Below are 144,179 nucleotides of genomic sequence, written 5' to 3' on the forward strand. Positions count from 1 at the left end.
CAGGTTAGCTGTGACTGAGCCCAGCTTCCAGCGTGCCCCTTGCTGCGCCAGAGGAGAGAGTGGCCGCCTCCCCGTGAACCCCGTGGCTCTCCATCACAGCGCTCATCTCTTGCCTACGGAGTTCCTCGCTCTTCTTGGAAGCTCCGCGAGGGTAGAGCTTGTGTTTACCATATCTAGTATACATGAGGTGCTCAATAATTAGTTATTGACCGACCAATGAAAATCCCTGTTGGCTGCCTCTAAGGCATGCTGGTAGGGTACAGACGACAAGTTCTTTTATGTTTTAGAGTAAGTACCTGCAGCAGTGGGTCATGATGTTACAATGTCTGTTTCCGGTATGTTTAGTATCACAGCCCGAGGGATCTGAGGGCACCGAAAATGTGAAGTGATCTCAGCTTCCAGTGTTAAGCCTGCCCTTTCCTTAAAGGCGCGACCGCCTGAGTAGTAAACATGAACTCGATTGTGCGTTATCTGCACAAAATGTGTGCTTTGCTTTACCGGGGTTTGATATGGGGTCTGGCACTTACTGGCTGTGAGGATTTGGGCAAGTTATTTACATTGTAGGTTTCTGTTTTTGCCTCTGTGCAGTGGCGATATCAATAGTAACTATTTCAGGGGTTCCCCTCCCCCCCCAAAACAAGAAATAAGTCATGGATTTCACTTACCTGGTACCAGGGCTGGTACATGGTAGATGCTTAGTAAATATGAGTAGATATTATGTTGCCAGAGGAAGAAAGAAGAGGAGGAGAAGGAGAAAGAACTGGTTATGGCTGTTTCTTCAGGTATAAGCGATGCTGTTAACGTTGGGTATTACATTTCCTTCCTTAATTAATTAATAACTACATTTTAGGTTTTAACTTCTCTCGTTATCTCATTGGAAAAAATCACATTATTATTATTATTAAAAAATATTTTATTTATTTGTTTTTTTTTATTTTTTTATTTTTTATTATTTAAAAAAAAATTTTTTTTTCAACATTTATTTTTGAGACAGAGAGAGACAGAGCATGAACGGGGGAGGGGCAGAGAGAGAGGGAGACACAGAATCGGAAACAGGCTCCAGACTCTGAGCCATCAGCCCAGAGCCCGACGCGAGGCTCGAACTCACGGGCCGCGAGATCATGACCTGGCTGAAGTCGGACGCTTAACCGACTGCGCCACCCAGGCGCCCCTATTTATTTGTTTTTGAGAGACAGAGGCAGAGTATGAGCAGGGGAGGGGCAGAGAGAGAGGGAGACACAGAACCCAAAGCAGGCTCCAGGCTCTGAGCTGTTAGCACAGAGCCTGACGTGGGGCTTGAACTCACAGACCGTCAGATCATGACCTGAGCGAAGTCAGACACTCAACCAACTGAGCCACCCAGGTGCCCAAAAATCACTAAAAAAAAAACCAAAAAACACTTCTTGGGTTGCCTGGCTGGCTCAGTCAATAGAGCATGTGACTCTTGACCTCAAGGTCGTGAGTTCGAGCCCCATGTTGGGGGTAGAGTTTACTTCATAATAATAATTAAAAAAAGGATTTCTTTTTTTTTCTTATTTCAAGAAATACCTTCTCATTACAGAGAAATCAGAAAATATACAAAAGCACCAAAAGAAAAAAAGTTACCATCAACCCCACCAGAATTAATTCCTCTATAACCTTTGAGGCATTTACATGTTATAGAGCTTCGATCATTAAAATCACTCTGCTTTGTGACATGTTCTTCTTACTTTTTATCCTGACTCTTGTCTCATAACAGCAGAAATTAAGTTTTTAGGGGACCGTTTAAAGCTGCAGTTTCTATTTATATGGGCTCACCATAACAGAGTTAGAGAGTTCCTGTTGAGGGACATTGTGCCGTTCGAAAACATACTGTCTGACCATACACGTTGTGTCTGTGTCCGTCCTCGCGGTGACTAAACCTTTGCACACGTTCTGAGGTTGCTAGATTGACACGTACAGTATCTGTGAGGATAATTTGCTCCAGTACCATACGTGGATTAATTCTTAGAACCAAGTCACAAGCCTCCGCTAAATGTCCAAAGTGGTGAACGATGGAGAAAGGGCTTGCATCCAAACTCCCAATGCTGGACTTCCTTCACTGTCCTGAATCTTTCTCTTGGTCCTTGCATCTGCCCGCTGCTGTCCATGCTCCACCCTCCTTCCAGATTTGTAAAAGGCGGTTTCAGCTGCTTCCCGCTCCTCTCGGTGGACCACTGGGCCGCGGACCCAGCGGTGTGCCGGTAAATCTTGAACAACTGGCTCTCCTGAGGGTGAGGGAAACCCTGCTTTATAGCGATTGCCGATTTCTGTGGTGCAAACAATCCCACCAAGGCCATTATCAAGCGGCCAGTGCTCCGTATCGCTGAACCCGAACTGGGAGTTGCCTGGAGGGCACAGTCAGCTCTCAAGAGTTGGAATGAGCCAGCTTGGCTCTGGGTGTCAATGGATCCTCAATACAGCCGCCTATCCCCCTTCCTTCCCCGAGGGAGTCTCGAAGTTCAAGTTCTCTTCATTCCTTTGTTTTCAGTCTGCCTTAATGTCCTTGAGAAGAACCAGGTGCAAAAGAAAGCACCTCACAGTCTGTTCCCGCCACGTACCACCCCCCTCCAGAATATTTTCCATCTTGTTGTAGAGAGTTTATGCTTCCTGGAGATATACGTGTTTTCTTTGTGTGATTACTGGTAAATAGCTTCACACCTAATTATGGTAATGATGACTGGAATCTGCTTATACTAAAATGAGAAGGACTACCACAAGGTTCTTCCCTGTTGAGAACGTGGTTAACAGAAAGTAGATGGTGTCAGATGTCAGAAACATGCTTTTGCATCAGTGCTTCCATCTGACAAATCAAAAAGTTGCAGACAGGTGCCCAGGCATGCAAATTGCATCTCAGTATTTTCAGCAATTCCTGCACATCCCTGTGTGTGTCCGGGCTCCTACTGGGTGCAGCTGGCCAGTAAGACGGGCCATAAGCTGAGCTCTTTGCAGGGCCTCACAACTGGGCTGGACAAGTTGCATACCTTATGCAGCTTCGCCCTCAGAATAAACGTGTGTGGAAGGCTATTTTCTTCCCCATCCCACAGAAAAAAGGAAACAGGTGTTTAGGACCAAACCCCTCTCGCTGATGATCAAGTCCAGGTTTGTCTTCTGAGTCGCTCTGTAGCAGCCAGTCCGGGCTGCCGCAGCCTTGGGAGGCTTCAACAACAGAAACGTGTTGTCGCACAGCTCTGGAGGCCGCAAGTCCCAGATCAAGGTCTGGCAGGGTTGGTTTCTGGTGATGGCTTTCTTCTGGCTTGCGGATGGCCGCTTTCTCACTGTGGCCTCAAATGGCAGAGAGACAGAGAGATTGAGACAGGTAGAGAGAGAGAGAGCTATTTAGTCATCTTGGGTCTCTCTTCCTATGAGGATCTTACGGGTTAGGACTCCAGCCTTGTGAACTCATTTAGTTTTAATCACCTCCTAAAGACTTTATCTCCATAGACGGGCACTTGGGGTTACGGCTTGCATATGTGAACTTGTGGGGGACGGTGGGGGGCACCATTTGGTCCATAGCACACTCTAACATGCTTCTTTACCTTCAACAGTTCCAAATAAATATATAAAACGGTGGGGGGGGGGCGGGACATGAAAAATGATCACTGGAAACAAGGTCTGTGCCCAAAGGTCGTCGTCCTCTGTGGTGGAGAAGTTGAGCTTTAATCAAATGATCGGGGAGCAGTAAAAACAAAGGACCTAGTTACACCCAGACACGGAAGAATTGCAAATGCACTCTACCAAGTCAGACTCAAAGACTCATTATGCGTGACTCCTTTCATGACATTCTGGAAAAGGTGGCACTGTAGGGACAGAGAACAGATCACTGGTGTGTTGATCTTCGGGGAGTGAGAGTTGGGGATGGAGGGAGGAGTGGGTTTCAAAGGAGCAGGAGGAAATTGGGGGGATGATGGGGCCACTCCACTCATACCTGGCGTGTGATGTGGGTTACACAACTGTATGCATTTGTCCAAAGTGACAGAACCATGCAACAATCCTGAGACAACATTATAGTTATCTCCGATTTCCCGATTAAGATGCGGAGTCTCCTATTTTCTTCAAATGACCCGAATGCGCTCACAGATATGGCCAAATGGCACAGCACCATTTCTACCCTGGTCTGATTGATACGACAGATGTTCAGTTATGGCTTCCTGATTAATTTGCCCCATTAAATATTTCCTGGTTTTCATTTAATGACTCCTTGTCAACTGAATACTAAGCAGAAACATTGACTCAAGAGGCTTAAACTGTAGGAGAATTGACTGGCTTGTGAATTTCAAAGTCCATGGGCTCTTGGTAAGGTTCCTTCCATCTCCTGACTGAACAATGTCATTACGGACCAATTTCTCTTCATCTTGCCACTCTAGTTTCTATGCTTTATAGGCTGTTTATCCGCCATCTTAATTCTCAGACCGGATATTCTTTATGATCCCCAAAGAATGGCCAACAAGTTTCCTTTACATTGTATTCCATCACGTGTCCAACTCTGAAATAATTACTGTGGACACAGGGTTGCATTCTTCGATTGACTCAAGCCCATCCCAAATTGTGCCGCAAGGCTGGGAAATACAGTTGTGTTCAAAAGGGGAGAATAGGGTAGGTTAGTGGGGAAGCTTCCAAAATATCTGTTACAGTCTTCAAGCCTGACCAAAAAGCTAACTCACTGGCCAAAAATAGGTTTCCTATTATCCACGTATGTGTTGTCAACATCTTTTATTTGTAATGGCTCAGACAGGCTGGGAAAGTGTCTTGTCTCACACAAGTTTCTGGAAGAACACCCTGAGTTTGCATGCATGCCATCACTTTTTCAGTTAATGATGGACGGGAAAGTGACTATCCTCGGGTGTCTGAGGAGCCTTCCTTTTTAATTGAAGCGATGTTCAGAGTCCCCACATTCTCCTTTTCTTTCTAAATCCACAATCATCTGAAGCCTTCCATGGGTACAATTCTGGGGAGACTGGAGAAAAGAGATTTGCGGTCACTGTTGTACAATAACTAGAATAAACATTTATTTAGTGTCTTATTCAGCATGTATTTATGGGATTTGTAAGCAAACAGAATGTGGAGACGGCTGAGGACAGACTTAAACATGTAGTCTTCTCAAACCGCATTCCATTATCCGAAGATCTCCATTTGGTATGCACCCTAGATGCAGATGGTGGTGTTTTTGTTTTTGTTTTTGTTTTTTTTTAACGGGAGAAAAACGAACAGAGGTTTAATAACATGTATATCTCCTGTATACATGGAAGACATCTGGGAAAACTGAATAACTCCTTAAAATGGCCCAAGCACCCCCCTCCCGGCCCCCAGATGGTATTTTTGATCTTCTGCTCTGAATCTGTGGCAGAGATAGCCAACTATCTCTCAATATTTGCCCTTCCTTCTTTGCCCTATAATAGTAATAATAGACTGATAACAGAATAAAGGGCTACTTTTCTGGGTCACCTTTAAGACTACACGTGACCACGAGACAAAGTTCTGTTCAATGGGACGTAAGCAGAAGTGGTCTGCAAGACTTCTAGAAGTGCTCTTAGAGAGACTGTGTGTAATTTTTCTCCTCTGTGCTCCTGACTTCTGGCTGGACTATGCACAAGTTGGCTGGCATGGGGGTCGCCATCTTGGATCAGAAAGTGAGAATTACGGGTGGGGCTGGTGGAGCATCGGGTTCTCGGTGGGGTGAGGTCATCACCCCAGCCCCAGACTGCTTGTGTTTATGTGAGAGAGAAATACGTCATCACGTACAAGCCATTCCAATGTCATTTTTCTGTTATTTGCAGCTTCAATATAGTAATAATAATAATAGCCAGCGGTTGATACAGTGCCTGGCACTTCACATGGACTTGGCTAACCTTTCTTTGTTGAAAAATTTTTAAATGCTTATTTATTTTTGAGGGAGAGAGAGAGAGTGAGAGGGAGGCAGAGGGAGAGGGAGACACAGAATCTGACGCAGGGTCCAGGCTCTGAGCTGTCAGCACAGAGGCTGGTGCGGGACTTGAACTCAGGAACCGTGAGATCATGACATGAGCCGAAGTCGGATGCTCAACTGACTGAGCCACCCAGGCGCCCCTAATCTTTTTTTTTAAAATGTTTATTTATTTTTGAGAGAGAGCGCACGCACGCGTGCACACATAAGCCGTGTAGGGGCAGAGAGAGGGAGACAGAAGGTGCAAAGTGGGCTCTGTGCTGACAGCAGAGAGCCCGATGCGGGGCTCGAACTCCCAAACTTGAGATCCTGACCTGAGCGAAGTCAGACGCCACCCAGGTGCCCCTTGGCTAATCATTAATGACCAGGGGTGTTACTATTATTTTACCCATTTTCAGAGAAGGAGAGCAAATCCGAAGTCACACGCATCGTAAGAAGTGAGATGGGGATTTGTACCCAGGCGGTCTGGCTCTGGGGTCCCAGCTCTTAATCTCCGTGTTGCCTTTATTACTGCAAATTCCACCCAGCAGACTCTGCCGGAGGAACCCACGGAGAAGGAGTGTAAGTCTATCACAACACACTGAGGAAGCTATTAGAGTGTAGCTTCTTTCAAAATGAATGCAAATAATCTGAACCATCTGGATTAGACTGCCATTAAAATATACACAGGGGTTTAAAAGTTGAGCGCCAAGCGTGTGGCCCAATTCACAGGGTGTCTTCTTGAACCTGGAAGGTTGGGTATTTGGCCTGAGATGTTGCATGGCCCAAGAACGTAGAGGTTCATCTATTTCAAATTAATCGGGTCTTGTGGTGCTTTTGGAGGATCTTTGGCCGAATTACAGACGAGCAGGGAGCATGACCCGGACCTCCTCTCAAACTCCTGAAGGCAGGTGCGTCCTCAGTGTTTCTGCATCTACCTTAGTCACCGGAGCAACTTACCCTCTTGTCAGGAGAGTGTTTATCGTGTTTCTATTCTAGGATTTCCTATTTAAAGATCTCTCATGAGCCTTTCTAAGCTGGGGCAAACAACATTGAATCATAAAACTGAAGAATTTGTATTCATGTTCAAGGCAACAGAGGCCTAGAGAGATTTCATTCTGACTCTTCCGGGGCTTTGTAACTTTGTGTCTTCATCCATTCGATTATTCACGATTATTCCCGAGCACGCGTTTAGCAAATGCTGCCTGTTGATCACGCGACCTCACATACCTTCCCTCTAATTTTTACAACGAATGTCAAGTAGATTAAAGGTGCTTTGCACGTAGCAAATGACTGAAAAAGATAGTTGTAATTATCACTGTTTTCAAGGCTGCGGGACAGATGCGGATAGTCATTCATTTATTCAGACGTCAAACAAATATTTATTCAACGTCTATTATTTGCTAGATGTTCTGTTAGGTACTGAGCATAAAATAGTTGATAACTAAATAAATAATGGTTCCAGTTTCAAGGACTGTCCTTACTTAGAGTGGGGTCACGTTTTTTGTGGTAGTTGGGTGCTTTCGGCCGTGAGACCTTTGGCAAATTGCTGAGCTGCGTAGTGACTCTGTTTCTCTATCAGGTGAAGGAGGAAAATAATTCTCATCTGGTGACCTTGGCGTGAGAAGTAAACGAGATCACAAATAGCGCGCGGTACCTGGTGGATGCTAAAAAAATGTGGCTCACTAGTTTGTCTTACCCTCCTGGAGAGGAGCTGCTGTGCTCACTTCTGTTAACGTGTTCGACCTAACAGGGGAGCTAGACAAAACTGCCATTTCCAGTTAACTTTTCTGCCTGCTTTTTTATTTTTTATTGATTAAAAAAATTTTTTTTCAGCCTGCTTTTTAAAAAAAAATGTGTTTTTATTTATTTATTTATTTTTAATTATTTTTGGGACAGAGAGAGACAGAGCATGAACGGGGAGGGGCAGAGAGAGAGGGAGACACAGAATCGGAAAGAGGCTCCAGGCTCCGAGCCATCCGCCCAGAGCCCGACGCGGGGCTCGAACTCACGGACCGCGAGATCATGACCTGGCCGAAGTCGGGCGCTTAGCCGACTGCGCCACCCAGGCGCCCCGTGTTTTTATTTTTGAGAGAGCGAGAGAGCGTGAGCAGGGGAGGGGCAGAGAGAAGGGGGAGGGAGGCTCTGAGGCAGGCTCTGCACAGACAACAGAGAGCTCGAGGAGGGGCTCGAACCCCAAAACCGTGAGATCAGGACCCGAGCCCAAGTCAGATGCTCAACCGGCTGAGTCAGCCAGGTGCCCCTAGCTTTTCTGTATGCTTTTTAAGAAAAGGGGCTATGCCCGGGCGCCTGGGTGGCTCAGTCAGTTAAGCATCTGACTTCGGCTCAGGTCATGATCTCACAGCTCGTGGGTTCGAGTCCCCCATCAGGCTCTGTGCTGACAGCTCAGAGCCTGGAGGCCGCTTTGGATTCTGCGTCTCCCTCTCTCTGTCTGCACCCCTGCCCCCCGCTCACGCTCCATCTCTCTCCCTCTCTCAAAAATAAACATTAAAAAAAAAAAAGGAAGAAAGAAAAGGGACTAAGCCTCGTGTCCCTCACTGTGCCTGGCACATGGTAAGTTCCCAGGGGTTCTTACTGCAAAATACTCAGCAAGAACTGTACAAACGGTGACGCGGTAATGACATCTTAGGTGGGAAAACCTTGTGGATAAAGGAACAAAGAAGTGACATAAGAAGTGTGAAGTTCATTACCATTAGCCGCCTTACTCTTCCTTCCATCCGAAACTATACCAAAGATATTTTCCCCCCATGTGTTTTAACAGGGCTGAAAACACCTCAAAGGCAGAGACCATGCCTTTTACATTTTAATATAGATCACTTAAAGATCTGGTTAAAATGCACCTTCTGATTCAGTAGTTCCGGATGGGACCTGAGACACTGAATTTCTAACAAGCTCCCAGGTGCTGCTGAGGCTGGGGTCGCAGACCACACTTGGAGGAGGAAGGGTTTTACATCTTTCTAATTAGTTGATCAATATGTCCAAAACAGGATTCGCCCTGTATTTATTTATTCATTTATGTATGTATATTTTATTTTATTTTATTTTATTTTATTTTATTTTTTAAAGTTTATTTATTTATTTTAGAGAGACACAGAGAGAGTGAGCAGAGGAGGGGCAGAAAGAGACAGAAAGAGAGAATCCCAAGCAGGCCTCGCACTGTTAGCACGGAGCCTGATGCGGGGCTCCAACTCACAAACTGTGAGATCATGACCTGAGCTGAAACCAAGAGTTGGACACTTAACCAACTGAGCCCACCCAGGCGCCCCTGTTTTTTTTTTTTTAATTAAAAAAAATAGATTTTATTTTTAGGAGACATTTTAGGTTCAGAGCAAAATTGAGCAGGAGGTAGAGAAATGTCCCCCACACCCCTTGACCCCTAGTGGCATAGTCTCCCCCATATCAACATCGTCTGCCAGAATGATACATTCATTACAGTCCACGAAACTGCACTGCCACAGTGTCACCCGAAGTCCGTAATTTACCTCAGGGGTCACTCTTGGTGCTATGCATTCTAAGGGCCTGGACAAACGGATAATGACATGTAGCTAGCCACCATTATAGCATCATACAGAACTGTTTTGTTGCCGTAAAAATCCTCTGCGTTCTGCCTATTCTCCCCTCCCTCCTACTAGCCCTTGGCAACTCCTGATCTTTTTACTGTCCGCATAGTCGGGCCTTTTCTAGAACGCCGTGTAATTGGAATCACTTTTCAGACCGACTCCTTTCACTTAGTAGTAAGCATTTAAGTTCCCACCATGTCTTTTCATGGCTTGATGGCTCATTTCTTTCATTTCCTTTTAGTGCTGAATATATTTCATCGTCGGCATGGACCACCGTTCCTTTATCCATCCACCTCCTGAAGGACATCTTCGTTGCTTTCAGGAGTTTCGAGGGATGCCAAATGATACTTACTTTCTAATGCTCTTAGTTGGCAAAATAAAGGAACATGTGAGGCAGGGACTGCACACGGTTGGCAGGTTACTGTTTTATTGTTGCTTTTGTAGTGCCCTTTTTGACAGTGAACTTCCAAAGCTGCAGGCCTGGACGGTCTTGGTACTTCCGGCTCTGATTTACGCGGCGCCGCGAAGGGCCACTAGGGGGAGCCGTTTGGTAGCGCTGGACCGCTCCAGGTCCGCCAGAAGCGGTTTTTTCCCCCCTCGAAAAGTAGAGCCGGTAAACAAAAGATGGCTTGCGAAATAAAACTCCCCACGCCAGATGGGGTGCCGTGCGAGAGGCGGAGATTTTCTTGCGGCCCGCGTGGTTGAGTGTGCCGCAGGAGCGTGGCAGGGCGGCAGGGAGGGCTGAGGCAGCGCTAGGATTCGCAGCCGAGCAGAGCGCGTCTGGGAACAGGAGCCCAAGCGTTTCCAAGCGTCGGCGCTGAGCGTGTTTATTCATAACAAGAGAACCGAACTCCTGAATTGTTTAAAGTAAGGAGTTGAGTTGTTTAGGAGATTGCGCTGGACTCCCAGGGGTTTCCAGAATGCTGCATGCGTGCGCGCGCACACACACACACACACACACACACACACAGGTTAAGTGAGAGCACTGGTTTCTGCAGGCACTGAGAAATTCTTCCCGGACAGGACAGGTGTGCCCTCAGCTTCTGGCCTGGTACCAGCCCAAAGAGCAGGCATATTTACTCACTGTAAGCTTTTAGCTGCCTGGTATGCTTTTAAGGATGCTCTGAGCGCTATACCCCCTAAGCAGACGTTTGCCACAGGGCCAGAAACTCCACCGCTGGGGATGTGTTAGAACCCCTGGTTCTAACAGCCACCTTTGTAGACCCTTTTCCCAATTCCTGTCATGGCCCCGTGTCACATCTCCTTGGTTAGTTACATCTCCTTGGTTAGTTACCTTTAAATACTTTTTTAAAAAGTTTATTTCTTTAGAGAGAGAGAGAGAGAGAAAGTGAGCACATGTCCAGGGTAGGGGCAGAGAGAGAGAGGGAGAGAGAGAATCCCAAGCAGGCTCCACACTATCCGTGTGAAGCCTGATGTGTGGCTTGAACCCACTGATGGTAAGACCATGGCTTGAACCCACTGATGGTGAGAGCACGGCGAGAACCGAAGTCGAGTCCAAGGCTTAACCGACTGAGCCATCCGGGTGCCTCATAGTCTTTTTTTTTTTTAAGTAAGGTTATCTTAAAAAGAGATATATAGATATGAATTATAAGCGGAAAATAAGTTCCACTTGCCATTAAGAGAAAGCACGTGTAAAAATAAATTCAACAAAGACACAACAGTGTTAGTTAACTCGTGCTAGATCCTGTGGCCTCTTGAAGGTTTTAAGCCCTGAGATATGCTCCCCTTTAAATAAGGCAATTAGCAAGTGATAGAAAGAGGTGCTAAAGACGTTTTAGGCCCCATATGGGATCTTTTTTTCTTTGACAAAATAATCAAGAGGCCTGAAGGGGAACAGCTTTCCCCCAGTGTGATTCAGAGTTATTTAACGTGTTGTCTGTGCACAGCTAGTAATCCACCTGAAACCACCTAATATAACACTAGTTAGACTCATTTAACACTCTGGGAACGCAGGTTTAAAGCAAAGTGATGAAAGCTTCGCTACTGGAAAGATCTCCCTCTGTTGCCCAAAAGTGAGAAGGTGGTCAATTTTTTCAAGAGAGAGGAAGCTACAGGTCTACCCTCAAAGCTGTCCGTGTCGTTAAAAATAACTCCATGGATAAACTCGAATTTAAGAGTATCTCCATCGGCTAGCACTGCATTTCTGTTTCAGGGTTTCAATGTAAAAATAATTGAGCTGGTTTCCAGGAACTTTGACTCTTCCCTTTTCTCCTACAGCCTACATTTGACTTGCTACTAAATCTTACTGCAAGTTTTGCAATCTGTCCTTTGTTCTGTATCCCAAGTGATGCTGCCTGAGTTGACAACGTTATCCACTGTTGTCTGATCTTGATATTGCTTTCCTGCTGATGTCTCTCCGCCTTTCAGTCCATCATCACAAAATAAATGATCTTCCAGGGGTGTCTGGGTGGCTCAGTCGATTAACACATCCGACCTCTCAGGTCATGATCTCACGGTTCATGGGCTCGAGCCCTGAGCCTGGAGTCTGCTTCAGCTTCTGTGTCTCCTTCTCTCTCTGCCCCTCCCCAGCTTATGCTCTCTCTCTTTCCCTCTCAAAAATAAACAAACATTTAAAAAATGATCTTCCAATAACAATGAATATTTTTCTTTTTTACTGTGATGGTCTCCCGTTTAGTGATTGCTAAGTAGTTTGCCCAAGGTCAACCCAATTTGTAAGTAGCAGAGCTGGGATCCAAATTCAATGGTCGGGTTCCAAAGGCCATAATTTTTGGACCATATCAGTCTTCTTTGCTAAAGATAGAATTTAAGCAACTGACCTTGTTTGGGGGGTGGGGGAAGGAGAAGAAAGATACTTTGTAGACTTGAAGAATCCAATATAGCCAACATTTCCCAAGTCTAAAAATGGGTATTAACTCAACCAATCAATGTCTCTGAAGCATGAAATAAATGTGCATCTTTTTGGTTGAGCTGATAGAAACACACTCAAATTGGTTCACATCATAGGTAATATTATTAACTATACACTGGGGAGAACTGACAGGTTTAGGAGGGAGGGCTAGCTTCTGGCTGGAATGAATCCGGGAGCCGGGTCTCTAGGACTTCATCCCTGGCTCTGCCCCCCTCCACCCTGCCTCCATCTGTGGTGCTCCATTGAGCAGCTCGTCCCCTGGTGGAGACAAGGGGCCAGCCAGGTCCCCAAAGCACCATCAACCCCAAAGAAGGAGACCATTCGCTTCTTTGTTATACTTGCAAAAGTTCCAGGACTGAATCTCCTTGGCCCAGCGTGGGTCATGTGACAATTACGAACCAATGGTTGTTCCAGGGGAAGGGGCTCTGCTGATTAGCCCAACCTGGATCACTTCGGGATGCTGGGAATGGAGTCAGCTTCTCTGAAACAAGCGGACATAGGCTGGAGGAAGGTAGTTCTTGAAAGAGAAGTTGAGGGGCGGCTACCAGAAAAGAATGGGGAGCAGGGCGCAGGGAATAGATGCCTGGAGGGCAAAAGTGAGAGGTGCTGCGGGGCTTACTCTGTGCTTAACGATTGGCTGTGTGTCGTGTTTGATGCAGAGGCAAAGTATGTGCTCCCTCTCGAATAACTAATGATGGGGGGGGAGGGTTAAGACACCAAAGTGGGAGCATGATTGCTACTTCGTGGTTCGCACAGAACAGTTCAACTAAGTGTAATCGCAATTCACAAGGGGAGGATCTTTGTTGGGGGGACAGGGGGGAAAATCCTTCTCGGGACTCCCTAGAGAGGGTGGGCGGGAAAGGTGAGCCACTGTCGTGGGAAAGGTACTGCCACCCTCCCTTATCCCCTGAGGACACACCCTTGAGTATGTTTCATTAAATGGCGAAGGGAACGTGGCAGAGGAAATAAAGGTTTCTGGAAGCCTCCAGAAAACTCTCCCTCCATCTCTTTTCTGAATTTCGCCCCATCGAGGAAGGATGTGGGTGGGTATGAAATGGCAGCATCTGGAGCCCGTGATGGGGAGAGGTGTTCGCACCATCTCCAGAGATCAGGGCAAGGGATATGTAGTTTGGATCCTGAAATACTGAGATTTCGCGGACATGGAGAAAAACACTGGAAATAAAAATTGTGGGCTTTTTTTTAATACTTTTATATCATTTTTTATTTACTTTTTTTTTTTTTATTTACGTCCCAATTAGCATATAGTGCAACAATGATTTCAGGAGTAGATTCCTTAGTGCCCCTTCCCCATTTAGCCCATCCCCCCCTCCCACAACCCAATTGTGGGTTTGAAAAAAAATTTTTTAAATGTTTATTTTTGAGAGAGAGAGAGAGTGAGAGATACAGAACATGAGCCGGGGATGGGCAAAGAGAGGGAGACACGGCATCCGAAGCAGGCTCCAGGCTCTGAGCTGTCAGCACAGAGCTTGACGTGGGGTTTGAACTCACAAACTGCAAGATCATGACCTGAGCCGAAGTCAGAGGCTCAACTGACCGGAGCCATCCAGGCGCCTCCAAAATTGTGTTTTAAGTGATCACCAGCTTAAGAATCACCCAGAGTGTTTAATAAAACTCACAGAATCCCTTTGAAGCAGGAGCTGGTAAAACTCGGAAGTCTGCATTTGGAGGTAACTTGTTGGGTTGGCTTTTAGGCGCACTTACCTATGATAAAGACTGGCTCCTGAGGTCAATGGAACAGAATCTTAGGAATATAGTACTGGATAGAGTATTAGGAATTTAGGAATTTGAGCTCCTGTAACAGCCCCTTCGCTCTCTTTCCTTCAGACTTTCCCTTCTGTTTAACTCCTGGCTTTGACGTTGATTGTATGTCTCAAAGTCTGCCCACGGGCCAGTGGAAGGGTCAGAGGTGACACCGGTGTGGGGCTTGGTAAACAACAACAATCCTTTGAATTCTTGCCTTCCCCCATCTGGAGCCTTGCTTCTGCATTTTAGAATAAGAGTTCTGAGTTTGTGGTCCATGGGATGTTTGCAGAGCTCCTGGAGGCTAGGCTTCAAACTTGGTGTTAACACGTAGCTGTGAATTTCCGTGCAGAACGCTATGGCTTGGTCATTATCTCAAGGTGGCTTCGGATCCTAAGAAATATAATCAAAACCCACCACCCTGGAGACTCCTTTTCCCAGGGACCACGCTCAGTTCAGAAAGTTTCCTTGGGAAGAATTTGGACCAACACTCTTTTTGTTTCATCTGTTAGCGAATTGGAACTCAAAAAGTCCCCGCTGCCAGCCCAGCACCTTTCCTGTGTCTTGGGAGTATAGAAATATGAAAGGAATTTGTTTTGCTGAGTAATTTTGAGTAACTTGAGCTGTGTATGTGAGGGAAGGAGAAAAATCTATCCAGCAGTTCTATGCCCTATGGCACAGACAGCATTTCTCCAACCCAGATGCCCCCCAAATTGGAATCGTGGTTACCCTAAGAACAATGGGTGGTCCAGGAAGTGGTATGCCTGATTTTAGAAAGCCCGACTCATCACTGGGGTGCTCTTTAATAGAACTCTTTGTCGAACAATGGTTTTTGCCCCAGAATGTGATCACAGCTGTTTTATTTTAGCTAATGCAGCAATTCAAACAATTAAATCCATATTCCTCTGTGGCTATTTATTTTCACCAAGCAGTTCTCAGCGTATTGTCATGAAAGAATCCTTTGAGACATGAAAAGTTAAAACAGAATGTGGACTTTTTCTTTCTTTTAAATAGCCACATCTGCTTCTTCAGATTGTCTGTTCTTTGTTGATGTCTCATAAGGATGTCCATTTTTAGTCTGTAGGAGCTGAGTTCCTTTGGGAGAAGTAAGATTTTTTTTTATTCAGAGCCTGTAGAGTAAGGAGTGTGGTAAATCATGATCCAGGATAAGGAGGACCTATTTCTTTTAGCAGCAAAATAATAACTTAAATCGTAGAGCTGATGTTGAAATCTTACATTGCTGCAAAACTAAACCATAAGAGATTATTTCCCGGCTGTAACCTTGTATACGAGCAAAAGATTTGATGTAATTGATTGTATGACTTTCTTCTCTTTTCTTGTAATTATGTATTGCATAATTACTTTATCCAATCATTCAACAAATATTTATTGAGCTGCTACTATGCGTCAAGAGGGACACAGGTCTTGACCTTGTTCACTTTATATATTTCGGGAAAGAGAGGTGATGAGCAAGCATGAGAGATGAATAGAAGACGGGCTTCTGGGTGGCTCATTGTGTTAAGTGTTCGACTTCGGCTCAGGTCATGATCTTGAGGTTCGTGGGTTCGAGCCCCACGTTGGCTCTGTGCTGACAGCTCAGAGCCTGGATCCTGCTTCGGATTCTGTGTCTCCCTCTCTTTCTGCCTGTCCCCTGCTCGTGCTCTGTCTCTCAACCATAAATAAATGTTAAAAACAAAATTGAGAAATGAATTGAACAGATTGTGGTACATGCTAGGAAGAAAATAATTGAGGGGCTAAAATGGAAAGTAATTACTTTGATTAAAAAACATAGTCATAGAAGCCCATGGAGGGGAGGGGCAGAGAGAGAGTTGGAGAGAGAAGCTCAGTACTGATGGTGCGGAGCCCAATGCGGAGCCCAAGGCGCAGCCCATTGTGGGGCTTGAGATCACGAGCTGTGAGATGGTGATCTGAGCTGAAATCAACAGTCAGATGCTTAACCCGCTGAGCCCCCCAGGCGCCCCCAAGGCAAGATGATTCTTAAAGCAAGTTGTACTTTCACATGAAAAGGACAACAGCATAGCAGGCAGAGGGAGTTGTCCTCTGTGATGGAGATTGGTGTGTTTCCAGAACTATGGGGTGAGTGACAAGGCTGGAAATTGGTGAGTGGGGTGAGTGTGGTTGGAAACGGTTACTGTTGCTCTCGCCTTCCTGAAACGCGTGTCCATTGTTTATTCTGAAATTACATTGGCAAAGTCACTGCCATCTTGCTTGCCTGGGGGTAAGGTGTGCCCCTTTCAACAAAAGCTAGGACGGGCTGTGCGGAGATCCTGGGTGGGTGTGGTGTTGTGGACTTAATGTTTATGTCTTCCCCAAATTCATGGGTTGAAGCCCAAATGTGCAATATGATAGTATTTGCAGGGGGAGGGGTTTGGGAGGTAATTAGGTCATGGGGATAGAGCCCCCATGAATGGGATTCATACCCTTGTAGGAAGAGCCAGGAGAGAGATGATCTCTCTGTCTCTCTCTCCCTCTCCCTCTCTCATGCGAGGGTAGTGCGAGGTGCTGGGCACTGTATAAACCAGGAAAAGCGCCTTCCCCCAGAACCTGACCGCTCTGGCACCCCGATCTCAGACTTCAGCCTTCAGAAGTGTGTGAAAGAAATGCCTGTTGTTTTAACCCCCCGTCCGTGCAGTTCTGCGGTAGCAGCCCGAGCTAAGGCATAGGAGAAAAAAGCACTGGGGCTCTTTAAGAAGGGAAAAGATTGAATGCACCTGTTAGTTTCTGCTTCGCAGTAATGAGAACAGCCACCGAGGGACCGGGACCGAGGGACCATATGGAGCCAGAAGCTGGCCGAGACGCTGGAGGAACGAATCCAGGCCTTTGGGCTACACAGGAACCTGTATCAGGGAAACCCGACAGTTTTACACAGTTTATTATTCTTCTATCGATTGCCTTTTTTTGCTGACTTTTAAACAGAAAGAGAAATTACCCAACTCTGTCAGCCAGCCCCCACTGAACTAAAGGGCCGTTTAAATAAATCAAAATACAGGCTCCCGCTTAGTTCCCTCGCAAGGTGCGGGCTCAGGAATAAAGGTGTGATCCTGACGGCAGTGCGGCAGGGATCCGAGAGAAGAGGAGGGCAGAGGGGGAGAATGCAGTCTACTTGGTCAAATTTTCTCCTCCTCTTCTTCACATGAGTTGGTTATTAATACCTGTGGTTTATGAAGATGATCTAAAAATACTGGGATCAGGCTTCATGCTACCCGTTAGATTGATTTTCACCGAGCCCCTATTCTGTGCGAAGGCCTGTGGTAGCGGTCTTTGAGGTGATGGGTATGAACATGAACTATGTATTGAGTCTCTTGAAATGTCAGGGATGCTCACCAGTGTATAAATAACTGCCATGATCACTCAAAGCAGGGACAGATTATTTCTGGGGGGAGGAATTTGGAATGGTTTTACGAAGGAGGAGACGTTTAAGTCAGGCTCGGGATTCCCGGTGGGGTTTGGTAGACGGGTACGCGGCAGAGAGGAGACTCGGAGGGAGGGCATGTTGTCATGGACAGGACAGTGGGACCCACTGCTGGGGTTCTCAGGTGTTGCCTGGCGAGCCTGTTACAAATGAAACTGGTCAAGATCCATCCTGAGAGATTCTGATTAACAAGGCCAAAGGTGGGGCCCGGGAATCTGAATTCTAAGGGCACATCAGTTAAACCTGATGCAGAGGGTCCAGGACCGCCCTTGGAGGGATGCTGGTCTCGAGGAGAGAAGGCAGTCTCGGAGGCAGGAATATTTGTTGAAGCGCATCAGTGTGGGGTAAACTGGGAATTGTTGTGGGGGCCACGCATGGACACAGTCTTACATGCCAGGTGCTTTGCTTTTCCGCATCGTTACCATGTTTTGATCAGTCCCCGTGACCTAGATCATCAAAAGAATGTGAAGGGAAAGTTATGTTAGCCCCATCTCAGATGAAAGCCCTCAACCTAAAATGAGTGTAAGTGAGGTGTTCAAGTTTCCCCACAGGGTGAATGGCCACGCCGGGCTTCAAACCCGGTAGGTACTGGGGAGAGGGGTCAATGTGATCTGGAGCGATGACTGACTGCATGATGAATGAGAAGAAACCAGTGGTGGGGAGCCTACTGAGGCAGTGTAGACAAGGGTCAGGTGCCGAAGATCTGCCTAGAGCAAGAGAGGGGAGACGCGGCAGGAAGCCTTAGAACGTTTGTGAGATCGTCAGGGGTCAGTGGACCAACCACCCTTCTCAGCCTCTTAGGATTTCCACAAGGTGGCTGAGGCCTTGAACAGCCACTTTGGCAAACCTTTCCCTTTGGGACTCCGAGTACTTGGATGTTGTGACCACGGTTTGCGAGGTACTGACTCCCAAGTCTCTCTGATCCACAGCGGGGCGGTAATGCTGAAATCAGACTTCCTGGGTTCAAATCCTGACACCCCACTGCCTGCCTGAATGACCTTGGGCTGGTGTATTTAATCTCTCAGGGCCCCAGTTTTCTCACCTGTAAAATGGACAGATAACATCAGCATCTTGAAACAACTGATATGGGGTTTCAATGGAATAATGCATGTAATAGGCTTTGAACCACTCTGGCACAAAGGAAAACCCCCTCAATATTAGGATGTGCTAATATTGCTACTATTTTTGTTATTCTTCTTTTTTTCAGTTCCTAAGCCCTATGACACTCGGACATGCCTCTTGTTAACTTTACAAGCCACAGGCTTATTCGGTCACCTCTGAGAAGAGTTCCTGTATCAAGGGTCTGTCTTTTGAGGGAAACGACAATGGACAGCGATCGAGGAGAAATTCATTTTCTGATTAATTTTGTTACTTTGCAGCGTCTGAGGAGTATAAAGGACGCTGGCAGTTCAATCCTAGAAGAACACTGGGTATGTTGCAATCACATCAACCTTGGCTGTTTGAATGACAACGAGAAGCTCCATCACGGCTCACGGGTAGGATTTCCTTGTTATAATGTGAGCAAAACGTTGCTAAAGAGAAGGGAGTACTTCCTGTCCTTAATGCTTCTTCCTGGAGATGGTTCCGTGGCTGTTACGGAGGTAATTATATGTATAATTCATATTAGTTCGATGACTAGGATTGATATACCTACCCCCTGCCACATACTGGGCCATGCTGCAAATCTATATCATAGACTCTCTTCTCCTTAGCCTTGTCATTCATTCATTCATTCATTCATTCATTCATTCATTTTATTTTTTAAGTAGGCTCCATGCCCAGTGTGGAGTCCAATGCAGGGCTTGAACTCATGATCCTGAGGTCAAGACCTGAGCTGAGCTCAAAAGTCGGATGCTTAATTGACTGAGCCACCCAGGCGCCCCAGCCTTTACATTTATTTAGAATGGAGGCCGTCGACTATATACATCATGGCAATCCTAGGAAGGCTGACCCAAAGAAAATGAGCTGAATTCTTTAATTTTTTTTTAACATGTATTTATTTTTGAGACAGAGAGAGACAGAGCCTGAATGGGGGGAGGGCCAGAGAGAGAGGGAGACACAGAATCTGAAGCAGGCTCCAGGCTCTGAGCTGTCGGCACAGAGCCTGATGCGGGGCTCGAACTCACGGACCATGAGATCGTGACCTGAGTGAAGTCGGATGCTCAACTGACTGAGCCACCCAGGCGCCCCCTGAATTCTTTAAAGAGTGGATTTGCAGGGTGAGGCAGGTGGTTCTGCGTTAGGATTCTCAAAGAAAGCTGAATGTAAGGTGGGAGCGAAATATGAGACTGAGCCAGTTATTTAGAACTTGGGGAAGAATAGTCCAGGTGGAAAAAAAAATGGGTACAAAAACCCTGAGCCCAAAGCCAGGACAGACTCAACACATTTGAGGAACTGGAAGGGGTCCTGCTTGCTTGTGTGTGGGAAGGAAAGAACACGAAGGTGGGAGGGAGTTGAGAAATATCAGAAGCCAGAGTATATAGGGCTTTGAAGGCCATGGTTCCATTTTGAGTACAATGGAAGCTATGGAACATTTTCAAGCAGGGTTGTGAGATATTCTGACTTACATTAAAAATATCTCTGGAATCAGGTAGAGAAGAGATTATATACAGAAGTAGAGGCGTGGAATCAGCTATTGCTGCCACATAGTGGGATAGAGTAGATCTTCAACGAATTTTGAAAAAATTGTACATAATTTGTTTCCCCTTGGGTGCTTGAGTTGAAGAAAATTGTGGAGTGTTCTGAATTTAGTAGTTGAAAATAAGTCATTGCAACTACTGGAGAGTTAAAGACTCTTGGCATTTCTGGACATGGTTGCCGAATTCTTTTTTTTTTTTTTTTTCTTAATGTTTATGTTGAGACGGGGGGAGGGGAGAGGCAGAGAGAGAGGGAGAGAGAGAGTCTCAAGCAAGCTGTGCTCTGTCCGTGAAGAGCCCAATGCAGGGCTTGGACGCACGAACCGTGAGATCATGACCTGAGCCCAAATCAAGAGTCAGACGCTTAACCGACTGAGCCACCCGGGCACTCTGGTTACAGACTTCTAAAGATAAGCTTAGTGTCATCAGCCCTGATACCTACCTGTGGCAGGGGAAGCCTCTCCACAGCTCGGTCTTTGCAATCCTCGAGTGCCATGGGACAGTTCCAGAGCACGTCGAAGAAAATGAGAGTCTGGCCTCTTAAAGAAAGGAGCCTTCTGTCGGTGGAAGCCATTTTTTAAAAAATAATTAACCCAGAGGTAGAAGAGTGAAGAGTATAGTCGAAGTGGGTGTGGGAACCTGGAGAAAAAGGTCTTTAGTGCCATGGTTCCCAGAAGGCACTGGACCAGGTGCCGGGGGAGGTGAGGACAGCAGGGCACACGCTTCTTCAGGACAGTTGGATCCGTCTTGTGCTAGACTGGAGTGATGGACATGACCCACCCCAAGGAGCCTACTCAGCATCAGGCAGGGCCTATGCTAATTTGGAAACTTCTGACGCTCCTAGAGTAAATTGCAAGTCAATTTGGCCAAGGGCAAATTACTGCCAGTGGTGAAATCATTTTGCAGAATGTTCCTTGCTGACCCAAATCCTACAACTAAAGGAAATAAGTGAAATTTAAGCAGAATATTGGACTCCCAGAGAGAAAGTCCTAAGGTAGAAAATGAACACCAACTTACAAAACCTTAGCCCTTTTCAGAAACCCATGGAATTAATGAAATCCAGCTCTCTCTCCCCAGTTGACCCCAGTTTTCCTTTTTTTTTTTTTTTTTTTTTTTTTTTTTTTTTTTTAATTCCAGACCTGGGGCTGAGAACTAGGTTTTTAAAAGTGTATCTGAGCCTGCTTCAGAGTCATTTCACTCCCGTTGCCCACAGGCAAAGAAACTATGGTCAGTGGTAGGAGTTAGAAGATTATCGTTGAACTCAGAACTGGGAAGAATGTGTTAGTAATCATACCTGGCCCACAATGGAAGAGTGAGACAATAGTACTAATCACATGATGTTACCGTTTACTGAGCATATACTATGTGCCACACGAAGTGCTTTATATGCATTATCTTCTTTGGGTCACAGCATAGCTTTTTTTTAGAGATGAAGAAACAAAATCAAGGAAGGGTTAAAGTCTCCCGCCAGAAGTCACCCAATTATTCTGCTTCGTTATCCTTGGAGTGGGGCAGGGGTTGGGAAACAGAGACAGCACATTTGAAAGAATGAATGAAGGAATGAATTTGATTAAGTTCAAGAAATGTTTTCAAAAAGTCACTATGTGCTAGGCATAGCGTGTGGCATTTTTGGGTAAACAAGGACCAATATGATCTAGATTATGTCTGGGAGATCCTTCCAGACTAATAGGAACACTTTAAGCAGATGCTTTGTAATTTATAAAGTGGGACATTTAGAAAGCTCCCCCCAAATGTGGTGGAAACATTTGGTTGCATTTTCTAGGTGGAAATAGATTTACGAAAGGCTTCCCGCGTCGAGTGGCGGTTCAACCAAGCATTGAAGGAGCATGTGGGAAGAGATCGGGGATCAAGGAGGATTCTAAGCTGGGACATGGATTGATGGTTTACCCCAGGATACGAGGAATTCACTAGAGCTCTCTCTAGAAAGAGGTGATCTGGAAAGTATCAAGAATTGTCTGCTAACTAGAAACCAAGGGACTTGGTGTTAAGAGAAAGAATGAAGGTCAGAGGCCAGAGAAACACCCGGGAGAATAGTAGCAAGAGCCCGGATTGGGGGGCCGGGAGGGGAAGGAGAGGGGCAGGCAGCTGGGAGAACGTCTTCAGAGGTAGAATCCATTAGTCAGGAGTAGGTGAGCTGACAGCGAGGACAGCTCCAGTGATGTTGTTTGGACTTTGAAACTGATGAACCTGGAAGATGGTGGTGCCATGAATGATGGTCAGGAGACAGTTTGGGGCCCTGGAATCTGGTGCCCGGAAAGAGAAAGGAATGAAAATTTGATCATGGATTCACCCTCTATATGGACTCACGAAAAATACTTTTCTTTTTTTCCCATTGTGCGAAAGAAATCTGGGTGCTTGCCATTGTGGGTTCTAGCAATCTGTGTGGTCAACTAGCCAGTGTTAACTACGACAGGTGTTTTTCGAGCGCTGCCCACTCAGTCTGTGATGCTGGGGCACAGCGATGAAAGAGACCCGTTCAGTCCTTGCCCTCATGGGACCGATGTTTCCGTGGAGAGACGGACATCCTATGTATGATCGCACATGTAATTAGCAAATCGACAACGGTGGCGAGCACCTTGAAGGAAGACCGTTAACCTGAACTGACCCTAGGCCAGGCTCCTGTGAGAAACGAAATTCAAGTGGATACCTGAATGATAAGTAGGTCGGTCCTGGCCCACAGATTGTAATCTGAATGCTCTGTTTCCTCGTAACTGTAATAAAAGTGGGAAGGGATGTGGACACTTTAGGCTGCTTGGACCTGTAAACTCTGATTTTTGATGGACTTCTTGATGCAGGTATGAAAAATATCTCACCGGTGGGCGGTGTTGACCACCTGCAACTTGCCAATATCGACTCTTCCTTCTGCTGACTTCACCAACTAACTGCTTTGTTGGCCTTAGGTTGTCTGGGTTATTCTTAAATTAAATTCTGAAAATGTGCTTCATTTTCTCCAAAGCGATGGCTTGGGGGAGGCCAGAAATGATGCTGTGGTAACAGAATGACACTGGAATGTAGAGTTGAGGGCTCAGACTCTGGCTGGAGATCACTCAGCCTGCCCACAAACCTAAAAATGCACAGTTTGACTGTAATGCTGGAAAATATCTCCTAATGTTTTGGCTTCTGCCAACAGAAAAGAGAAAGTTAAAATCATGGATGGCAGCAATATTATTAATTCAGGAATCTTAGCACTCCACACTACTCATTTTGCACTAATGATTTTTTTTTTAAATCATTTCACTGTGAATTTGTCCCGGCCAACATGCAGGTTGTTGAGAACAGGGAAGGAAGAGGGAAGGGAGGAGGCAGAACTGTAGATGCAGGACACAGTGGGGACGATTCTGAAATGCCATTGTTCTGGGAGTCAAGGCTGAAACGGAGTTGAAGGCGTATCTGTTGGTGCCACTTGTGTCATTTTTCATTGCATGTCGCCATGTTGATTTGCTTGTTGGATCCTTTTCCTGGTATGTAGGAGCTGATGCCAAGGTTGATCCGAGAGACTTGGAATTAGGCTGAGCTTTTCATCACCATGATCCAAGCATCTCAGCTGCCTTCAGTTTTTTTTTTAATTGTAAAACTCACATTTTTGCCTGTGTAGATAAATTGGGCCCCCAAGGGGATTTTCAGCCTAGTGTAAACCCATCAAAATACCAGCCACTGGGGAGGAAGGATGATATTTTCTGTCATAGAGGTGTGAGACAGAACTGCTGACATCTTCGAGGTTGCCCTGTCACTGTGAGTTCTTTTTATAGATGACTTTTGTCTTCATTTGAAAATATTACCTGAGCAGCCGCTGTTATGGGTTGGGCATAGCGGGCAATGCCAGGATGAGTAAACATGGCTTTCTCCCAAGACTCTGAGCTTCTTGAGGGCAGGAAGTAAGACAGACATAAAGCACTGCATTATGAGGTTGAAATGTGGGCGTTACTACACCGCCAGAAAACCTTTATTGATGACCTATCACTGGCAAGTACTATGCTGTGATCAGTTCTCAGAACCTCAGAGTTGTGAGCAGAGAAATGGTATTAAGTTCCTCTGGGGCTGGAGTGAGTGAGAATTCACTTCTGGCCAGAGAAGTGGAGAAGGTTCCTTGGAGGTGGTGCTATTGAGCTGGCTCTCGAGGAATGGAAAAGGTTTTTATAGATATGGATGGGGTGGGTGATTTGAAGTTGGGCAGCTGGCCTGAGTAAGAATGAGGAGGCATAAGCATTCTTATTGGGCAAAGCATACACATCTGCTGTGGCTAGGATGAACCTTTACATAGAGCAGTGGGTCATATGTGTTCTAGGCATTATGTTTTATTAAAACATAATATAAATCTAAAAACACATACAAATCCTATGTCCAGTTCACGGGATTCTCATAAACTAGATGCACCCATGTAATCAACATCCAGATTGAGAAACCAAACATTCTAAGCCTCTCCAGAAGCCTTCCTCGCTCGGCTTCCACTCACTGCCCTCAAGATAACCTCTCTCTTGACCTCTAATGGCGTAGGTTAGTTCTGCTCGTTTTTGGATATTATCGAAGTGGGATTACTTTCCACAGTTACAAGGAAGTTTCGCGCTTCCTTGCTCTGTTTCACATTCGTGAGATGCATCCTGTTGTCGTGTGCAGCTGCCTGTTCACGCTTATGGCTCTGCGGTATTCTACTGTGACTACACCACAACGTGTTTATGCATTGCGCTCTTGTTGGGATTTAGGTGGGTTTCCACTTTGGGGGAAATTATGACCCTGCTTCTGTGACCATCCGTGTATAATGTCTGCTGATGAACGCATTGCGGCATTTCTGTAGAGTATGTATCTAGGAACAGGACTTCTGGATTGCAGGACCGAAAATCCCCTTTTAATGAACAAAAATATTCATCTCATATGATTCTAATTATGCTTTTAATATTCCTAGGTTGGGAAATACATAATGATAAATATCTACCGTGATTTCTGTAACACTTTGTGAATCCATGGGTATATCATCAATCACAGAAATATCTTGGTACGTGCGTGATGTATTTTGTCTGCAGACAAGGTTTGATGGGCGTATATGGATACACAGATGCCTCGCAATACCTCTGAGTCCGCAATCAGGAGCCACCAATTTAGGTGAATGGTGGCGTGTGAGGCCAAGGAACAATCATCGATTTAGTTCACAGACATTTCTGAAGTCTCAGGCCAAGGCTCTGACCGGGGAAATCCAGTGGGTTTTTTTTTCCCCCCTCTCTTTTCCTTTTGCCTCCATATTTCCCGAGCTGTAATACAACTAGTGCCTTATGAGGAAGAGAGTATGGCCAAGGGGAATGATGATGACTTTTGAAGGGGAATCTGGGCTTGCAGCTGCTATCTGCCCCTTGGGAGTTATGTGAGTCAGGTAAGGGAACAGCCTCAATATCCTTATCTGTAAAGGGGAAATGGGAATACCTATCTAGGCTAGGGACCATGAAAATCAAGTAAGATCATGTATGCCAAACATCCAACACTGTGTCCTCTTACTGAATGGTAACTGCCGCCATTTTCATCGTCTTTTCTTACCCGCATCTTCTCCTGGGGGTTATGTTCTTTTTTGGGGCGTGTGGTACATTGGTCTTGACTCGTAATGTCTCTCCCACTTGCAATTAGTCCCGTAACTAAGGTAAAATAGTTTGCTTGCTCAACTCCTTGGACCCCAGGCATCTTTCTCTGTGAGATCTTTAAACAAAGATCTTGTGTCTGTGATCCCTTGCATCAGCCCTGTTGGTGGACAGAACAAATTTGATAAGTTCCCTTTAGCCAGCATGGTCTGTCATGTGTTCCCCATCTCTTTAAACAATTTTCCTTCATGTTTTAATCCAGAAAAAAGAGCTGAAGGATTTTTTTTTTTTTTAGTCTTGTGGCAGGCTTTTGATGGAGTCATTGTTGGTCAAAGGGGATCTTTCCATCAGCCTCTTAAAGCATGTAGGAGACCTCCTTCGTAATTTCCAGACGGTGCTTTGAAGGGATAGGAGCATGTGTGGAGTAGTCAGGATGTTTATGGGGAAAGAGCTTGGCCAAAGGCCTCAGAGATGGAAACGTCCAGAAGAGTTAATAACTTCCATTAGTAGGAGCTCTCACAGCTCCGTGAGAGGTCAAGGAAAATGGAGAACAACATCTTCAGACAGACTCTCCCCCCGCTTCAGAGCTAGATCTGGTTTCGGATCTTAAGCAAGGAGAGAGTCACATGGTCTGGTCATTTGTCTAGGATTGAGGTCAGGCCACAGGACAGTGGGAAGTTTTCTGGCAACGGGCGTGACAAGGGCTGAGGATCAAGAAGGCAATTAAGGAGGCGTGACAGGTCACACCCTCCTAGGGCACAAGAGTAATACTTCTGGGAATGGATTTTTAGGCAAACGTGACTTCTGATGAGGAGCAGTGAGATGCACTTGTGTTTCAAAGCACACGATCCCTGGTCCAGCCAGTTCTTAAAATACTCAGAGCCGAGCAGATGGACTCGAACAACTTATTAATCTATTTGTGATGCCTTCCCGGACTATCGTCCAACTGGCCTTCGACATCCTCGGTCTCCTTTAAGGTGAAAGGGAAGAGTGTTTTCTCTCCCTTCGTTGGTTATTCCCCCTCCTCGCTCTGTAAGGCCAGGTTTCCCGAAATCCCCACGGACACCCTTCTTTGGTGAAAGTATAAGCTTCTCCTGTGCGATTTCAAGCTTCGGTGTCCCCCCAACCCCCGCCCGTCCCAGCATGCAGGGGGATGCCTTTCTTTAAAAGAATGATCAGAAAATGCATTTCTGCCTGCTTTGTGCCAACTAGTATTTTTCAAGAGACACATATTCACATGTCGTTATAATTTCACCATTTGGAAATTAAAGAGGAAAAGAAGTTGCCGAAGAAAATGTGTTAGATTTTACTGAGCCCCAAATATCTGGAAAACAGTTTGAGGTCCTTGGCCAAAGTCAGAGCTCTGGCTCACTTTTCATACCCCGGCTATCGACAGCTAATTTCTTGAGCAAATTTATTCACTGTTTTTGAAAAAAAAAATTGGCTGCCTGGAGCCACCTCAGATGTGCAGCCTGTTCAGAAATTCCTGAGTTCAACTTTCTTAGGCATTTCTGTTTCCTTCTTAGCTCTCAAAGAACATTCTAGCAACGTGACATATTATTTGTCTGTGACCTTTCACCAGAGGGCACAAAGATGGAGAAGCCTGCTTACTTTCTGGAGATAAGGAAAAATATTTTATCTCTAACAGCCTTCTTCGTCCAAAAAAAAAATTTTTTTTTAAGGTCAGAAGGAAGAAAAGTCTTAAACTTTTTTGATTTTGACAGTAGAATTTAGCTGCTTGTCTCAGGAGGAAATGTTTATGTCTGCTTCAAACTTGGCATCTGGAGCTTGAATCTGATTTCATTTATCAAAACCAAATCATTAGCACAGAGGATTTTTAAGGCAGTTGAAAAATACCCTGTGTGCTATTATGACGATGGATACATGTCATTATACATTTGTCTAAACACAATAGAAGGTGAACCAACACCAAGAGTGAACCCTAACGTAAACTATGGACTTTCGGTGATAATGACATGTCAGTATAGGTTTGCTGATTTTAACAAATGAACCCTTGTTGGGGGGGTGGATATTCATTAAAGGGGAGGCCATGCATGTACTGGGGCAGGAGATGTGTGGAAACCTTTGTACCTTCCCCTCAATTTTTCTGTGAACCTGAAACTGCTCTAAGAAATTAAGTCTTAAAAAATGATCTATTTAGTTTGAACTAGACCTTAAATCTAGATCATTATTCCTAACTTGCTTCATGAGCAACTCTTTGCTTGCATTTCCCAAAAGCAGGCCTTGAGATAGGAACCACTGGGAAGGTGATCCCGGGAAGCAGAGGTGAGTAGGTAGGGTTAGGTGCGGGGAAGGGAGATAGCCAGTAAGGGGGAGTTGCCCATAAGCAGGTCTTCAAGGTGGGCCACAGGGTGCGCTCCCACTGGAGACCCTCTGAGAATCCTTCTGGAGTCCACTCATGTTGGGGGCTGGGAGACTGGAGCATTTATGTACCAAGTCTTACTGTTCCCCTGAACCTGGGCTGCACCCAGAACAAGCATCCATGGGGCCAGAGGAAGTTCCTAGATGTTTCGGGAGCGTAGACACCCTGGGGGTGAGAAGCATGCTGGAGATAGCCCAGGTCAAGGGAGCCCAGGTGTGTCAAAGGGAGTCAGGGAGGCACTGGCAGACCATGCTTCATGACCTTCGGCAAAATACATCATGTCCCGAGGCCCTATTTTCTCCTCCTTCGCAGGAAGGAATAGGAATTTCCAAACTGGGTCCCCTGGCTGACAGATGTGCCTTCCAAAAACAGCTCCTTGGCCAAATAAATCCAAGTATGAGGTTAAACAATATGTATTTTTTTTAACTGCAGGGCATCCTCGAGCCTTTAATAATCAAAGAGTGGGTGAGCACGGGGGGCGTTTCTAAGGTAGTTGATCATGGACATCCCCCCCCCATTATTATTTTTTCAGGTGACATCTGTTAATGTCTTGAAGACAAAATGGTCTGTGGTGTGGGCGTTGGGATATGCTACTCCAGATGGTTGCTCTAGTACAGCTCAGCTCTGTGGCTGAGTAAACAGTAATCCCAGGAGCTTCCCAGGAGGTGTGGAGGGCTGGAAGCCAAAGGGTTCTAGGCTCCACATTCCTGTTTTCACCACTTTTATCTGTTGGAGCTCCGAGTCCGTTTTCTTTTGGTGAGAGCTTTCTGGAACTAAGAACATCAGTGTATTTAGGAGAAGGTGCTGGGAAGTCATATTGTGGACATGGCAGAGGCACGTGTAGGGGCAGAGGGACAAGGGGCTGTGCCGGGCTCCTCCGTGGCTTTGGCACAGGTGTTCTCAACTCTTGTCACATCTGAGAATCACCTGAAGAGTTTGTAACATATGGCCTGTGCTCAAGGCTCCCTCCCCGAGAGACCCATCCAGAAGGTCTAAGATCCAGCCCAGACATGGGCATTTTTGAAAAGCTCCCCAGATTTTCTCATGGGTAGTGAGAGTAGAGACCTATTTTCTCTGAAAAGGGGTTTGTTTTTTTTCTTTAGTGTCTCTGAAGGTTGTCAGAGAATATTCTAGGCCAGAAATTATTTAAATTTTGATAAAAAAGACTCCCAAGATGTGGTCAGAGGGAGAAGGGAATTAACGTTCACGCAGAGGCCTTGTGTGTCTACACTCTTACTCAACACACACGGGCACACACATGCACATGCGCACACACACACACACATTCTCACAGTCCTATAAAGTAGGATGTTTTGAAACTGATTTACTCACAAGGACTCCGTGTAGATTCCTATTGCTGCTGTAACGAATTATCACAAACTTGATGGCTTAAAATAACACATCTTTACCATTTTGCAGTTCTGAGGGTCACAAGTCCCAAATCGGTCCAGGTAACGCAAGGTATTGGCAGGGCTGTTCCTTCTGGGTGCTCTAGGAGAACCTGTCTCCTTGCCTCTCCCAGCCCCTACAGGAGCTGTGTGCATTCCTTGGCTGTGGCCACATCCTGTGTCTTCAAAGCCAGTCATGTCCGGCTGAATCTTCTCATGCTATCATCTGTTCTCTTCTGTCCCTTGTCCCCACTTAAGGACTCTTGGGATTATTTCAGGGTGACCTGGAAAATCCAAGACAATCTCCCTATTTTAAGGTCAGCTGATTGGCTATCTTAATTCCCTTTTGCCAGGAAGCCTTGCATATATCTCAGGTTCCAGGCACTGGCGTGTGAACATCATAGTGGGGGCCATTCTCCGGCCAACTGCAGATGCTGAGGCTCATGCTCCGTGTTTGAAGCTGGGATGATTGTCAGAGATCAAGTCCCAGCACTACGGAAGAGGGTTTCCCCATTTGCTTCGTGGTTACTTCCACAAACGTTTCTCGGTGTATTTGTCAGAACACATTATGTTGACACGGTGGGCAAGTCTTTTAGTCTTTCTGATGTGACATCCGCTCACTGTTCTGCCCATCTCACTGGGATGATGCCAGAGCACAATACGTATGGAAACCTACTTCATAAGTCATGAAACACCAAACCCCTCTAAGAGATGATTGTCGGCACAGATCGCTCCAGTAGGGGAACCAGAATACAATTTCTGCCTCGTTCATTCAGTGCGCCACCAGCCCATGAGCCTATCGAAGGTACGGACTGGGTCTTATTTATGTTTCTGTCCCAGATCCTAACCAGTTTCAACATTTCAGTACTTGTTGCTGAATCGAGGAATGTGTGTGAGGATGAATAGATCACTGGGATCTGAGGGGAATACACTAATAAATGAAACGAAATTTCATGACTTGGGGCATTAAAGATTTGGTAGGGGAAACAAACATGTAAGTAACAGAGTAGAATGTAGTAGGCATTACAGAAAAGCAGAAGCAGACAGTGTTGGAGTTTCCAAAGGTGGAGAAGTCAACACTGGGTTGAGGAAATCGGGCAACACTTAATGGACACTGTGACATTAAATGACAGAATTTTATTTATTTATTTATTTATTTATTTATTTATTTATTAAAAAAAATTTTTTTTAACGTTTATTTATTTTTGAGACAGAGAGAGACAGAGCATGAATGGGGGAGGGCCAGAAAGAGAGGGAGACACAGAGTCTGAAACAGGCTCCAGGCTCTGAGTTGTCAGCACAGAGCCCAACGCGGGGCTCGAACTCACGGACCGCGAGATCATGACCTGAGCCGAAGTCGGACGCTTAACCGACTGAACCATCCAGGCACCCCTAAATGACAGAATTTTAAATTCGTGGAACTCATGCTGCTACTCCCCAAGGCTGATCCCGAGGCAGACATAACTAATCAATCTTGTACTCTTTTCCCTAAGCCAGTGATTAGGACCCAGTAACCCATTGTTTAAAATTGACAAGCAGCTGGAATCCAATTTATTCTATTGGGTTACAGGTAGGATTTCTTTACTGGTAATTCAGCAAATAAACTTTGCCCGAAACTCACTTATAGGAAAGTGTTATCCTAAGGTCCCATTGGGCACCCACAGCAAAGCAGCTCACTATTTTTAGATTTCCCTGGATGAACATTCCCAGCAGCACAGAGCTTTCTTTATGTCTAAGCACAAATTGTGTTCTGATTGAGAGCCAAGGTTGGGAAGGCTCTGTCTACACCCGCGACTATGTAATTTAAGGGTCTGTTGTTGACCCTGCTGGTAAGAAGCATGCACTTGAAAGCACACTGACATCTGAGTAACCACAGCCTGAAACAATAGCCCGCTTGTGAATCTGTTTGCACATCATTGCTCACTGCTATGTCCTAAAATCTTGGTGACAATATGATGAGGTGTGTTCCCAAGTTTGCCCAGGGACACCTCGTGTGTTCTCACCCACAGCATGCTGAGGAAAGGGTTCCTCAGACAGAAGCTCTGCAGTCCAGAATAAAGGGTGTGATGGGAGAGTCACCCTGGAGGGTGACAGGGTCTTATCCCCTGTTCAGGAAAGGTCTTAATCCTCAGCCCCTGGGCAAGGACTTCTGCCATTAAACATGACTCACTTGGTCACGAGTGCATGGCAAAACAAAGGATCGGATTATGCAGATTTCTTTGGAAGTGCCTTCTTTCTGCTCTGAAAAATGTCATTTACTTTAAAAAGCTTTCGATAAAGGGGCCTCTGGGTGGTTCAGTTGGTTAAGTGTCCAACTCTTGATTTCGGCTCAGGTCATGATCTCATGGTTCATGAGCTCGAGCCCCGCCCTGGGCTCTGTCCTGATAGTGTGGAGCCTGCTTGGGATTCTTTCTCTCCCTCTCTCTCTCTGTCCCTTCCATGCTCTCTCTCTCTCTCTCTCAAAAAAATAAATAAGTCAACTTTAAAACAAACGTTCGGTAGAAGTGTGCAGAAACCCGTGGTCCAAAATATTAAAAAAAAAAACCCCAAATTGTGAATATTTACAACTTTGCAAAGTGGAAAGTATTAAAGAAATGCATTTCACCTTCATCATCCTTGATAATAATTTTTTGTGTGTCACTGCACATCTACAGTATTGTTTATTGGATTGATGGGCCCTTATTGGGAAGATAATCTTCACTTCCAAAGAAAGGAGAAGAGTATTCTGAACTGTATCCATGGGCTCCAAAATAGGAGAATGGTCTGTATTTTTTTTAAAAAATCAATTTTTCTGTTTCTCTGCAGGAATTAGATCAACAATGGCCAAGTGATCGCCTCATATTTTCACTCGACAGCCAGTTGGTGGGAACTTTGAGCTGGTTCTCCATGTAGGGAAAGTGTAGTGAGAAATCCTAGCTGGAAGTTTCGTGTACGGATTCCAGCTGATTTAAACAGAAGAGGAGTTTTAGTAAAAAGGGTATTATTGGGGGCTGACAACCAGGCAGGCTCAGATTTACAAAGCCAGAGGTGAAGATCAAAATCATACCCTAGGTCTAGTCTGGTAGAAATTCTCAAAAAAAGGCCCTGAATGTTTTTGGGTGTAGAGCCCTGTAGTTGTGCCCTGGGAGCTCTGGTCCCACTTTTGGGCACCACGAGGTCCTCTTTCAAAGTCCATCGTGGGCGCCACTGATTGACGGAGCCTGGGTTGTGTGCTTCCTCCTGCTCTAGCTGCAAAGGAGTCTGGGAAAACAAGTATCCGAGCTATTCCGCATTTGTAGTGGAACCCAATGGAGCTCTCCAAACAGAGAAGAACATTTCAATGTTGGAAGCCATCGAAGTCGGCAAGTGTCTCCCACAAAGACTTCAAGGCCGAGTAAGCAGCATGTGCAAGATCACGGCTGCACAAGAGATGATTCAGACACAGGCTGGTGGTCTCAGAGCGTGTGGTCCATGAGAGGAGATGTGTCACAGCACGCTCTGCCTTGCCTTGTACAATTCAGTAACCACAGATATTTGGAGGCTGGGATCGAGAGAGAGAGAGAGCGAGAGAGCGAGAGAGAGAGCGGTAGCAGCTTCACAGTTATTACAAAATTACGAAAGGCACTGTAGGTATAATTGTATGGAAATAACACCCGTATTTAAAAAAAATTGTAACCCAAGAACCTGGCTCGTAGATATTAGACTTATAAATGTCATCTTCTGTGGCACGAACTTTGTTCAGGTTTTGAGAAAGCTGGAGTCTGGAGAATGAGATATCGGTGAGGAGAGGACCCTTTGCTGTTTATGTGTGGATCTTGCATTTCTTGATGTATTTTGAGCCACAGTGGATGGTCGGGGCCCTCAAAGCACAGCCTTGGCTTCTGGAGGAATGGGAGGTGAGGATTTGTGTGACTTTTATTCCCACTGGTAGTCAACCAAGGAAGAGCTGAGTCTAGGTGAGCCACAAAGGGGGTATGGATCTCTCTCTGCTGGATCTGAGTCTTAGCTACGGCGTGGGAGATCTGAGATCAGATGTTGAGAGATAAAGGCAGATGAAAAATTTGGAATTGCCTTCAGCTGTATGGAGTGCAGGCTGACGGTAGGTGATCCCTTGTAAACCAGATTCCATTCACAGCACTCTTTCCCCTGGTGTTCGTTTCCCCTTTAAAAGAGCCGGGTGTGGCCATTCTAACATCGTCTGAGTTAAGTCATGGGGTCCGAAGAGAAGGATCTTTCGTCCACCCTCAGGCTAACGTGTGAGTAACGTCTCCCACCCCGACACACACAAGGCCAGCGGGGCGATCGCGGCAGTAATCCTAGAAGAGGTGGAAGTCACAGAGGCGGTCAGAGCCACACATCCCAGCTCGCCTTGTCAACCAGGACGTCTCCTGGCAGCAGTGAACTTGGTGGTTCTAAATTGTACACTTGGCCAGGAAGAGAAAGAGGGAGTATCTTACACGATGTGTGAGAAAAGTCAGAATCCACAGGCCTTAAAGAAGATCACAAAGCCATACAACGTAGCGCTTTGTGGCCATGTCGGTACTCAGCGCTTGGTTGCAGCAAGTGTCAGGAAAGAATAACGGGGAGCCCTGTCACCCTGCGCTCTGTCTGTGAGAGGGGGTTGTTCGTGGTACCCTTGGGAAGAAAGACTGCTTATTCCTTCTGAAAGATGCTGTCCTCAATCGCCACAGCTTCTAATTGGTGGTGGTGGCTTTTGGCAAAGCCTCTGGTTTCGCCACTCCTGCTGGTTTACTTGATTTCACGATCGTGGTTTCTCTGCAGGACAACGTTACTTGATCTGGTAATTTTCATGCAAATTAGAGGTTGAAGGGGTGTATCGCGTAGTGAGACACTGAGGTCCTACATTTTATGTGGAAATCGATTTGAAGGAGGACTAAAACCCCAGTGGATAAGACTGTTGACTAGACATTCCTTGAAATAAATACAGTGGAGAAAACCCGAAGGAAGGACTGATGGCTGAGTGCTGATCATGACCCAGACACTTCTCATAGTTTTGTTTTATTTTCATAAGATCCTCACTACAGCCTTACAAGGAAGGAATTATGATTGACGGCTTATGGACGGGTTACACCTGGCAATGCCCTTTGATAGAAATCCTTAGGGAGATTTGCATTTTCTCTCTCTCTCTCTCTCTCTCTCTCTCTCCCTGCCAGCCTCCAGCATCATCTGGTACCAACCTTTACCTCTCGCTCTGTGTCTCTAGCCACACAGATATTCTCCCAGTTCCATGACTTCGCCCTGCCCCCTTCCTCCACCGCACTTTGGGCCCCATTGTGTTTTCTTTCCTTTTTATTTATTTTACAGAGAGAGAGCGAGAGAGCGCGCGTGCAGGGGAGGGGCCGAGGGGGAGAAAGAGAGAAAAAATCTCAAGCAGGCTCCATACTCAGTGCAGAGCCCGATGCGGGGCTCAATCCCATGACCCTGGGATCGTGACCTGAGCCGAAATCAAGAGTCGGATGCTCAACCACCTGAGCCACCTGGGTGCCCTCCCTTTTTTTGGGAGGATCCACTGTGTTTCTAAGCACACATGGAACATCTGCAAAACTTGAGCCTATACTAGGCTACATAGTCTTTCTCAACACAAACCAAAGAGTCAATATAATACATACCCCATTCTTTGTACCCAGTGCAATAAACTTAGAAGCCCATACTAAAAGCCCTGAAAGACCATATGTTTGATAATTTTAACAACTTACTTCAAAACACGGAGTTGCTCAACTAAAAAAATCACAATGGTATTTAGGACCAAATAACAATATTAACACTACATATCAAAATGTTCAGGGATGGGCTGATGTAGCATTTAGAGTGAAATTTTGAGCTTTCTATTAAGAGATGAGAAAGATTCAAAATGGATGCAAAAATGTTGAACCCAAGGATAGGGGACCATCCACATAAATGAGCCATCCAGTGCTTTGACTTCTCTGTCCTTATCTCCAGTGACGTCTGTTATCTTTTCTCATTGTTCCACCTCACATCTTGCCATTTTCAAAATCTCTTTCTTAAATCTTGCAAGTTTGTTCCTACCACAGGGCCTTTTCACTTACTCTCCCTTGGAGAGTTCTTGTGTACTTCATCCAGGATTCTTCCCAAACGTATCTTCCTTGACTCTCCTCTTGAAATGGTACCTCTGACCATCATTCCCTAGCCCCTGACTATAGAATTTATACATAGTATAGTAATCAATCATTAGTTTTATCTCTCTACTTATCTATCTATCCTTTGTTTATTATCACCATTGGAGCGTTACTCTTTGAGTCTGTGGTTGTTGTCTGTCTTATTCACAGTGGTACCTTCAGCATCTAGAACTGAGCCTGGTGAGGAATAGGTGCTTATAATATTTTTTTGATGAAATAAACAGATGAATTCATCTACACAATTTGTAGAAATACTAAGTGAGTTTAAGGGGAAAAAAACCTGTTCATAATCTCTGTCCAATAATTGAATTTCTCCTTTGGAATGTTCTATAAAAGTACATCTTTAAGTGGCACATAGTTATGAAATATATTCCAAGGACCTTATAATTTTATAAAACCAGAACCAAATATGTACTTTTGATGGAATTTTACTGTGAAAGGACAATATTTTTATGTGAGTTGACATTATCACTTTTAAATCTTCTAAAACCAACCCTTGAAAAGAAAACAGTAGTTAGAGGCCATTAAGAATGCACCCTCAGTGTATTTGATTGGGAATTAATCATCTATAGCATTATTTAAAATAGCAGGGGCACCTGGGCAGCTGAGTCGTTTAAGCATCCGCCTTCAGCTCAGGTCATGATCTCACGGTCCATGAGTTCAAGCCCCACCTTGGGCCCTGTGCTGACAGCTCAGAGCCTGGAGCCTGCTGTGGATTCTGTGTCTCCCTCTCTCTCTGCCCCCACGTCCACTCACACTCTGTCTCCCTCTCTCTCAAAAATAAATAAACATAAAAAAAACCTTAAAACAGCAGCAGCCTTCTTTACGGAAGAAAACATGTTTTTATTACGTAAAAAATTTTATTATTTGACGTTGTGTGAACTTTTAGAAGTTGGATTTGCAGTTTATAGTTTTTGGATGGCACCTCTCAAGATTTCTAACTGTATTGTTGAAAAATATTTTATAGCCTAAAAGTACCATATATTGCAAAAGTGAGAAGAAAATGCTGCCTTTTCTAGCACGAAGTCCTCTTTAAATTAGTTATTTAAAACATTTTTCCTATTGTGGATGAGTCATATAAGCAGCAAAAAAAAAAAAAAAAAAAAAAAAATTAAATGTTTGCCTGGAAAATGATGGTGGGTAACATTTAACCATTCCTGTTCGCGTCTTGCCTTCAGTGGTAGTCCTGGGCCCAATACACGCCCTGTGGTTCAGTGTTCCTTATTCCAACACAGATTGGCTTGGGCCCCTGCCCAGTTGTTCTGGAGAAATCAAAAGTCAGGGATCAGCACAAGTTTGCACAAGGCCTGAAGAACTGTTCCCACGTGTAGTTCTCCCTTGTTTTCTTCCCCCCTTCCCTTTTCTATTAGGTTCAGACATGTTCTTTGGTCCTTTTTAGCGATCTCATCTAAAAAAGATCCCACAGTATTAAGAGAGCTTATTTTTATCTTCTTATAAGTTTAACGTTTGCCAAAATTGAAGGGACCTTGATGAGACCAACATTTTCTTACTGAGAGTTCCCCAAAAGATTTTGCAAACATTGCAAAAAAGTTTCCTTGGATGACCTATCAGTTAGAACAGGCTGGGTTAGGAACAGACAACTCCTATATCTTGACGACTGGAAGAACAAAGATTTATTTCTTGCTCAATTTTCATGCCTGTACTAGTGAGGTTCTCCAGAGAGATACAACCACTAATGTATTATGGTTATATTATGGAGAATGGGATGTCTCATGACCTACCATCTGCAAGCTAGAGACCCAGCAGATCTGGGGATGTAATTCAGCCTGAATCTGAAGGCCGGAGAATCAGGGGAGCCTACAGTGTAAATCCTAGTCCCCAAAGGCAGGAGAAGTTGAGAGGAAATGTCCCAGCTTACACAGTGAGGCAGGAAAAAAAAAAAAAAAAAGAAAGAAAAGGCAGGAAAAATATCTCCTTCCTCCATCTTTCGTTCTGTTCAGGCACTTTCCTGTGCTTCATCCACCAACTCAAATGCTAGTCTCATCCAGTAACACCCTTACAAACACACCCAGAAATAATGTTGAATCTGGGAATCTTGTGGCCCATCAAACTGACATGTCAGCTTAACCATCACAAAGCCAATCCTGGTGGGTTGGGGGATCTGTCCCCCATCACTGTAAGCCCAAAGTTGATTCTGCACCTGCCACGTACAGTGTTGCAGGCCACTTGACAGAGGGAAGGAGAATGTGGGTCATGAAATGTCTCTTAGAACTTTGTGAGTATATTCAGCTCTAATAGCATTGGCCAATCCAGTCACCCGGCCATATTTACCTGAAGAGGAATGAGCAAATGTCAGTTCAGTGTCTTTCTACCATGCTCAGAAGAAGGGAGAGTTGAATAACTCTAATGATTGCTCAACATACACATCTAAGGAGGTCTTAAGTATCTGCCCTCACTTATCAAGCAAGACTGTGATCGGTGTTAACATAGTGTGTCAACTTATACTTCATTAAAAAAAAAAGACTGATTGGTCAGTGCTATCTGTACTTCTAGGGACCAGAAAGTTGGGTCTTACGAGTTGGGTAGTTTCTTCACCTGGATGGCTAGAAGTATGCAGCCTTAGTGCTTTTAAGAAGCACCCAATGTCCATGGAGGTTTCCACAAACAGGATGCTCGGGACCCACCTCTAGAGTCTTTTTCCTAAAGTTCAACATGATTCTCTGTCTTTTTTCTAATTTTATCTGTCAGAAATGGTCCACCAAAACAAAAGGAAAATTTGGCAATGGTTTTCTAGTCCTGGCAGTGAGAGAAAGGTAGTAAACCTGCTATAAATGTAAATTCTGATAACTGGTGAAGAGTTCTCTGTTTTATGGCAGAAAAGGGAGATCCGTGGCTCGGCCTAATCGTCCCTCCAGGCCAGGTATGACATGTAAGATTTCATCTCATATAATAACGCTAACCGATTGGAAGGAGCAGCCTAGGGTACCATATGGGATGGGTATGGAGGCTGCGTCAGAACTCATCATCAAACTGTGCAATGATTGATTAACAATGTCTGCCATTTGTGCAGGAAGGGTAATAGTGGAACACATGCCAACTACTTGTCTTTGCTAATCCAGATCATCACTCCCCATCCATCTCCCCGTTTTGGGGAGATTACATTCCGATCTATCAATCTGATTACTACTTTGTTTCCACGTGTTCCTTGATATTTGTGTGGGTGTGATTTGAATGACAGACATCCATTTCTCATTCACTAGATAGGTGTCTTCTTCAGAGTAAATTAAAAACAAAACAAAACCAAATCCAAAAGACTAAAACCAGAAGCTTGACATTATGATTTATACCAACTATTTAGGATTTTGATTACATTGACTCAGTCCCAGCGATCACGATCAACTGGTAATGTAAATTCCTTAATGTGGACATCTGAACTTGAGTGTGATCTTCCCAGAAGACCCTCTCTGTTTGGGAAATTGGACCACTTTCTTCTCTGACATCACTGTATTCCTTCTTTTTGACTTCAATAATTGTCAACCGGCTGGCACCATGGAAGGCACCAATGTGAAACAACTCATTATGAACAGAGTGGCAGAAGAAAACAGATGAGAAGTTCAAGGGGGAAAAGATATGCTTTATATTTTGATGTGAAGGATGATTAGTCAAGGTTGGGCTAAGTATCTGTAAGGTGAGTGAAGAATGGAAGGCTGGATCATTCCAAAGAGCTGCCTGGGTCTTACTTTACCCTCAGTGTGTGATTTAGGGGCTGAGAAAATACATGCCTTCTTGGCTCCAAAATAGACATTTAGTTTTAGGCTTCTTTCTCTACTTTTAAAGACAAGATGAGGTTGGGCTGTCTTTTTAATGTGATCGTTGATCATTGGGATTAAGTATTTGACAGGTACTGCAGTTACAGACACCCTTATAAGCTAATGAGAGATGGGCTGCTTGTCAAGAGAAATTAGGGGAACATTTCAATCTTCCTAGTTACGTGACTAGAAGAAAAATATTTCATTTTTTCATATTCTTCATGACTAAAAAAATTTTTTTATAGTCTCATAAATCTTGAGCCTTAGAGTGTATATCAGTAACTTGCACATAAATATATTTCTAGGATGTAATGATATTTATGTAATGGGACGGAGTCTCTGGCCAGCTGCCCACCTGTGCTAGTTAGAGAGTCTTTCCCCAAACCTTAGCTTTAACCTGTTATGCTCCCAAATGTTACATCACGTAATTTAATAATAAAGACACAATTCCACTGGCAACTTTAGTTCATATTTTATGTCACATAAGTAGGCAATTTTAAAAAGTCTTATGATCTGTACAGATTTCGAATTATAGAATGTCAGAGACTGATTTATCATGTGCATTTTCAACAGGGGTAATATTTCTCCCCAGAGGGTGAAAATTTGTTCTTAAGTACTACAGTAGTTTGTGGCTGTCCAAGGGCCCACCACACATTCAAGACATACAGATGTACAATATATCTGTGGTATTAAAATTTCAGGGAGCAGGGGGAGTGATCAGGAAAAAGATGTCAGAAAGAAGCTTCTTAAGGAGGCGGTAGTAAAAATGGTCGAGAAACACTGCTCTGCCTCAATAATTTTAGAAATAGTAATCGTTTCAATGATGACTAACATTGGTAGTAGGTTGGCCATGTGTCCAGGATTTTGTCTAATGCAATTTCTCTGCCACTGGGGTTCTTTTGATATAGTAGGTTTCCCATCTTGGTAATGGGACCATTGACAGAAGTCAATGAAATCGAGGTGGTTGATGGTGTGCATTTCTTCTACATCCTTGCTGACACTTGGTCTACTCAGTCTGTTACCGAAAGAAAACGTTGACATCTTCAACTATCATTGCGGATTTCCCTACTTCCCCGTTTCATTCTGTTAGTTTTTGCTTCATGTATTTGGAAGCTCTGTTTTTTAGGTCAGGACGCATTTCACATTGTTACACCTCTCGGTCAACTGACCTTCCTATCGTGACATGGTGTCCCTCTTTATTTCAGGTGACTGTCTTGGCTCTGAAGCCCTACTCTGTCTGATAGTCTTAGGGTCACTCCAGCCTGCACCCCAGGAAGGGTTTCGTGTGCCTCTTTTCCCATTCTTTACTATAACCTGTCCACATCCTATTTAAAATGGATGTCTTTGGAGAATATTTATTTTCAAAATCTATTCTGACAATATCCGTCTCTTAAATAGTGTACTCAGATACCAATTTCATGTGTATGTGATGATATGTTTGGACTGAGGTATACCATTGCATTCTTTGTTCTTTCTGTTTTCATTTCTCGGCTTCCTCTTTTCCGCTTTCTTCTGGATTATTGGATGTTTGAGTATTTCCTTTTAGTTTTTCTGTTGATTTTTACTACATCATTTTACATAGTTTTTAAAATTTTAGGGGCGCCTGAGTGGCTCAGTCACTTAAGTGGCTGACTCTTGGTTTCAGCTCAGGTCATGATGATCTCACGGTTCATGAGTTCGAGCCCCACATCGGGCTCTGCAGTGACAGCTGCGGAGCCTGCTTGGGATTCTCTCTCTTCCCTTCTCTCTGTCCCTCCCCCATCTTCTCTTTCTCTCTCTCTAAGTACATAAATAAATAAATAAACATTTAAAATTTTAGTTGTTGCTTTAGGGATTTTAGCATACATACTCAGCTTTTCACTTGCCACTCAAAATTCATATTGTCTCCTTCAAGTGCAGTGTAGAAGTCTAACTACAATACAGGTATTTTTTTACCTTTCCCTCATTTATATGGTAATTATTATATGTATAATTATACCGTATGTGTAACTATGTCACTGCACTTGGAAAACTGCAACAGTTTTTAATTTTTACGTTCACCACAATACATATCTTATTTAGCCAACTGGAGAAGAATGCAATAGCTTATTACTCTTACCCAGATAGCTCCCATTTCTTGTGCTTTTCCTTCATTCTTGATGCCCTAAGCTCCCTCCCCATATCATTCACTTCTGTCTAAAGAACTTCCTTTAGCATTTCTTTCAGAAAAAGTCTGGTGGCAAGGACTCTTCTTAGAATGTCTTTATTCCTCCTCCATTTGTGAAGGACATTTTTACTGGGTATAGAATTCTGGTCGACAGTTCTGTACTTGCAGAAATTTACGAATGCTCTCCCTTCTCTGGTGTCCATGGTTTCTGATGAGAAATCTGTAGCGATTTAGTTTTCAAGTCCTGTTAGGATGACGTGTCTGGGCATGATTTTCAAAAATTTATTATGTTTAGTTTGCTGAGGACAGAGAGGGGGAAAACGTAATGGCTATTTGCCTTCTGCTGTTGGAACCAAGCTCTCTGGTGAGAGAGAGTCTCCCTCTCCTCAGTTTTAGATTTCTGCCCAGTCTCTACCACTGAGGCAATGAAGCAGGATTGCCTGGTGGCTGGGAAAGAAACTTAAAAAAAATAGGGACTTCATCTTACTCTCTCTGGTCCTTCCAGCCCCCTTTCCGAGGCCCTGGGCCAGAAAGCCAGGTCTTCTCTTGAAGCTCTCGCTGTCCACGCCAGTGTAGACTTCTGGGTTTGGGGTTGCATGTGTGTCTAGACTGGCTAATACCGGAGGGGAAAAAGTGGGAATCTTTCCACTCCACTCCTTTCATTATACTTCCCATTCTGCTTTGCTTTATCTGCTGGCTACCATTTACTGCTGAGATAATTGTCCCCTGTGTTCTGCCCAGGGCTTATATTTGCAGTTAGTGGAGAGAGAGCGTGGCTTGTGCTAACCCCATCGTGCCCAGAATTGATCCCAATCAGTTTTAAACGTTCTTTGTTGGCTTCTGACCACTTGACGAGCATACAGAGCTTTGCACCCTTACTCACTTAGATTTCCTAAATTTTGATGAGTTTCAAAATTTGATATGTCTCAAGTTGCAGAATTTTCTGTCTTCTTGCTGCTCTGGACACCTCCAAGTTCTGGAAAGAATCCTAAGGCAATGAGAGCTAAGATTTATTGAGTTAGTCCTTGGTGCTACACTGTCATATTCCATCGTCATCATTGTCCTTTTTCACGGGCGTTACTTCCTCATTTAAAAGAAGTGGACAATTTGGCTAAGGCAAGCCACAAAGTTAAGTGGCACATCCAAACTCAGGTTTATTTGTCTAATTCCGAACCTGAGTTCTTTTCATCATACTGTCCTACCATGCTGAGGATAGACTAAATTTGTGTTTTTCTTTTTTCTTTCTTCTTTTCTTTTCTTTTTTTAATTTATGTTTTTATTTTGTTTTTATTTTTTTTAATATAATTTATTGTCAAATTGGTTTCCATATAACACCCAGTGCTCATCCCAACAAGTGCCTTCCTCAGTGCCCATCACCCACTTTCCCCTCTTCCCCACCCTCCATCTACCCTTAGTTTATTCTCAGTCCTTAAGAGTCTCTTAGGGTTTGCCTCCCTCCCTCTCAGTAAACTTTTTCCCCCCCTTCCCCTTTGCCATGGTCTTCTGTTAAGTTTCTCAAGATCCACATATGAGTGAAAACATATGGTATCTGTCTCTCTGCCTCACTTATTTCACTTAGCATGATACCCTCCAGTTCCATCCACATTGCTGCAAATGGCCAGATTTCATTCTTTCTCACTGCCAAGTAGTATTCCATTGTGTATATAAACCACATCTTCTTTATCCATTCGTCACTTGATGGACATTTAGTCTTTTATTTTTTTAATATTTGTTTCTTTTTGAGAGAGAGAGAGAGAGAGAGCAAGATAGGGAGGGACAGAGGGAAAGGGGGACAGAGGATCCTCTGAAGCAGGCCCCATACTGACAGCAGAGAGCCCGATGCAGGGCTCAAACTCACAAACTGTGAGATCATGAACTGAGCCAAAGTCGGGTGCTTAACCGACTGAGCCATCCAGATGTCCCAGAGTTGTGTTTTTAAAATGTGGGTATTATTGGAAAAAAAAACCTGTTATTTTTTTTAACCCATTAATATTTGAAAATGAAGTCAACATGTTATCTGAGGCAGGCTCAGTCCCTTGCTCCAAGTAACTCAAGGACCAGCTGTCCCCCGATTCTCTTTTAAGACCTTTCCTAGGTGTTCCGATTTCATTAATAACCGCATTTCATTAATAATGAAATAACGATTTCATTAATAGTCCTCTGGTAGACTCTTGGCCTGAAAAATCTCAGACTTTCATTTTGTCAAGGAAAAAAAAAGCCAGTTACATTTAACTTAGAGTGTTTGGCTTGGACAGAATATTAGACTCATAAATACTAATTTTTGAGAAGTCGCTGGGGTCGGCATGGGTAAGTGGATTGACCTTCAGCAAGCGTGTAGCTGAGGAGACGCCTAGGCTGTGCTCGAGTCAGGAAATCCCTGAAGTCATGGATTTGATGCAGTGGGAGAAGTGGATTCGCTGTCCTCACTGCCTGACGAGACTGTCCTGGTGGCCGTTACATGTATTCTTTGGCAAGCCGCCACGTCCACAGCCCCAAACCAACAACGGCTCAGCGGTGTGAAAGCCCTGTCTTCGGAGGAGTGGTTCCACAAGTCTTTGGCAGCCTCCCCAGGGTGAGTGATGTGGAGAAGCTCTATGGAGATTGAGGAAAAGATAGTTGAGCGGGTTAGCAGGTCAGACTGCGGTTGCTAGCTTTCAAAAAATTAAACAGATCAGAATGACCTCAAAGAGAGCTACCCTGCATCTGCAAACTACCTGGAAGATAGGGGATTGTCTGTCTCTGCGTTTCCTAGGGAGAGGGGCGATTCTTTAAATGAATCAAAGACCCCACCAAGTTCAGAATCCTTGATCGTTTGTTGTGTAAACCTGTGCGCTCTGTGGGGTTGGTGCCTGTGCTATGCGCAGAGGAAATCATTAATAATAACAGGTAAAGTGCGAGATGGTCCTCTGGGAGCCTCCACCAAGGGGAACGTCATGTTGTTCATGTGAGGCAGTATTAAATTATTAGATGGCTTTTGTGGCCGTGTCCGTATCGTGGACCTATCCGAACCCATCCGAACCTATCTGAACCCATCAACTGTGGTTCAGTTGATGAGAGTTTGACCGTGATGACCTAAAGACTGAAGACAGTGTGAAAAAAAAAAAAGCATGGCTTGAGGGAAGCTGGATAAAGAATGTTTGGAAACTGTCTCGTGCTATTTTTGCAACTTGTCTCATATCGTATATATAATATGATATATATCAAAGAGTGTATGTGTATCCTTTGGAATGAGATGAACCCTAGAAGTTTTATGGATTGAATGGTCTAGGTTGACCTTGGGAATTTTGCTAGCAAGGAGGCAAGTGTACTTTAATGTTAAAGAGCATGGACCCTGGCGTTAAGAATTCCTGGGTGTGATTCCCAGACCTAGTATTTACCCACTGTATGATCATCATGTTGCTTGCCCCCAATTTACAGATGAGAACACTGAGGCTCAGGGAGTTTAATAACAGATACCTACCTCATACCGTGGTCACAGGAGTAAAAAGAGATAATTCAAGCACAAATTCTTGGCATGTGGAGAGCATTCGGTGAGTGATAGCCATTAATATGATTATGGTAATAATTATTATTAGGGCGGAGACAGAAGATTTTAAAAGACATGAGCAGGCGGGTGAGATCAGTCAAGTTCTAGTCCGGACAGCTAATGATCTTCCCATATGTCAGAGCGTTTTGGGGGGCTGAAACTACAGAAGGAAATAGTAGTCAGTAGGGTAAGATGGAGGGAGAGAGCCAAGCATGTAGAGTGCAAAGCTGACTGATGGGGGGCCGTCCTGGGGAGCATCTGAATCTTGGTGGAGAAGGGCAGGCCAATTGATTGTGGGACTCCTTGAGCCCTATATTATTAACAATCAATATTAAACCTTGACCATTTGGGTAGCAGGTAAGGCTTGAATTCCTTCTCTCTGATAGGCTTTTAAATTCAGAGTCCCTTTTGAGGAAGGCTGTTTCTTACTGTCTACATTTGTATTTGGGGGCTTTGGGATCCTTTTGTAATGGGGATCTGATTGCCATCTAACTGTTAAAGTCTTGGCTCTCAGAAAATGTGCCCCCCCACCCCAAACCGGGTGCACAGTGACCTCTGAATGCCTTAGACAAACTTTCGATTGTGACTCCATTAACCTAAATGTGACAGGAAGAACCAAGTCCAAAATATTATGAAAACGATGCTGTCATGATCTGTAATCACTTTCCCTCCCTCTAACTGCAGACGGAGCGAGTTATTTCCCCCCTTGAACTTGCCCATGACTTTAACGTGGTATGTTATCATTTTAATGTCTGTGGTCTTACTCAAGAATTGAGTGACGAAAAACCAAGACACGTGAAAAATGGTCCATGGTAAAAGCCTATATTAAGAACATGTTCAGAAAAGAGATTAAACTAATTGCATCCCAGGGAACGTGGGTTATGAGAGGCCAGACTTGTGTTCCTACTTAGAGTTATAGTCTCTGAACACATTTCTTTATTTGATATGAAATTATAGTAGAAAGGAGTTGGCCCGAATAATAAATGTAGTGATAACTGAGAGGGAAAACATCATGAAGCCAGAGAACTTTGGTTAAGTCAGGCTGAGGATCTTGTGTTTGGGATGCATGCATGGCCACATGTTTTGGCTTCTTCTTTTTGCTGATGGGGACGTTTCAGTTTTATATGGTCCATAGTCTTGCTTACTGAGGTACAGTCAGCAGTAAAGCTGTTCTATTTGTATTTTGTAGCAATGTGGGATAAAGCAGAGATCCCTTACCAATGAAGAAAAGAATAGCTAGGAGAAATATCTCTGAGAATACAAAGGAAACGTTTGTTCTGAATATCCAGTTTCTTAGGGCGTCTGGTGGCTCAGTCGGCTGGGCGTCTGACTTCAGCGCAGGTCATGATCTCACAGTTTGTGAGTTCGAGCCCCACGTCAGGCTCTGTGCCGACAGCTTGGAGCCTGGAGCCCGCTTCGGATTCTGGGTCTCCCCCTCTCTCTGCTCCTCCCATGCTCATGCTCTGTCTCTCTCTGTCTCTGAATAATAAACAAACGTTAAAAAATTTTTTTAAATACCCAGTTTCTCGAAAATACGGGATCACAAGGGAACAAAACCAATGACCAAAAACGTAATATTTCTCATTATTGTATTTTTTTTTTAAAACAAGTACCACTTCTTTCCATTATCATGAAAATCAAGCTGACTCAGAATATCTGGAAAACATAGAAAAGATAAAAGAATGAAAAGCACATTTGCCACATCGACGTGAACATTAATACTTTTCTTGCAATCATTTCAAGTCAGATGAAAGGGTTTATCTCTACATAATGGCTGCTAAAGTGAATGTACAGTTAGGTGTTCTGCTTTGTACGTGTGGTGAAAAGTTTCCCCATGGTATTGGAGCTTGGCTGAAATAATCATTTTATTTTATTTTTTAATGTCTTTATTTTGAGAGACAGAGAGAGAGCATGAGCAGGGGAGGGGCAGAGAGCGAGGGAGAGAGAGAATGCCACGCAGGCCCTGTGCTGCCAGCGCTGAGCCCAATGTGTGGCCGGAACTCACGCACCCGTGAGATCACGACCTGAGCCTAAGTCAAGAGTCAGGCGCTTAATCGACTGAGCCGCCAGGCGCCTCTCAAATAATGATTTTAAAGACACAGTTGGAAGTCAGTGTAAGGAGAGCGGCTCCCACACATCAGAAGGGCCAGATGCCCCACCCGGTCGGAGCTCGAAGGAAAGGTCCTCAGTGGGTTGGGCATAACAGCCATCGTCTGTTAGATGCGCAACGTCCTAGCGTGGCATGACAGTCCTAATAAATGTTTGAGTGGTACTGAGGAGAGAGCCTCATGACTTCCAACCCTGGGCTGATTTCTAATCTTACCTCTTCCATAAATTAAATGACCGTTTCCCTCCTCTGAACCTCAGCTCTTTATCTCCCAATTGACGATTGCCAAGATACTCTACGATCTAGGATGTTACATCTCTAGACTTAGTCCCTTGGTACCATGGAGCATATATTTTATTATTACTATTATCATTTTAGGTTTATGTATTATTTATTTTGAGAGAGAGAGAGAGAGAGAGAGAGAGAGAGAGAGAGAGAGAGAGAGAATATGAGGAGGGGAGGAGCGGAGGGAGAGGGAGGGAGAGAGAATTCCAAGCAGGCTCCATGCTTAGTGCAGAGCCCGATGCGGGGCTTAATCTCATGACCAAGAGGTCGTGATCTGAGCTGAAATCAGGAGTAGGTGGCCCAGGGGCGCCTGGGTGGCTCAGTCACTTGAGTGTCTGACTCTTGATTTTCGCTCAGGTCACCAAGTCCCGATTTGTAGGCTGGAGCCCCATCTTGGTCAGGCCACCAGCCTCGTCTGTTGGTCACCCGGTTCCTCACATGTTGGCTCACGGGTCATGGTAGACAGAATAATGTTACCTCCCCACCAAAGACGTCCATGTCTTAATCCTCAGAAATCCGTACATTTGTTACCAGGCAAAGGGAAGTCAAGGTTGCGAGTGAAATAAGGTGGGCTAATGAGCAACGGTTAACGTAGGTGACGGCCGGGATTACCCAGGTGGGCCAAATATAATCACAATAGTCTTTAAAAGTGGAAGCAGGAGGGGAGGCTCGGGTGGCCCAGTTGGTTGAGCGTCCGACTTCGGCTCGGGTTGTAGGTTTGTGAGTTCAAGCTCCTCATTGAGCTCTCTGCTGTCCACACGGAGTCTGCTTCGGATCCTCTGTCCCCCTCTCTCTCTGCCCCTCCTCTGCTTGTGTGCTCTCTCTGTCTCTCTCTCTCTCAAAAATAAATAAACATAAAAAAAAAAGGGAGGAGAAGAAAAATGTGATGCAGGGACTCAGCCAGGTATTGTGAGCCTGGCAGTTATAAGGAGCCATAAGCCAAGGGGTGCGGTGGGCCTCTAGAAGCTGGACAAAGTAAGGAAGCAGATTTTCCCCTAGAACCTCCAGGAAGAAATACAGCTCCGCTGACGTCTTGCTTTTAGCTCCGTGGGTCTGTCATCAGACTTCTGACCTCCAGAACGGTAAGATAATAAATTGGTGTTCTTTTTATGCCGCTAAGTTTATTGTGACTTCTGCAGCAGCTGTAGGAATCTAATACAGAGGGTGTTCTCTGAGACTTGTTCGAAGTCTGGAATGTTCCCGTGTTGATGCCCAGGGGGCTCTGTGTTGTTGGGGGATGGAGTAGCAGGGTTGTCTAGCAGGTGCTGGTGTTGGGAGCGAGCGGGCTGCAGCTTCAAGGTGCCGTTTAATTGAACAGGACCCAGCCTGTTGTCGGCGGCCCGGTTGGGACCAGCCCCTCGAAAATGATTAGGTGCATCTTCAAGAATGAGTCTGGTAGATTTGAAGGGACATGGAACCATGGGGTCTAGGACACGGGGGGCTAGAGTGCTGTCCAGGGGAAACATAATTGATCTATGCAAGTGATCTATTTTCAGTCGTCAGAAAATATGTTTTTGATTTTTTCTCTATCCTCCAAAGTTTAGACTTTAAAGGAACAACTTAAGTGTTGCTCAAGAAACACTGACTGTTGTGGTGGTTCATCTTATTTTTAAGGGAGCATTTATTTAACCATACCTTTTCTTTTTTTTTAATGTTTATTTTTGAGAGAGAGAGAGAGACAGAGAGTCAGCGGGGGGGGGAAGGGTAGAGAGAGAGGGAGCCACAGGATCCGAAGCAGGCTCCAGGCTCTGAGCTGTCAGGACAGAACCCGACGCAGGCTCGAACCCATGAACAGTGAGGTCATGACCTGAGCCAGAAGTTGGACGCTTAACCGACTGAGCCACCCAGGCGCCTCTTAACCATGCCTTTTTCAATGGCATGTTCAAATGTGTTGCAGATAAAACCCAAACTCTAACATCTTTCTGGGAGTTGTTAAACTTCTCAGTAGTCCTGGTGTTTTGTTAGTTACATAGAAAATTTTAGAACTCTTTCGGATGGGAATTGTACTGGTCTGTTGGCTCAGGGTAAATAAAAAGACAATTGAAATGCACATTGTTTGTTTCAAGATGATGGAAACAGAAAATAATTCTTACCAAGAAAACATCACCCAAGGGCAAGCAGCCAAAAGAACAATAGTGGTTAATCTACTAATATAATAAATCTAAGGCTAGATCCTTTCTCCTATGTTTAAACAAAAGGGCAATAATAATTCTGTTTCATAAGAACATGCCTGGGAGTTACATATGAAAAAACTTTTTTTTCTAGGCAGTATTTGAATTTTCCTGTTCTGTCATCTATTTGTGAAATAATGTAATATCTGGTAACATCTGCTCAGTCTGCGCGATCTGTATTTCATTCTCGGAATAGAACATGTGGCAGCCTATAAGAGCACATTACCACTGTTGTTAAGGGGTCTTTTATTTATTGACTGTATTTATAACTTTTGTCTCCAAAGGAACAAAATCCAATAAAATAAAAGCAGGAAACCGGGCAGGGAAAGGAAGGGATATGGAGGAAGGAATCCATATGATAACTCTGTGGTTTAGTATATTTACTGTGGCTGACCTTCCAATTTGGCTCTGAGTTTCCTAGCAGCAAGAGCAAAAGGGGAAAAAAAAAAAAAGGAATTTAAAACATACAGGGTTCCCAGTAGCAGAAATTTAGGGTAAAAACAATTTTATAAGGAATTTCCCCCACTTACTTTTTTTTAAGTTTTAAATCCAAAAAATGCAACCACTTTCTCTCTTGGAATAGTAGAGAACTCATCACTGTGTTCCAAGGGGATAGCTCTCAAGCTCTAGCAGATGTCAGAAGCCCCTGGGAGTGCCTTTTAAAACAGATATCTGGGTCCTACTCCCAGAGCTGCGTCCTTGTGGCCTGGGAATTTGCATTTCTAACAAGTTTCCAGGTGACACGGATCCTGCTGGACTGGGGAACACACTTTGAGAAGCACTTTTTTCTTCACATTTTTTTAATGTTTTTTATTTTTGAGAGAGGGAGAACACGCGTGCGAGTGAGTGGAGGAGGGGCAGAGAGAGAGAGGGAGAGACAGAATCCGAAGCAGGCTCCAGGCTCTGAGCTGTCAGCGCAGAGCCCTATGCAGGGCTCGAACCCATGAACCGTGAGATCATGACGGAAGCTTAGGCTGGACGCTTAACCGACTGAACCACCCAGGCGCCCCATCCAGTGGTAACATCTTGCCGAGAAATTGACATTGGTACGATCCAGAATTGATTCAGATGTCACCAGTTTTACGGGCACTCTGAGTACGTGTGTGGACGTGTATAGTTTTACTGCACGTGTTTATTCATATGGCCACCACTGCAGTCAAAATAAAGAAGTTTTCCACCGTCTCAAAGATCATCCATTTGCTCCCCGTTAAAATCACACCCATGCTGTGCCACCACCTGTGCCCCTAGCTGCTGGCAACTGCTAATCTCCCTACCTCTATAATTTTGTCAGAAAGCATGCAGTATATAACCTTCGGAGACTGGCTTTTTCACTCTCTGTGATTGCTCTGCAGTCTACCCACCTCGTCGTGGGCATCAGTCGTTTATTTTTTGTTGCTGTGTAAGTATTCCGTGGTGTGGATGTGGGACTTTGTTTACTCATTTACCCGTGGAAGGACTTTGTTAGGAAGGGGCCCAGAATACACCTACACCCAGGGCAAGGCAACACTAGTTGAGTTAAATTGGGCAATTCTTTCCTGGAGCATCAGAGACCTTCCTGGCTTGGGTTCAGCGGGAGGCGGATGACAGTTCGAGGAGAGGCAGGCATCCGGGTGAGTGTTGAAAGTCTTTCTTGAGCTTTGGTGGGGGGAGTTAGTGCCTCCAGAGTTAAGCACACTCTGGTTTGACATTTTGGTGAGGGGGTTCGTTGATCTGCCTGCCTGGTTTGACTGGTTCATCCTGCGGGGAAGTTGGCTGATTCAGAGACTCCACCCTGAGTTCCTGATCTGTCCCCTTATTCAGGGAAGAGGTCTGTTGGGGGGAAAAACCTCTCAAAACATTGGAGACTCATTTGAGCCACTTACATCAACAGATGAAGCAGTGCTCTGATGAGACAGTCAAGACCACCAGACATTGGAGGGAAATCTCAGGAGAGGCCAAGATGGACAAATAGATCACTTGACTCTGGAACACGGAAATAATTCCAGGGACAGAAGAGAAACTGAACTGAATTGTGTCAGTGATCATGGCTTCTGAAAGAGCAGGCTGCCACAAAAGAAGAAATAGAGAAAGCAGGGTTCTTTGATTCATTCTCTTCCAAATTTTTATTTAAATTCTAAGTAACTAACATACGGTGTCAGGGTTTCGGGAGTGGAATTTACTGATTCATCACTTACCTACAACACCCAGTGCTCATTACCAGTGTCCTCATTAATCCTTATCACTCATCTAGCCCATCCCCTCACCCGCTTCCCCCCATCAACCCTCAGTTTGTTCTTTAAGAGTCTCTTATGGTTTGCTTCCCTCTCTCTCTTTTTTTTCCCCTTTCCCATATGTTCATCTGTTTTGTTTCCTAAATTCTACATATGGTATTTGTCTTTCTCTGACTGACTTATTTTGCTTAGCATAATACACTCTAGCTGATGAGTGGATAAAGAAGATGGGGTAATGGGGCGCCTGGGTGGCTCAGTCAGTGAGGCACCCGATTCAGCTCAGGTCATGATCTCGCGGTTTGTGGGTTTGAGCCCCACATGGGGCTCTATGCTGACAGCTCAGAGCCTGGAGCCTGCTTCGGATTCTGTGTCTCCTTCTCTTCTGCCTCCGCCCCTGCCTGCATTCTGTCGCTCTGTCTCTCTCTCTGTCTCAAAAATAAATAAACATTAAAAAAAAAAAAAAACATGTGCTACATGCATAGAATGGAATAGTGCTCAGCTATCAAAAAGAACAAAATTTTGCCATTTGTAACAGCATGAATGGAGCTAGAATGTATTATTAGTGTTCTTTTAAATCTGTGGTCTCAACCTGGGTGATTGGCAGTGTCTGGAGACCTTTCTGGTTTTGATGGCTGGAGGTTCTGGGCTGTTGGCATCGAGTAGGGAGACTCCAGGATGCCACTGAAATACTTCGGTGCGGACGCTGGTTCCCCACAACAACGAATTATCCACCGTTGCTCTAAAACTTTTTATTTATTTATTTATTTTGAGAGCGAGGGAGAGCGAGAGACCACATGAATGGTGGAGAGGCAGAGAGAGAGGGAGAGAGACAATCCCAAGCAGGCTCTGCACCATCGGCACGGAGCCCGATGTGGGGCTGGAACTCACGAACCGCGAGATCGTGACCCGAGCCGAAGTCCAACGCTCAACCGACGGAGCCACCCAGGCGCCCCTCTAAAACTATTATTGCCATTGTAGTCTTAATTCAGAAAGAAATGTTCTTGAACACCCGAAAGAAACATCTGGAAGAACGTCTCGGAATGTAAAGCAAAAGATACAGAGAAAACATAGGAGAATAGTTGACCTAGATGGTCAGTATATGAAGCCCCAATTCCCAATGACTAGAACTTCCCCAGGAAGTGAATAGAGACCATGTCAATGAGAAAACAAAGAAATAGAAGACCACTTTCCAGTGTTGAGCAAAGACACCGGACCAAAAAAGCAGGATGATAGAAGTAAGAAGGCATTTTTAGGACACTGAGGAGAAAGGGGCTCTGAAAATCTGAGAATCTGGGTGAGGTCTGTGGAAACTGGGCAATGTTCGCAATTTTGCTTGAAGGCCAAAACGCGTTCAAAATAAATAATTCTGAAAAGTTTCCAGTCTGGCTTGCGCTTTTCTCTTGATTATAATTAACTCCGTGAGAACATCCTTGTAGACAGTTTTTGACAGCTGACAGTTAGCTTAGGGGTCTTTCTTTCTTTATCAGTTTAATATCAGTTCCCTATTCACACCTACGGAGGAGTTGGTACCCAAACCCTGCCCCTTCTTGCATTGCTCCCACCTGTGCTGTCATGGAAGGGGGACCTTACCAATGATCCAGGCAAAAATGTTGATTTTTCTAGGGGAAGGAGCCAAGTGCAGGTTTTAATGATCCGAGGTCATGGCGTCAGAAGGTCTGATTGTCAGACGATGGGCATTCCGGACAGAACCCCAAGTAGCAGCAAGCCCCCTGTGTGCTAGAGTTCTCTCTGACTCCCATCTTTTAATCTGAATGCAGAGTGTTCAATTTTTGATGACTTTTCCCCCCCTGTTGTTAATTGTCCTTTGTCGATACCTCCAAATGCCCTTGTAGTTTCCTTGAGCATCGTTAGTTATTAGCGTACGTTGCGATTTTGTTGAGGATAACCGCTCAACTCGCGTAGCACACAGCCTCACAAAGCAAATACCACAGAGTCTTATACTTAATTGGAATTCAGTGAATGTTAATTCATTCAGCAGATGGCGAATGTCTAATGTGCACGGGTGCAAATTAAGGGGGTGTACAGTGAACGAGATAGGTAAAGTCTTTGCCTTCAGAGAGCTTGTATTTTATAGGGAGGCAGACCACAAGCTAATATAATATCAGGCAGTTAGAAACGCACAGAGAAAATTAACGTGAGTGAAGGGTGATGAGCTTGCTCGTTTGGATGAGGCAGGCAGGGAAAGCATTGCATCTAGAAACGCCATTTTCAGAAAGAAAATCTATGGTCCTCTTATCACCTTTGTGCCTCCTTAGCAATGAAGATTCAAAAACATACAATCGTTTTTCATTACTTTATCCCTTTTAGTACTCCCTCTGGGAAAGGTAATTGGACTTTGAGAATTCCAAGACCCTTTGCAGGGCTGAAAACCTCTGACAGGAGACATAGTGCAGAGCAGCAGAGATTTTTATCAGAAATGTTATAAACCTCAGAGAGCTCAGGTTTTCAGATGGAAAATTACGATTCTCACGTAAGTGTCTCTGTGCACCGTTCCTTCAGCCCCCGTTGTGGTATGGTGTGGGCACGTGTACGTGTGTGCTTGTAGATGTTAAGTGCCTGTTGAAGGTTGTGCCTGGATGTTGACTCCCTGGTTCCCATCATCTCTGGCTCCTTTTCACCCTACGACCTTGACTTATGAGGTCACGGAACGTGAAGTCTTGGAAAAGAAGGAAGCAAAAGGTAGTCACGCAGGTACCAGATGCTCTCCTGGGATTTTGTTGTTCTGCTTTGGGATTAAAAAAAAAATGAGATGCAGGGGTGCCTGGGTGGCTCAGTCGGTTAAGCACTGGACTTCGGCTCAGGTCGTGGTCTCACGTTCTGTGAGTTCGAGCCCCGCGTCGGGCTCTGTGCCGACAGCTCAGAGCCTGGAGCCTGCTTCGGATTCTGTGTCTCCCTCTCTCTGTCTCTGCCCCTCCCCACTCACACTCTGGCTCTCTCTCAAAAATAAACAAACATTAAAAAAATAAAATGAGATGCAGGTATTCATGTCCTGCTTTTTCCTCTTCTCTCCTTCTCCTGGAATGTCTTCCTCCCTATGAGCACATTATTACCCAGGCGATGTCCTAAGACTTAAGCCAGCATCCTAGTTGAGCTTCTAGATGACACCGGCCCCAAATGTTATCTGCGATGGCCTGAAAGACCCCAAGGAAGAGCAGCAGAACTCTCCAGCTAGCCAAGCCAACCCGCAGAACCACAAGAAAGAGTTTGATGGCTGTGTTAAGCCACCAAGTTTTGGACTGACTTGTCATACATGTGGCAGTAGGTAACCAGAAGAGGCCATAAAGTCCATTTTTCCACTGCGTGAGCTGCTAAGACAGAATTGTGTTTTTACAGTGCTGTTTGGAAAACAACAACAAAAATGGTGCCAGCGCTTTGTGGTGGATGACAGCTGGCCCCAGAAGGCCGTGGAGCAGTCTGCTGACAGGAGGATCCGAGGACTGCCCTTTGCTCTGCAAGCAAAATGCTTTGATGGATGTTGAAATTAAAGCCAGTTCCAGGATGGCATCTCTAGAAGGTTGAGAGTCCCTGTCTGGTTGGAGGAGCCCCTGGAAAGAGTTGCCGGGCAGTGCCACATTACTGCGTCTGGTGGGGTAAGGGTGGGGGGGGCAGGATGCAATCCTAGACACCGTAATTAGAGGATATTGTTCCGGAAATCAGTATACCCAAATAGAGGCTAAAAATAGTTGTGCATTCTTTGCTGAGCCCAGCTGCTACCAGGGCATTTGGCTCCTAGCCTTGGACTCCCCCCATCTCCCCCCCCCCAACACCGCCTTTATTTTCATGCCTTTCCTCTCTTCAACATTCTATTCCTTCAGTGCAAGAACTATGCGTTCTTTTTGCTTCTTTGAAATCCATGTAGAATCATTCCTTTCTGGAAGGACTCATGAGGCTTCAAGGGTGTTGCGGCATCTGTTTAACTGGGAGATGCTAAAAACGTGCTCCTTCGTGCAGAGGCAGTAACCCTCAAATAACACATGGCCATAGCTTGGATGATGAACATTTTGAGGTTGGTGGAATCCCTCACCTTCACAGAAGAGGCGTAGAGTGGTTTTGACTTTGCCAAAGGCCACATCATTAGTATTGAATGGGGAGTTGGGCCTTGAGCCCAGTAATGACGGGTTCCTGAGAAGGGTACTTCCCCCAGGGTTTTGTTCTTGGGTCCTTATTAATGGTGTCTGACATTATGACTGAGTGCAGGAGTGGAGTGGTCAGACGAGGAGGTAGATGCAGGAACCTTCCAGAGGAGGCATCAAAGAGTCACTTTGAAGTCACGGATAAGCTTGGTTGTAGGGGAGAGCAGTCAAAGGCGGAGGGAAGAGGAAAATGGAGTCCGGGAAGCCTGCGATGGCTTTGACAATGCATGAGAGCATTCGAGTATTTCCTCAAGTATTATCTTACCATGTTCTCCTATTAACCTCGCAAGCCAGCAGAGGAGATACAAGCTAATCTCCTTCTTTCTCTGTCCTCTCCCAATGCCCCCCCTCCATTGCGTGTGTGCATGTGCCTTCGTCACCCTTATTTGCATATATGCAAAATCTGCTCTCCTTAACATATGCAACATATATATGCCCTGTCCGGCTCTCATTATGGGACCACTTTATATATCGCTCACCTGCTGAAAATGTTGGCCACCGAGTGTTCGTGGCTCACCTTCTTCCCAGAAAATTATCCTCACCAGACAGTAGCCTCTTTACCTAGGGGAAATCATTCCCTCCACCCGGGAGACATCCCAGTGCCCAAAGCTGGGCTGAGGGAGGGTTTTCCAGGGGCTCGGGGAGAGACCGATGCTCTTATCTCAAGGTAGAGACTGCTCTGAGATAAAAAATTTTTATGCTCCTGGTCTGTTTATCCTTCTCTCAGGAGTCAGGCTAAAGTTAGACGTTATCCGAGATCATATCCTTGTTCACCACTCGTCCCCTTTCCGTGTTGCTTCGTTTGCCCTACAGGTTTGTTTCAGAAAGCACTTTGTCAATCACGTGCCTCTGAATCCCTGTCTCAGGCTCTGCTCCCAGAACACATGACCTTTACATACACACATACGTCCACACCTGCATATATCCACATGTGTGTATATATATATATGTATATATATATATACATATGTGCATACAACGATTCTTGATTTTGTAGATAATAAAATAGAGGCTGCTGCAGGTATAAGAAAAAAGGCGTGGCCAAGTTCACATGATGCATTCATGTCAACACGGCCACTGAAGACCATTTATTTCAAATGCACATCTTGCCTTTGTTCCAAACTAGATTGGCTGCAGCATTTAATAGTCCTTTATTAATTCATGGGTTTTTGGGAGTTGATGATACACGGAGGAACCTGTAATTTATGTTTTTTCAATCCTGCAAGGTCTGTTGTAAGTAATCTCCTCCTGATTGACTTCAGCGAGGAAGGTGAATATAGGTAACTTAACTAGAGGGTGGGCCCTCCTAGTTTTAAATAGACTTTGCTCTGCGGAGTGAATGAAAAATGTGTGGCACGGAGATGCTATCTCTCCCCGGGGTCAAACCTCTCTCAGCCCGCAACGCATGGAAATTGTGGAATGGGGCTGTCGGAAATTTTACACATTCATAAATATTGATAGGCTGACAAAGAATTTTAATTTTGAGATGTCTGACTCTGATTATTTCTGAAACATAAACACCTTTTAATTCTCCCCTCAGGCCAAAGATCAAGCTTTGGCTGTCGTCTCTTAGATAAGGCATCTGACTGTTCGATGTAATCCAGATTTGTACACATTTCTGCCCAGGGAGGCTAACCATTCAGCTGTCAAAGGAAGGAGAAAGCTGACTCTTGCCTGGGACCTCCTTGTTTATTTTGCTGTGTTAGCCTCAGTAGGTTCTGCCCAGGAATCTCCCACCTTGGGTGGGGCTAGGTAGGGGTCTCCTGAGTAACCCTTTCCTTTCCTCTCTCCTCTCCTCTCCTCTCCTCTCCTCTCCTCTCCTCTCCTCTCCTCTCCTCTCCTCTCCTCTCCTCGATGAATTCTGATCCTCATTTTAATTGTTTTAAGGAAAACAAATTATGTTGTGATAAGAAAATTGCACACATGAGATCCGGACAGATTAAAAAAAATTTTTTTTTAATGTTTATTTATTTATTTACTTTTTTTGAGAGCAAGAGAGACAGAGCATAATTGGGGGAGGGGCAGAGAGAGAGGGAGAGACAGAATCCAAAGAAAGTTCCAGGCTCTGAGCTGTCAGCACAGAGCCCGACCTGGGGCGCGAACTTGTGAACTGTGAGATCATGACCTGAGCCGAAGTTGGCCGCTTAACCAGCTGAGCCCCCCAGGTGCCCCGTGGACAGATTTTTAAGCTTGCCATACAATATTACTGACTACACAATCGGTATTACTCACTGTAGACGCAGCCTGGTGGGGCCCGTCCCTAGAACTGCTTCATCTTGCCTTACCGATGTGTATGTGCTCTTCCCCCTTGTGAGTTCCACTAGTTTAGGTACCTCATATAAGTGGACTCGTGCTATTCTCAAAAACAAACAAGAAACCAGCGTTGGCGAGGACGTGGAGACGTCAGAGCCCTTGCGCACCGTCGATGGAAGTGTAAACCGGGGCAGCCCTGGAACACAGTATGGAGGTTCCCCAAAAATTCTTAAGAAGAAGACTTTGCTTTTCAAATGGAATGCTTGAGCAGTTTCTTGGAATGCAACGTGGACCGCTAACCATGGCCTAGACCGTTCTACCACCTTGTCTCCCTTCCCTCTTTCAGCTCGCGTTCTTCTGTTCACTACTCCCGCCACGGTGGCCTTGGTTCCACCAACACCCAATCCGTCTCCTGTGTGGGGTGTTTGCTTGTGCTGCCTCACGCTCTTACTCTTACGTGAGAGGTCATCTCCTCATGGAGGCCTGTCCTGACATCACTAGTGGTCCATGTGCGAGTGTTCTGCTTTATCGTTTCCTGGAGTTTTATCTCAAAATGCAAATACTCACCCGCTGCTTTAGTCGATGTCATGCAAATAAAGACCGCGTCTGTCTTGTACCCATCTTCTGTTACCCCTTTCCTGCTTGCTTTCGGGTTATTGGAACATTTAAAAACTTACCTATTTTTTTTTTTTTTACTCTCTTTTTAAATCTTGTAACTGTCTTATCTTTGTCAAGTTTGTAAGTCGTTACTTTAGGGGCCGTCTACCCATCTATCCATGTACCCACCTACCCATCCATCCATCCATCCATCCATCCATCCATCCATCCATCCATAGCGTTCCACTGTCTCCTTAAAATCAGCAGCCGCCCCATCCAGTGGAATGTAAACATCTTACCACCATATGTATTGAATGTGTCTGTACCTTACACCATAAACAGCTCCGTACTCCCCCCGGCTTTATGTTATAATCACCTCTTTGGTACGCCTCTCTATACTGAAAACCCCATTAGATAATGTCTTAATTTTCTTTCCACCTTCAAATATATTTTAAGGGATTCAAGAGAAAAATTGTCTGTTACAGTTTTTCTTTCCTTTGCTGGCTCTTCATTGTTGTTATTCCAAATTTCTATCTGGGATCATTTCTTTCTGAAGAATTCCTTCTGGGAATTTGGTTAGAGAGGTCTGTTCTAAATGGTTTCTTTTTTGTTTGTTTGTTTGGTTTTTTTTTTCTTCGTCTGAGAATGTCTTTATATCACTTTTATTCCTGAAGGATATTCTTGCCAGATAGAGAATTTGCACCGAGAGTTAATTTATTTCAAAACCTTACGATTACTGCATCACTTCCTTATGGCCCTCCAGTCTCTAATGGGAAATTGTTGTCATTTCAATTGTTGTCCTTTTATAGGTAGTGAGTTTACTCTTTGTCTCTAGTTTGTAACTTTTTGGAGTTTACTCAGGCGTGTCTTTCACCAAGTTGGGAAGTTTTCAACCATTCTTCTTGCAATGTTTTTCAGTACTAAATACTCGTGCTCTTCTTTCTGGGATTCTGGTCACATAAATGTTAAAAAAAAAAAAATTGTCATTATCACGTAGGTCCTTCAAGACTCTATTCCATATTTTTTCCCCCAGTCTTTTTCTCCATGTTTAGATTGGATAATTTCCATCGAGCCCTCTTCAAGTTCCTGGACTCTGTTCTGTCGTCTTCATTCTGCCATTAAGTTCACCCAGTAAGTTTTTACGTCAGTTGTGTTTTTCAGGTCTAAAATTATTTGATTCTTCTTTATCTCTTCGATTTACTTGCTGAGACTTTCTGTATTTCCTTTCGTGTTAAAGTATTTATAGGCATTTGCTCCAGCATTTAAAAATTTTTTTTTAACGTTTTATTTATTTTTGGGACAGAGAGAGACAGAGCATGAGCAGGGGAGGGTCAGAGAGAGAGGGAGACACAGAATCCGAAACAGGCTCCAGGCTCTGAGCTGTCAGCCCAGAGCCTGATGCGGGGCTCGAACTCACGGACCGCGAGATCATGACCTGAGCCGAAGTCGGACGCCCAACCGACTGAGCCACCCGGGCGCCCCAAGCATTTTTACACTAGCTTTTTAAAAGTCTTTGTCAGATAATCTCAACGTTGGTATCGCCACTGTGTTGGGGTCTGTCCAGTGTCTTTGCTCATGTGAGTTCATTTCCCCCCTCATTTCCATAGGCTGAGGAATTTTGGATTGTAGCCTGAACCTTTTTAATGTTATGTTAAGAGACTGTGGGTCTTTGCAAAATCCATGGAGAATGTTGATGTTTTATTATGTTTCTTACCCGTCAGTTGACCTGCTTGTGGTCAAGCCCTGAGTTCTGTGGGCTGTGATTCTAGTATTCCTCGGCGTTCAAACCTTCTCAGGGCTACGCATATCTGTCCTGCATGTGCTCCACCTAGTGGCGCATCTGGGTCCTGGAAGGTGGTTTGTTCACTGATGGATGTGTTTGCTCTACTGAATGGGATCACGTCCAAGGGTGCACTGTAAGGGGTTGGGGGTGAGCCCAAGTGTTCATAAACACATTTCTGGCTCTGTTTTCTTGAGCTCCTCCAGCCTTATGATCTCTTCAATGTTGTTTGGTTCCCGGTAACACCTCTTTGGGGTCCTCTGAGTAGAAAATGGGTGTAGTCGCTTTGGTCGGGTGTGTTGGGCCAGTGGTGGGAGAGCAGAGAGAGAAAAGTGAAGGTCCCCTCCGCCCTCTTGGGATTGAATCTCCACCAATTGGAAACATTCCTCTCCCTCAGACTGCCATGGACCTCTGTCACTGGTCACCTTCACCACCCTTACAAAATTGATTGAGGGTGTGAGAAAACAGAGAAATGAAGGAGGAAACAAAATGAGACGTTTCCATACGCTCTTCTGGAGTTAGAAGTTCCATTTTCAGGCTTTCTGGTTAGAATGAGGTGCCTTCTCTTGCAGCTTTCTCTGTTCTGCCCTGGTGCCCACTACCAGGTCTGGAGTGTGGAGTTAAAGCCAAGGTATACTGGAGAGAAGAAACTATGGAAGACCCAACGCTGGTTCAGGTGGCATTTCAAATTCTGATCTTCTTTCCCCATCTGTGGGCCACTGTTTACTTTTCAGAGTCCCCAGACTGCTGCGGTATCAGCTGTGTGAGTGTTTTATATCTATATGCAGTGGGAGAGGCAGGGTGAGGTGTGTTTCTTCCATGGTACCTGGAACCAGAAATCCTTAATTATTAATTTAAGCAGCATACATAACCTTCTGGTGGTGTTGTTATTCATCACTCCAAACAGCTGCCTTATTTTGTTCTTGGGGACTGGAGGAAATGGGGCATACCAGAAGACCTCTGTACTTGGAAGCTGTGACGCCCAAGTCCTAATCCTAGAGCTGATGGGGGATGGCCATGTAATCCAAGGCAAGTTAATATCACAGGATCATGTGTAAACCGTGAGCATTGTCCTATTCTCTGCCCAACGTGCCCCCCACCCAGGGTCATTGTGATGATCCAATAAGATAATGGTTGTGGTAATGCTTGAAAGTACAAAGTGGGTATACAGTAGAGGATGGGGTTTTCTCCTGTGACCCACAGGAGGTGATGAGGGCAGTGTTCCTGGGCTCTCCTGCCAGGATGGAGGGTCCGGCGGCTGGTCTGTGCTGTTCACCTGCCTCCCAAGGACCCTCTCCTCCACCGGTACACCCTGTGTGACATCATTCCCAGGTCTGGAACTCCTGTTCTCATCCAGATTTCTGGGCAGCATAAACAGCATCGTTGGTGCTGGTGATCAACCAGCTGTGATGGGGTAAGCTGTGATGGGGAAGCTGTGATGGGGAAGGATGTAATACAACGAGGATACAATAATTCTATCCAAGTGGCCTACTTATGAATAGATCAGCCCAATGTTGACTCTTTACAATAGACTGATGAGTCTTCAATGGCATACAGAACTCTAAGAGTTTAGGATCATTAAGAAAACCGCTACCTTTCCCAATTTCAGCGTATGTTACTGGGGAGTATCTCCAAAGTATCCTTTGCATTATTAATACTAAATGGAAATCAACTATAAGAAGAAAAGGTAAGGGAGTAGCTATGTAAAGTATGGTATATGCACATCATGGACTGTGATATCATTAAATCTTAATTCAAACTGTTACCTCCTGTTGAATTTTTGAGAACATGGAGTTACCTGTCAGGTCCCTTGCTAGGTTATTCAGCTTTTCCGTCATCCCAGAACGTTGTGTTGGATGGAACAGGAATGACGATAGGCAATTACTCAAAAGGAAACTGGAAGAAAACAATTCTGCGTTCACAAAAAGTATGCCACTTACTTTTTCCCCCCACTCTTACGTGACATCAGTAAGGAAAACAGCAACAGATTTGCCCCATGCCCACGTTCAACATTCTGAAACTTGGACTAGATCGTGGTGTTGGCTGTGTCTTTGATTGCTCTGCTATTTGTGTAACAGTTATTATCAGCGAAAGTGCTATTTACTTCAGAACTTCCTCTCTTGGACACATTTTCCTTTTTCTGAAGCACAGATGCTATGGCAAGTGCCATAAGGGAATGAAATCAACAGTAATCATAATTATTATAATAAAGAAGCACCACTGCTCTTTACCGAATGCTCACGGTATACTAAACACCACGCTAGGTGCCTTTGGCGGGTATGGCTGATATCAGACGCATACACAGTGTCACGAAGATAACAGGTTCCATTTTTGCACGGAGCGGATGATGGCGGTTCTTTCCCCAACGACCCCGTCGCACCTAGACCTCTTGCAGAAGTGCACGGTCCGGCAGGACTCGAAGCCCAGGGCAGAAGGCAGCATTTCATTTTCCTTGCTGACTGAAGTTTCCAGGGGAAATTAAAGATTAATGACGCAAGTGTCTAAAAGTCACTAAGAAGAAAAGGCCAGGACTCTCAACCATTTGTAAACAGTATAAAGCTTTGTACTGAACAAATGGCCACAGACAGGGAAAGCTAATACCAACGCAGTAAAAACCAAGGGCTAACCTTTCATGGCGTGTCTGGTGCTGAGGTCCTAGCATTTGATGAATGACTACCTCGTGCCAGGAGGTCACTGGGGAGCGCCCGGGTCTTTCATGTGGTTGGGACAGCTGTGGGCAATCTGTGCTCGTGGATTACCCTGCCGAGAGAAACATCGACGTGTGCAGGCAGCCCAGGGTACTTTGGGGGAGTTCGAAAAGAGATAAATATCAAGACCCCGTTTACATCCTGGATGAAATCGTGGTGGGATTTTCAACTTGATGGAATCGGCTCCTTGGGTTTTGATGTCTGCCTGAAATGAGATCAGTTTGTGTCTGGTTTGATACTTACATGAGGGTAATTAGGTTTCACTGTACGTTATTCCTGTCCTCTTCGTAAGTCATAGGAGATGGGCGCTGCTTTTGCCAATTCGTCCCTTTACTCAGAGGCTCAAAGACGCTTGGCAGTTTGTCCAAGGTAGCAGAGCTGGTGACTCTTGGAGCTGGGACTTGAACCCGAGACTCTCTGATTCCAAAGCTTGTGTTATGCACTTGAAGGGGAGTCCTAGCCTTAGATGAATATAAAGCTTATTTCTTTCTCATCTGAGAACATTGCTCCCCCCCACCCCCGCCTTTTTTAGGGGAGGCTACGGGTGTTAGGTTGTGTCTCTTGACTCTGAAATCCAAAAAGGGCCACATATTAACCTCTATTTCCTTTCTGCTTTTGGCTTAGTATCCCCAGTTGGATCAGAAATCAATGGAATGAGTTTCCCTTCATTGTTTTTGAGAAGGAAATGCCTTGCTGAACTTTGACAAAGGCATTAACGGTTGCCAGAGACCCTCCATTTATCATTGCTCTCTCAGGAGTCCTATAGAAGTTTCCTTTGAAAAGTGTCTCCTCATCAATATTAATAATCCCTCGATGCCATACTTGTGTTGATCAAAATGCCTTTGTATATGTGAGCTAATTTCACCCTGAACTTTTTATGGGAAGCCGTCTGCACTTGAAGCACCGTGTTAAGTGTAGGGGATATCAAGACTTTTTGAAAACATTTTTTCAGTGTTTATTTTTGAGAGAGAGAGCCAGTGAGCGAGCGAGCTCAAGTGGGGGAGGGGCAGAGAAAGAGGGAGACACAGCATCCGAAGCAGGCTCCAGGCTCTGAGCTGTCTGCACAGAGCCCAGTGTGGGGCTCGAACTCATGAGCTGTGAGATCGTGACCTGAGCTGAAGGTGGATGCTTAACCAACTGAGCCACCCAGACGCCCCAGAAGATACCACGACTTGCCTCCCCGACCTGACTTTACACAGTAGACCAGGCACTGTCGCCATTTTATACCCGATTATTTGCCTCAGGGTAACATTCTGTCCCAGCCTTCCAGAACTTCCACATCCTCTTGTCTTCCCCATCAAGGCGCTTGTGCTTACGTGCCCTTAAACGTTACTACTCATGAGAACCGGATGGCCTCTCCCTCCTCTACACATCACTGCCCGTCTTGGCGTCATCTTCTATTTGGTGCTTGGAGGATAAGGGCTCTTGGATACAAACACAGTCTTCCCCGGGGCGCCTGGGTGGCGCAGTCGGTTAAGCGTCCGACTTCAGCCAGGTCACGATCTCGCGGTCTGTGAGTTCGAGCCCCGCGTCAGGCTCTGGGCTGATGGCTCAGAGCCTGGAGCCTGTTTCGGATTCTGTGTCTCCCTCTCTCTGTGCCCCTCCCCCGTTCATGCTCTGTCTCTCTGTCCCCAAAATAAATAAATGTTGAAAAAAAAAATTTAAGCAAACAAACAAACAAACACAGTCTTCCCCTTGCCTGTGGAGTTGGTTTATGGCATATCTATAAATGTGGTAAGGAAAAGACCACTGACAGGTACTCTAAATAAATACGTTAAAATATTGTTCCACACGTATGATATGCGCTGGAAAGCACCCTTGGAATAATGCAGAGAACTCTACCAGATTTAACACCAAAATACGTGTTGTTGGGCCGGCAAAATGTTGTTCTACACATTCGAATTTTTTTTTTTTAAATTTTTTTCAACGTTTATTTATTTTGGGGACAGAGAGAGACAGAGCATGAACGGGGGAGGGGCAGAGAGAGAGGGAGACACAGAATCGGAAACAGGCTCCAGGCTCGGAGCCATCAGCCCAGAGCCTGACGCGGGGCTCGAACTCACGGACCGCGAGATCGTGACCTGGCTGAAGTCGGACGCTTAACCGACTGCGCCACCCAGGCGCCCCACATTCAAATTTTTTAAAACCTCCATTGCCAATGTCGAAATATTGGGAGATTTGACCCAGCAAGGCGGACCTCTGGCCTCACTTGAAACAAATCAGAAGTTCTCACCACACTTGGCTTAATTTTTGCATCGTGACCATCGGCTGAGGTTGAGAAGCAAGTGGCCCTCGGATGCGGGTCGCCTGGTCCCCATTCCCCCACGGCCCCCACCACGGCCCATCTGCCACCTCCTGGATATGGAGGTTGGCGAGAGTGAGTTTGGCACGTCCCGTCTGGTCATTCTGATGATTTCTTACAATGTTAAAAGGAAGGGGAAGGTTTCTTGTTAACACTGACTCTGTCTTAAAGGAAAATAAATAGCCTGAAAGGGCCATGTGTTGTAGGAAAAATGAGAGGGAACATTATCGTCATTATTATTATTATTATTATTGTTACCATCATTATTGTTTTGGCAGCAGTGGGAAATAGACAAGGGTTTCATAGACAAGGGTGTTTGTGTAGAAACAAAACACAAAACAAACTCAAACAGCTGTCCGGGAATAAAGCGACTCCCATTCCACTCTTTGCCAGCTGGTCCTGGCAAGCTTTCTGGGGGGAGGAGGAAAGGCCTGAGGGTGGGCTGGGGTGACTGGGGTGTGACCTCGAGTGGGTTGTGTCTAATCCCGCTCTTCCTCCCCATGAAACTGGAAAAATGTCTGCTGAGCGGAGCTGTATTGACCCGCAGTGAGGTGTGTGAGGACAGATTTGCGTCGGTTTCGTGCAACCTTAGTGCCCCAACAGTGTATTTATCGTACCTGCCGGGGGCTTAACAAACACTTACTGAATGGATGAATGCCATTTACGAAGCAGCTAGCTCAAAAGTTGGCCCAGAGAAGGCCATTAGCAAATTTTAACCTGTTCCTAAGGAATCAATCATACTTGCCGTTAAGGGCAAAGACTGGCCTTGTTCTTCCTAGCACCTAGGCCTGCCACACAGCCAGTGATTACTCCTCATTTGTGGGATGACTAGATAAAGTCTAGTAATCCGTCCTTTGACAATCTTAAGAGAAAAAAAAAAAATCTACATCAGGCTGCCATTTTGGTTTGGCTCCTTTTTTCTCCCTGGGATAAAAGGATTGTTCCAATGGGCTAGGGCTATTCTATTTTATTTTCCATCCTTCTGGGAGACGGTTAATGGAGGGTGTTATCTTCTTAAGAATGTTTATTTCCCTTTCGGAGGGGCCGTCTCCTGTTCCCAGCTGCCCTTCCCACCCCCTTACCACAGGAATCACTTCTCGGCTGGCAGATGTGCTCTAGATAACATGGTAGCTGTCACGGGCATCTTTAGTAACGAAAGTCCAAAGAGGGCAGGTTAACCCGTAGAGTCACGGGTTTATTATTAAATCCAAGCACCGGTCTCATTTAGTACTGGCGGGCCAGACTTGAGCAACACAGTCGGGTCAGCTATTATTTTGCAACCTCGGCTCTTCTTTGGGCGTCTTTTCTTACTCAACGTAAGTAAGTGGCCTTTGCGACAAAGGTTCCATTCCCATGTTTGTGGAAGGGAGGAGAAGGAGTCGAGATCTGCCTCACCGTCTTCTGCTTCCCACACTAAGCGCGCACAGTGGCTTCGCTAACTCTCAGATGCTTGTCGTTAACCTTTCCACCTGTCTTAAGCTCATTGTGTGCTTTTGACTTTGATCTCTGAGTTTGAGGCCTGATGGGGGCCAGTGGGATGAGGCATGTCAGGTGCCAGGCTTTGTGTTGGCAGCGTTCGTAAGTGCTGACTTGTTTATTCAAACAATTAGTTCCTGGCTTCTAATGGCTCGTGATAGCTTACCCGAAACAACTTTAGGTTCTCCTCTGGGCTCTGGTTGTAATTCAGTTTTATTATCTCCCAGGACAATGTATTCCAGACTCTCAGGGGTTGGGATAATGGGCTCCCTGGAGCATTTATTCTCTTAAAGATGAGTAGGTTTTTGTTTGTTTGTTTGTTTGTTTTATATATCACTTTCAAAGTAGGTGGTGATTATGGTGGTGGTGGTTTGTGTAATATGTGTGGTCAGGGATACTTCTGAGGCGTTACTTGAGGATTTGCTATGAATTTTGTACCAGGCACGGCTTCCTGAAGGTAGGGGAAAATGGTGATGTGGACACATAGTAGGTAGTCATAAACATTTGTTAAATAAGTCTTTCGTTTCTGTTCTTTCACTTGATTGGTAGGTATTTTTATTTTTTTTATTTTTATTTATTTATTTATTTATTTATTTATTTATTTTTTGAACGTTTATTTATTTTTGGGACAGAGAGAGACAGAGCATGAACGGGGGAGGGGCAGAGAGAGAGGGAGACACAGAATCGGAAACAGGCTCCAGGCTGTGAGCCATCAGCCCAGAGCCCGACGCGGGGCTCAAACTCCGGGACCGCGAGATCGTGACCTGGCTGAAGTCGGACGCTTAACCGACTGCGCCACCCAGGCGCCCCTATTTTTTTTTATTTTTTAAAATAAAAAATGTGTGCTTATTTTGAGGGAGAGATAGAACACTGCATGCACAAGCGAGGGAGGGGCAGAGAGAGAGAGAGAGAGAATCCCAAGCAGGCTCCGCCCTTTCAGTGCAGAGCCTAACGTGGGACTCAGTCTCACCAACCATGAGATCAGGACCTCAGCGGAAATCAAGAGTCAGACGCTTAACCGACTGAACCCCTCAGGTGCCCTATATATTTTTAAATCACGTGCTTTATGAAAGTTATAGCAACAACGTATGTGCCTTGTGGACCCATTTGGCATGTATGAAAATAGAGTCACTGACTGAATCCATAACTATTAATTGAGCACTTACTATGTTCCAGGCTGTGTGCTGGGCAGCAGAGATCTAACACTGAAAAACAAACATTGTCTCGTATGGAGTGTACGTTCTTACGGGGAGAAACGCAAAATAATCCTAAGTAATAATTTTATCTTCCCTCCCCCTTCTCTTAGCCTAAGTGCCAGGAAACCAGAACAAAGGCAAGGGGTTGAGATAGACCACGAGGTAACTTCCACGCCCCTCAAATAACTGCGGCTGATACTCTGGTGCGTTTCCATTTGGCGATTGGTCTCTGTGTTTTGTGCGAGTGAACATACACGAACATCTGGATTCCATTTCATTTCATTTTATTTCTATTAATGACCCATGCGCGGTTGTCGAACAAGGTGGATGTGTGAGCGCCAGCTCGCGACTTCATGCTTTTCCAGATTACAGGAGGCGACGTTTCCAGCGAGGCACCTTCTGCCCTCTCGCCTCCCCTCATTCCTCAAGCCCACTATCCCAGAAGAAAGGCTGGCCGGGGCCCCGTGCACCTGGGACAGGCAACCTGGGGCACCGTTCGGGCTGAGCCCCGCTGTGCAAACACCCCCTTCCCCCCCCCGGCCCCGATCTCCAGATTGTGGTCCTGCCATGGCTGTTTTCAGCTGAAATAGCATGAAAAATGAGTTCTTGTGGTGTTTTCAATATAAATAGTGGAGATGCCACAGGAATCCCAGCACTCAAGGGATGTGCCTTCTTACAGGGCTTTGTACGTCCTGAGAAGACCCTTGAGTTCCGCCTCCCCACCAGTGCTGCTCCCTCAGCATGGGGAGTGGCCCGCAGTGTCCAGGGGCCGGGAGTGTCCCCAGGGGGAGGGCCCCATCCAGTGCTGCCAGCTCCGACCTCGCTGGGCTGACCGGGCCAAGAGAGCGAGCTGTGGAGCCACAGTCCGCAGACTTTTTCTGCTAAAGGGCCGGATGGTAAATGCTTTAGGTTTTGTGGACCTTATGGTCGCTGTCACACTGAGCTCTGCCGTCCCAGCACGGAAGCAGCCGCAGACAGTATTATGCAAGGGGACGGGAGTGTTTTGTTCCAGTGGAACTTCATTTATACAAAAAATAGGTGATGCACCAGATTGGGCCCATGTGCCAGCTGGCAGTCACCTGCTCTGAGCCAGAGGGCCTGGGGTCCCTTCTGGGCTTCCTGCTGGGGTAGTAGGTGGGCGTTTCAGCTTTCTTATCTATTCGGTGCAGTCAATAAACATACTCACCTGGAGTTCTTACCAGTCTCAGTGCGACCACGTACGAAGGACTCCAAAGGCAGTGCCCCCGTGGTACCTGAATGGCCCTGCCTACCTCCCGTCTCTGTCCTTCCAGATGGCTCTGGCCTCTGGGTAGATTACTTCTTCCACTGTCTAGCACTCTGACTAGTTCTCCTCTTCCAGGATGCAAGTCTTCTCATACCTACACACGTGAGTTTTCCTGAGATTAAGGGCCGGTCCGTCTCAAGGCTTCTCTTGATTTCTCTCCTGTAGATTGCAGTTCACTCACGTCTGTACCTTGCAGTCCCCAGCCCTCGAAGTGCCCTTCTGAATGGTCCTTGGTAGTTTCTCATAATGATCCATTCGGTGCTCGGACTCGGGATGCTGGCCATCCATTCCCCACCCAACTCCAGGAGAGTTCAGCATGGATCTTAATTAGCACTTTCATTGTTTTTTTAAGTTTAAAAAATTTTAACTTTTCAATTTAAATCTTGGGTAGTTAACCTCCAGTACAATATTGGTTTCAGGAGTAGAATTCAGTGATTCATCATTTCCATACAACGCCCAGCGCCCGTCCAGACAAATGCCCTCCGTAGTAGCCATCACTCATCTAGCCCGTCCCCCCCCCCCCCACCTCCCTTGGTCAACCCACAGTTCGTTCTCTATCTTTAAGAGTCTCTTGTAGTTTGTTTCCCGCCCTTTGAGGTCAGGGCCTGTCCTGGTACCCCAGAGCCTCGCATTTGGCTTGGCATAAAACATAGGCTTGATAAAGCATTTTATAATGAGAGTGGAAGGTGTCTGAAAACTATTTCTTACTCGACTTTCCAGTCATCGCTGTTTTTGCCTTGGAGGTTTGCATACAGTAGGCATCAAATTAATACACGTTGGTGGAGTTCTGCCTCCATATCATTTACTCAGCCTGGAGTAGTGGTTCCTGGCTTGAGGAATCTGGTTGCCAAATGCTATCTATACCTTTCACCTTGATCCTGCTGCAATGGCTGGACTTCTGGTTGAGACGCTGGGGGGGGGGGGGTGCCCTGCGGGCGTGGATGGTGGCGAGGGGTCCAGCGTTCCGTCTGGGTGGCCCACGAAGCCAGACAGGATGATTATCCCTCCCGCCTCTGTACTCTAAATTATTTACATTTCCCAGGCAGGACACCAGACTCCTACAATCAGACTTGGCTGCTCTGTTTCCCCTCCGGCTGACCTAAGAGGTTTTATGGAATTCGGAGAAGGCCGCCACACTAGGTATCAGTGAGCCTCGGCCTTGAATCCCAGCGCTGTGATTCTGAAAGGTTATCAATGACCGGGATCTCACTTTCCCCTTCTGTGGCATGGGAGTAACACAATTACCTGTCTTGTACAGGTTTGTTGTAAAAAAAAACACCAAAAACCCAAACCCAAAACTAACCAAAATGCCACACAAGTAGGAAATGAGTTAACGTGTAAAAGGCAGTGGCCTGTATGCACTAGGAGATCAATGAATGCATTCCAGTTTCCTTTTCTGTGCCTTGTGTACCAGCGTTTGGATTCTTCCTTCTCCTGCCCCTCGGGGAACTGCCTGGGGAGACACTGGCTTTAGAGAAGAAATAGAAGTCCAGGCTTCTCGACCTTGACACTGTTGACATTGGGGCCGGGTAGTTGCTTGTTGTGGGGGCTGCCCTGTATATTGAAGGATATTTAGCCGCCCTGGCCTGACTCAGTAGGTGGCCGTACCATCCACCCCTCACTTGGGACGACAAACAATGTGAGCAGACATTGCCAGGGGGTCCCTGGGCGCATAGTTGTCCCCTTGAGAACTAACAAACTCATGAGCCACATGTCCCTAGCCTGGTGTGAGGGGCAGAGGAGGCTGTAATGGGAGTGGCCCCGGGAAGGGACCTCCTGGCTTTTTCTGAGGGGAAGTGTCCCCTGTAGGGTCCAGGTCGCTGGAGGGGACAGAGGACGGAGAGCAACAGAGCTTCAGGCTGGAGGGCAGCAGCCAACAGGCGCTTCATTTCCAGGTCCTTTATGAGGGTGGTTGCCCCCTGTGTAACCATTACTGCCCACCCCGTCCCCGGGCCTCCCTCCTTGGGGTACACCCCACCAGTGCCCTGCTTGTGCTTTTGTCCCCACCACTCCATTCTCCACACAGTGGCCAGAGCGATTATTTTAGGAAGCGGGTATGATCACGTTTCTCTCTGATTTGAAGGCTTCCCATGGCTAACCCACTGTACTTGGAATAAAATTCAAACTCCCGACCCGGGCCCCTGAGGCCTTGTGTGATCTCTACTCTCTCTCCAACCTTGCCTCGTGCTCTGCTCTGGGTTTCCACCGCCGGCTCCTAGGGCTTCTTTCTCTCCCAGGATCCACCAAGCTCCTTCCTGCCTCAGGGCCTTTGCACTTGCCATCCACTCTGGCTTTTTACACATGTGAGCCCCTTCTACCTTTAGTGCTCAGCTTAAATGACTATTCTTCAGGAAGAACATTCTACCCCAAACTTGCTGATCCCCAATAGGCATCGCACCCTGAGGTTTTCTTTTGTAGCACTTACGTATACTGGAATAATTTGATATAGTTTGTTTCCTCAACAGGACAGACAAGTTTGGGGGCTTCATGAGACTTCAGTCTCGGTGATTTCTGAACCCCTCACATTTATCCCAGTGCTTAACACAAAATAGCTCCATGACAAGTTTGTTGGGTGAATGAATGAGTTTCATTTCCCTGACCTCCCAAAAGGGGCACCCGGATGGCTCTATTGGTTAAGCATCCAACTCTTTTTTTTTTTTCTTAATTTTATTTTTTTAAATTTACATCCAAATTAGTTAGCCTAGAGTGCAACAATGATTTCAGGAGTAGATTCCTTAGTGCCCCTTACCCATTTAGCCCATCCCCCCTCCCACAACCTCTCCAGTACACCTCAGTTTGTTCTCCATGTTTAAGAGTTTCTTATGCTTTGTCCCCCTCCCTGTTTTTATATTATTTTTGTTTCCCTTCCCTTATGTTCACCTGTTCTGTGTCTTAAAGTCCTCATGTGAGTGAAGTCCTATGATATTTGTCAGACTAATTTCACTTAGCATAATCCCCTCCAGTTCCATCCACGTCGTTGCAAATGGCAAGATTTCATTCTTTTTGGTTGCCAGATAATACTCCATTGTGTATATATACCACATCTTCTTTATCCATCCATCCATTGACGGACATTTGGGCTCTTTCCATACTTTGGCTGTTGTGGATAGTGCTGCCATAAACATGGGGGTGCATATGTCCCTTCAAAACAGCACACCTGTATCCCTTGGATAAATACCTAGTAGTGCAATTGCTGGGTCGTAGGGTAGCTCTATTTTTAAGGTTTTGAGGAACCTCCATCCTGTTTTCCAGAGTGGCTGCACCAGTTGGCCTTCCCACCAGCAGTGGCCGCATCCTCACCAATATCTGTTGCCTGAGTTGTTAATTGTAGCCATTCTGACAGGCGTGAGGTGGTATCTCATTGTGGTTTTGATTGGTGTTTCCCCGATGATGAGTCCTGCTGAAGCATCCGACTCTTGATTTCAGCTCAGGTCATGACGTCACGGTTCAGTTCATGGGTTCGGGCCCTGTGTCAAGCTCCACGCTGACAGTGTAGAGCGTGCTTGGGAGTCTCTCTCTCCCCCTCTCACTGTCCCTCCCCTGCTTATGCATGCACATGAGCATTCTCCCTCTCAAAATAAATAAATCAACCTAAAAAAAAAACAAACCCTTAAAAAAAAAAGCCTCCCAAATCCAGAGACTTTGAGAGATTTAGCCATTTTTATGGTCAAAAGTATAGGCTCACGAAACATGTTTCAGCTTACCAAATTTATTAAAACAAAATGTACTTGGTCTGGGGAGGTCTAGTAAGGTTACTCTCTATTACTATTTGGAGTGGGTAGAATCAGATGTGGGTTGTTGTTTTTTTTTTACATTTATACGTATGTGTGTGTGCTTGTATGGATGTGATTGTTTTTTCACTTAGTCTCTGCTCAAGCTGTTACCTTTCAGTGTAGTTATAAAAGTAAAAACTAATACTAATAGGGATATTATTACTTGTAGTGATAACAATACTTGATATGTGCACAGTGCTTTATACTGAGAATTCTGGGGTAGTTGCTAAAGACCACTTTCATTAGAATCTGGGCCCCCCCTATGGAACTCCTGGGTCAGAATCTGGGATGAGGCCCCAGAAGGTTCACCTTTAACCAGACTCTGTAGAGATTCTACTGACCCTGCCCCCCAAAGCTTTAGGATCCCTGTCCCATTGGAGAGGGCATACAACTGAGTTTTTGCCCGATCCAGCCTCAGCCCCAACCCTTGCTGGATGTGTGATGTAGTCAAAATTATCCTGAGCTGCCTCCATAAAATAGGTTCAATAATACTGGCCTCCCTGGGTAACCATAAGGACAGAAGTACAATTTTCTTTGGAGTACCCGCTAAGTGCCAGGCACTTTGGTAAAAGCACTTCTCATTCGTGATTTCAAATGGACATTTGTACAGACTTCCAAAGGAGACCATCATTTCACTTTTCATCACAGGGTTCTGCTGGGAGGAATATCATGCCCATTTTGTAGATTGAGAAACTGAGGCTTAGGAAGTCCTTTCTTCAAGGGTTATGCAGACCCCTAGCTGCTAGCTCTCGGGCTCCTGTCAGGTGCTTGGCTGTGCACGGAGGACTTTCACGGCCGACCTTCCCCAGTAGACTGCTGTGCCTGACCCCCCTGCCAGCCCCTTCCTTATTCGGTATTAATGTCCAGGATTCCGTTCAAGGATAACACAGAGAAGAACCTAATCGGATTTCAACAAGAGGACCTCAGCTGTGAAATCGGTGCCAACTTTCCAACACGGCGGGCAGGACGCGAGTCTGCTGGACTCTTTCAGCACCTCTAGAAACAAGGAAAGACACAGGATCAGCCGCAAGTGAAGGGGTCTTGGGTTGGGTTCTGGGGGTGGGGGTACAGCGCCGCTGTGTAAGAACTATCTTGATGTCCCTTACCTCCATCTTCCTATCTTGATGTCCCTTCCTTTGGGCTGACACCAAGATGGGGGCTTTTGCCACCCATGTCAATGTCCTTTCCACGTCTCCCTTCGATGCAGGAAATAACTGCTGGGAGGGCAAAGGGAAAGGCCAGCGCGTGTCGCGTGAACTCCACTCAAGTACCTCTTTCTTCCCGGGGCCGATAAGCCGAAAGGGTTCGCGGGTTTCCCCAAGTGGAGCTGATCCCAGGCGCTAACTGGGAAGTTTCAGGAAGCAGAGGCCGAAATGAATTGATGGAAGCAGGCAGCGCTTTCCTTACGTTACTGGCTTTGCTTGAAAAGTCTGCTCAGGAAATGTGTGGGCATTATTTAATAAGTGTTTCTTTGACCCCAGACTTCCATGCACTCGTTGTGAAAACACTCGCCTGGTGAAATGAGGTGACTGTCTGAGTAATGCAGGGCAACATGGCACGTGATCGTAAATAAAACCCAAACACTTGCGCAAATGCGTGGGGTGGCTTACCTCTGAACTTCGGGACTGCTCAGGAATCTATCCCGGATCGTCATGGTGGTGTGGACTTGGGGACCATAACTAGAAGTGGCCATGCGGCGGTTACACAGGGGAAAGTTGATCAACTCATTTTATGGTTTTAGAGGGGCTGAATACTTTGTCCAAGATGGCCCAGTTGGGATTTGTAGCCAGTCATCTGGTAGCCTTTAAAGCCACGTTCTTTCCGTTTTTAAAAAATGTTTTATTTTTGAGAGAGAGAGAGAATCAACTGGGGAGGGGCAGAGAGACGGGGTGGACAGAGAATCCCAAGCGGGCTCTGTGCTGACAGCAGAGAGCCTGATGTGGAGCTAAAATGCACAAACCATGAGATCATGACCTGAACCCAAGTCGGACATTCGACCGACTGAGCCACGCAGGTGCCCCCGTGTTCTTTCCATTTTATCAGACTTACTGAATGGGAGCCCAGGATTTCTCCTTCCACCCCCCCCCCCATTTAGAATTTCCTTTCTGCTCTGTTTTATCAGTGTATCCACCATTCAGAAATCAGCTGTCTGTTGCCAGTATGTTTCCATGAGGTGATTGTGTGTCTTAGATACAAAAATCAAGTAGTGTTAACATTTCAGAGCAGTGGAGACGAGATATTTCTATCTTGGTTTCCTGCTACCCATGCCCCCTACATATAGGCTGAGAGGCTTTGACGTTTTCCCTGTCACTTGGCTTAGTTTAAGGTTACTTTTGTTGATGGTTAACATGCTTTGAAGTTTGAGGATTTCAGATGCTAATTTGTAATTCTTGTAAACCTTAAGGCCAGGAAATGGGACAAGATGGAGTCTCTAAGCCAAGGACCAGAGGCAAGAAAATGCATTGATCTTTTTAGAACCCCAAGAAGTTGCTATTTTCCTTCTAAATTGCCTTTTCTGCTTCTCCAGAAACTCCTTGTTACTCGCACAGGCTCGCGGGAGCTGTAAATGGCAGCAGGTTGTCAGGGTTTAAATGGCCCTAGGAGTGCACGCGTTCCCAGAGGTGTGCTGTGTTGAGTGTTGTCCACCAGGTGGCGACCTCTCCAAGGGAACTGAGACCACAATCCAGTTTGTAAGCAGCTATTATTATTTAAATGTTTATTGGGCAGCTCCCCCAGGCTTGGCACTCTCCGGAACACTTAAAAGATTTAGCTTCTGCCTTCAAGGAGCTTACCAGATCTCTGTCTTCAAAAGTCCCTTGAATTAGACCATTCCTCAGCGTCTGGGTCAGGTCGGTCTTGATGTCTCTTGGGTCTGAGTCCTTGCAAGAAAGCAAGGATTTCCTCCATGGTGTAGGGCAGACGGAAAACAAACTTCACTGAGTCCTCCTAGGTGCCAGGTACCTAGCTGGGCGCTTAACACACAGACTCCTCACCACGAGCCTGTGAGGACAGTGGTGGCTGCCCCACTTGACAGAAGGGAAGGCTGGACAAACATTTGGGTATTTGGAACTCCAATGCCACAGAACTAGGAATAGTAGAGGCAGCATCCAAACCTATATGTATCTGTTGCTACGGTCTTTCTGCTCCTCGCCCTGTGTCACTGCGGGAAACTCGTGGAACACGTTACTCCCGAGAAGGCCACAGAAGCCTTTGGATATTTTCATGGATGTCACATCCCGGGGGAGGTGTTGATGAAGCAAGACTGACTTTCTGGAGGCACGCCCCGACCCTTTAAGGGTGATGCCAAGGGAGCCAGACTGCTTTCCCACAGGCTTACTTTGAGAGAAGGAATCCTAAAATATCCTTTTATGCCTCAGCAATAGGTGGACTTCAAGTTCAGCGTTTAGGTGGTTCATTCTTCCTGGTTACCTTTATCTTTGCACAACTTTTGCATGTGTGCGTGTGCATGTAACGTAGTCTACACACGATGTGATGTGTGTGAACATAGATCTGGGTATCATCACCGCTGGACTCATTCTTCCTGGTTACCTTTATCTTTGCACAACTTTTGCATGTGTGCGTGTGCATGTAACGTAGTCTACAGACAATGTGATGTGTGTGAACATAGATCTGGGTATCATCCCCGCTGGACTGTAAACTGTCTATTTGGGTATTTATATGCTGATGGTAATTCTTTGAACTGTTCCTTATGCAAATATATCTTCCCTTTTTCCTTCTTCTTAAAAATTTTATTGAGGTAAGAACGCTTAACATGAGATAGATCCTCTTTTTAAAAAATTTTTTTTTTACTTTTATTTATTTTTGATAGAGACAGAGCGCAAGTGGGGGAGGGGCAGAGAGAGAGGGAGACGCAGAATCCGAAGCAGGCTCCATCCAGGCTCTGAGCCGTCAGCCCAGAGCCCGACACGGGGCTCGAACTCAACAAACCGTGAGGTCGTGACCTGAGCCGAAGTCGGACGCTTCACCGACTGAGCCACCCAGGTGCCCCGAGATAGATCCTCTTAACAAATTTTAAGTGTATGTCACACTCTTGATGCTAGGTAAAGCTTGTACAAGGAAAAGATCCATGGCATTGGTCTTGGCGATGATTTCACCGGTAGGATACCAAAAGCACAGGCAATAAAGAAGGAGAATAGACAAGTGGAACCATGTTAAACGAAAAAGCCTTTGCTTTTTCGGCAAAGGAATAGTCAACAGAGGGGCACCTACCTGGGTGGCTCAGTCACTTGAACGCCTGACTCTTGATTTTGGCTCAGGTCACTATCTCATGGTTGGTAAGATTGAGCCCCACGTCAGGTTCTGTGCTAAAGGGGAGAGCCTCCTTGGGATTCTCTCTGTCCTTCCCCCACTCTCTTTTTCTCAAAATAAATAACTAAACATTAGGAAATAGTCAACAGAGTGAAAAGGCAGCCTACAGAATAGGAAACTATATTTGCAAAGCATGTATCTGATCGGGGTAATCTCCAGAGTAAGTCTTGCCTTCAAAGTCTAAGAAGGCTGCTGGAGGAGTAGAGTATCAGAGCAGGTGAAGCTAACATGACCTCTGAGCAGACCCTGGGATGAGGACTCCAGGTCAAGGCCAGGCTCTCAGGGAGGTCATACCCAGGCAGGACAGGACAGAGGAAGGTGCCAAAGAAGACCCCAAGGTCCAGCAGAGTCCCACAGAGGGGAGCTTCGGCCCGATCTCATCAGGGAAACTGGAAGGCAAGCCATGCCTTAGAATGGTTGCACCTGTCAGCTATTTGTTAGGCACCCCCCCCCCACCCCAGGAGGAGGATGGGGGGGGTGGACATAAAACCCAGGCAACCCATGGCTTTCTGCACCTCTGAGCAAAGCCAGCTCGGTTGGAAGCCACGGTCAGCCTCAAGATCTCCGGTGGCTGGCTGTTGTGAGTACACAGACGCCAGGGTGCACACACGGAGCTCGAAGGGTTCCCGGTGGGATATCAGCATTATATGCTGTACCTAGTGGGCTCTTCGCCCTGTGGTTTTTATGCCACGGAGGCCTGTGATTCTGTTGTGGTGTTTTACAACCAGACTCTAGACGCTAGGGTGATAATTTAGGGAGGCACCAGCACTCACCTGAAATGAATGAATTCTAACCCATTTCGCTTCTGACCAGCTGTCAGTTTCCTAAAGCTTCAAACCCCGGGGACATGCCGTTCAACTTGCGGACATTAGCGCACTTTCTCCCTCTCTGGCTGTCTCTGGAGGGCAAGAGGCGGCATCCCTCAGCTGCCCTCCTATGACTGGTGACATCTGATTTGCCACCAGACCGTGCCTGCCACGGTAAGAGAGCCATCACGCCCGACAGGAGTGGCGGGGATGGTCGGTGAACTGCCATAATGACGAACACCCGCTGAAGTTCATAGGTACGAGGTCGATGAGAATCTCTGCCCTGCTTTGAGCCAAGGCAGACCCCGTTTCCGGGTAGGGCGTGGGGGGGGGGGGTTGGGGTCTGAGATGCTCAAGTTGGAGATCAGCTTTCCAGGTGGCCAGTGGCTGTAAGATTTTAAGCTTCAGATCTCCACCTCACAGTCACTGCTTGGGTGCTTTCAGATTTGGCCACGGTGGCGATTGGGCAGCATGCATCTGGGGGGCCAGACCAGAATCCTGTTGAAAACCGTCAACCTGCGCTGTTCAAAAAAATCCTAGGTAATGCCATTTTGGGCTGGGTTGGGGGACGCTGAAGATGACTTCGTGAGGAACTTTCCAAGTGGAACTTCCCGAGGCAGCGGCTGCCAATCCCGTTGGGGTTCCAAAGTGTCCAGGAAGAGCAGACTCTGGAATTTTCACACACTGAACAGGAGCTGGTCTTCCAAATTTGCTGCTCCGTCCTACATTCTCAAGGTCACCCCTGGGGGAAACGCGCACCGGCCCTAGGATGCCGCAAAGGGGCTGATGTCCTCGGGATAATCACCGCCTGGAAGGCAATTACACCTCCCTGTTGGCCTTTCGACGTTTCCATCAGCCCAAGGCCTACGTTCCGCCTGATGGGCTTCTAGCCGCGGCCTCCTCCCGCTGTGTGATGACAGCCCCGTCCAGGTGCGGACAGTCTGGGGAGCACCGTGGACTGGAGGACGACAGGCTGCGTTTTCCCATCCTGTTTCCCTTGACTGGCTGACAGTTTCCGCTCTGTGGTCTTGAAGACAAGTGCTGATGGCCTCCGATTTATCGGCCGAGGCTGCAGTCACGGGAGGTGCCCGTAGCCTTCGTAGAGTGATAAGAGAATCAAGTGTGGTATGTAAACTTGGGGTCCCTGACCTGGCTGTTTCCTGACTTGGGAAGGGGCTATCAGTCAAGGTGCTAGCACACTTGGGGATTTTGAAGTCTTTGAAGCAGGCGGCACTAACACAGGTAAAGGACGTTAATAAGGCATTTGAGACTCTCGGGGACCGGTCACATGGGAAAGCTTCTAGACCTGCAGGGCTGTGGGGGATGGGGCCCAAACAGTGAGGATGCCCTCATTGAGCACCCCGGAAAGGCTCCCCTGAAGAAGTGATGCAGGAGCTGGGATGTGCTGAGAACTAGGTGCCAGCCGGTTGCAGAGAAGGTGGGCGAGTCTCCTGGAAACAGCCTGTCTGGTGAGCAGAGAGGAGGCCAAGTGTGGCTGGAGGGAGATGCTTGGAGGGGCAAGTGGGGAGGTGGTGCTGAGGGGTCAGGAAGGGGCGGCCCTGTTGCCCATCGAAAGGAGTTTTATTTTCCCCCTATGGTCACCGGAAGCCAGGGAAGAGGTGCAAGAGGATAACACCCCTTTCTGCATCTTGGGTGATGTTCTCAGCTGGTAGGAGGCCCTCTCTGACCGCATCTTGGAGTCCAGTGCCTTCTCAGTGGCCACGGCTGACTGGCTCGTGACTCTCACCTGCTCCAAAGGAGGGAGCTTTCTTCTTAGCGTCTCCTCCTCAAAGGCAACTCCACTGCCTTTGATAATTTGGAGACTCACCATTGCCACCGCATCCCAAGATGGTGCCTCTGGTCCATCTGGATGACCCTTTCGTCTACTCTAGGGTTGCCCGAGCCCCCAGAGTCCAGAAATCTGTGTGTGCGGCTGCCTTTTAGTCCTTGAAGTCTTATCCCGGGTTGGGTATCCTTCCAGCAAAAACCTAGAACCACTGCCCCATGGGAAATCTGTGACTCCTATTCTTACCCTTGTAGTAGTTCATACAAGGACAGTTAAGCATTTACGTAAATTATTTTACTTAATTCTCTCACACCGACTCCCTCTGTTATCCTCTTTTCCCAAGTGAGCTCTGAAACAGGCTGGGAAAGTTTGAGTCAATCCCTCCGGGGCAAGGGGCCACTTCATGGGAGAGCAGCATTTGAACCCAGGTTTGGATCCTAAGCTCTTGGGCGCTCCGTTGTATCCTCTCCTCTAGAGGTCCGTGCCATGGCTCAAGCCCTCTTACGTCATCCGCAAACATGTAGCATCCCCCAGGACTATTACTAGCTCCACGCCGGTCAAACCCTTTAGCCTCCTTGTTCGGGATCTCTGGGTTCTGAGCACCATGAGGGGAGCGTGTTAACAATCACGTCAAGCCGTCTGGGGTCACAACCCACATTCCCTTTGAAAGAAGTAGAAGTTTGAGACCTAGAAACAAATGGGACCCTCTGGCATAGGACCGTTTACTCACTTTTGGGGTGATAATCTGTCAGGGTCAAGAGCAAGGACAAAAGGGGATATCAGAGGAATTAGCCAGTTGATGTCTTAGGTCCAAGTGGAAGTGAGCCATAATTTGTGCATTAAGTTTACATCACTTAGATCACTTTACAGGCAAGCAACTTGATATTAGAAATTACCAGTGTTTATTTGCACAGATGCAGAGGAGAAAAACATTTCCACAGGGTCATGTTAGCCCAGCTGATGGACTGATAAGGAAAGCCACACCATCTGCCGACAGACAAGCCTCCGAGTACATGTAGGGTCACTGTTAAACACAGTTATGATAATATGAGAGGAAATGGGTCATTTCGGTTTCTTCCCCATTCAAGCTCTCATTTGTAATTGAAACTGAACTTGCCCCCCCCCCCCGGCTTTTTTTTTTTTTTTTTTGCCTGGAGTCTCCTCGTATGTCCCCGTACCGTCCGGTTTATATTTACTTCCAGGAACACTTGGTGATTCAGTTGTTTATGTCTCCTGAGACGCTGGACTTACATCATGGTGCGCGCTATCCCACCTGATGGAGAGGGCTTGCGGGGCTCCGTTCGCAATTGACCAGAGAGGAAGTTTTAGCAAATGTGTGACAGAGATGCTGGGCAGCATTTAGCCCAAATGCTAATTTCATTGGAAATAAACAGGAGACCATCATTTGCATTTGCATTCTTCCAAAACAGGGAAGGGAATCCATGCACTGTCTCTTGTGTTTAAGCTCTGTGTCTGTGGGGCGGGGGGAGGGGGCATGGCAGAGAGAGGTTACGTCCTGGATGGTATCACGGGATGCTGTTCTCTGAGCTGCCCAACGGGGAAGTACGCTGCACTGCACGGAAGCTGGATTCTCATCCTGACGCCTCTTGTTTCTGGCTGTGTGACCCTGGCCAGCCTCCCATCCTCTCTGAGCCTTGGTTGGTACATGTAAGATTAGGAAAACAGTCTCTTGAGTTGGTATTATTTGACCACTCCCACTGTGCCAGATAACTGCCTTTTCTACCTCGGCATGATGAAAAGCGTCCTTGAACTCAAGGTACACGTGGGTGATGCACAGAAGTCCTTTGACTTGTCAGTCAGTGAGCAGGAACCTGGAGCAAAGAGATGATTTCGTAGATCTCAGGGGTGTTCCTGGCGGGAAAGGGGAAGGCGACTCATTTGAGGGCTAAAGGAGGAAAAACGTGATAAAAATTACTTTATAAAGATTCTCAGTATCTAAATAGAGTTGAAAGTAGGCAACTTCCTGGTCTTAAAGACCTGTTGGGCAGGATAGGTTACTTTATGGTAGAATAAAGAAACACCGTACAATTCACTGGTTTTACATAATAAAAGTTTCTTTTTTTCTGAACAGTACTACCCAGTGAGTTGGCAAGGGTGGGGGTGATAGAGGTCGGAGGTCCGTTGGGGTCACTTAGAGACCCAGCCTGATGGAGGCTTTGTGTCAGCATTTAAGTTTGTGCTCTCCAGGCACAGCTGTGCACTGGCTCTCAAAACTTTGGTCTGTAGAGGGGCTCCTGGGTGACCCAGCTGAGCGTCGACTGTAGCTCAGGTCATGATTTCACAGTTTGTGGGTTCGAGCCCCACATCAGGCTCTGTGCTAACGACTCAGAGCCTGGAGCCTGCTTTGGATTCTGTGTTCCCCTCTCTCTCTGTGTTTCTCTCCTGCCCATGCTCTGTCTCTTTCTGTCTCTCAAAAGTAAATAAACGTTTAAAAAAACAAAAAAACTTTGGTCTGTAGAACACATTCTCGCTTCTCATGCTTCCTTTGTTGGCCAAAGCAAGTCACGTGACCATGCCTGACTTCTCAGGGGTCAGGGGAGGGCGATCCCACCATGTGCCTGGAAGGTGGTGAGAGACCAGAAATTTGGGAAGGGCTCTAATGTCTTCTTTAGATATTTTCTGTAGAAATACTGCTAGCCTGCTTGGGAGTCTGAAAGTGAATTTTTCTGTGTTTTTCTGAAGTCATATAGCATCACAGCTATAAATATTACTTAAGACTCAGTGATACCATTCCTAGGTCTATATAGCCCCAAGAAATTCTCTCCTAGATCTGCTAGGATGAACAACAAGGCACTCTTTGATTGAGGAATTATAGGGGAGGGGGTGTTGCTGGGGGTCCTTTCATTTCCCTGGAGATAGAAACTTGGATTCATTAAAATATGGTGGGCATACATTATGGAATACTGCAGCAGACAGAAAAATGCTCCCCCCTACCACTGCCCCCACCCCCAAACGGGTCCACATCCTAATTCCTGGAAGCTGTGAATACATAATATAGCAAAGGGGTATGGAGGTTGTATAATAGTAAGGTTGCTAATCCGCTGATTTTAAAATAGATTATCGTGGATCACCCAGGAGGGCCCAGTGTCATCACAAAAGGCCTCATGTGAAAGGAGGAGATGGCGAAATCAGTGTCAGAGCGATGTGATTTCAGAAAGACGACGTGCCATTGCCTTGAAGGTGGCCCACAGAGTAAGGAACGGGTGGCCTCTGGAGCTAGAAAAGGCAAGGAAATCGATTCTCCCCTAGAGCCGTGGCATCTAGAGAGAACAGAGTCGTTCCTGGGAAGGAACGTAGCTCTGCTGATATCTCGACTTCTGCCTGGCGAGACCCATTCCCGACTTCTGGCCTCCAGAACTGTAAGGTAATAAACTTGTATTGCTTAAGCCCGTAAATTCGTGACGATTTGTTGCAGCCACCATAGGAAGCTAATCTGAATACTGTGCAGCATTCTAAATGAACTCATTGGACGTATCATGCACAGGTTTTGTAAAAAATTCTAATCGAGAAAAGAAACAGGATATGATTTTTGTATTAACAAATTTTTTTTAATCTTTATTTTTTATTTATTTATTTTTTAAATTTTTTTAACGTTTATTTATTTTTGAGACAGAGAGAGACAGAGCATGAAGGGGGGAGGGGCAGAGAGAGAAGGAGACACAGAATCGGAAGCAGGCTCCAGGCTCTGAGCCATCAGCCCAGAGCCTGACGCGGGGCTCAAACTCACGGACCGCAAGATCGTGACCTGAGCTGAAGTCGGACGCTTAACCGACTGCGCCACCCAGGCGCCCCTTTAATCTTTATTTTTGAGAGAGAGACAGAGTGTGAGCAGGGGAGGAGCAGAGAGAGAGGGAGACACGGAATCCGAAGCAGGCTCCAGTCCCTGAACTGTCAGCACAGAGCCCGATGCGGGGCTCGAACTCACGAACTATGAGATCATGACCTGACCCGAAGTCGGACGCTCAACTGATGGAGCCACCTGGGGGCCCCAAAACAGGATATGGTTTTGAACCTTTAGTGGGAAACTTCAGTGGGAATTAAGCACAACCTTCAGTGGGAATTAAGTGCACGTGCACATATGTATACATAAAACGTAACTGACAAGGTCAGGAGCATATTAAAGGGTGCATATGAAATACAGTATGGGAGAGAGAATGGGAGTGGAAATGGGGAGGAAGGGAAGAAAACAAAAAGGACAGAGGCTTTGGATGGACCAAAGAGGAGAGTGGGCTCAAGTGAATGGTATGATTGAACAGACACCTTTAAAGTTCCTCCCTCGGGGGGCAGAAGCTCTGAGTTCCTTGACTCTTTACACACTGTGAAACTCAAGTTGGAGGGGTTGTCAGTCTGAGTTAATGAGAGGTCTGGATTTTGGAATACCCAAGCACGGCGTGAGTTTGGAGGCCGTGTCCGTTTCTTCCAACACACAGCCCTAGTGCCCGGTGCAGTGCCCGACACACATTAGGCCTTCCAGAAACCACCGCAGTGTGGTTAAATTCACGACCGAGTGAGGGAAGGAGCTAACTGCGCGAGTGATTGAACCTCAGAATCAAGTCGGAGCTGAGAAGCAGTGGAAGTTGTCAGATCCTGTTGACGACTTTAACGATCCATGCCAAGCACCTGCTAGGTGTCAGGCACAGAGTTAGGTACGGGGGATTAAAAAAAAAAAAAAGAGTTAGTGGCACTTGGGTGGCCCAGGCAGTTGAGCGTCCGAGCTTGGCTCAGGTCACGATCTCACGGTTTGTGAGATCGAGCCCTGTGTCAGGCTCCGCGCTGACAGCACAGATCCTGCTTGGGATCCTCTCTCGCTCCTTCTCTCTCTGCCCCTCCCCTGCTCACACACTCCCTTCTCTCTCAAAAATAAACAAACATTAAAAAAAATATCTTTAAAAAAAGAAAAGTTAAGGGTGCAATCTGTTTAATGTCCTCAAGTGGTTGTTTGAAGTGTAAACAGGTGACCCTTCCACACAGGAAACGCCAGGGGCAAAAGCCTCAGCTGAAGAACAAAGTGGTTGAGTGTGAAGTAGGGACGACAAAGAACATTCTAGAAGTTAAGAACAGCACTTGACTGTATCAGCTGCTTGAAGTGCTCACCTGGAGTATTTGAATAATGTTCAGCTCCAGGAAACCCTCTCGGCTTGGCCCACCTGACTCTGAAGGCCAGGACAGGGCGGGAGAAGACAGAGGACACTTCAGAGTCTGAGCAGGGAGGAAGGAGAGGTGACTTAGCTGATGTGGTGCTGGAAAGGCAGGCTGCCTTCGAGGAAAACGGGTACGTCGGCTTTTCCTGCCTGTGTCTGGGCCTGGCCTGGAGGCCATGCAGCTGAGTAGGCCAGGGGGTGGCCAGCCCAGCCAGCTGGCCTTCGTCGGGCAGTTCTGATGAGCCCGGTTGCCTGGTTAACTTTTCCTCTTGGAAAGAATTGGGGGAAGTTGACCGGCTTATAGATAAGGAGGCAGATCTGTTACCTTGGTCACAGCTCTTGGCAGGTCCTCTCCAGGATTTCCCTGGGCCATCTGAGCATCTTGGGGAGATGAGAGGTCAGGCAAGCGCTGGGCGGGAGTCTCTGGGATCTCCGTGGCAACTGTGTAACTGAAGGAAGAACAGAAAAGCCCTCTGGGGCTCAGCCAAGAACTGTGCTTGCGGTTAGTAATTGGGACTTAGACACTCTTTCCATCCGGTGGTGGTGGGGGGAGGGGGGGAACGGATTACTGTACAGAAACCACTGGTTCTTCAACTCATTTATGGACTACCTTGTGGTAGACGGGTCTGAGATTTTGAAATAGGCAAAAACATAACCCCAAAACAAATATCTGCTATCTCTTTAAAATCGGCACCCCTCCCCACCCCTCCTCCCACCAGTTAAATCCTCTAGTTAGCTAATTCTACCCTTCTCCTGAGAAATGGGTTTTCATTACTCTAAATCAGTAGTTGTTAACTACTGGGGCAAGTGTGCCCCTCCAGGGGACCTCTGACAAAGTCCGGATTCTTTCTGGGTTGTCACAACTGGGAGATGCTATCAGCATCTAGTGGGTGGGGGCCAGGGATGCTGCTAGACTTCCTACAACTCACAGGACAGCCCCCGCCCCCCCCCCCCAAAGAATTTCTGGCTCCCAATATCAAATACCCAGCTTCTCTTCCAGACCCCAGATCCCGTGTTCCCACCGTGGGATGGCGTTTTGCACGGTGGCTCAAAGCATGGGCATGTTGAGTTTACAGGGACAGTGAACCATCCAAGGGGATCTGTAGAACTTAATAGAAATAATGACAACGGTCATGGTGTTCCTTCTCTTTTACTGGGAACATTGATGAGTGCACAATATAGTGTTCTAGTTAACCCTCAGAATCTCTGATGGAGGTACTATTATGGTCTCCTTTTTATAGATGAGGAAAATAGAACTCAGAGAAAATAAATTCTTGTCCACGGTCACAGCGTTGTAGAGCTGGGTTTGGACCCATGTTGAGTCACTTGCCTTGGTGGTTTGGCCTCGCTCTGCAACACCCCTCCCGTGCCTTTTCTGGGTTCTACCAATAGATTGAAATTTCCAACCTGGAAAGACTTCTTTCATTTCTGCACTAGTCTTAACCACCCTTCCGAGTTGAAGCCAGTTTTCCCAGAGCCTTCTCTGTCTCCCGTGACCTTCACTGGCCGCTCTTCCCTGTTCCTCTTCAGTAGGTGTCTATGCATGGTCTGAGAGAGTCTGAAACCCAGAGGGGACCCTTCAAGTCCTAGGCCAGGAGATTTTGCAGGAGCTCCTGTCAGAATCCGGAGCTCTGGGGCATAAATGATCTTGGGGCCTCTCCCAGGAATGCACGGAGTCAGACCCTAGTAAGTGGTGCTCCGTGCACGTTTTAAAGAGCACAGATGCCACTAACCTAATAATTTGTTAGCAGAAAGGGAAACTGAGGCCTGGAGAGGGGAAATGAGCTGAGACCAGCGCCCAGGTTTCCTGATGGCTAGCCCGGATCTCAATAGTCAGCACGAGGCCTCTTGATTCCGGTCTCTCCCCTACCCACAAATTAAAGAGAAGCTAAATGAGCATTTCCTGGCTGAGTGATAAAACAACAACACCAAAACAACCTTTTTTGTCCTACTTTTCTTCTGGCCCACCCCCACCCTGAATCTTCTAAGTGTTAGCATTCTTTCAGGTAATGTCATTAAGGACATAGCTCATCATCTTAAACGTCGTTTTCCCACTTTGTGCTGAACCGAAAGCAATGCGTTTCTCTCGCCTCTCCCGAAAAATGTTTAGTTGCAGCCTTTTTGGAATCTTGCGGCTTCCTGGGGCTGATTGAAAAATGCGAGAAAAATAAGTAACGTCGGCTGCCTTCGCATGTCAGGAATTGTGCTTTGATACTCTGCACGTATCATTTCGGATCTGAGCGATGACCCCGCGGCACAAATCTTTTGTCCTGATGAGAACAAGAGGCTCAGGCTGAAATAGCTCACCTGAGTTACGTGCAAGAAAGAATCCCAAGCAGGCTCCGCGCTGTCAGTGTGGAGCCAGATGCACCGGGCTCAAACTCACAAACCATGAGATCGTGACCTGAACCGAAGTCGGATGCTTAACTGACTGAGCCACCCAGGCGCCCCAATAAGCAAGTCCTAATGTCCTCCTTCAACCTTAAAGTGACATAATAAAGCTCTATTTGCATCTTGCAGTCTCAACTCATCAGGAATTACTATTAAGGTTAAAAGCCAATGTTCATTCCAGCTTGCGTTCTTTTTTTCCACAAGTTTTCATTTAAATTCTAGTTGTGCACATAAAGTGTCATGTTAGTTTCAGGTGTAGACTTTAGTGATTTGACACTTAGATACAACATCGGGTGCTCATCACACATGCCCCCCTTAATCGCTGTCACCTATTTAACCCATCCCACCAACCCTCCAGCAACCGTCAATTTGCTCTTTGTATAGTTGAGTCTGTTTTATGCTTTGTCTCTCTCCTCCCCGTGTTCATTTGTTTCTGAAATTCCACATGAGTGAAATCGTATGGTGTTTGTCTTCCTCTGATGTATTTCACTTAGCATAATACTCTCTACCTCCATCCATGTGATTGTAAATGGCAAGATTTCATTATTTTTTTTATAGTGAGTAATATTCCATTGTGTGTGTGTGTGTGTGAGTGTGTGTGTATCTTCTTTACCCATTCATCAGTCAGTAGACATTTGGGCTCTTTCCATAATTTGGCTATTGTTGATAACACGGTTATAAACATTGGGGTGCATGTATTCCTTCGAATTAATATTTTTTGTATCCTTTGGGTAAATACCTAGTAATGCAATTTATTCCAGCTTGCATTTTTTAAAGTTTATTTATTTTGAGAGAGAGAGAGAGAGAGAGAGAGAGAGAGAGAGAATATGAATCTCAAGCAAGGTGTGCACTGTCAGCATAGAGCCCAACATAGAGCCGAACACGGGGCTCCAACTCATGAACCGTGAGATCTGACCTGAGCCGAAACCGAGAGTCAGACGCTTAGCTGCCTGAGCCACCCCGAATTCAGATTATTTAAATCGTGCCATTGACCACTCAGTTGCCCCTTTACTCTGTGCTGTGGTTGTGACTGCAGTTGCGAGATCAGTTGTGTACTTGCTCCGAATACTGTTTGCTTGATTGTTTCCTGAAAGAAGATGTGTGCATTGGCCAGAATGTGGCCAGGAAGACAGAGACGGTCCAGGTCTTTCCAACAGAGGTGATAGAGAATAGGGAACTGGTTCCATGGCTTGTCTCACGGAGGGGCTAAGAAATGAGATCGGCAACAGCTCTCCCACCCTTCAGAGGCAAATAACCAAGTACGCAAGGAGAGCTGGGCTTTCCCGTCATCCCTCAGCAGACGGACCCACCCAGACGCTGCAGTCTGGAGTCGGCGGACTTGGATCTGAATCCCAGCCTTGCCATTTCTGGGGATGGCATCTGAGCCCTCTGAGACTTGATGGCTTCATCTCGAATAAAGGGGGAAGAACGTGTCCTGCGTCACGGCATTGCTGTCAGGATGAGAAAGATGTGAAGCAAAAGGCTCCGTTTGTAACACAAAATGGGCTCTTAGCAACTAGGAACTATTTTTATTGCATTTTTAAAAAATCTGGTAAAACTGGGATTCAACAGGGGCTGCAGGAAGCCTAGATGTGTTGTAGTATATCACATCACAGAGGAGAGCGGACTGTTCTCTCTTCTTCTACAGACAAGCTCAAAAGACCCTTTTTAAAAAAAAATTAGTTAAAAATTTTTAAATATTTATTTTCGAGAGAAAAAAAGAGCATGAGTGGGAGAGGGGAAGAGAGAGAGAGGGAGACACAGAATCTAAAGCAGGATCCAGGCTCTGAGCTGTCAGCACAGAGGGGCCCAAACCCACAAACCGGGAGATCGTGACCGGAGCCGAAGTCGGATGCTTAACGGACAGAGCCACCCAGGCCCTCCTTATTTGTTAATTTTTTTAAAAGTTTATTTATTTTTGAGAGAGAGAAAGAACACAAAAGAGGAGGGACAGAGAGAGAGAGGGAGAAAGAGAATCCCATGCAGGCTCTGTGCTGTCAGCACGGAGCCCAGTGCGGGGCTCGATCTTACAAACCATGAGATCATGACCTGAGCCAAAATCAAGAATCAGATGCATTAACAGACTGAGCCACCCAGGGGCCCCTCAGTAGACCTTTTAAAGTAGAGATACAGGTCTTACTCAAGGAATTTTACTTCCTCTTTCCTCATGTTTTCTGCCACTTCTCCTCTTAAAATAAACACACACATGTAGTCATACACACACACACACACACACACACACACACACACACACACTTTTAAATGCAAGCCCTGGTAGACGTTGAGTCCTGTAATGTGTTCTGTACCTGAGTTACTCTGCCGACACCTTACGGCTGCCCACTTTTCCTTCTGGGGCTTAGGAAGTCTACACCCAAGCTCGCAGAGGAGGGAACTTCCTGCTGCTGTAATTCAAACGCTCATGCTGTCTGCCCCGGAGAGACACAGACAGTCTGGCCTACTGCTGAGGTCACCCCAAGTGTGAGTTTCTCGAGGACGCGTGTTCTCGTCCAAGAACAATACTCTCGCTCGTGACCCCGGTTTATGGCAAAGATGGAAATGATTCATTAGCGCTTGCACAGGCTTGCTCGGGATGGCCGAGGACACCAGGGGCACTTCAAGTTGTGTTTCGTTCCCACAGAAAGACTCAGCAAGGTTGTTTGTTCAGGCTCCTTGATTGAAAGTCCTCTTTTGAACAGAGATGTCTTTCCTTTCTCAGGAAAGGGCAAGATGTTGTTTCTGAACAGCGTCAAGTAAAGCAAATAAAGAGGAAGGTAGCCTGTGAACGTCGGAGTTCTCCAAGGCTCATGAGGGTCAAGGGGCATCCAAATCCCAGGATAGAACGCGTCTCGTGTTTGGGACTCAGACCGCCAGTAGGTAGCAGAACCCGTGTTGGGATGCAAAGGTGAATCCATCATATACTCATTTGTTAATTCAGTGGATATTTAGCGAGTGTGTATTGTGTGCTGACCTGTTTTAGGGGCTTGGGATAGAACAGTGAACAACGAAGAAAAGAATCCCACCTTCATGGTGCTTAGTGGGGAGACAAAGAAGACACAAGATGAATACTTAAAAGCATTTCAGACGTTTGATGTCCTTAAGTTGTAAGTAAAAAACACCAGAGCAGGAGAGGGAGTTGGAATTTTAGACACGGGGGCTTCTCTGAGAGGGGACATAAAGCCTTGGGGTAGCTGAGCAGACGGTGGCCGTCGGGGGGAAGGGCACATCTGGTCGAGAGAGCCGGGGTGCACAAGGCCTGACGTGCGAACACGCCTGGGGTGAGGAGGCCAGGGGGCCCCGGTCACGTCTCCTTCCTAAAATGCCACGTCTCAAAACTGTTGGCCTGTGGCCCGTTCACTCAGCAGAAGGGTTCACACATGTGTTCCGTGCTGGATGTTGTGGAAGGAGAATGTTGAGAATCTTCTGTGTCACAGTACAACTGGGGAAACATATCAGACTGGAGGGACTATGAATTATTTGGCCAGTGGATACTGGGAACCTCCCCAGTAGAGGCTGTATCTGGAAACGCAGATACAAGTCAGTGGTGAACCTTCAGACACCTGAAACCCCAGAAACAAGACCCCAGCTTCCCCCTTTTTGTAAATGTATCGTCAAGTTTGCTAACATACAGCGTATACAGTGTGCTCTTGGTTTCGGGGGTAGATTCCCACGATTCATCACTTACATAGGGCACCCAGTGCTCGTCCCGACAAGTGCCCTCTTCACTGCCCGTCACCCATTTCTCCCCTTCCTCTGCTCTGCCCCCCCCCCCCGCCCCTCCATCAACCCTCAGTTTGTTCTCTGCATTTAAGAGTATCTCATGCTCTGCCTCCCTTTCTGTTTGAAACTACTTTCTCCCCTTCCCTTCCCCCATGGTCCTCTGTTAAGTTTCTCAAGTTCCACACATGAGTGAAAATAGATGATATCTCTCTTTCTCTGACTGACTTATGTCCCTTCCCAGCTTCTCTGTTCTTAAAGAAACTATGGCAACATCAGGGCCACTGGGACACACACAGTTCTAACCCGGCGGCATGAGCCAGGAACCCGTAAGTAAAAGATGGCAGGGTGTTCCGTCTCCCCCTCCCCTGCCCCCGTCATCTTCTTGGTCTCCAGAAGCTGGCAAAGACACAAGTAGGGGACAGAAGAGGAACTTTTGTAGTGCCACCCAAAGCAGCACTCAGAAGTGGATGTCTCAAGCTTCGTTGGGCTTAGCGGTATGCTAAGAGATCCACTCTACAAGAAACATCTGATGTTTTTATAGACATTTGAGGCCAGTTGGGGCTACATCCAGCACCAAACTCCTAAGCAGGAATCTCAGGCTATGTTGGTTTGTTGGCTGAGTTCCGTGGGATCAAGACCCCAAATGCAGCTTTCCACGGACGCGAGGGCCTCCTTGCAGATTCTGACCCACCCCTAGCGGCCGAACTTTCTGCAGCTGCTTCTGGGCTTACTGTTTGAGCTGGATCAACCAACACTGTGACTTGGTCTGTTTTCCTTCGTCTTCTTAATGAACTGTACCCTCTCCTCCTGCTAACAGTGTTAAGGGCATGGACAATAAGGGACTTACAAAGTACCAGTAAGTACAGACAGTAAAAGCTAAATAACTAGAGGTGTGAATTTGAAAGAGCGACAGTGCCTGTGTGTCTCAGTTCGTTTAGGAAGCTTCTCGACTTACAGGACATCAGGGCTGCCTGGATTTACAAGTGTTACAGCCTCTGTCCAGATTAACATGGTCATTTTTTTTTCTACTCCTGCGTTTTCTTTCTGGGACGTAAACAGGCACTCTCCTCTCCTGGGCCCACAGTAATCCTAACTTGTTTCCAGATCCAAGGGGGTAAAAGGACGTGCTAGAGAAGAATAAGCATTGAAGAGGGGCCGTCGCCAGGGAGGCCACATTGTGCAGCCCCAGAATGTGTGGAAGAAGCCGGAGCTCTGGGGAACAGAGCGGTCACTGAGAGATCCCATTCATAGCAGTGCTGTGAGCTCCACCCAAAGTCCCTTTATAGATGAGTAGACCCTTCCCCCCCAGCTCATGGCTCTCATCTGCCCCCTTGTCTGGAGAATTTCCTTCCACTGGTAAGAGCTTTCTCATCCAGGAAGCTATGCTCAAAGGGGAACAGCCCACAGCTGACGTCTGGTAGATACAGGAGGACCACAGCCTTGACCCCCTTGCGTCAAGGATGATAGCCCGGTGGTGTAATTAATGCCCCAGAGCCTCCCTGGGCCAGGCTGTGGCTGAAACTCACCTGAGACCATGTGCTTCTTCAGGTCTTTCCTTCCTTTTCTGCCTCGCTCTATCCTTCTAGGTTTTTCCTGAAGAGAGGCCCCTCAGCGAACGACATGCCCCTGCATCTGTCTCAGTCTCCGGATCTGCTTCTCAGGGACCCAGCCTAAGTCGTCATCTGTATTAGCTGCATGGCTGTGTAACAAATTACCGCAAAACTTAGCAGGAGAAAACAACACTAGACATTTCCGATCTTACACTCGGTTTTCGTGAGTCAGGAATTTGGGAGCGACTTAGAATCTCTCCTGAGGTTGCATTTGAGACCTCGGCCTGGGCCAGAGGGATCTGAACGTGGTTGGGGGGCTGGAAGGCCGTTTCCAAGATTGTTCGCTCAGGACTGGCTCGTCCGTGCTGGCTGTTGACTCTAGGTTTCAGCTCCTTGCCCTGCATAGACTTCTCCATGGGCTGCCTGTGGGTCCCCACAAGATGGTGGTTGGCTTCCTCCAGAAGGAGTGATCTGAGAGATCTAAGGGAGAAGCTACCACGTTTGTTATTACCTCACCTCGGAAGACATACACAGCTGTTTCTGTACTACCCTGTTCATTATCCAAGTCCGCCCTATTCATGGTCGGAGGGAGTGACGTAAAGGTGTGAACACCAAGCACCCAGAGAGGCTCTTGGGAAGCCATCTTGGAGGCTGGCTCTGAATTGTGATAATGAATCTGTGTGTCCCTCCTTCTGGCTTCCTATGTATTTTCCAACAGTAAGATTTTTACTCCCGCCCTCCCCGCCGCCGCCACCTCCCTACAAAATGGTCATCTGAAATCCTAGTCTGGGGGACTCTTGAAATGGTTGGTCTTAACCAGCAAGCTGAACCGGTGTCTCCATCTTAGTAAAAGAAACAACAGCATGAACAAGACATTGTGTTTCATGGCTCTGCAAGGACATCGTTACCCTAAACGATGTTTGATGGTGGGCTTACCTGCCGATTGCAAATGACAGTGCCGCCCTCATTGACTGTGAAACCTTATTCCCCCACTCAGGCTGCTACGTTCAGGAACATTCAGTTTAGGCGATATTAAGTGGCTGGGAGATGGGTCACGCAGGACTTAGGAGTGGAAAGCTTGGGCCAGGAGCTATATTTCTGTTTTAGATACGCATCCAACGCATAGATACAGAGGAATGCTGTTAATTTATTGTGAAATAGATATAACTCATTGTCCGACCGCCTTATCATTTTCTTCCCTTTCAGGAATGTAGGGAAAAGGTTGTAAGAAAATCCTATTAGAAATCTGTAGCGGTGGAGACAGCGTCTCTAGCATCGCAGATTGTGTGAATTACGGATTTTCAGCACATGCAGTGTGTGGGGGTCTGGGTGATCCTGTGGACATCCGTCCTTAATCTCCTCCCCTGGCTCCCCTCAAGGTCTGCCTCTTCCAGCCCCCTCTTTCTGATCCGACAGGGAGCGTCGCTGCAAAGTAGAATGCAGGGCTTTGGTGTTAGGCGCAGTTATGCTTAAATCCTTTTACATACTTGGTGTGTGATCTTGAGCAAGTAGATGAACCTCTCTAAGCTTCTCCTCTCTCATCTGTGAAAAACCAAGGCCTACTTCTCAGCGTGCTTTGGAGGATTGAATGGGATTCTGCCCATGTGAGCACTGCTCAGCAGGGGCCCGTTATGGACAGCGCTGGGTGAGTGTGAGTTCCTGGATTTAGTCTCCATCCCCGGCACCAGCTTCCTCGGCCACTTCCTGTGGCCCTGATAACAGCTGCTGGGCATCAGGGTAGAGCAGGGCTCTCTCAGGCCCTTGGGGGCATTTTTACTTTGCTCTCAACGGGGCCCCCTGTGCCCCGGGCCAGTGCTGCACTGGCCCTGGCTCCCACTGGCTTTCAAGAGCTGATTGTACTCGACGCATCCCAAGCCTGGGTCAGAGTTGTTGTGCTGATAGTTTGAAATCAGCCATGTTGTCAGGATGTACACGGGGGCCCCGCAAGGCAGAGCTCCGCCCTATACAGCCAGCTTCCTAGAGATTTACCAGCACGGGGCGCCTGGGTGGCTCAGTCATTTGAGCGTCCCACTTGGTTCATGAGTTCGAGCCCCGCCTCTGGCTCTGCACTGTCCGCTGTGGACATTGCTTCAGATTCTGTGTCTCACTCTCTCTCTGCCCCTCCCCTGCTTGCACGCGCTCTCTCTCTCTCTCTCTCTCTCTCTCAGACACACACACACTCTCTCTCTCTCTCAAAAAAATTAATTAAAAAATTAAAAATTTACCAGCACATCTCTTCCCAGGGCTGTGTGTTCATATAATAATCCGAGTTACTCGTCTGCTTTGCTACCCCAACCCCAACCCCAACCCCAACCCTTTCTTTTTTTTTTTTAATTTTTTTAATGTTAATTTTTGAGCAAGAAGAGACAGAGCATGAGTGGGAAGGGGCAGAGAGAGAGAGAGAAGGAGAAACAGAAGCCGAAGCAGGGTCCAGGCTCCGAGCTGTCAGCACAGAGCCCGACGTGGGGCTCGAACTCACAAACCATGACCCGAGCCGAAGTCGAACGCTCAACCAACTGAACCACCCAGGTGCCCCACCCCCAACACTTTCTAAATGCTTCTTTAACTATCTCTTCCCTTTCATTCTCTCTCCCCAGCCTCTGCAATGGCTTATTTTTTTCCAGATTGCCACTGCCTTCCTTTCTGTTTCTTGCCTTCACTGTGGTGTCAGAAGCATTTCAAAAGCACTGATTTCATTGGCTGAGAGGTTCCTGCTCACAGGAGGCCTGTAGCATCTGTGCTCTGACGATGGTGTGCCCTTGGCGTCTCAGAAGTAGGGTTTTACATCTCATGCTCCCCTCTTTCCGCTGGATGGACCCAGTGCCTGTATGATGCGGGACCCCATATGGAGAGAGCATGGGCTCTGACGCAAGGAAGGACTGTTTGAATCCAAGTTCTACCACCTTCCGGCTAGGTGACCTTGGGAAATTTACTTCCCATCGGGTCGCTGTGGGATCATAGTGTTAATGAACGTACAGGTCTAAGGTGCACGGTACAGAGCACTGGTACTCAGTAGGCACTCAGTAAATGTCAGGTTTGTTAGTGTTATCCTGCCTCACCGATGTGCAGCCCTCTCTTGACCTGCCCACGTTCTTCCGGAGTCCATGGAAATGTCACCCTCAATAGGACCTCATTTTCCAAATTGAGGATGTCCTCTTCTTCCCCTCCCCTCTGCAAATTCACCCCATGTTTAAGGTCAGAGTCTAGTCTTGACCCCCAGAAAGGCTCCCCTAACTTTCTCCGACCTTCTGACCTCTCCCTACGTGAGAAAGGAACAGAAGCTCTAAGGGTGGTCATATTGTCCGGGCGTGTTCACTGTGGGCCAGCCATATTGGGCACAGGGACACTGGGTCTCCTGCCTCCCTGAAGATTATGGGTTCATGGCTGGAATATGGCTAAGCCAAGAGCCCACCACAATACAGCACAAAAAGTGCTCTAATGGGGAAGACAAGGTCTGGGGAAGCACCAAGGTGGGGCATCTTGTCCACACACCTGTGGATTTCAGGGAAGGCATTCTGAGGAAGCGCCATACAAACTGAGGACATTATCCAGATGGAAATGGAAGAGGTGTGGCAGGAACCAGATTGTGCTAGAGAGAGGAACGGGCCACGGAGGGAGGCCCGGTGCTTAGAGGTATCATGGCAGTATAGAGGTGCCAAAGAGGGTTCGTTGTGCTGAGATAGAGAGTCTTGAGGCTGAGGACATGAAGGGGGATAGGGTGAGGCTTAGCTGTTATCCTAAAGACCTTCGGTGTTGAGCAGAATCACTTGCTTAGGTTCCCATGCCGTTTTGCGACATTCGCTTCTGCGTTACCCATAGGAATCTCCCTAAATAAAACGCCACATCTCTGAATCTTCATCTCTACCTCTCTAAAATAGGGTCATAAGTTCACAATTTTGCTGAGAAGACTATAGGAAATAATGTGTGGGAGAGCGTCTCACAGCCCCTTACAGCCGCCTACCCATGAGGGGATAATTAGGGCTTTGGGATGGAAGGTGCGGCCTCATGCATTTTGCTGTCCTGGAAAAAGCTGAGTTCACATCCTCGCGTTCCCGCTACTTGGGAAAGTGGCTTAACTCTCAGATGCCGGTAGCATTCTTTCCATTTCACAGATGAGGGTCGCACCGAATGCAGAAGGTTCTAATGACGAAATGTTTATAGCGTGTGATTTTTAGGAGGCAGGGTGGTGTTAACGGTAACCTCTCTGCACGCGCGCACACACACGCACAAATACATGCTCCAAATTACTTTCCGCGCGTAAGGTCAAAACACCTATCTGCATCTTAAAAAAACAAAACAAAAAATGGCGTAGGACTCGGCGAATAGGGGTAAATTATGTCTTTAATATTACGATAGGTGGAGTCATGATGGTCTCCACTGCTGTGGTTGACCAACTGAGTCAAAGCCCTGACCTCAGTTTCCCCCGCCTGCACTGCACGAAGACACATGTGCCTTGCCTACACCTACACATATTTGATCAGACTTCTTGATCCATTGGTGTTTGGAGTAATGGTTCAGATTCCTTAATATACATAACTGTTCTGAGAGCACATGGAGAATCATCACGGCCTCTGTCCCCGATCCGTTGATAATCAACAACACTGGATGATTTCAGACAGCAATAAAATACACTCTGAGGTTTGAGATTCAAGAGGTGTAAGGCGTTCTGACGTTCACAAAATGCTGTCCAAGCTTTCCTGGGACCCAGGGAACTGCTGATAATTTTAGCACTTCTTCCTTTATTGCTAGGGGTTTTCCACTAAATTACACATACAATTTGGCACATGTGTTGTGGAATATATGGTTTTCATTTTCTGAGACTAGATAAGCCCAGAGCACAAGAGATTAATTAAAAACAACAGGCTGGAGTAATTTCTCTTCCCACATCTAGTTCTGGGAGCAGGCTAGCACATCAATCTTTGGTTTGTGCTCATTCACATAATTTGGAAGCACGATCACCTTCTCCTTATAGATGAGGCACCATAAAGAAGGTGGAGGAGAACTTGAGGGTCATGGATTTCTTACATCCCCGAGGACAAGGGTCTTTGGAAATAATGATCAGTTAGATGAGTCTGTTTATAAGCTTCCAAGTGGGGCATTTTCTTAATTGTGGATTCCCATGGTTTTAGCCTTTGTGTTGGAAATCTGGCCTTATTTAAACATTGGCTAACTTAAAGAGTACCTTCTAGATTTTTATCAACGACTCAGCCCTGCCCCTGCAAATCTTTCAGTGTATTACACGGAGGCTAGCTATGTCTTATTTAGGTTTATAGATAGGCAGTGTCGATGCCGTGATGGCCTGTGCGGTTGGGTTAAGTGGAGGTACTTACTCAGATTATAGACCAGGGTCTCCTGATCACTGTCTGCTGCTGTGGTCCCCACCCACCTGATGGTGACATGACCTAAGGAGCTGATCTTGCCCTCCTTCCCTCCTATTCCTTCCCTCCCTTTGACATTGATTGAATATGTATTGTGTCTGGGGAGCAAAGCTTGGTGCCCCATCTCTAGGTGGAGAGATGACACATATACTCAAGGGCTTCTCTTATGGCCACATGTAATCATTGCGATTTGGTTGTAGGCCTCCTGGAATCTAGTCCTGCAGAAAGGGAGCAGGATTATGTTATGCTGAAGGGACCTGAAGTCCCCTAATGAGAGCAGGAGGATTTAGGAAGGGCCTTGCACAACAGAAAGATACCAGAAGTGCAAAGGTAATTCACCAAGGAAGAGACTGTAACTAGTTGGAGAACATGGATGGAAATTCAACTACAGGAGCAAACAGAAGGTAATATACGTAACTGGTTGTACTTTGTGTATCAATTGGCAAAGAGTCTTTTTTTTTCTTCAATGAAATTCCCCGGAGACTGGCAAGGAGAAGATAAACTGGTGTCACTCGGGCCATTTTGCTTTGTCACCTATTCCATTTCAGTAATCCATCTGAAGGGTTAGGGCAAAAAGAAAAAAAAAATGCCCATATTAATTAGATTATTAAATAGCAAAATGGAACATGATCTAAATTACCCACAACCGGGGGATAAGTTAAGTGACTGTGTAGGCTTCTTACATGATACCTATAAAGACTTTCTAATAACGTAGCAAAGTTCTAGGAAATACTCTGTGGGCAATTTAGGAAAAAATGCTTATATATCCATATAATCAAAATTATTATGCAAAGATGCACATAATAAAGCATAAAAGAAATACACCAACATTTCTTTGGAAGCATCCAAAGGTTAGCCTCAATATTTAATAATGACATGGGGGGTGATGGGGATTTTAATTGGATGGTGATTCAGGGGCAGGGAGGAAGCTGTGTGAAAGGAAATTCAAGCTCTTGGGTCTCCCAGTAGATATAGATGTTATTTAGAATTATTATTATTAAAAAAATTTTTAATGTTTATTTTTTTTTGAGAGGGAAACAGAGCACAAGCAGGGGAGGGGCAGAGAGGGGCAGGGAGATGCAGAATCCGAAGCAGGCTCCAGGCTCCGAGCTGTCAGCACAGAGCCTGAGGTGGGGCTTGAACCCACAAACCGTGAGATCATGACCTGAGCCAGAGTTGGTCACTTAACCAGCTGAGCCACCCAGTTGCCCCTGCACTTACTTAAAACAAAAAGAAGCAAAAGCCACCACCACAGTTTCTTCTAGTTAATCTCTTCCCTTCTTAATTGGGTTGGAAAATCATGAGACCCAGGTCCAGGATTGGCCCCGCCATTTGCTCACTGTGTGACCCCGGTCCAGGGTCTTCTCAGTTTGCCCATCTGTAAAATGTGTTGGAGTCAACTCTGAACGGCCAGATATGGAGCTCGAGCCAGCTGAACTTAGCGAAATTTCTAAAGGATGAACACGAGACCACAAAAATCCATGTGTGTTTGTGTTCTAATCTAACGTAACAACCTCCAAGTGAAATTTTGCACGGGGTTAGATGCAATAAAATCAAATTCTGGCATGGGAAAGACACGTGTCTACTCGCATTTGAGAAACGCAGGATATTACATCGATCTACAAGGGCCCTCCCAGTCTTAGCACCCTTACTCCTCTGGGGTTTGAATTCCTACTTACACCCCTCTGAGCCCTGCACTGCTGAGACGGGCATCCAAAGCCAAGATTTAAAAAAAAAATTTTTTTTTTAACGTTTTTATTTACTTTTGAGACAGAGAGAGACAGAGCATGAAAGGGGGAGGGTCAGAGAGAGAGGGAGACAGAGAATCTGAAACAGGCTCCAGGCTCCAAGCAGTCAGCACAGAGCCCCACGCGGGGCTTGAACTCACATACTGTGAGATCGTGACCTGAGCCGAAGTCGGACGCTTAACCGACTGAGCCACCCAGGCGCTCCAAAGCCAAGATTTTTTAGCAGCGTTTCTGGCAAGCAGGAAAACTGTTTCTCTAGGCCAGGGTGTTGGTAAAACATCCTGTGCATTTTAGACAAAGCGTTTGGTGTTTCCCCAACTATCAAGGACCTAGTGGTACGGGGTTGGGAAATCTAGTATCTATTACCATGCGCAGTCCCAACCCTCTTTCCATCATCCTCAAACCTAGGGCCCAGGTAAGATTTTTACTTGTAAGAAAGATGTTGGGGCACCTGGGTGGCTCGGTCGATTAAGCTCAGGTCATGATTTCACGGCCCGCGAGTTCCAGCCCTGCAGTGGGCTCTGGGCTAGAGCCTGGAGCCTGCTTTGGATTCTGTGTCTCCTTCTCTCTCTGCCCCTCCCCCACTCATGCTTGCTCGCTCGCTTTCTCATTCAAAAAAATAAATAAATATTAAAAAAAAGAAAGATGTTAACACTAATGCTAATATGTAATAATTATAGTATTCTGTATTAGGAATGCAAATACTACTACTAATATTAACTGACTCAGTAAGGCATTTAATTAATTAATTTATTTTTATTTAATTTATTTTTTTAATTTACATCCAGGTTAGTTAGCATATAGTGCAACAGTGATTTCAGGAGTAGATTCCCTAATGCCCCTTACCCATTTAGCCCATCCCCCCTCCCACAGCCCCTCCAGGAACCCTCTGTTTGTTCTCCATATTTAAGAGTCTCCTAGGTTTTGTCCCCCTCCCTGTTTTTTATATTATTTTTGCTTCCCTTCCGTGTGTTCATCTGTTCTGTGTCTTAAAGTCCTCCTATGAGTGAAGTCATATGATATTTGTCTTTCTCTGACTGACTAATTTCGCTTAGCATAATCCCCTCCATTTCCATCCATGTCATTGCAAATGGTAAGATTTCATTCTTTTTGATTGCTGAATAATACTCCATTGTGTGTGTGTGTGTGTGTGTGTGTGTATATATATATATATATATATATATATATATATATATATACACACCACATTTTCTTTATCCATTCATCCATTGAGGGACATTTGGGCTCTTTCCATACTTTGGCTGTTGTGGATAGTGTTGCCATAAACATGGGGGTGCATGTGTCCCTTCAAAACAGCACACCTGTATCCCTTGGATAAATACCTAGTAGTGCAATTTCTGGGTTGTAAGGTAGTTCTGTTTTTAATTTTTTTGAGGAACCTCCCTACTGTTTTCCAGAGTGAGTGTACCAGTTTACATTCCCACCAACAGGGCAAGAGGGTTCTCCTTTCTCTGCCTCCTCGCCAACATCTGTTGTTGCCCGAGTTGTTAATGTCAGCCATTCTGACAGGGGTGAGGTGATATCTCATTGTGGTTCGATTTGTATTTCCCTGATGATGAGTGATCTTGAGCATTTTTTCATGTGTTGGTTGGCCATCGGGATGTCTTCTTTGGAGAAGTGTCTATTCATGTCTTTTGCCCATTTCTTCTCAGTAAGGCATTTTAGAAGCAAGTCACTGAAACTTCTCTGGGTAATCAGCAAAAAACTGTGGGCTAGCTTGTAGAATGGAAGGGAGAATCGGGCAATCAGCATTCTGCCAGCACAGGAGCTGGAGTTTTTTATGGGATGAGGTAGTAGGAAGTAATCAACAGCTTCTTTGAGGTAACATTATTAACGGGAACAATCTCCATGCATTCAATTCAAGTTGTCAAGACGGAAAGTAGACGGTGCTGGCTGGGATTTCAGAGTGATTGCCTAGGAGAGGAGACAAAAGCTCTACCTCTTTTGACAACTTGAGTGACCAAGTACAAGAGGATCTGTACTAACACTTTATGTAAATCCTTCCTAATCCTTAGCACAGACTGTCAGAGACATAGCCGTGTATATTTTCTCCAAAGTCTCCGAGGTTCAGAGAGGTTAAGTAACTTGCACAGGGCCGCGCGGCACAGTTGCTGAGACTGAAACCCAGGGCTTTCTGATGCCAGTTGACGATCCTAGGCTGCTCTCCATGGTCCTCACTCATCAGAAAATGACCCCTTCAGGTTCAATCTGTCTTTGGTTCATCCACAATTTGTATTCTAAATAATCTGATTTATCCTTATCTTACATTTTGCCAAGTGTGATGTCCTGAATCAGAAGGAAGAAACTCGGTGTGTCAGCAAATCTCTCCGCCTGCCTGCTAGTTTCCTTCCTTTGCTGGGCTCGGCATTTAATCCCTTTCTTTCTAGAAGCCGCTGGCATCATCGTATGTATTCGTTTATTTCAATAGTGTCTGATTCCCTCCTTGAATCTGTGTCCTACAAGAGCAGAGGTTTTGGGTCCACAGTTTCTAATAGGCACTTGATAAATATTTCTTGAAGTAGGGAATGAAGCTGGCGTAAGGAGGCCAGGGAACAAATTTAACTCCTCCCTGTGTCCCCAGTCCAGCTCTCCCTCCTACTTCCCTGCTTCAGGTCATTTCTCCTCCATACTCCCAGTCAGTCAAACTTAAATCTCCTAGGTATTTCTCTGAGTTTCTGTCTGGTCTTTAAGCCAAATGCCCAGGCCTGTGGCAACCCAAGGGGATCATCAGTTGCATAAAATGGAGCTCACAGGACACAGTACCCGCAGTCCCATTTCTTGTCTTCTTTGCTTAACCTTTTCCTTATGGCCCAGTGCGATGGTCCTGCAATAGCCCTCACTGATGAGTCTTTGAATTCTCTAACTCTTCAGGCTGAAAACTCAGCACTGCTGTACCAGCAGGGACCTTGGCTCTCTCGGTTCATCCAAACAGCCATTCTGGCCTCCCACACTGGTGATATCACCCAGAACGTGAAGACAAGTGCCCCTCCTCGCTCAACAGGCTTTTAGGACCCCGGAAGCCATGCCTAGGTCCATGTCACAAGTACCCCCCCATTCACCTGGTCCCCCAAGTAGAAGTCAGAAATGTCCCCCTCATGGCCGCTCAAGTCCCGAGTTCTGCAGTCTTTATTCTATCCAATCTCACCATCTTTCCATTTTCAGGGCAACTGTGCTTCAGGTCTCCATCACCTGTCATCACATCCGTTCCACCAGCCTCCTTCCTCACCTTCCTGTACCCAGGCTCACCCTTTCAGGTTCTCAGGGAGTTTGTCGCCTGCCCAGGCACAAGGGGACCGGAGTTTTCTTGAGGCGGGAGCCTCCTGTGAATTGCTTTGGGTGCAGAAGTTCCCTCATGTGAATTGCTCTCGGTGCAGCAAGTCCCTGGGTGCAGGGCAGCACCTTGTAGGACATTCGGAGGCCCTTCTCCTGCTAGAACTGCCCCTCACTCCTCTCTCCCTGCACCCCCCAGTCTAGCCACACTAGACCACCGTGGTTCCTCTTGTCCTTTGGTCTGATTTTTTTTTTAATTTCAAAGGGAAAATATGAATAAGGAGTTCCTCACACTGCCATCCCTCACCCTCTGAAATCTGACCCATTTTTCAGGACCCAGCTCACTGCCATTTTTCCCGCCGTGCCCTCCCTCATCTCTGTGGTCAAAGCCAGTCTCTCTCTTCTTGGGCTCCAATGACATGTTCCGCTTTCCTTAGAAGGCAAAGAGCATCTACGTTGTATCGTGACTGTTGCCTGCCTGCCACACTAGACTGGCGATTCTCGCGTGGGATCCTTCCATCCCGTGACAAAGAAAACCTGTGAGGGAGGGCTCCTGATAAATGCGTATTCCTCAGGCCCATTCCAGGGGTGGACATGTGTCCCTTGTGCTACCCAGCATTTATTCCTGTTCTTTCCAGAAACAGCATCCTAACTCCCCTGCGGGGAATTTTTCCCTGCACCCCACAGTTCATATTCAGCCTTGATGGGCTAATTATGGAAGGTGCTTTGCCCTGAGTAGGGGACACGCAAGTGACATGTTCCCCTTTTCCCTGGAATTCTGAATTTGGGGCAGCAGGAGAACAGAAAACCATCCTCTGAAGATCTGTTCATCAGTTTCCCCAGTCTAGAACACTCACTGCTTTCCTGGCAGTGAAGTTCAACTTAAAAAGGAAAGTATTGGAGGAATCTGGGATACCTGATGTCATGGGGACCTCTGGTATCTCATCTGACAGAAGAAAAGCTGAATATCTCTGGACCTCAGAAAGGACAGAAACCAGGGTCTGGTTTTATGGATTCCAACTGAAGCAGCGAAAGGTAGAACTCCTAACCAGCATATTCCGCATGAGAGCCAAAAGAAATGCATTTTTTGTCAGGGCTTCCAGGTGTGGTTTTTTGTTTTTTTTTTAAATTATCGCTGGGGAGTAGTTTTGATGTACAGGAAAGTTGTAAAGACAGGGAAGCTTCCCTTATACCCCATGCCGTCTCCCTCGTTGTTAACATTTTATTTCTCTATTAGTTCCTGCAAGTTACGACATCCGCTGTGGTTCATTTATCAAAACTAAGAAACCAATGTTGGTACGTTACTGTTAACTCGATTCCAGACTTGGACTTCAGTGGTTTTTCCACTTAGGCCTTCTTTCTATCCTGGGATCCAGTCCAGGGTACCACAGTGCATGTAGTTGCCACGTCTCCCTAGTCTCCTGTGGCCTGTGGCAGTTCCGCTGTCCTCCCTTGTTGTTTACGACCTTGGCAGTGTTGAGTTGCCCTGGCTGGATATCTTGTCCAGTGTCCCCTGTCTCTCCCAGTGATTTGGACACCGCAGCAGACTCTGAGCGTCTTGCACGCAGGGCGCGTGTCGGCACCGTCCCCGTTAGGCGTTGCACGTCCAGCCTGTGTGCCTGGCGCAGGGCAAGCGCTCCGTGATCCCGGCTGATGTCACGAGCACGGCAGCCTGTGTCGCTGCCCTGCGCCTCCTACATCACATACCTGTCTGTCCCCGCGATCTGAGCGCTGTCCGTCTTGTGACAGGCCTCGGAGAAGCTCCCCCCACCCAACAGAGCTGAAGGCCTTTGACTTGGTCGGGTTTTCAGAGAGAAAGAAACACGTAATTGCCAAGGAAACCTCTAGCGGCGATCACCCGACCCTGCTTTGACATCTCTGAGTTTATTCACCAGGGCGTTGCTTGCAGCCCAAACGGATAAACAGTGAGGAAGAAAAAGGGACTCTGGCGCTCCCTCATCAGAGCCAGGAGGACAGGCCCTTGCTCTGGGCGTGTTTATAAATTTCAAAATGCTTCAGATGCTTTTGCGCCGCTGCTTATTCTAGTTCAGTGGGCAGGGGGAATGCGCGACGGGGCCGGTGCTTCGTCTCGCCCAGCTGCTGTTGGATTACGGGCCGCCGCCACGCTTGGGCTGCTGTGTCACAGCGTTGAGCTGACCGGACTCAGTGCAAACCCTGAAAACAACAGAAGCACTGATCGAGTATAGCTGAGTGGATCTTCGTGCTCCGTTAAGTATGTCCCGGACCGGAACGCCTAATGCTGATAGCATTCTACAAAGCAGGTAATTTTCGCTCGGTGTAGCGAATGGTGACAGAATAGAGCCTTGAGAAGCCAAGGAAAATGCTCAAGACCAGGAAGCCCTACGTGTGGTGGAGCCGACAGTGGAACTCAAATCGCTGTGGCACGCAAGCCACCCCTCTGTCCCTGCTTTTTGATTCGGAGACCGCCAAAGCCACCTGCCTTCTTTTCCAGGCATATATGCACCCCTGCCTTGCGTCTCGTTACTTTTACTATGAAGTAAACAAAATCAATATCTTTGCTATTATTTTTGCAGTGAAATACACTTCACATCCAGCGTTATATACAGTAGAGCGTCCCTCAAAATTTGGTTCCTTGAGACAGCTGCATCAAAACCGCATGGGGGCATCTCACAAAGGCCCGTTCCTGGACCCCGATCCAGATCTCAGGAATCAGAGCGCTGGGGAGGGGCTGGCCTGCTCAAAACAAGCCCCACAGTTGATGCAAATTCTTACTGAAGTTTGCAGAGTTCCACCAGAGAGAGGTGTGCAGGGCTGGGAACCGGGGCTTACGTATGTAGCTTTAGTTCTGTGACTTTTTTGTTTGTTTGTTTTTAAAGTTTTTTTATTTTTTTATTTTCTGTGTGTGTGAGAGAAAGAGAACATGAGCAGGGGAGGGGCAGAGAGAGAGGGAGAGAGAGGGAATCCCAAGCAAGCACTGCACTGTCAGCCCGGAGCCTGACACGGGGCTCAAACTCACAAACCATCAGATCATGATCTGAGCCTAAACCAACAGTTGGACACTTAACCGCCTGAGCCACCCAGGCGCCCCCCCCCCCCCCACTTTGTATGACTTTTTACCCGGTTAACCTTGAGCAAATGACAGCCTCTGCTGTAAAACGGGCAGTTTTTCATTTTGTAATGAAATGTCCGGTTAAGCGTCGGTTAACAGTCAGTTAAGTGTCCGATTCTTGATTTCGGCTCAGGTCACGATCTCACAGTTTGTGGGTTCGAGCCCCATGTTGGGCCCTGTGCTGACAGTGCAGAACTAGGGATTCTCTCTCTCTCTGCCCCTCTCTCGTGCTGTCTCTCAAAAATAATAAATAAAAAAAAGAAAAGAAAAGAAGAAAATGTGGATGTGAGCCTGTCCCTGAGAAAGCAAGCACTCAGTTAACATGTGGGAGAGAGGAGTCCAGGAGAGAACACGATGCTGTGATCTCATGTTTCTGATCTGATGGCAGGAGCACTCTGAGGCGCTTTATATACCCACGTAATGGGTCATACAATGGGATTGAAATAAACCCTAGGGGGACTCTGCTGCAGGAGAGCATTGCTGTGAAACCCGAAAAGCCAGGTAGAAGGGTGATCATTTATAGCACAGCCTCCTGACCGGGATTTCTCAGCCTCCGAACTATTGATATTTGGGGCTGGATATTCTTTGTCAGGGAGCTGTGTGAGCATGTCAGAAGCTTTAGAAGCATCCCTGGCTTCTACCCACTAGATGCCAGCAGCATCCAGCCCCTGGTTGTGACAACCAAAAATGTCTGCAGACATTGCCAAGTGTCCCCTGGGGGGCAGAACGGGCTCTGCCTGAGCACGGCTTCTCTGGAGGGAAATGGAACCGGTTCAAATCCTGGCTCTATCTCTTACCATCTGTGTGATTTCAGGCAGCTCGTCGAATCTCCCGGAGCCCCAGTTTTCCAGGCGATAAAATGCAGAGGGAGGGAATAATACTCTTAAGTCTCCACTCCCCTGGATTGTGTAAGAATTTCATCAGAAAACGTATATCAAGATTGTAGCACTGTATGTTAACTAACGGGAATCAAAATAAAATCTTAAAAATAAAGACTGTAGTAAAACCCTTGGCTCTGTGTGTGTGTGTGTGTGTGTGTGTGTGTGTGTTTTAATAAATCTTGGACTTTTGCCAGACCTTAAAAATTTGAAATACACACTTCTCCTTTTCCACCTTTGTGCAGAAAGGGGTTTTCAAAAATGCGAGAATTCTAGGGGCGCCTGGGTGGCGCAGTCGGTTAAGCGTCCGACTTCAACCAGGTCACGATCTCGCGGTCCGTGAGTTCGAGCCCCGCGTCAGGCTCTGGGCTGATGGCTCGGAGCCTGGAGCCTGTTTCTGATTCTGTGTCTCCCTCTCTCTCTGCCCCTCCCCCGTTCATGCTCTGTCTCTCTCTGTCCCAAAAATAAATAAACGTTGAAAAAAAAATTTTTTTAAAAAATGCGAGAATTCTGAATCCGTTTCAGAATCATGGACCAAGGACGTTATTGGCACAGGAACACTGAAATTGTCCAAGCTGCATCAGAGACCTTATTTGACCCCCAGAATCAGATCACTGTCGCAACTGACAACCCACATTCTACAGAATATTGCCGTTTTGGAGCTAGCTCCCCCCGAAAACTTGTCCTCAGGCTGCCAGGGAAAATCACTTCTCTCTTCTCAGTGTGAACCTGCTGGTCGGACGCACAGGCAGAGTTGAGCCTGAGGAGGTGTGTGGTTTAACTCTCCCCTGGTCTGGCTGTTTGCACACTGAATCTGTAGACGGCTGATCTTTCAAGAGGACAAGAGGTTTTTAACATTTGGGACAAATTAACCGGTTTGACAAAAGCAAAACAGTTCCCCTTTTAAGATGAAGTGCTCCTTAAGTGCCTATACAGTTTCCAGCCCAGACCGGACACTTCTCCAACCCTGTCTGCTCTGAAGGGGTGCTGGAACCCGGTGTGTGAGCAGCGAATCAGACTTGGTTCTCCTGTGGGCCCGGCTCTGCAGAGCTGAGTGATTAGGCTCCCCCAAATAATCTTAGGAGAGCCTGAACTCAGCCTGAACCCGCAGGTTTCCTCCTTTCCTGTCATCGCTGCCCATGACTTTGGTGTGCCCCCTCCTAGCCCACCTCCAGTCATTTGAATATCTTCTCTTCTGTTTTTTCTCCCTTCGCAATAACCACAATATATAGCTTGACAAGTGTCTGGCCTGGGCCCAGTTTTCATGAATACTAACCAATAACCCAAGGCCTTTCTTCTGGGCCCCCTCCTGTAGCTTCAGGGAAAGTCACATCCTGTCACGGGTGGAATGAACGTCGCAGGGAATCTACTGGATGGATATCTACTTCCCTCAACTCTACTGGCCTCCCATAGGGGCAGGAACATCTGTGGATCACCCACCCTTTGACTGAATATTTCTAGAGACATGAAGCTCATTCCCTGATCAAATGATGTGTTCCCTTATGGGGGGACATAGTCAGCTACTGTTCTCCATGACAGCAGTCTGGTCATGTCCTTCCTACACTTGTCAACATCTACAGCTAGTAATACGTTTATCTGTTCATTCGTTGACCGTCTGGGTCTCTGCCCCCAATCGATGTCGGCTCTATGAGGTTCGGGAGCTTTCTGATCTAGTGCCTGTTTGGATCCTCTCATGTTCTCCTAGGATATGAGCTGAAGCGAAAGATGAATGAGCAAATTAAAGGAGATCTCCTGGGGGACAGAGTTTATGTCTATAATCCTATATCACCCCTAGCGGTAGCCTGGGGGCTAAAATACAGTGTGGCCGGAAGATCACCGATTTAGGAGACAGACAAACCTATCTATGGTAGAAATCCCACCTTTCCTCCCTGCGAGGGTCTTCCGCAATTAACATTTCTGAGCTCTCGTTGCTCCTGGTGCTTCGGTTGGTGAGAAAAGTTTGACTCTAAGATAGCCCTTAGCTCACACATTGCGAAGGTCAAAAGAGATTTTTTTCTAAAGATCTTAGCAGTGCCTCACACCCGGTAGGTGTTTGGTAAATATGATTTGAAGCTGCTTGGAGAAGGCCGGGTGATTATTACCAGCATCCAGGGCTGAGGGTGTGGCCTGTCCCATTTTCAGAGGTTAGCAGATGGAGAGGACCTGCTCCCTGATCTTTAAAAGCCATTTTAATACAGTTGGTGGTGCCAGATATGGTAACATCGCACAGGGGGGCCCCTGTGCTCTGGCTCACTGTCCCCCTTAATTTATGGCATAATTGATTTCAAATGTGCATTTCTTTTCTTTTCTCTCCGCCTTGTGGCTGCCTGGGTTTTTAAACTGTTTATTCCCCCAAATGTGCCTGGATCCTGGATACTATACAAACACAACACGCGCGTGCACACACACACACACACACACACACACACGCCACACTTCAGACATTTGTCTGTCACTGACCTAAATTGAGAACAAATCACAGTCAGTTTAAATCTCCCAATTTAATAGACACCAGATCCCCTAAATGTCAGAGTCTAGTCTTTTGCGAAGTCTGAAATTTGTGGCTCATATTTGAGATTCAGGAAAAAAGTGGTAAATGACATGAGGGAGGGGGGTTGTGGGAGCCGATGGCTTACTCACCAGGCCAGGAATGTGAGGACAAGTGGTTTAGGGCCGATCTCACCATGCAGCTAGGCCATGTACAGGCCTTCTGGTCTCTGTGGACCTTGCCAGAAGTCTTAAGTTCCAATTAGGATGGGCTGGACTTCTGCTTTATGATGAGCAGTTAGCCGCTGAGCAACAGGGATTTGCTTGACTAAGATGTTTCCAGAGTGAAAGGCCTTCCAGTTCATAACACGATGTCAGCTTTCCGTGGCCCAAGGAGACCTCATCTGTGTCTGCATTTTGCAAAGCTACATGGCAGTCTTGACCATGGCTTATACTACCTACCAAAACTCTGCTCCTTTTTATTGTTGTTGGTGTTGTTCACAGGAAGACCTTTTGAAGTAATGAGGTTAAGGGAAAGGGCCTGGGCCCAGGAGTTGATCCTAGGCCTTGATCTTCCGTAAAACTGTTATGGGTTCCAAAAGAAGTCCCTTCCTGCCTTGGGACCCTTGTCATGATCTAAAGAAGGCTTCAGGTGGGTAGCTTCAAAATAGTGGTCTGTGCCCCCTTGGGAGTTTTCTAGAAAGGTATTACACCTTCCACCTGTTGTCCACGTCCAACCCCTGGGGCCTGCGAATGTGTTTCCTTATGCGGCAAAAGGGACTTTGCAGGTGTGATAAAGCGAAGGGTCTCAAGATGGGAGGATTATCCCGGATTATGCCGGTGTATTCAGTGTAATCACAAGGCCCCCTGTGAGGAGGCTGGGGAGTCAGGTGAGAGAGGCGGTCGGGGGGGGAAGATGGTATGCTGTTGGCTTGGACGATGCCGGAAGGGGCCATGAGAAGGAGTCAGGTGGCCACCAGAAGCTAGAAAAGAGCAAAGGAATAGATTCTGTCCTAGAGCCTTCAGAGAGGAATGCACCCCGCTGACTCCTTGGCTTTAAGACTTCTGATCGCTAGATGGCAAATCTGTGTTGTTTCCAGCCTTTATGTTTACACACTTTGTTGCAGAAGCAATAGGAACCAAATACACCTACCTGTACTTGATTTACACATGGGGATGTCACCTAGGGTTTTATCTGAAGAGGGATCTCATTGGTCGAAATGTGTGTAAGTCGTGGGACAGCTGGACCCTGAGGTTCTTTTCAACTTGAAACCATTGTGACTCACTCCTTGGTATCAGAGGACAACTCTAGGGACAAAGAACTTGAACTCTTGAGGTCTACATGGGGACTAACACAGAGCTCTTCAACGGTCAACCCCTTTGTCACAGTCTTCTCCGTTGTCAAGTCAGCCACGCCTTGGGATCCTCTCTTCTCCAATCAGCCAACCCTTTGGGGGTGTGGGGAGAACCTTTGTCTCTTCCAGGATGCCCTCCCTGAGAGGATCGTGGACGGAGCTGTTTCCTCTTGCCTGCAGCCATTTCCTGCGATGGTGCCGGGAAGCAGCTCCTCTCTCAGGATGACCTCCTAGATAACCTCTCGCAAGTTCTCTGTGTGAGTGCAGACCCCCGGAAGGCAGGGCCGCTTCTGTTTTGTTCGCCCCAGTATTCCCCATGCCGGTCCTGTTGTAGATGCTCAGTGACAATGCTGGCATAAATGAATAAGTAAGTGAATAAAATATTGGCCCTGGTGGGAATGTAAAATGGTACAGCTGCTTTGCAGGATGGTTTGGCAGTTGATTACCAAGGTAAAACTTAACCTTACCATTGGATCCTGCAATCATGCTTCCTGGTATTTACCCCAATATATTGGAATCTTCCGTTCACATAAAACTTGAACAGGGATGTTTATAGCAGCTGTATTCATAATTGCAAAAATTCAGAATCAACCAAGTTGTCCTTCAGAAGGTGAGACGATAAGGAAAATACGGCACATCCAGACAACGGAATATTTTTCAGGGCTAAAAAGAAAGAAACTATCAGGTCGCGATAAGACTTAAGTGAATATTACACAGTGAGAGAAGCCAGTCTGAAAAGGCCACATACTGTATGATTCCAACTATATGACATTCTGGAAAAGGGCAAAATTGTGGAGACAGTGAAAAGGTCAGTGGTTTCCCGGGATTGGGGGGAGGGAGGGTTGCACAGGCCTGCAAAGTCCCAGAGGACTTTTAGAACAGTGAAATTAGTCTGGGTGATACCATAGTCGTGGATACACGTCACGGTATATTTGCCCACCCCCAAAGAGTATGCAACACCAAGGGTGGACCCCAGGGGAAACAACACGCTTCGGGTGGTCATGATGTGTCGGTATAGGGTCATCGATCACCACTCTGGGCCAGTCCGGTGGGGGGTGTGGGATTGGGGGAGGCTGTGCATGTGCTGACGGTAATGTGGGAACTATGTACTTCCTGCTCAATATTTCTGTGACCCTAAAACTGCTCTTAAAAATAAGTCTATTTTTTAAAAGCTTAAAAAAAAAAGACCTCTAAAGACCATGGGTCAACCTGCGATTTCCTGAGCGGATGGTGTTTTTTTTGTGAGGCTACGCCTTGTAACATTTGTTCCCTAAGAGGGCATTCCCCTCTCTCATTCTCTCACCTTCCCTGACCAACTCCTTCTCCTTACCTGAGATTCTTCTGAAGACTTCCCTCACTTTCCCCGTACATACCAACCCCCCAGGCTGAGTTCTGTGCACTCACTTTTGTCCCCAAAGTTCTCAGTACCCTCTGAACTTATCTCTACCCTGCCGCTAACCCATGCCCCTCTGTCTTTATCGGTACTTGTTTGTGACCTATTGGGCTGTGAGTTCTCGAGGGGCTACAAGGTTCCTGTAATTCTGCATTCCTAGGATCCACCATGGTTCCCCACCTGCGGCAAGGCTCAGCAAATATTTGTAGACTGAATGATGGAGGTTAAAAAGCTTGAACCTGAAGATTTTTGAGCCTTCATTTATGGAGCAGTTTAAATCCAACTGATTGTCTTAATGTGTCGAGATTTGTAAATAACTTGTTTCAAAGATATTGGGAAAACAAAGCGATGATAACCAAGAGTCAACAGAATCAGTTGTGTTAAATTAACTCTGCCTTGTTTCAGAATACGGTTATTGGAGAGAAGCGCTAAGGCTGTATAAGGTGTCTGGTTTTCAGCAAGGCGTGCGATAGTCATTGAGGAAATCAGAAAAATATGGCTCAGTTATTAGACATTGAGCGCCAGTGTTGATATCCAAAATGAGGTTGACGGGCCACAGGTAACTGGAGGTATGTGGTCAGCAGAGAGGAAAAGCACCCAGTTGGGACTATTGTAGAAGAGAACTAAACATCAAATGGTATATCGGACCAGGTGGTCTTCTAATCTTCCCTCCATTCCTAAGGGTCTATGATCCTATAAAAACACATATTTAATTCAGGTACCAGAATTCACAGGAAAAAAAAAAAAGAACCTGACTCTCTCAACTTGGTCTTTTAGGACTTTATTAGCTTAATTCCGGCCAGTTATTTATTTATTTTTTATAGCTTTCATGAATCTAATTCAAAACATATTGAAAAGCCAAACCTTTGCTGGGCTTAAGAATGGAACTAATAAAAAGGCAAATACACCAAGGTTGCCAAACACTCCAAAAGAGACGTATATGACACCAGCTCTAATGTGAGAAATTGTAGAGCCTTATTTTCATTCCTCTTTTGATAGGAAACATAAGGGTTGTTTCGCACTCTTGGAGAAAGGCCCTCCCAATACTTAGCAATAACTTAAAAAATATCATTGTTATCAAATGAGTAGACGCTTCACTCCGTGGCAATGAGCTAGGGGTAAGACAGGCATTGCCCTTTTCTCTGGGGAGCTCTACGCAAGGCTGTGCCTCTCAAGTTTAGTAGCCTTTGGCGACCAGAGAAACCACAAGTCTTGCTGAAAAACCCCAAACCTCACATTGCAGTCCCCAAGGTGATGCTGTGGTCCTGCAGATGGCCTCGGAAGAGCGGTCACACCGACCAGGGGAGGCCTTTGGGTTAGGAACCTCTTCTTCCCCTTCCCTGTCTGGTGCCCCCTGCCTCCTCATCTGCGGCCCCAGCCAACACACAGCCAAACCAGTACCCCCTTATGGGAAGACCTTTGGGGAAACCCTACAGAGAACCCACCTGCCCATTCCCTTTGCAGAGTGACGAGTGGTTTTGCCAAGTGAGCATGGTTCCTCTTGTTTATCCTAAGTGGGGTCCATTAAGCACATATAAAATATATTTTCTTTTAAAAATCCAGTCATGCAGACTTCAGTATCCTTCCTATAGCTGGTACACAGCAGGTGTGTGTTGTGCCGCGTTTCCTTGTTGAATTTCATAACATAAAGTCCTGGGCTATCTGGAAAACGACTTTTTTTTTTAAATTTTGTAATGTTTATTTATTTTTGAGAGAGAGCGAGTGAGCATGAACAGGAGAGGGGCAGAAAGAGAGGGAGACACAGAATCCAAAGCAAGCTCCTGGCTCTGAGCTGTCAGCACAGAGCCCGACGCGGGGCTGGAACTCACAAACCTCAAGATCATTACCTGAGCCAAAGTCAGATGCTTAACCGACTGAGCCACCCAGGCATCCCTGGAGAACAACTTTCTGCTACTCCCAGGATGGAGACAAAACTCCTTACTACAGCTTCTGGGTCCCTTTAGAGTATCTTTGAACCTCTCACACCTGCCCTGCTCCTTTCTGCCCGTGCAGCTTCTCCCACCTAGGATGCCCTTCTTTCCTCCTCATCTGGTCATCTCCGATACATTCTTTAGACCTTCTCGCAGCACTCAGTTCCAAACGGGGGCCTCTCCCTCCCAGTTGCATCCCCACACAATGCTCTAGGAACACCATGCGTCTCTCCTTTTAAAGCCCGTAATTCCAGTTTTCCATTCACCTGGGTGATCACTGATCAGCGACCATCACATCTGTAATTGACGTGTAATTGACGTGAGAGCTTTTTTTTTTTTTGCATATTTTATCTCTAAGTGGAATATAATGTTTAGCAGATTCAGAAAGCTCAGTAAACCTCTGTTGAAGGAACCAATGTATGAGTGAATGAATTTCCTCTACCCGCTGTCCTCAGTGGGTTGATGCACATCTCTCTGGGCTTCAGTTTTGTTCCATAATCTTCTGAATAAGAACACGTCTACTTCCTACCTTATAGAGTTTTTGTTAGAATCATATGAAATTCTGCAAAGCCTTGGGCATGGCATAGGAGCTCAAACATTTGCTGAAATAAATGGGTGCGTTTGAAAACGTCTGACAGCATCTCACATTTGTGATGTACCTTCCCTTTTATATTTTCTTTCCACCCAGGAAATAGCTCATCCTGGATAGTCCCTTCCCTTTTCCCACTTTAATTTCACCACTTGATATTTTCTCCCAAGGCCTCCATGTCTGCTAGGAACGGCCTTAACAGGATCGATGATAATGTCTTACATTTGCATATTCCTTATAAGTTTAACAATTGCTTAATGGCACCGTTCATACTTTCCTTTCAATAGTAATGGATTGGGGGGCCCCTGGGTGGCTCCGTCGGTTAAATGTCCGACTTCGGCTCAGGTCATAATCTCGTGGTCCGTGAGTTCGAGCCCCGTGTCGGGCTCTGTGCTGATGTCTCCTTCTCTCTCTGCCCTTCCCTCCGCCCCCCACCCCCGCCAAAAATAAACATTAAAAAAATTCAGTAGTAGTGGATTTGAAAACACAGTGTTCAGCAAACAAAATATCATACGATAAAGAGAACAAGTCATTAAAGCTACTCACACACGTGGTTGAATGTAAGAAACATAATGTTGAGTGAAAGAGAGACACAAAAGGGTACGTATTTTATGATCCCGTTCAGATAAAGGGACAATTAATTTTGGTATTAGAATCAGGATATTGGAAGGGGGCAAGGGGAGCTTCTGGGCCGTGCTCTGTCTCTTGAGCCGGGTGCTGGCCACAGAGCTGTACTCAGTGTGCAGGAATGTACAAGTGCACGCTTCTGTAAGGCACACTCTTCTATGTGTGTGTTTTACCTTGATCAAAGGTGTTTGAATTGCCATGCCCTGCATGATTTAATCCCATTTCTGCCTTCTCAGTGAGCCTGACGGGGCAGGTGTTTTTAATTCCATTTTGGGGAAGAGGAAAATGGTGCCGGGAGAGTAGGTGCCTTCATGAAACTAGCGCCTGCTCCGTGTGTTATGCTGGAGATTGAATGTTCTTATTCTAGAATGTTCTTATTCTAGAACCCCCTCATTCCACTCCCTTATCCTCAGCAGGTTAACAAAATACTGTTTAAATGTGCACACCTCCCAGTGGCCCGTAAGGAGTGGCATGGGTGGTAGAAGTGTTAGCTAATTGCTGTGGCTCTTATCTTGGATTATGGAAGCTTTCTGATACACCCCCAAGACCTCCGTGTTGGCGGCCACCTGCTTGGCTGTTCCCCACTTCCAGTTGAACGACAGTATAGAGATGGTTGTAATGGAGGGTTCCCCTTGTTGCATCCTTTCCCACATCAGCCACTGATGGCTATAGAGGGAGATCCAAATGAGTTCCAAAGACTGAGGCAATGGCATTGAGGACCAGTGCAGAATATGACATGGCTGAGCAGATGGAAAGCAGCTGGAACTCTCTCTAGCACATCCAATCAGGTCCCAGATGAGCTGAGTCTCTGTGTTCCTCTGTTCAGCACCCCATGTGTTAATCCTCGCAATGGGAAGACAGAATTCTGGCTCACACCTCATCATGGAGGGCTTAATGGAGGAGAAGAGATTTTGCAGGGGTCTTTGGAGACACCAGAGGCTTGGTGGTTGATGGGAGGAAAAGGGTTCCAGATGTAAGGACACCACAGGATTGGTCCAAGTTATGGGAAAACCCACTACAGGATTCCATGGGGGGAGAGGATGTATGAAGGGACAGGGAGAGATTTGAGAAGTTTGCTTCTAAAGACAGAAAATGTGTGAATCTCTTGAGATTTTGTTTTACGGTGTGGAGCCTGAGCCTGTCAGCTCCAGGGCCAGAACCCAAGGCTCTTAACTTCTAGACCAGTGCCTTCTGTTTTCATTGTCTGCTGTGTGACCTTAAGCAAGCCATTCTACCTCTCTGAGCAGGAACGTGGTACTTGATATTAGAGCTTGTGGTTATGCCCCCGGTGGAGTTCGACAATGCGTCCTAGCAACCAAAGCCTGTTTGTGGATGAGGAACAAAAAACAAGCTTGAGGGATCATAAAAATATGTTCCATTGAAGGAAAAATGAACATTCCACACTTTCTTTTGCAAAAACAATGGACACATACCTCGAAATATTTGACAGATCACATCTAAACAGAATCTTTATTAAAGATAAATGCAGGGCATTCTTCTGACTCTCTTTTTTAAGGACTTGAGATGGTTTTTATTTGCTTTTGTATTGCTTGATTTTCTTACCATTTTCTAAAGTTGCATCGTGTCATGGGACTCAGCTTGGACCCATTTTCGTGTTGGCTTTGCTGAAGAGCAATATTTTTTTTGAAAACTGAGGTTTCCTGAAATCTGGTTTTATTTTCCCAGGAAAAGCACAAAACTCCGTATTTTGATTTTCTCTTCTTATATATCTTTTGCCTCTTCATGGATATTCATAAAAAGTTCCCTATGTAATTAAGAAAAATGTGCTTAGGCCTCTCGCAGAAGTTCGCTAATCAGAGTTCATATCCCTTTCACACAAATATTCCAACCTGCCAGGCTTTCCACAGAGTTAGAGCGGTCCAGCACACATTTATGGACATTCATCTTATATTTTGAGTAGGACGCCTTAGCTGTCACCCTTAAGTCCCACATATCTTAAAGGTTATGTTTTTACCTCTGGATGGCTTCAATCAGTGTGATAGACACAAAGCACTGGCTGTTGAAAGTGGGCTCTCCTCTGGTAGACTGCTGCTTATTTTGGCTTTGTCTCGTTTGCGATCATATTTTATCGAGTGCATAATTTCCTATCAGCTTCAGACACCAGAGTCACCAGCTGAGAAAAAAGTTGGGAGGGCAGCCTTTGACAGTGGTGAATTTGATTGTGCTTTAAAAAAAACCCCAAGCAACATGCACCATATGCTGCCATCCAAAGGCAGACTTAGTTCATGGTCTCTGCTTTATGGCCTTAGATTGCAACATGACATGAACGATGTGGAAGGGAAGTCCATCTGGATGATAAGATGGGGATAATTTGTACTGGGAAATTATTTGCAATTGTGATAAATAATTCCTGGCACATCATAACAGAAAATCTCAACCCTTGAACTGAATTATATATGTTTGTGTCTAATAAACAAGGAAGAAAATACATTTTTTAAACTGCTGTGTTCGCAAAGTCCTTTCCTTCCGAGCCACCCTCGTTAATAATCATAAAGGAGCACATTTCCAAGCACAGAATCACATTAATCTCCCTACACGTGACCTGATCATGCACTTTGGGGAGAACGGATGGGGTGCAGTTGTCTTTGTGTATGCTATGTGTTTTTTTCCTTGTTTTCTGCTGGATAGCTTGGAAATGTGGCGTGGGGGAGACTGATGGAAAAAAAGTAAGATAAATGGGTGTTTCGAGAAAATCGGACCTTTTCTGGTTAATCACTGAAGCAATGATGGAATGAAGAGATGAGTGGGGTTTTTTTTCTTCCTACACTCAGACAAGGTGAGAAAGGAAGAATGTTTCCGCTCATACTCATGAACCTTTCCACCATATCTGGAAAAGTTGATGGGGAGTCTTAACAGGACTTTTCTTTTCAAAGTCTGTGCTTCTAAATGTTGCAGCATTGGGTTTTCCAAGAAAGTGAGGTTATCCAAGGGTTGAGGAACAGGGGAATGGCTACATACAAGAAAGAATGTGAGGGCTCCTCAAGAAGGTGACAGGGATGGCAATGAAGAAAGAGAATGGAAGAACGTAGCAGAGGGAAGATCAGGAAAATAAGTGAGGTTGACTCGTGTCTCCTTTCAAGGCTGCTTTCTAAAGGAAGATAAACCTTGGATGGTACACGGTGACTAAGTGATACTGATGGATGTTGAACAGTAAGTTTGGAACCTTGATAGAAGTGAGAGTTTCCAATAGTCATACATGCAGTCAATGGAGGGGTCTGCTGAGACGAATGTCTTTGCTGTCAGGACCGCTGTGCAGTACCCAATGGTGGCATGGATGACCTCGTCAAAGCAGCAATGGCAATAATGGAAACCTCCATGATGGATCAAAATCAGGCCCCAGATTTGGCCTCTTGGGACCCTGCTACCCTTCCACGATGAGGGAGTTCAATCATTGAGTTTAACCTCCACATTTGTCAGAGGCAGAAAATGAATCCCAGAAAGATTAATCCCCATTCACACAATGGAAGAAGGGAAGACAAAGCCACTGAAGCAGCCTCAAAATAATGCAAAGGGGTGGGAGGAGAGACACAGGAGGGTCAGGTAACGTCCTGACACCTCATGGGTTTCCACGAGGATCAAATGAGATCAGCATATGGAATCCCTTAGCACATAATCCAACTTTATTACCTCTGTCACTTATATCGAGTAAGCTCATCCAATTTGTGTTCATTAAACATTTACACCTGTTGTATAATGTGTTCTGAGTGACTCTAACATCTGACACTGGAACTCCTATTTCAGGAAACTGAGGGTGAAGTGCACGCGGGTTGAATTCTATAGTCGGACGAGAAAGAAAGTTTACGTGGCTTGGTCCACAAAAGAACCCTGTAGGGTTTCATAGAGAGAGCTCCCCTGTGGTTTAGATGGCGACGAAGATACAAGGGAACCAAGGGAGGAGAGGGGGTTGGAGTCGAGCCCTGAAGAATTGCTAAGGTTTGTCCAGAATCTAGAATCTTAGAACCAGAATAAAGTGTGGCAACTCTAGTTTCTTCTACTCAACTATGGGAAATTCTGGGGCATCCTTGCCCCAGGGATTATGTGCTTGAGCTCCCAAGGAAGTATTTCTTGCCTTTTATTATCCTCAACTCAGGCAACCTTATAAAGCTGTGATTCTCTCCATCTCCTAGGAAGACAGAGCTCAGGGATGGTCAGTGACCTGCTGGGTGTGCTCAGGCATTATGGTTAAGTTTTGCAAGTAGATGTGAGCAGCCGGGAGCTGATGCTCCAAAATTAGACAGGCCTCAGTTTGAATCCTGGCTCTGCCACGTTATAGCTGGGTGATTTACACAACCACACAGAGCCTCAGTTTCCTGGTGTGTAAAGTAGGGATCATAACCAGACATCCCACACAGAGTTAGCATGACGTTTAAACTAGAGTCACCAGACTGTGCTGTGAAAGTGTCCGGTGTGTTTAGGACTTGATAAGTGATATGTCTTCGATGTCAAGGCAGAGAGAGGAAAGACACACAGGTGGGGGCCGAGGGCACATGTGGCCCTGAGGAGGGAAGCGTCATTGTAAGAAATAGAGGAGTCAGGGTCACGTGCTGGGTCTGGGCATCAAGTCTTGGCTGTTGCCCGCAGCGATGAACTTGCACTTCTCCATAGGTTTTGCTCAGGGTCTCTCGACCTCAGCACTGTTGCTGTTTGGGGCTGGATGAATTCCTTTACAGGAAGCAGGTGTAGGGGTGGGGACTGTCCCATGCCTTGTAGGACATTTAGCAGCGTCACTGGCCTCTACCCTATTAGACGCCAGCGGAGCCTCCCTCCCAATTCGCGACAATCAAAAACATCTCCAGACATTGCTTGAATGTCCTTGGGGAGGCGGGGGGACAGACCCCACCTTGGTCCAACCGCTGCCTGTGTTTCTGCCACTGCAGCAGGAGGCCTCCCCTGTGGAACTCTTGGCACAGACCGTGGTGGCAACTTACAGCTGAGAAGTCCTCACACGACTTCCCCAGGAATACATAATAACTCGGCCAGAGACTGTCTTTTCGCCCTGAATTCCCATGATTGTGCCGTGTTTCTTTTTCAGCTCTCAGCTCTGGCAATTTGTCTTTTCTCACTCGCCAAAGCCACAGCTCAGAGCAACCATCAGAAAATGATTAACACTGTCTGTCTGTGCTGAAGCCGTCGAACAATCGCAAGGTACACATGTCCCGGGTACGGTTTGAACTTACTCTGTGACCCCAGTTAAAGACAGCATGGTTTATATTTTTTACTGTAAGAATTTCATGGGGAATATTTTTCTTCGTTTTGTTTTCTTTTCCAGCTGTTAGAAAAACTAACATTCTTTGTCCTCACGTCCCGCCGCTCTTCTCTTTCTGTCATTTACAATAATCAGTGAGGGGTTGGGGGGGGGGGTGTCTCAGAGAGGTCACCTGGTTTAAGCCGTGTCTGTGTGGGTACTGAGTACGGTCTAGGCCCTGGGGGAGCGGGGTGTGCCCTTCAGGGTTCAGCTTCCCGGATGTTCCTCTCGGTGGATATACATTTGGGGAGGATTCAAGCATCTAAGTGTCTCACTCCGTTGTCTTACTCAACCCTCACAAAGGCATTACGTGAAATGGGAATGATAGTAATTGCACTGTAGAAGGAAGTGAATGAGGCTCAGATAGAGACTTCCTGATCTTGTATCTCACAGTCTGTAATCCCAGCTGGGATTCAAGCCCAGGCTCTCTGCTGACACAGCCCGTATCCTCTGCAGCAAGCTACAAGACCACCACGGGGATGGGGATGGTGTGTTAGGAATTTATCCAGCCTGCTCATATCATTCCTTTCCTTGACTATCAATACCATAGACACCCTTAAGTCCATGAATAGATTCCTCTCTAGACACTGGCCAGGAAGGCCAGGCAGGGAGTTTGGCTAAATCACAGGAGGCCTGCCAATGACCAAACAAGCAGGTCAAGACTTGTCTCATCTTGACTGATTGTATATACTTCAGCTCCCAGATTCACTGGTAATAAATTGGTATTAGTACTGATAAATGCATAGCCAGGGAAAGTGCAAGGGCGAATCGCAAGTCAAGGGTGATTGGATGATCCTTGGGATTCACATCCAAGTCTGTATGACCCCGGACAAGTTACCTCTGGGTCTTCTAGTCTTTGAAATGGGAATGATGATCCCAATTCACAGGCTGGGAGAGTATCTAGGGCACATGAAATGGTCCATAAATGGTTCCTGTCTCCTTGTTCTCTACTTGTTCTTGTTATCAGACCTCAGTATACCTCCTTGTTCACACCTGTGTTTGGACCTCGGCCCTGAAGGGCAGAGATGATGCATCCCTTCCTCCCTGCATTAGCACTATCTGAGGTCCTGTCAATTCGTGGGGATGCTTCCAGGAAGCAGGGCTCTTTTCCCACAACTCACTGGACCTCCCAAGCTTTGTCCCTTTCCAAGTCTGGGGGACCCCCGCTCACCTCAGGTCAGCCACTCAGCCACTGCTTCTCTATGCTTTCTCCTCCCTTTTGCTTCTTTCCTGGAACAGCCTCATCTGCTCTGCTTGGTGGGCTCCAACAGCTACCGTGTTGGCTTTTTTGCTTCTTAGGACTTGAGGTAGGCCAAAAAAATGCTGACCATTGCTTGTTTCTTTTTTTCTTTTACTTGTATATGTATTTGAATGAACAAACCTTCCTTTTTGTGTGTTTTATGATGGTAACTGCAGAGAACAGAGAAGAAATTATGTCTCCTGATGCAAACATATTGTAGGTATGATATGACCAAGAAATGCTTCCAACTTACTTTTATTTAATATCGAAAACTCTTGCATAGGGCATATTGTTTCTCCGGGCACTGTCCTCAGCGCCTGACCCATTTTAATTCATACAGTTCTCATAAGAAAGGCAAGGAGGTGGGTTCTTTTATCATCTCCATTATGTAGATGAGGAAACAGACACGAGAAGTCAAATAACTTGTCTGAAGTCACACAGCTAGGAAATGACACCTAAGTTCATGATCTTCACCATGGTGCGTATTCGGTCCTTATGAAGATAGCTCTACGATAGCTCTTATATCAGTATAAAATCCATTAATTCCTCACCAGATGTGAAATGTGATTTCACTGCTTATTGAAAAGGATAAAACTGCATGAAATTGAGACCTGACTGTATTACTCGATTTCTTAAAAGTCTGAGCCAGCTCTGAGAACTTCTACAAGAGGAGCAAGGAGAATTTGCAAAACCACCATTGGAGGTCCCTTTAGCTCCATGTGTTTGGGGCAGGAAACTAAGGCAGTCCCTACTGATGGACTCATTTAGTTGTTTCCCTTTTTACTGGGCTTGGAATGGAAGCCAAGGACTCCTGGTCCAATCCCCACACCTCCCTAAAACATACACATTAAGACACAGTCCCCACTCACCTCCTTGATTCCTGTATTCTTTCTCCTCAATCTACCCGCACTCTCCTGGTAAAACTGATCCACGAGTTTTTCTGTTGATTTCATCGGTGGGTCATTTAACAAAATCTCAAAATAACTCCCAGATAAATTCTATAATAATTAAGCAGTTATATATTTAAAATGAAATTATCATTTTTTTTTTAACTTTAAGAGGTATATTTTCATTTTAAGTGCTTGGAAGAAAAATAAATGAGTCCAAAGAAGAAAATAAAATCAACTATGATCCAACCAACCAGAAATATTGTCTGTTAACATTTGGGAGTCTTTTTCTCCCCAGGATTGATCTCTCTCTCTCCCTCTTCTTTACTCCCCGCTTCCCTTCCTCCCTCTCCTTGTCCCCATACATGCGTATCTTGTATTTATACAGTTTAATTGGTATCCCATTGTATAACTTGGTTTGAATCCTTATTTTGCATCCAACTTTTAATCAATAGCACTTTCCTATTTCATTAAATAGTCTCTTAAAGCACCCTTTTAGATGGCTACCTGAATGGATGAGCCATAGTTTTTCAACTATTGCTCTACGTGTTCAATGTCTAGCTTATTTCCAATGTTTATGCCAAAATAATAAACATTTTTCTATATATGTCTCTGTCTGAGTTTTTTCCCCCTTCTTTGTCTGTGTGAATATTTTTGTTACAAAGTACAGAGAGAGATGTAAGTTTCATTTTCTTAGTCTAGATTTGGGAAAAATCACTGGGGAAAGCAAGGGAATGTGTCTTTGGTATTTTTTTTTGAAGGGTTTTATGCGTATTATAAAATTATTTTCCAGATAATTTGTACCAATTTGCACTCCCATGAGAAGAGAATGAGAGTATCTGTTCAAGTGCTCCCTTGCCAAAAATGTTTGGCCTTTAAAAGCTTCGTTTCTTTGATAAGGAAAACAGAAAAATCTCATTTCAATTTTCATTTTCTAAATATTCCTGGTGAGCCTAGACATTTTTTTCATATCATTAGTCACTTTTTATTTTTATTTTTAGGTGTTATTTGAAGTTTTGTTGTTGTTGTTACTGGACACTTGTAGGTCTCATGTGAAAGGTCCACATTTTTTATCAAATTTTTCCATCGGGATTTTTTTTTTCCAGTTGGGATTTCTGAGGCTTTTCTTATAAATGTGTATGAATATATGCCATTTACTTACTTTTAAATTTTATTTATTTATTTTTAACACACGTTTCCTGATAGGAAGGTCTGCCAATGGTCCTAGTAGCGAATTCAAAAATACTTATGCCTAGGCACATCGTGGTGAAATTTATGAAGAGATCATTTCCTTGTTGCCTTTTTGAAAATACTGTTATTTAAGTTGGATTTTATAACTTCTGTGATGATACTCTCACATGTCTCAGGAAATTCATATATCTCATAGTGTCTCTTTGTCTTTGTAGTTGGTTTTCCTGAAGATTTCCTTAGCCTTTCTGTAGACTTTTCTAAGGTGCTCCTTTCCCCCTGCCCTGTTTTATAGATATTATAAGTTTTTAAATTTCAAATGTCATTCATAAAGTTTTGCCTTTAAAATGGTGGGGTGTTTGGATGACTTAGTTAAGTGTTTGACTTTGGCTAAGGTCATGATCTCGTGGTTTGTGGATTTGAGCCCTGCGTGTGCTGACAGCTCAGAGCCTGGAGCCCGCTTTGGATTCTATGTCTCCCCCCGCCCCCCTCTCTCTGCCCCTCCTCTGTTCATGCACTGTCTCTCTCTGTCTCTCAAAAATAAATAAACAAAAAAAAACACTTAAAAAAATGATCTCCTGTACCCTGCATTATCTTTATTTCCTTCAGGGTCATTTCTTTTTCTCTTGATCATGTCTTCTCTAGTTTTTATGTTGGACATTTTACTCAGCTGTGTAGTGATTGATATTTAGTATTGAACTAAAGTTCTGTGTGTCAGGATGGGGTTTGTGGAAAGGTGGTCTTTGCATTTGGGGAACCAGAAGACAGCGAGTGGCCATCACATTGGGGAGTACATCACGCTGTGAAGTGACCAAAGATAAGGTGGGGCAGGTGACATCTGCCCACAGAATTTAAATAAACTTCTCTTCCTACCGCCTCCCACTTCTCAGCGGTACCCACATTTACAAGTTCTCAGAGTCTATAGGGCTCTGTTTGGCTAACAAGCCCACTCCCCCGCAGAAGCCTCATTCACACATCTGGGCTGCAGCCTTTCTCACTCTGCATCACAAATGTCCCTGGAGCCTGGACTCCCAGTCTTTCAGCCTCACCACTGGTGTCCACTATGCCTGCAGCAGATAGTTCACGTGGCTTTGGACCCATTTCCCACTGACAGTGACTTGCCTCAAGCCTATGCAACGCGAATTTCACATTTTGCCTTCACATTTGCCTCAGAGTTTTCCGTTCCTGGCAGACGTCAAAAGGCGCCCTTCACCAAGCAAGTGTGAGAAGCCTATGAATTTACAGGAGTTAATGTCTCCATAGACAGTGTCGGCCAGTGGAGTCATGGGAGCGGATGGATCGGTCCTTCTCTCATTAGTCCTTGGGTGGACAGGCCATTCTGTACCATCCTCAGAGATCTGGGTGAGGATGAGTTTCACTTGCCCATAGTGGTGGCCTGGGTAACCTCAATAACACAACACTTCTATTGACTTGTCCTCTTTCTCTCCCTCTCTTTGGTCCCTCACTACTGCTCCCTGGACTTCAATCTATATCAAGTCCTTGTTTCAGCTTGACTTTCAGGAGAACCCAAGACTCCTCTATAATTACCCTTATGTCTTCTTTTTTTTTGTTGTTTTTCTATGTTTCTTTTTTTGAGAACCTCCTCCCTTTCTTTTTAGAATTGTGGGATTACATTTAGAGGCAATGTTCACTATCATTTTGATGTGAACTCAGTAAGGAGTTTTGAATATTTCATTAAATCTATTGGCCTTTCTTTCTGCATTTTGTAGTTACTCTTGGGTTTAGAGTATGCATTGCTGTACAGCTTTTGAGGGTAGAATTTATGCCAGTTTCTACAGAGAAAACAAAGTTATATCGTTACTGTGCCTGACTCAAAAAATCTGTTGAATGAATGAACACACTCACAATTCCCTTTAGCTAAAGAGTACCGGAGATTCACCTGCTGTTGAAGAAAAGGATTTAATAACTTGCTATAAGGAGGGAGAATGCATATCATCGGACATTGTGGGTTTTCTCGAAAAGAGTGTGCTTGGAAGGACTCATAGGCTTGTGTTGAGTAGATTGTGGGGAGGGCTCTAGGAAGTGGGGCTTTGCTCTAGATTGGATGCTCTCAGGATGTAAATGTAATTCTGTGGTTAGATATCATGATAATTTCTATCTAGAAGGCAGGCGGAATAAAGCAAAGCTCACACTGTAATTGGTAAAAAAGGAGCAGTTGCTTACAATTGCCAGGGAAGGATGATGTTGGTCTTTTTAACTAATGAATGAATATTATCATTTTTTTGTTAGAATGATGTACTTTTTTTTTTTTTTTTTTGTATTTGCTTAGCCCCGATTATGGAGTGGAGTGGACTTGGCTTTGTCTTGCTCCATCGTGTTATTTTCCCCAATATGGGTGTTCTGGGAAACTCTATGTGCTCATCAGGGATACACGACAATCTGCCTTCAAGTACCAGGAGGGCCTTCTCAACACCAAGGCGTGCCTGATAGTGCCAGCCTCGTCACCAGCTGTCAGGCGGTGCCTTTCCATTTCTCAGACTTCATGAAACTTCCTTGTAAACTATGATGTTCTGTAATTTCCATGCAGGTTTGCTGGGGCCCCTGTGTGCTATTGATATTAACAGGGTACAAACTCCAGTTTTGCCGCTTGCTAATAGGTTTGCTTAAGTATCTTGTGCTTAGTCTGTTCTATCACGTGTGCAAGGTGATGATGATTCTCCGAGGAATTTTATGCAAAGAAGTAATTGATCTAATAGAATAAGTTCCTGGAAGACAGTTGATCTGGAATAGACTCAGACACAATGAAGTTCTCTTCCCTTCCTTTGTTTTTCCAGTTTTGGTAAGAACATTCTTTTGAGCTCCTTAAAGGATCTCCCTGCACCTGAATGGCTCTGACCACATCCCTCTCAAAAGCAAAACAAAACAAAACAAAACAAAACAAAAACTCAAATATGCCCTCCTGCCCACCCCCTCTACCACTTTTCCTCATCTTCCTCTCAGCCTTGCTCATGTGGCTAGTTTTCACTCTGACACATAGTTGGAAAGCTAGGATCTTGTTTTTTTCTCCTAACTCAGATTTGTATTACATATGAAATGTTTTGGATCTTTCTGCCCCCCCCCTTTTCTTTAGAAAGCTGGTAATAATTAATCCCGCTGTACTTGCAACAATGGAAAAATTGGTCGACACTTCTAAACCCCAAACGCAATCCGAAGTGTTCTCTCAAAATAAGGTACTCGTGACCATAATGTGTGATATGTAACTTTAAGCATGAACTTCTTGGGCATAATTTTAGGTAAGTAAAGAAATTCAGGAGAGTTTTGCAAAGTGGGTGTGATCCTACAATTGTGTGATGGAATTTATGAACAGAGTTCACACATACACTGAATTTGCTCTGATGCTTTTCGGCTACCCTGGAAGCAGACCCTGGGCAAGAATTTGAGTGTCAGGCAGTCTGTGTGGAAGAGGAAAGAAACACCAGTAGGGGAAGGGACAGCTGTGGGAAACTGAAGACTGCTAATAAAGCACATGTGATCAAGCCAATAACTCCTCTGACCACTGACTCTTAATCTTACCGGGAGCCAGCAGAGAACATAGACCTCCACGTGGCTCCCTTGAGACCCAGGCAGCTGGGGCATTCATTTGCCCTCCAGTCATTGGTTGAGGGATGTTCTTGAGCAAACTCACTTCCCAGCACTTACAGGTGGGCAGGTGCAGTCAGGGAAGGCACGCAGGCAGAAGCCAGCGAGTAGTTAAGTGGTAAGAGGGTGGGCACAGGGTGGGGTACTCATTGCTACAGTGCAGAACACAATTGAAATTGGAGTTAGATGTGGCTTCGCGGAGATGTCTTATTTTTACAGGCACATAGCTTTTTCAGGCACGTTTTCAAAGTGAGCGAGCTTCACGAGACTAGTAGGCAAGACCTAGGATCCGAACTCACACGGGCTTGTCTGCAGCTCTCTCGTGGAGGCTACACTGCTTGCCTTCTTCGGGGTCTGGTTCCTTTGTACCTTCTTAGGTGACAGCCATTGTCAAGTGCAGGTACCTCCCACACCTAGCAATGGAGGAAGGTACTTGGTAGGCATTCAGGGAACTGGATTTTCTTTTTCCTTTTCTTCTCAGTAGGGGAAGTTTATTTGGCCTCACCTGCTTTCAGAAATGGGTCGAGACGAAACTCAAAGAGGAAAAGGAGTTTGAAACCATGGTTTTCACCTTCATTGGTTGTGATCGTTTGGTAGCATTGCTCTCTCAGATGATACAGAGAAGACATCTGAATCATGGGAAGTGATGTGCTCTGACTGTTGTTTTTTTAGGTCACTGCTCCCAACTGCCACGGGTAGAATCCAATAATTGCGTAGGACTTTCCATGCTCATTCGCAGTTTCTGATTATTGAAATAAGAGATATTTGTTCAGCCACTGAAATCTGTTCTGATCAGGTGGCTTCAGTCATTTCAGACACATCAAACCTAGAAAAACTCTGACCTCTCTTGGTTTTTGCACATGGCTATTGATGGACAGTCACCCCCTTTTTATTCCCCTGGGACTTGGTTGAGTGATCATCATGTCTTAGCCCCAGACACTTTCTCTTTTTTTATTTCCTAATTTTTTGAGAGAGAGGGAGAGAGAGGGAGAGCATGTGAGTGGGGAAAAGGAACCGACTGGGAGAGAGAGAGAGAGAGAGAGAGAGAGAGAGAAATGAATGAATGAATGAATGAATGAATGAATGAGTATCTTAAGTAGGCTCCATGCCCAGGCTCCATGTGGAGCCCAACTCGAGGCTTGATCCCACGACCCTGGGGTTATGATTTGAGCCAAAATCAAGAGGTAGACACTCAACTGATGGAGCCACCCAGGCGCTCCCACCACGGACACTTTCTGTGACCATTGCCAGCACCAGCACCAGTGTGACCATGATTGTCATCAGAGTGATCATTACTACTCTTGCTACCACTGCTGCTGTCGTGAGTACTCCTGGTGCTGCTGCCTCTCAACTGCTTCGTGTTGCTGCTTTCCTTCCACGTGGTCAGCACGGTGCCTGGCAAAGAGATAGACACTACATAATAGTCGCAGGTCGTTTCCACGCTCGAAATGTCAGCCTTCATAATGGCATCGTGAAGCAGGCACTTTTTTGGTTCCATTTTACAGATGAAGGTTTGAAGACAGACAGAAGGTAACTCACTTGCTCACCAGCATGAGGGGATCAGTGCCACCATCATCAGAAGGTGATTTTAGATCTGCCCAACACCCGTGCTTTGCTCCTGGTCTTTGAACACGCCCTCCAGTCACTGGTCTTGGGTTTCCCACTCTTTACAAAAGATCCGGCTGCATGAGTGCAAGACAGGACTACCGGGTTTGCCACGATAGATGTTGGTGGTGTAATTCTATGCAATTTGACAGCCATTTAATAAAGGAACATGGGAGGGGCGCGTGGGTGGCTCAGTCGGTTGAGTGTCGGACTCTTAATTTTGGCTCAGGTCACGACCCGAAGGTTGTGGGATTGAGCCCCACATTGGGCTCCGCACTGAGCACGGAGCCTGCTTAAGAGTCTCTCCCTCTAACCCCCTCTCCCTCCCTCCCTCTCAAAAAATGAAGGAACACAGGGATGGGAAAATCATACATCTTAAAAGTATGGTGGATGTATGATACTCGGCATTCTCTTGAACAAATCTCTTAGCCTCTCTGAACCTCAGATTGCCACATCTTTCGTGCTGAATGAACAACAACACCTCACTCTGGCAGTAGCTCTGAGGACCAAAAGGATGATCTCTTCATGAAAGCCTTTTGTAAATTATAAACATATTCGACCATAAGCAATTACTCTAATAAATTTTGAGGCTGCGTGATGATTAGACAAAAAATGTTCAGCAAAGCTCGTAAATAAAGGCAATTAAGCAGTAGTTTAAAACAAATTGCTTTATTTTTCTACTTTGCTTATTGTACAAAGGGCAATCGTCACATGAAAAATATGGAGGGAAACTGTCATTTGATGTTGCTGGTGGTCATGTGCGTGGGATGGCTAACTGGGGTAGAAAAATTGCCCCACCTCCCTTTCTAATTCTTGTCTTCTCCTATTCTTCATCTCACCCACAGCAATGCCTGAGGGATGAGGTTGCCTGATTTCATCCAATACTGCCCTCTGGCTTCTTCCCGCCCCGTGGTGGGGAAGAAGGCTTAGGGTAGGGCTTCTGACTCTTTCCCATCCCAGACTTCCAGTGTTGAAGAATTATAGAGCTTAAGAAAGATGAGGGAGGGGTAAGAGTCAGAGCTCCTAGTGTTTCTAGCACTTTTCACAAACTAATCCTTATTTGTTGAATGAATGAATGAATGAATGAATGAATGACTCATGGGTTTGTCCTTTCAGAAAGGATTTAATTACTCTCCCCTTATTAAACATCCTACATTATCTGATTAAATACATATGTGACATCTGAAGAATATATAATATAATCATTTATTTCAAGTTCAGATCCCAACTTCCAATCTATGCAGGAAAGAATGGCTTCAACTTGTCCCAGCCCAACTGCACACTTTAATGGGCATGAGTTATATGACATGGATTCTCAGGGCTCCTCACCTGGGCATTCTTTTCCCATGGTCAATAGAGGAGCCCTTTTTTTTTTCTGGAAAGTTCCAATTTTCCTTCCCCCTTTCCCTCCATGGCCCCTTAGATCCTTTAGCGCTGCCCCCCCCCTTTATTTTTTACCTCTTCCCAGAGTCCCACTTCTAGGTGGATTGCCCATCATTCTGTTCCAGTTTGGATAGAGCTTGGTTGGGGTAGAAAGTGAGGCCTATGGATCTTCCTCATCAAACACAGGCTCCAATCAAATTGCTCAGACTGACCTCCATTGGACATGCCTCTTCTTTTGGGCTAAAAGAATCATTTATCCGCATTCCCTTCTCCTCCACTACTCCTGGAACCTAGATTTCGTCTAATGAAAGATGCATATTGAAGCTTGAAGAAGTTTAGTGATGAGTACATAGTAAGCATTAGAAAGTTATTTGCTTGATAAAGAAACAACAGTTAAATAAAATCTGAATAGTGGAGCCTCAGGACCTTCAGCCATTTCCATAAAGAGAAGGAGGCTTTCTGTCCTGTGTATCCATCCCCTGGGAAGGTCTTTCTTCATCAGCCTGTTATTTCAGTAATAGTTGAGTGGTTTCCCGTTTTGTTGAATTCAACTCATGACTGAACAAAATGAAGAGGTGATTTAAACTTTATTAGCAGGATCGAACACATCATTCTTTCCAGGACAGGTCTAATTCCTGGTAGACATATGTGGATGGTGCACGTTCATGGAGCATATTTAGAGATTTCAAGTCAGTTTCCTGATTTTATCCAAAGAAAGTAACTCATCACTGGGTGGAGTTCGGCCGCCATCAAAGTGCATTTTGTAGAGTTCAGAGGCTGGACCTGTACATCCCAGAGTGAACTGACAATGACCTGATTAACAATGACAATGACAACTGACAATTGACAATGACATGGTGGACCAAAATGTCTATTATACCTAGCTCCGGATCCCTCTCATATGCTTCTCCTTTGTTGTAGGAACACAGGCTCAGATTTTTCACCATTAAGTTTTGTTGCCTGTGTGTTCAACAAAGCAGATATAAAACAATAAAACTAAAATGATACATTATATTGTTGGACCTCTAACTGTTTTAACCAGAGATGTAACATGTCTCAGTATAATTAGGAAGAATCAGATAATATTAAGAAAAGCATGTTTTTACTTCCATCTATTTGGATAAACCATTTATGGCTTAATCTCAAAATATATCACCTCTCAGCTAACATACAAGTATGTCCTTAGGTCTTCTGGTCAAAAGAGTTACATTTTTTTTTTTCTAGAGAGCTAAGAAGACACATGAGCACCCTTGGAATAATAATGAATGAATGAAACCCTTAAATAAGATGTTTCTTGAAAGCATTACAATTGCTACCTTATTCCCACATTTTGAGATCTAGGAGATTCCAGCCTTGAAAAGAAGTATATATAGACTTGATATCTGAGAGCGTATAAGATACATAAGTGTGTACGACCTGCAGAAACACCTGTCGAGGGTTTGCCTCTTTTTTCATCGAAATGGGTTCTACAGACAACAAACTCGGTTTTGCTGGGGGTCCAGACAGTCTCCAGCATGATTTTGGGGCTGACACGCGAAACTGATTGCACACTTCTGCCATTTTTTTCTCAGCTCATTACTCTACATGTCCCGTCACATGTTCAGATTCTCTCCTCTAGAGCTCCCCCTTTGTTTCCTTAGCTTCTGCTTCGGGCCGACAAAAGAGCACAGTGTCTCCGGTGTATCTAGCCGCTCTGGGATACTTCCGGTTTCATTCTCGAAGCGTTACTCTTCCCGGCTTCCTCACCCTAATTATAACCCTACCCCTCTGTTGAGCTGTAAATCACAGACGGATCAGTGAAAGGAACACAAAATGTAACACAAGGCACTTCTCTCCCCTGGCTACCAATTTGTCCTGTGCTTGATTAGGGGTACCACGATGGGAAACGCTCTCGTGTCGCTGAGGCTTGGGGACAGGTGGCAGGATGCTAAAAGGTCTGCTCTCAAGAGCTGGCCCAGAAAAATAAGTGCAATTTTATGACTCAGCTCAGCTGAGAATTTAAAGTGGGAGGCCTTTCTGAAAGTCCCACGTATTTCAGCAGGTGAGAATTTGGCTTCTGGTCATAACTAGAATCAAGAGATGCTTGGGGTCTTAGCAATCTTTTAGCCAAAGCATGGCTTTCTTAAATGGTGATTTTCCGGGCTCTGGTTAAGTACGCACACTGATGAGAGCTCGCTGTCTCCCCCAAACACCCTGAATGAATATAATGTTGGCTACTCCTTGCTAGTATTAATTATAGCGATAATACCATAATAACATGTATTGTGTCCTTTTTTACGCGTTGTGCCTCTCCCAAGCATTTTGCTTTTATTAAGGTATTTATACCCTGAGCGAGGTACTAATGTTATTTGCAGGTTACGGACAGGGACGCTGAAGCTCTCAGATGTCAAGTTATTTACCCATGGTCATACAAGGTTAGGTTTCTGAGCGTCATCTCTAAACTATGGCACAGGCTTCACAGATTCCTACGCATTCTTCCAAGCCAAGCCAACCCTCCCCCCCTTATCATACTGTTGCATCACGTCTGTGTCTCTGCTCTCGGGCTCCCCGGAGTAAGCACATCCACCTCCTTTCCTACTTGTATTCATTCTGAAAACGTATCTAGAACACGTTTACAACAGCCCCTTTGCATACAGTGTCTAGTTTAATGATACGCTGATCCTATGAGATGGGTGTTAATACTTTTATGTGGTAGGAAAATAACTTCCAATATGTTGTGTGATCTCAGCTCTGTTCAGAGATGACCAACAGCCCTTTGGACCCAAGCTTTAGTTCGTCTAAGGGAAGGAACAGCCTTGGCACGTTACAAAACATCCATTCTCAGATCCTCATTTGTTAAGAGTTTTATTTATTGTCTGGACGACGTAGCCATTGGCCAGTCATCTCAGGGTTGATTAATTTTTTTCGTGCGCTTTATAAATTATTCTCTTGGCACTTAGTGTACATGCATGAGCCTTTGCCAAGAACTGTATGTGGAAGGCCTAGGCAGTGGTTGATTGCTTCCTTTTGATGCTGTGGTTTGTTGAGATTCTGATGTGCCAAATGGTTGTATGGGGAAGAGGGCAAATTAGGGTTCTAGAAGTGTTCTTGGTTGGGGGGGACGAAATGAAGCAGTGGAATCTGTTTACCCCTGACTCTTCGTCATCACCCTAGAACTTCATTCTGGGCTCTGCCGCTGAATCCCTTCCGCCCTGCCAACTTCTCTCTCTAGCCGTGAAGTATCTGTATGGGTTTCAGGTCAGCGTTCAGAGGCAGTAAGTCATTTTCGTGCTGCTTTCCTTGGAGTCCCCCAGCAGGCTAAGCAAGAGGAATTTCCCCTGGATGAATAACTTACAGTCTTCTCACAGATGATGGATTTACAGTTTTGTGGTGAAACGGAGCCCCTCATCTCAGCTACCATTTGTTTGGCGGCCACTCTTGGGGAAAAAGACATGTATTTAAAATTATTTGAAGCTGATATTTTAGGCCAACTTTGAGTTTCAGGAATCACAAATTGTTTATATCGTGATTATACTATGGTATTTACGACCTGTTAATATTTTCACTATTTTTTTTCACGTTTATTTTTTTTGAGAGAGACAGAGACAGAATGCGAGCGGGGGAGGGGCAGGGAGAGAGGGAGACACAGAATCTGCAGCAGGCTCCAGGCTCGGAGCTGTCAGCACAGAGCCCGACGCGGGGCTCGAACTCATGAGCCATGAGATCGTGACCCGAGCCAAAGTCAGACGCTCAACCGACTGAGCCACCCAGACACCCCGTATATTTTCAATATGTTGATAACTCTTTTACTATGTTAAAAAGAGACCATTCACACATGGAGAGTCTATTGGAAATTCCCTTTTCATAGGACATGGTAATTAAAAAAAAATCCTGAGAATGTACTTTGATCTTAAAGCTTAAAAATCTAGTGTGGACAACATCTTAGAAGATTTTTCCTCTTTGATGTTTCCTGTCATTGGTTGATTTATGTTTATTTTGCAGTATTCTCCATGACATCAGGAGAACAGTTCATATGTTCACAAGTATACCATGGTGCCTACACTTAGTGGATACTTTTATCATTTGACATTGAAAAAAATACTAAGAGGAAGTGCAATCTGAAAAAAAAAAGTTAGCTGCAAGGTGAATTTCTGTTATGTTGAAGTTTATTTTTCTGTTTTATTCTATGCATGAAACAGGGAGTATCTCCTAGCAAAACATGAGGAGACGCTCTCTGCTACCCACTGCCCCATCCTTATAGGCAGAGCATCTCATGAAGTTGGAAAAAGCTCACCCCACATAATGCTAAAATATCTTGTGCCGGTAGGAAGAATAAGTCATATTCCTTCCTTTTTGTCATTGTAATAGCACTTATTCTAAGCCAGAGTTTTTCAGCCTCTACACTGTTAACATTTTGGACCAGATAATTCTTTGTGGTGGGGGGCTGTCCTGTGTATTGTAGGATATTTAGCAGCATCCCTGGCCTCTAGCCACTAGTTGTGACAACAAAAAAATGTCCCCAGACGTTGCCAAATGTTCCCTGGGGTGCAAAACCATCTTTGGTTGAGAACCAATGGCCTAAGCTCTTGTATCCTCTACTATTTTGAATTAATAGGGGCAGCGTTAAGAGCTCCTGGGATTGCTGATGAGCTGGAATGGCATGGTTAGAATTTGTTTTCAATGATTTCTTTTGGGCGATGGTTGATTGGAGAAGGCAAGGTGATACAGTGGAAACAATACTGTCTTTAGAGTGGGCACCACCATCATTTAACTGCAAAGTTACTAGTGGTTTTCCTGACCCTTCAGAGACTGAGTTTCCTTTTCTGTAACCTGGGGATAATAATCACTGCATTGATATGCCTGGCGCATCGCCCGCTGTGAATATGAAATAAAAGAAATGCATATAAAAGACCTTTGCAAACTCTAAAGGGTTGCAGCAGTGAATGGGTTCAGCAATATAGTGTTAAGTTGCTAAAGCAAAAGAGATAGCCACAATACATTCTTCAGGCTGAACACTGTCTCATCTATTCTGGCCAAGCTGTGTAGACACTATTCACATGCCCTAATTACATACTATTTGCTGTAACTCAGAAACAAACATGTGCATGTGAGTGTATATAACCTGATGGATAGATAACTTGGATGACTGTTTAGAAAATGGGGGGAAAAATTGGTAAAGCCTGAATTTCACCATTCCTGGCAACACTGGGAGGGTCTACACCAGAATGAGCTCTCGGGATTGGAAAGTTCACCGGAAATGGGACACAGGAGTCCTGGGTAAGCGCCTTGTGCACCCCTGTCGGATCAAGAGACAGTGCTGAGACTACTGCCGAAAGCCACGAGAGAAGGATAGGCTGAGGGAGATGTCTGAAGACAGAGATTCTTTAGGGGTATATTTAGAATCTCTTCAGTTCAAATGCTAATGAGCACTCATTTGTTTATTCTTTTAGCATGGAATTAATTAGTAAGCATCTCCTATGTCCTGGGTACTGCCCTAAGCACTGAGATTATAATGGGGAATGAAAAACATAAGGTGCTTCTCCTTTCCTGGGGCTTATATTCCAGTGGGTTAAGACCAGACAAGCAAATCAGTCAATACAGAGTGTGATCGGGCTTATGGGGGAATATGCAGGCCGCTCAGTAGATAGGAAGAACCCGAGCTGATGTGTAGGCAAGATTCCTATTGAGGAAGAACATTTATTTGACCTGGGGCTGAAGGAGATGAGTGGACCAGCAAAAAAGTAGTGAGGGGAAAATTCTCCAAATAGAGGGAAGGATCAATGCAAAGTCTGGACCCAGAGGTGAAGACGGCATGATGTCCTCTCAGGTGGACCTTGGAGGCTATAGTTAGCAATTTCAGTTTTTATCTAAGAGCTGTTTGCATATCAAGAGCTTCTTTGTTTAATGCTATATGGAGAGTAGATGGAAGAAAGCCACTTATTCTCCTCTATTGCCTGGACAAAGCTGCCTTGGCTTTGGAAAATGGCAGTGGAGATGGAAAGATGTAGAATCATTCTAGACATATGCTGGAGATTTAAAGCCGTAAGATTTATGATAATTAAACTAGAGAGCAAGAGAAACGAAAGAGTCAAGGATGTCCGTGCAGGAAGGCTGGCAGATCCACAATTTGAAAATGTCACTGGGCTTCTAAGGTCAGAAAGAATGGGACCTGTGAATTACTTATGGAACACACCGTGATCGATGGATGTCTTGGCCTGGGTTGTTGTTCATCGCGATGACAAGCTTTCGTAAAGCCATGTGAGAGTTCAGATGTCAAGAGCACGGTATCCCTTCTGGATCAACTGTAGTATATACACAATGACATGGATGGGCTAAAACACGGGATCCCTGGAGCCTAGAATGTCACTGATTGTTGCGTTCAAAGGTTTTCCAAGCCTGGTCCTTGGACTCATGGGTATCAGAGCGGCATCATGGTCAAGCATAGATACCTGGATTGATCTATGCCACATGTCGGGACTTTTACTTTCAGAAGGACTTCCCCTACAGGGTGAGAAGTTTGAAAACCACTTAGCCCAAACTACTAACCTTGCATGTGAGGAACCCAAGGAACCAATATGGCTCCTTCCTCCCAAGCGGGCTCCAGAATTCTTGTTGTCTGTCCCTTTTTTCTTTCCTCTACAAGGACAATGAAACCACTTGGGTGATTTTAAAAGCACATTTATATGCACCACCCCCCTTAATTTTCATCTCTATTTGTGAGCACGATATTATTTCCATTTTCTAGGCAGGGAAACCGATGCTTGGAGAAGCCAAGCCATTCCTCAATTCATTTAAAATTGATGGAGAACTTACTGACAGGGAATGGTAACATTGAATCTACAGATGGGAAAAAAAAAGTCTGGGTTCAAATCTGAGCTCTTTCTTTCAGTGCTAGGAGGATATATGAGTACGAACAAGTCACATAAACTCTATAGGCATCGATTGCCTCATCCGCTAAGTGGAGGTGAGGAAGCCTATTTTGGAGGGTTGTTGGGAGGATGAAGGAAGAGAATACCATAAAAATAGATGACTAATACGATAACAGCTACTCGTCAGATACTGGACCAGTGCTGTGAGAACCCTATTCCAAACTAGACACTCCTGTAAAGACAAATCTGAGTAAACTTTTTTTAATCCTCGAGTTTCTTCCTATGAGTGAGAGAATGGAGCCGAGAGACTACATAGTCCTAACTCTGTTAGTTTATTGTTAGTAGTGCAATTTTATGAGAGGAATTATGACCTCCCCCATCTTTCCCTCACATCACATGTAGCACCAAAGAAGGATCATTTCCATTGGGAGGGCTTTGGAAGATCTGATGGAGGAGGCTGGAATGGACGGGTGAGGAGAGACGCATAAGTCACACACCTTCCGTGTGCCGGGCACTGCGTGAAGCATTTCATCCTTATGTTGTTTCTTGTTTGTGGAACACGGTGAGGCATCGCGTGGTGAGATGATGTTCTTCAGAGCTGAGCTGTTGCCATAAAGAGCCCCCCCCCCCACCTTTCCTCTGGAACGGATCTCTTCATCTTCTCAGTGGTTTGTTGTATTTTCCTTGCAGAACCTCGTACCAGCTCTGTGTCTTGTTTAGCGACTTCATGTTCTCCCCCTTCTATTTCCACATCTGTGCAAAGGAAAGGTGACAGGATCTGCTTCATTGTGTTCCGAGTGAAGATTGAGTGAATTCGAAGATGCAACGCCCGGCGCTCTTCGTAACTCTGTGTTGCTGTTATTAGGATTATGATTCTCATTTCACATGGCTTTGTTGTTCATGTTTCTCGAAATGCCCTTCTTTTTCATATCAGCTTACCAAAGTCCTGCTCATTCTTCCAAACCAACCTTGGATGTGACCTCCTGAGAAAGGCCATTTGTTTCCCTCCCCTCTCTTCTGTTTTTAGCTCCTAGAGCATCTACACTAGTTCCTCTGTTATGGCATCCCATGCTGCTTTGTGAATTTGAGGGCGTTAAGCCTTTAAAGAGGCAGTTGGCCCTGAGTAGGGAGTCTACAAATAGAAGTTGGGAACAGTAAATGAATATAGAGGAGGCGCTTGGTTAATTTTGTTCAGTCGATTGCAGCGGTTGAAGTAAATGGGTTGAAGCTAATTGGTGGGCAGATACTCCGACTAACTCTGAGAGAGTTTAAGAAGTTGGCTCAGGAAAGCCATGTTCTTGTTCACGTTCCTGTGCCTTTAAGAGAACGAGCCAGCTAAACCCAAAGCAACAAGGATGCTAATTAACTCTGATTAGAGAATTTATTCTCAGTACTTTGTAGAGGGGTAGATAATTGTAATGTTTGTAGTGAACAAATTACCTATTATCTCTTTGAGCCATTCCCATTTGGCCAAGAGCTCTTTGATCATGGGGACATATACACACAGGCGATCATGTATTCGTTCCTTTAATCCTTATGGGACAGAAAGATTTATCAGTGGAAAACAGATCTGAACCCTCCTGACCTCACCTCGACACAGAAATCCTTAATTCGGGTGTAAGGACAGGCTGGAAAGAGCAAATGCTTTTAACTAACGTCAACACACTCTGGCACTCTTTGTAATTAATCAGGGCAGAAAATTTGCAGACAAGAGAGTGACACAGGCTCTGCAAGTCATATTCCTGTCTAATCAGCAATAGCACACACTTTTTCTTCACTCCACTTGGCGTTTCCAAAGGACCATCATTTGAAAATGACAACTGCTATTGTTGGGGACCACTGGAAACTTGGTCAGCCTTTGAAGACCGAGAGTGTATTGTTGCAGGCAAGGAGTGGCAATACACTTTGGTTTCAGTCGGTCATCCCAAATAATTCCCCCCCTAGAAACCGCTAAATCCAGCCCTCTCACTGTGACAAAGCCCGTCTCTATTAACCCTACATATTATTTTATAGCAAGAGAGTGTAAAAGCATGGAAAAATTACGGCTGAGGATACAGACAAAAAGCACAAATGTAGGAGCTAGAGTGCAGACGCGGATGGCGTTCTGAGTACGGTGCCCGAAGGAGGTCACTTGGCATTCGTGGCACGTGTGCGCCAGTCGCCACCGCGGTGACAAGTGGTCAGGCCACGGGATACTTCCGTGTGTTCATCCCGAGTTGGTAAACACGTTCAAGATGATATCTCAAGATGAGATGGGGTTAGCATTTTTAGGTGCATTGGGACAGTTGAGAATGGACCTCCTATTTTTAATTGAGAACTTATTTTTCAATAGCTTTCATGACTCCAGTCAGGAAAGACTCAAGTTGGACGAGGCCCAGATGTTGGCTTTGAGGAAGTTATTTAACTACCCTGAGCCTCAGGCGCTTATAAAATGAGGACAAAAATGCCTACTCTGGGGCGTTAATTTGGGGAGAAAATGAGATCATCTCCATAAAGAGTCAGAATATAGTAGGTACTTAATAAATGATAGTGGTTTTTATGGTTTTTATAGCCATTGACGAACTCACTTGTATTTTAGTGTCTGTGAGAATAGACAGGAATACGTAGGCCAGAAATATTGAGGGAACGGGCACGGTGACATTAAATGTCTTCTAAAACATTTCTGTAGAAAGTGGTGATATTTAAACTATTGAATGTTGTGATTGTGGGCACCAATCAGAATGGAGGAAGGTCACATCCCTGAGGTTGGGACCCCGGGGGGCCATCTGTGCCACGCTTTAACCCATTGGTTGCTGGACCATGTGGACATGTTTGGGACCACTGGGGCAGCTGGCGGCTCTACAGGGTGGGGAAAAGCCTTGGAGGAAATGGCTGTTTATCTAGCCACTTGGTTTCTGTCACATATAGAAATACTTCAACGCGGACGTACCCATGCCTTCTGGCTATCGGCCACGTCCGCAGAGAAACCAGTCATGAGAGTGCTGCTACCCGGGTGCTCTCAGCATCGTGCGACCTGTGCCATGTTGCGGCTGTGTAAGCATAGCTCCATGCAAGGGTTGGGGGGTGGGGGCATGAGTCGGGAAGGGCAGGGGCTGAGTTCCATTCATCCGGGACCAACTTCTGCTCGTAATAGGACCAGCTTGGGATTCGGCTCTGACTCTGCTGTGTCTCACTTTCCTGTCAAGTCAAGTCAGACCTCTGCTGGCTCTAGTCCCCCGATCCGTGCGGAGCCCTGGGAAATCCAGAAGCTCATGTGGTCCAGTCTTGGGGCAGCACCACCTGCGTGAACCATACTTCACCCTGCACAGGCATTACTGGCATTGGTTGAAGGACATCGAAGGCGACCCCCAAATACACACAGTTATGCTTACTGATCCTCTGCAGTCATTTACCTTGTATGTGTTGGCATCTTTCTCTTAACTCGCCTGCTTGGGGTCTGTGTATGTGTTGTGCATGGGTGTGTACATGCTTGAATGCATGCACTGTATGGAAAGTGTTCTCTCCTACCCCGAGTATCCTCAGCATTCTTTTTCTATTTCCTTTTATCATTTGACTCAAATTAGCCTCTGATGAGCAAGAAAGAAGAGAAGAGGCAACTGGGCTGATAATCAGAATACTTTCTTTGGGTGATAAAGGAAGACTGGGCATCATATGAAAAAAAAATTCATGGGGCAGCTGGGTGGCTCAGTCAGTTAAGTGTTCGACTTTTGATCTCAGCTCAGGTCTTGATCTCAGGGCCGTGAGTTCAAACCCCGTGTTCGGCTCTGCGCTGGGTGTGAGGCCTACTCGAAAAATGAAATCTGTGGTTTATTTACATACAAAATGACTTTGGGTTCACTGACCACTTAGATACCTTTAAGACCTAAATCTAAGTTGAATATAATCTACATTCACAAAAGGAAAGATAAAATAGGTTCACAATTAGATATTTCCATGTTTTAGGTTGTCTCCAATTTATATCTCCCAAACCGATCTATAGGTTCGGTGCAATGCAAATTAAAATCCCATCAGGCTTTTTTTGTTTTTGTTTTTGAGAAATGGACAAGCCAACTTTATCACTTTGTGGCATGGAAATACTTATAGAGTATCCAGAATAGCCAAAGCAATTTTGGGGGAAAAAAAAAAAGAACAAAGTTGAATGGCCTACACTGTTTTGGGAACTACTAAAAGGCTACAGTGATCAAGATAATGTGGTATTAGCATAAGGATAAATGTAGATCAATCAAACATAGTGCTAACTCCAGAAATAGATCCACGCAATCAAAGGTACGAGGGTAATTCAATGGGAAAAAAGATAACTTTTTATTTATTTAAAAAAAAATTTTAATGCTTATTTGTTTTTGAGAGAGAGAGACAGAGTATGAGCAGGGGAGGGACAGAGAGAGAGAGGGAGACACAGAACCCGAAGCAGGCTCCAGGCTCTGAGCCGTCAGCACAGAGCCTGACGTGGGGCTCGAACTCACAGACCGTGAGATCGTGACCTGAGCCAAAGTCGGACACTTAACCAACTGAGCCACCCAGGCGCCCCTAGAAGATGACTTTGTAAAGAAATGATGAGGGGACTTCATTTGTTGCATATCCAAATGGGGAGAAAAAGACCCTGACCCTTACCTCCCACCATATACAAAAATTGATTAGAATCGTACACTTAACTGTGAAACCTAAAACTAGGAGATAATCCCTAGAAGAAAATCTTTGTGACCTGTGGCAAAGCAAAGTTTTATTAAATAATGAATGAAAATCATAAACTGTAAATCTTTTAAAAGCTCAACCGACCTTTAATAAAATTAAAAATATTTGCTCTTTGAAAGGCATCATTCAAATAAGAAGAAAACAGTAAGCTGCATGCAGGCTTGAAGAAAATGTAATACAAATATCTGATGAAAATCCAGTGCCCTAAATATTTACAATACTTACGAACTCTTAACTCAATAATAAGATGACTAAGTCGATAAAAAAAAATGGGCCAAATATTTGAACTGACACTTCATAAAAGAAGACATGTGAACAGTTAGTAACAGTAAATAATAATGGGTCGAGACTCAACATCACTAGTCCTCACAAATATGCAGATTAAAAACCAAAATGAGACACAGCTACCTACCCACTGATTAAAGAAATGATGAAAAGACATCATCATTCCCACTGAATGTCTGGGATCCAAAAGACTGACAGCAACAAGTGTTGACAAGGATGTGAAGTTAGTGGAATCTCCTTACACTGCTCCTGGGAGGGTGAGAGAGTATGGTCCCTTCTGTGAACACCTTTGACAGTTTTTTGAAAAGTTAAACATGCACTTACCATACAGTCCAGCATTCTGTTCTCATTTACCCAAGAGAGATAGAAGCCTAGATTCACACAAAGACTCGTGCACAACTGTTTGTCGCAACTTTGTGAATAATAGTTGAAAACTGGAAACAGTTCATCAGGAGACAAATGGGTAACAGGAGGACTACGCCCGCCGTAATGGAATCCTGCTCCGAGGAAAAGGGAAGGAGGGAAATACTGAGACATATGCTACAACACGGGGGAAGCTGAAAACCAGCAAGCTGAGTGAAAGAAGCTTAATGTTGGGGCGCCTGGATGGCTCATTCGGTTGAACGTCCGACTTCGGCTCAGGTCACGATCTTACGGTTCGTGAGTTCAAGCCCCACGTCGGGCTCTGTGCTGACAACTTGGAGCCTGGAGCCTGCTTCAGATACAGAGTTGGCCTCTCTCTCTCTTCCCCTCCCCCAGTCACACTCTGTCTCTCACTCTCTCAAAAAAATAACTAAACATTCAAAAAAATTTAAAAAAAAAGCTTAATGCAAATGGCTACATATTGCATAGTTTCATTTAGGTGACGTGTCCAGAAAAGGCACATTTATAGAGAGGAATCAAATAAGCAATTGCCAGAATCCGGGGTCATGAGTTGACCGCAAAGAGAAAAGAGGGAGGGTGTTAGGGCGGTGGAAGTGTCCTAATGTGACCATAGCGATGCCTACCTACGTGCATAAAACGCAGCGTTTGGTGGATAAGCTCATCAAATGATGTGTTTTATTGTATGTAAATTATAGCTCATAATGTTGACCTAAAATATTTGAATACGTAGCAAATAATGGACACAAGAACTTAATACTGTACCTTGTTAAATGAAGCCCTGTAATAAGACCCTGGAAAATAGCAGGCTCTCAACATTTCTTTCTTTCTTTATTCCCGCCAGC

The sequence above is a fragment of the Prionailurus viverrinus genome, chromosome E2, assembly GCF_022837055.1.
Source record: "Prionailurus viverrinus isolate Anna chromosome E2, UM_Priviv_1.0, whole genome shotgun sequence".
In the NCBI taxonomy this organism is placed as follows: domain Eukaryota; kingdom Metazoa; phylum Chordata; class Mammalia; order Carnivora; family Felidae; genus Prionailurus; species Prionailurus viverrinus.